Source organism: Ammospiza nelsoni, chromosome 1 (assembly GCF_027579445.1).
Source record: "Ammospiza nelsoni isolate bAmmNel1 chromosome 1, bAmmNel1.pri, whole genome shotgun sequence".
Lineage (NCBI taxonomy): Eukaryota > Metazoa > Chordata > Aves > Passeriformes > Passerellidae > Ammospiza > Ammospiza nelsoni.
Genome location: NC_080633.1, coordinates 94,532,375 through 94,676,553, shown reverse-complemented (window position 1 = coordinate 94,676,553; position 144,179 = coordinate 94,532,375). Strand labels below are relative to the sequence as shown.

The following is a 144,179-nucleotide window of genomic DNA, read 5'->3' as shown; positions in this document are numbered from 1 at the left end:
CTGCTGTCCAGTTCTTCTCACTGCCACCATTCACACAGGATGGGAGGTTTGGGCAAGTGCCTTTGTGCTTATATTTCCTAAATCCTTCTTCTTCCACCTAATGGGATTTGTGTCCTTTATAAACACTCATAACCATTTTGTTAAACAACAATCAGCAGTCATAAGCTTAAACCTTTAGAGCCCACTTAACATATAACCTAATCATGTAGTTTCCATGACCTTTTTTGTCTGGCCACCATACTTGCTTCTACTGCCTCTCATCAGCAGAGAGAATCATTTTTCATTACAGACCAGGTCCTTATGAGTCAGAAGTGAGAGTCTTTTATGCAGAGGCCGAGACCTTAAGAGCAACAGCATTGCAACAGCATCTAAACATCTGTAGGCACTGACAAACATAAAATGTCTTTTTTTGACTTTTCAATAAGTCATGCAGCTTCCCAGATTAATGAGAGAAATACCCTAATGATTCATCAGTGCCATTTCTGTCTAGCTGCTCAAAAGGTGAAATGAAAAAGAAAAAAGAAATCAAAGTATCTCCTAAATTCTTACCTCAGGACAGTTGACTGAATCAGTCAGTGACTTTCAGTCCTTTCAGTTCCCTGAAGTCTTAAAGGTCTTGTGTATCTCAGTGATGTCAACTTTTTCTGTACTTTTTCCTCAGACCAAACAGATTGACAACCTTCAACCTTGCAACCTTCCTCCCTCCCTTCCTCACCTCACTGTCTCTGCACTGAAACCTGAGCCTTGTTGGGATGTTTTTGGGACCCAAAGAAGCTGGGCTGGGTCCAGTATCCAGTGCTGGGAATGTTGCTCTCCACAGCTCCCACCCTTGCACCATAGACTGCGTGGGGCTCTTCTCAGCATCTCCGAAGAGCTGGGCACTGGAGCAGCCAGCTCCTGCCTGGAACACCCTCTTTTTGTCAGTGCGACATGAACAAGGGGACCTGAGTCTCTGTCTCCAAAACCGAAAAGGTTCCATCGATCCTTTCCTGAGTAAGGGTACAGTTTATGCTGTGTAGGGTTTCAGATCTGGGTGAATTAGGAATGTGAATGAAAGGATTTGTAACCTGACTCAAGGGCCCTGCAGCTCTTGCTAAGAACAAGGTTTCCTCATGGTGCCAAGGAATACTTGCTAGAACTTCCCATGGAATGCTAAGGAATACTTGCCAGAGCTCCCCATGGGAGCAGAGACAGTGGGAGGGGAAGGCTGCAGCATCTAACCAACATGTCAGAAGGATCACATGCACATCAAAAAGGCAAAAGCCAAGCAAATCAACTACAAAGTTAAAAAGTGAATAAACTTTTAAGAAGAGACACAACCAGCAAGGCTATATGCAAATTCCAGTAGAGATCCAAGCCAACATTTTTAGGCTCTAGACGCATCCTTGAACTACTGTAGCAATAGTGCCGAATCTCATAGGACTGTTGAGTGTAAGGGCCTTTAAAGGATGAAAAGCTTAGCAAAAAAAGGGCATGAGGTTCAGATTGCTGCATTCATCATGAAAAATAAGTGATGATTAATAAATAAAGGCAATACATTTTTGCACTGTAAAAGAATCTCCAGATTTCTCTTGCAAGAATTTTTGTGGTGGTTTGAAGACATAACTGACTTTCTTTCATGCTTACCTTTTTTTTTTTTTTAACTCAAAACCACTTACATTCCTTGTAAGTTGCTTGGAATAGAATTCATATTATTTCCAGCTTAGGAACTGGAGTAAACTTTAAGTTCTGATCCTAAAGATCCTTCTAGCTTTATAAGCATGAGTGGAAGTTCTGTTAGCTTGCAGGAGGTTTAAATAGAGGTTGCATAAGCATATAGGTAATTTTATCCCTCTGTGAACTGAAAAGATCTGTTGCATCTTTTGAGGTTAGCCCACCTGTAATAAAACTGAATCATACTCATCTCTTGGTCAGCTGTGCTGTTTAACAGCTTGTGGTGCATGGGGATCTCATGATAGAATGTGAAAACCCTTTATTTCTGTCACAGTCATTTGAACACTACATTCATGAAAAGGGGGTTAGTATGTCATTTTGTTCTCTAGTTTTCCATGGGTCTTTTACCAGACTGAAACCTACACCTTATTTTCCTCCATTGTCTGGATGCCAAGCTGAGCGAGGTTAATGCTCTGAATTACACGCCTACTAATCATTTACCATCAAAACTGGTAGCATTGTGGAGGCACACAATGTGCTGCACTGCAGGTAAAGTATCACCAAGCTGTCAACCATTTCTTAAATGCATCTGCTGTGGTGGCATTCCTGCAAGATGGCCACAATTCCTCTTAGTGAACACAAGCAATTTCATGTGGAGTAGGAAATCCCTTGTTTTCTTTGCTCTTGCAGTTTCATTTCATTTGCTCAAAACCTACTCATGACATATGTAGAAACAGCAGTTGGAGGGGGTTGAATTTGTTTGATGTTTCAGGCAGGATTTTTGGTTGTATTGATTAAAAAACAAAACCTAGATGTTTTAAGGGTTTTCTCATAATTTCCAAACCTGTGATGGTCTTTTTCTATTGTTACTTTTCAAAAATGTGCTTTCACAACTATTAAGTATCAGGAAATGTTGTTGTTCTGAACTTTGCTAAACTCTGCTTTTAAAATTTAAGTGTGAACCCCAAGTGCATTACAATGGTCGCACTCCCAAGGAGCACAGTTTCGACGTGCTTCGTTTTCAAATCTCACTTGGTGCTTCTCTTGACTTCTCACCCCTGCCTGCAAGAACCATCCCCTCAAAAAGCTTTGGGTTTGAATTAATTTTTCTCCTTCTCCGAAAAGCTGCCCTGGGCCGTGGCTGCCTTCAGGAGATCTCCCCAGGGTGGCTGCCCCTCCCTGGTTAGCAGATGCAGGGGCAGGCGGGCTGGGCTTGCTCTCTTGCAAGTAACCAACAGCAGAGATTTATTTGCATTATGCTGACCCAATAAATAAAACTTATCTTGACTCTGTAATGTGGAGTGAAGAAAAAGCAAGTAAAAAAATGAAATGTACTGGTAAGGAAACAAACCAAACACCAAGCAGAGAAAGGTACCAGAACATTTTTCTTGCAGGATTTATTAAAACAAGGGGTACACCAAACAAGTGGTAAATTTAGTGATGATGAAAACTTCCTCAAGCGCCACAGGGCATTTCTGCAGCTCTTACTCAAGCAGTTAAAATTTGTCTCAATATGGAATCTAAGGAGAAGGAGAACTCAGTTTTTATTCTGAATCAGTTTTTCAAATTATTCTGACAGTTTCAAGGAAATTTTCTGTCAGAATACTAGAATGGTTTAAGGCAGATTGAGAATAAACATCCAGAAATGCACTGGTTTCTCCCTAAAATAAAACCAAACAAAGAAATAAAAGAGTAAGGCTTTCTGGGTGCATGGAATTTGACACAAAAAGCAATTGAAAGTATGTCCCAGACCTCAGCATTAGCTCTTGGCTTCTCTGCACTGAAGAAGAAAATTAACTGGTTTAAGAAACGCATATGAAATTTCCCATCTGGCTGACAACATGGATGTTTCTGCTCACTGTGACAATCTGAAAATGCTGCTGAGATGTTTTAAAGTCAGTGTTTATATCTAAAAAGCCAAATCTTCCACAGCTAAGGTGGCTCTCCTTGCTTCCCAAAGATATAAATTAAGACAATAAAGTCCATCTGAAACTCATTTTTAAAGGTGCACAGCCATGATAAGTGTGCTTTGATTAGTGCTCTTTAAAATTCATCTTCTTACTCTGAAGCCAGTTTTTACTTTCAAAGTTGTTTTTGTCCTCCATCAAGGAACATTTAATAATTGGGTTTAAAGCACGTACAAATGTTGTTTGTATTTACTTGCTAATCAGATTAGCATTGCTAAATACATGTGTCATGTGAAGGTATACTGCTACACTCCTCAACTTTCAAAGGCTTCAGGTACTTTGGAAAAGCTGATGATGTTATGACAGACAGGTAAAGAGCACCATAAAGCTGTCTGCTAGATACAGCGTATGCAGAAGCAATTTGCCTTCTAAAACTATGAACATGATATTCTCTAATATTTCCTGGCAGATCTTCAGTAGCTAGAAAATAAGCATTTCCATATGTAAGAAAATATTCCTTTGAAATGTAGATTTTTCTTTACAAGAAAAGAACACAGAGAGAATTGCATTTTTAAGCTAAGGGTTCATTATTATTTATTTTTCTGCTTTGAAAAATGTTGTGTGTTTCCCATACAGCACTTAGGTGGTAATTGCAATTCTAGGATCAGCTAAATTACTGTTAACAAACCTCCTAGCTGTTTTTGTCCATTAAGGAAAAATCTCTAAATAAACAAATTTTGGTTAATACATAGCTCCTCGCCAAATACTTAGGTAATGTTAAATTTAATATATGGCAGCAAACATAACTGCATTTATCTAAAATTTAGAATGTGCTCACAACACTGCCTCACTGTTCCACTGCTTTAGTAGGGTGTTTTCCCCTTTAAGGAAAGCATTTTAAAATGGTTGCTAGTCATCTCAGTTGCTGCAACCACATGATGCAATCTATTGTCAAATTAGTGGGTGGCAGCAAGTGGAAACAGATTTCACCAGCAATAAAGCCCATCACATGATTTCATCTGTTCACAGTCATACAATCTCTCAGCCCGTTCCTCCTGTTTGATCCGAAGGCTCTGTCCACATGGAAGCTGATCTTTGCTATCTTGAGCACTGCTGCTGAATAACAGACCTTGTCTTTGTGGATGGTTTTCACTAAGTGGTATTTTGGGAGTGTACAGAGAATTAAACCATTTAGCACAGAAAAATTTGCCCGTTTTTTAAAAACTGGGCTAAACGCACAGATGTTTTGCCCAGTAAAAACTGAACTTAAAGATAATAGTAACAAAATATTTGCAAAAGAAACCAAATCTAATCAAAGTTGTAGAAAAAGTTATACTTTTAAAAGGCTGGGCATACTACACATATTTATAAATGAGATGAAAATTATATATCTGAAGTACAAATAAATCAATCTATCTAGTATTAAGTTAGTGGTAATCACACATGAATCAGCAAAAGTATGGCGGGTGGGGCAAAGGAGAAAATTTGGTATAAAAATAGGTACAAACTGGTCATGTACATGGAAAATCAGAATGTTTCTAACCAGAAGTACTGTGTTTTTCTTATGGAATAGTGTCCTGATACTTCTAATTTTAAGTGCCATTAAAATCACCATCACAAATTATAAAACCAGTCAGGTGTTCTTGGTTCTTTCTAACTTTGTGAAATATCTTCAGCTCTGCCTGGTCCAGGACAGCCAACAAACTGCAGGTTCCAGGGCCAAGATCTTGAATTTCCACATTCATCTTGTAATGATAATACTAAGAGCAGTGGGGGATGGGAAGCACAGGCACAAAACCAAAAAGCTTGGAAGAGAATCACAGTGTGGATCCCAGAAGACAGAGGTTTGCCCTGCCCTTTTTATGCTGTACCTGAAAGCCAACTGCAGCAGTCAAAAGAACCCTCCATAAATAATTTTCTGCAATATTGTTCCACAATAACTGTCTATCCCAGTTTGAAATGAGGACAAATGCAATGTTCTTCAGACCCTGAACCACCAGCTGAACATTGATTATTCGTGAATAATGTGATTCCCACTTAATGGGCTGGTCAGTTAAATTAAACATTAGTATTTGTGCTGTCAAATAAAATGCAAAGGCCAATGAAGAAATTTTTCTGGAGAAGTAAATGTCACAGACTTCATTTTTGGAGAACTGCAAGCTAATGTGCAGATCAATAGGATCACCATTTCCTCAATAACTATGGAAATGCTAGATACAGTGCATGGAATGTGTTTGAATTTCTCAGCTCTTTCTCAGATGAACTTTGATTGCATAAGGAATCTGGCTATGAAAAATATCAACAAAGGGATTCTCCCTGACAACACATAATGCTGCATCCTTTATAAACTATTTCCATTGAAATTTGGTTCTCTTGCAGTGCAGGAAATCAGGAAGCATAGAAAAGCATGGAGCTCTGGATCTAAATGCTGGTCCAATTCAGAAAAGCATTGATTGATGTGCTTAAACTTGCTTAAGCTTCAGTGAAGTTAAACATGTGCATAGCTGTTTTATCAGTGTATTTGCTGGCTCACTGCTAAAACTACTCTATTAGTGAGTTAGTTTCACAGACAAAAGGAAAGACAGTGGTACGAGACAGAAGTCCCCAAGCTCAGAGTTAAAGGCTCTCTTTTTCTTTTTTCTTTATAGTCATTCGTGTAAATAGACCTGTGCTTAATTGTATTTCATTTAATTTCAAACATATCTGTATTTTATGTAGTCATTCTTGTAAACAGATCTGCTTACAAAAAAATATTTATGCAAGAAGATCAAGTACTTGCACATCTAAGGACCCATTTTGCATGGGCAAATAGTTGTTTACACACACGGATGAAAAATAGGGATACACAGATATGCAAGTGACTCTGAAATCTTGATACACATCGCCTTACAGGATGAAGCTGGAAGAATGTCAACAGGCAAGAATTATCCAATTAGAAGTCCACAGTCATGTATGCATTTGGAATTAGTTCTAAAGGCTTTGCAGAAAGAACGTACTGCAGTAAACATTTCATCGTCATTAATTCTGTCCAGATTCATTCAAAGCACATCCCCTTCTGAAGATCCATTAATACATTTTTGATTTAGAGAAAAGTCAGCAAACCATTTGTTTCAGAAAGCTGCCAAAATAAGATTGAGACACGTGTAGTGGAAAAGTATCAGGACTTTATTCACTCCCAAGAAAAAAGAAAATCAGAAAAAACCCCAAAACTACCAAGGATCTGAGAACAAAATCTGAGTCTGGTATTTAAAAAAAAACCTGAACATGCACTGGTTGCTATAGAGAGAATCTCTTACTTTCAACCACAATTGCAGATGTGGTGGTGTTGAAGTGAGTATGTATGTCCTATAATATTTAACAGCTATGTAAAAGATGCATAAAAGTGATCAGAGATATTTTTTCCCAAAAAGATATTAGATAATTGTGAGTCATGCACTGACTGCCCAAAGGAATATAGGAACATTCCACAAATAGCTGAGACTTAAGTAACCCTAGACAAAACATAACAGTTGGCCAAAGAGTAGTGCTTGTTTACTGATAACACATTAAAAACAGTAAAATAAAACAGGCATTAAAAAATAGTCAAATTTAAAGAATTTACATAGTTGCTTGATCTTTCTGTGTGGAAAATGATGAAGGAAAGTCTGGAGTCACTAATGAGAGGTAAAGAGGAGTACATCTTACCACTAAGTACAGTTTACTGCCAGAGTATCCTCATCTCACTCTCCACCCAGATCAGTGCCTTTTCGATCATCTAAAGCCCCTCCTGACATAAATGAAGCTTACTGCACTGGCCTTTCTCAGTATAACAGATAGTGCAGTGTGGTTGAAAACTCCCTGCTGTTTGAAGCTATTAATACTTGACTCTTAGATCACAGTAGCACCAAAAAGCCACTGATCAAGGCCACATGATTCTACATTTAAGGCAAAAACAGAGGAAGTAACAGTCTGCCTCAGAGAGCTTAAACTCATTGTTATTGCCCCATCATGCAATTTCTGTTCCATTTTCTAGATTTATCTTCTAGAAAATACAGGCTCCAGTTCATTGTCAAAGTGCTATTTTTGCAAGCTGTTTTTATGAGGGCTTGGGTTTAGAATCTTAGAATCATTCATGTGCAGCTTGTGCCAACATTTGACAACCCTTTTAATAAAGAATTTTTTCCAAATATCCAATCTAAGCCTTCCCTTGTGCAACTTGAAGCCATTTCCTCTCATCCTATTGCTCATTGCCTAGGATGAGAGGCTGACCCCCACCTGGGCACAACCTCCTTTCAGGTATTTGTAAGGAAGGATAAGGTCTCCCTTGAGCCTGCTTTTCTCAGGCTAAGCAACCCCATCTCCCCCAGCCACTCCTCACAGGACTTATTCTCCAGTCCATTCACCAGCTCTGTTGTCTTCCTCAGGACTTGCACCAACACCTCAATGTCTTTGTTGTCCTGAGGGACCCAAAAGTGAGCACAGGGTTTGAGGTGCAGCCTCAGCAGTGCCAAGTGCAGGAGGATGATCCCTCTGGTCCTGAGCTGGCCTCACTCTTGCTGACACAGGCCAGGGAGCCATTGGCCTCCTTGGCCACCTGGGCACACTCTGGCTCTTGCTCAGCCACTGTCACTCAGCACTCCCAGTCATTTCCACCAGCAGCTTTCCACCCACTCTGCCCCCAGCCTGTGGCACTGCCTGGGGTTTTTCATGACCCAGGAGCAGGACCCAACACCTGGCCTTGTTGGACCTCACAAAATGGTCCCAACCCATTGATCCAGCCTGTCCAGATCCCTCTGCAGAGCCTTCCTGCCCTCCAATACATCAAGACTCCATCCAACTTGGTGTCTTCTTACTCACTGAGAATACATTCAATCCCCTTGTCCAAATCACTGTTAGAGATTAAGCAGGACTGGTCCCAGTGCTGAGCCCAGGGGAGCACCACTTTTGACTGACTGACTGCCAGCTGGATGTAATTCCATTCACCACTGCTCTCTGGCCCAGCCATCCAGAAAGTTTTCTATTCAGAAAAGAGTGTACCTGTCCAAGACAAAAGCAGCCAGTTTGTCCAGGAGAATGCTGTAGGAGACAGGGTCAAAGGTTTCACTAAAGTTCAAGTAGACAACTCCCACAGCTTCTCCTTCCTTCACTGAGTGGGTCCATTTGTCATAGAGGGAGATATGATTGGTCCAGCAGGACCTGCCTTTCATAAAGCCATGCTGGGCCTGATCTCCTGGTAGTCCTGCATGTGTCATAGGATGGCACCTAAAATGAGCTGATCCATGGCCTTCCCTGGCACCAAGGTCAGGCATGTACTTCCCCAAATTCTCCTTTCAGTCCTTCTTGTGGGTGGGCATTTCATTTGCTAACCTGTAGTCAGCTGGTACCACCTCATTTAGCCAGGAGTGCTGCTAAGTAATGGAAAGTGTCTCAGTGAGCACTTCTGCCAAATCCTTCAGTACCCTTGGGTGGATCCCAGCTGGCTCCATAGGGATGTGAGTGTCCCAGTGGTGTATCAGATCACTGACTATTTCCCCTTGGATTGTGGGGGCTTCATTCCCCTCCACAGCTCTCTTTTCCAAAGAGCTCAGGAAGCTGGGTGCTTGGATAACAGCTGGTCTTACTGTGGAAGACTGAGGCAAAGAAGGCATTGAGTTCATCAGCCTTTACCTCATCCTTTGTCACTATGTTTATCCCTGCATCCAATAAAAGACAGAGATTCTCCTTAGCCCCCCATTTCTTGATAATGTAATTATAGAAATATTCTTTATCTTTTAGAGTAGTAGCCAGATTAGGTTCTTGTTGGGCTTTGGCCTTTCTAAATTTCTCCCTGCTGCCTGCCCCTTCTTCCAAAGGTCATAAACTCTGGGTCTTTTCCCCTGAATTATCCAAAGCTCTGTGTTCAGCCAGGGCAGTCTGTTTTAGCTTCCTTCTTCAGCACATCTTCAAGGCCCTGATGCTGCCTGCTGGTGAGCAGGAACTGTGGGACCAGAGCTGGGCTGACTTCCAGAGACAAGATGCGCTGGCCATGACGTGTGGGCCAAGCAGGGCTGGCTCACAGGACCAAAGTCAGCACACACACCTCCACACAAAGATATGCACCCCAAGTTTGCACTGCTCTGGCTAGTGGGTGAAGACTTAAGAGAACACAAATATATCTTTGTAAATTTACCATGAGGATAAAAATCAGAGATGAAGACAGGTTACAAAAGCTAAAAACAACTTAGGCACAAAAAGAAACAGCCAGGGGATTTTTAATTCATTTCCCAGCCATTAGCATAGTGAGGTTTCAGAGTAGCCAGTCTAGAGGAAGAAAAAAGGCGCAAAATCCTTAGGTATTCATAAGACAAAGCACAAGCTGTTCATGAAAGCACACTATGCTGTGATCACCTGGAACAACAGAGGACTGGCACTGATGAGTTTCTAAAGGGTTTCAGGTTTCTAAGGAGTATTTCCTACAGCATTCATGTGTTTATCATTTTCACACAATCCAGGATTCACATGATGTTGACAACTGTAATATATTCTTTGTAAATTGCAATTGAATCTTTGAATCTCCTGACAGTTGAGAAACTACTTTCTCTCACCTGTTTAATTAACCATGCCATGTTTTCCAAAGAAAATTAATTGTCTCGGTGCAGCAGTAAGGAAACTCAAAGGTTTGAAAGAAAAATAAATATGAGCATGCAGCAGAGTAAACATTTATCCAATAAACATTTTCACAGCTGAGTTTCAAACTTCTCATGTTACAGCTTCTTATATTTTATAATCTCATCCCACTTGGTCCTGGCACCACATCTCTTTGAGATACGCCTCATGGGAAAACACTGCCTTGGTAATCAAAACATTTAGACTGCAGAAGAAATATAAAACAATTCTCAAGGAAGTTTTATGGTGCAGCAACTGCGCCGAGATCAGATTGTAACTTTTTCCTGCCTGGTCCTTAACAATTGATGAATAGAATTGGTTTTGCATCAAGCTAACTCTACCCTGATCAGTGCAAGTTTTGGCAGATGTTTCCTCTGAGTAGAAGCCAGTAACGCTCCTGGTGACAAGTGTAGTGTGTCTTCTTCCTCACTCTTCTGCTCCTATCTGTTGCTGCTTTCCATAACTAGAGTTGACCTTAAAAGTCTCAATTTTAACCAAATTGAAATAGCTTCTTTTTCTTTTAAAAGCTTTCATTTCTGCTTTTACCAACATTTTTTTAAAAACATTAGTCTGAGAATGGAGCAAACAGTTGTACGTGATGAAAAGGAGAAATGAAAATGATCTTCAGATAGTTGTTCCTACAGCAGAAAGCATTTTTGGTGTTCAGCTGTGGTTACGATGGAAGAAAATCTTTAGAGTATCTACCAGTTGGATAAAGGGGCAATCATTGAAATAATGATGTTAATCATTGCCATTTCAATGCTAAGAGGGCTGAGGCCTTTTCCAAAGATTCTGAAAGTTTCTAATTCTCTGTAACATGATTCCACACAGAATGTTAAAGGGAAAGACCAGCATTTAGTCTTATAAGCTGAGCAACTTCTTCCTTGGGAAAAGGAATTTGGATGAGTCATGAAAAATATACCTGCATTTCAATGAGAAGAATTTCAGTTAGGGCAGGGGGAGGTGGGAAGTTTTTTCTGTTTTTGGAAATATTCTCAACATTTTTCAAACTTCATACTTTGACCTTTTAATATTTCTTAGTCCTTAGAAAAACTGTTGCAGTATCTGCATTTAGAAACAGGCTTTAATGCCTGTGTCCTCAAAGGTTTTTTAGCTCTTTAGGTCAGATATTAAAAAATAAGACCAATATAGCATAGCTTCAGTGAAGTCAGTGGAGAGAAGCCATTTATCATAACCAGCTAAAGGTCCCCCTTGGCATACTTTAGCTCTGAAGAGCAGTAAATCTCACAGAAGAAGCAGACACCATGCCATCAGATAAATTTTCAAAACCCAGTGATATATTAGGTATGGTTTAGATTTTGCATTAGTCAAACAAAACTGAGAAACACTTTCCTTTGATTTGTTCCATTTCTGAGTGGTTCAGAGTAAATTTTAAATGAGTAGTCATTGCTTTAATAACTCCACGTCTGCATGACCTTGATCTCGGTTTAACTTTTTCTTTCACTTCTGCTCTTGCATGTGCAGGTCTGTATTTGAATGTGCTCATGTCCTCACTAGCAGCATTTCTGTAGCTGCACTTTCTTGGCTCTCTAATGCATCTTGGAAGCACCTGTACAGTCCTGGGTGTCCAGCCCTTCTGAACTCAGGACCCAGGAGTTAGAGGGACTCAGCAGAGGAGCAGGCTGTATAGATACTCTTGAAAGACCCAGCCCCGTCAGATTAACAGAAACACAGAATTTCTCTTACTATGACTATCGAGGGAGGGTCAGAAAGTGCTAGGAGCCAGCTGATTTTCTCTGCTGAACACCACCCCAGTGCTTGGAGCAGCTCACCAGCACATTTCAAAGTGCAGCACAGCTGTCTCCAAACCAGCCCCAGTGGGCAGTGTCAGAGGGAAGTGTGTTTACCCCACTTGAACCACAACAAGTGTGGTTTGCCTGCTCTTCCGGAAATGTTGTCTGCAAGAGGCAAGATGGGGATTGCTGCTTGGTGAGTACCTGCCCGAGCAGATGAAGGCTTTGAGCTTCCTCACCTCCCCCTCACTCTCACACCTGCTCCTGGGCAGCCACAGTCTGGCCATGAGTAAAAGCAATAATCTCTGCAGCATGAGAAGCAAGCAGGCTGCTGAGCCTCGTGTGTGTACCAGAGAGGCATCACGAGAGACTGAATAAGTGATTTTTTTAAAAGACGTGCTTATAAATCATTAAAGTGACATAGTATGGGTTTGGGGTTTGTTTTGCAAGCTAGAATGGGAATTGTAACATCCGTATTTCAAAACACATACTCACCCTTACACTTCCATTTCCGTGGAAGGCATCCAAATTTAACCTTTCATTTCTTGAAGAGCAGTTTCTTATATTTATTTGTTAGAATCAGCAAACAGCTGACTACAGCGAATCCAGGGAGCTCTTCTAAAACTATCCACAAACATCAAGATAAGTGCATTTCAAGCGTCCCCCAGGAACTTTAAAAACACACCACTCACCTGCTGCCAGCTGTTTCATTTACTTTTACTTTAGTGAAGCTGGCATAGGCTTATCCCAATCTGCTGTGACCCCCAAAAGTCTGAAACTGGCTCCACCTCTGCTGTGTCAAATTCAGTGGAAAAAAAGGCAGGCTGAGAGCAGCCTGCTGTCAAGTTAAGATCACCCAGTGTGCCTTTGAGGGGCCACATTATCTCTGACAGGCACCTGAGCACACCAAGCACCTGAGCACACCAGGCACTATCAGAGTGCCCACCTGGTAGGAGATGGTGTCCCTGAAGCAGGACAGATGGTAAGGCTCAGGAAGGGCCAGGATCCCAGCCACAGGATGGGTGATCCAACAGTGCTCTCTCACAGGCATGGGGACTCTGGGTTTGGGACCTGCTGCCTAGGGGAATTAAGGTAGTTTGGGTGCCTCTTGGAGTCTAAATGCATTTAGGTTCAGGCTCCAGAGACGCTGCTCACAGCCACAGGAAGTCCTGGGGGAGGTGGGCAAGTGTGCCTGGCTCTGAACAGCCAAGCCTTAGCTAAAAGTTGGTCACCATAAATGACAGCAGTAACAAACACCATCTTTAGGGACACTTGCAGAGTGACTGTGGGAATGGCTCCAGCTCCTGTGCTCCTGCGAGGGATGGGGAGTGCAACCATGCCACCCATGGCATAAGAAATTAGTGTGTATGTTGTCTACAATATAATGGTCTGGACATGATGAATCAGGAGTTCAGTGCTCAGGAATTTCCTCTGAAACCTCACACATGCCCCTGTGATCAGTTTAGACCTGACCCAGACTGCAGTCAAGCTAATCCCTCAGCTGTGATGTGTGGTGAAGATGCTGGTCGCTGCAGTACCTGGGAAACCAACTCTCAACTATTTCTGCTTTTCCTTCTGGCTGCAGTTTCCCTCAGTGACTGAGCCCATGCACTGCTTTCCCCACTGCAGCTCCCTGAGTCTGGGCTGTCAGCAGGTGGTGGCTGATAGATTAGATTTTGGTTCTTGTAGCCCTTGATGCTGGTCACATTGCTTCCCTTTTAGTGAAGGTATTTTTAGTTCTATGTATGTAAATTTGAACATGCAGGCAGTGTGTCACAAATCACAATGTACTGGTTTCCATTTACCACAAAGACCTACACATGGGTGTGTCAGCAGAAGGAGCAACGTCTGATGGCTTCTTCTTCACTGCCTCAGATTGCACTTCCAAGATTTGGGATTACCACAGGAAATTGATGGAAATTCAATTGCAGGACTTTCAACAATCTCACTGAAGTGCCAGAGAATGTTTTTGTAGAAGTTTCAGGACAGGCCCCAATGCTTGCAAAGGCTGCTTGAACAACCAGGGGTTAATAAATGCTCTATTGATAAATCTGACTCTGATGTTTACCCCAAGGGTTTTGGAGGGTGGCAGAGCTGGGGAAGGGAGAGACTTTTTACATTGGTAGGCCCATCTGAGAACTTCTTAATCCTTATTACAGTTACACTTTTCTGTGCTTGCCAGCCCGCAAGAAAGTTTGAAAGTCAGCCTGACCTCTTGTGTGTCTGATCTAGGTCCAAGGGGGAATGAGATCAGGGAGCTGTGAGAGGCAAGCTTAATGGGGAGACTGCTGCAAATGTAGCAAAACAAATAATAGAGGCTCAAGTTTTTTGTTGTAGAAAATACAGTGCTATGGCTTTTGGGTGCCAAGAGGCAATTCTTTTAATAGCTACATTCTTTGTAATGCTGATGAGTGGCAATATAGAAAGATGAAAGTAGGAGGGCATTGTATTATGGTCTTACATATATTATGCCACAAAGAAAATGCAGTTGCTGGGTGGGGATTCTTCGCCCTCCTCCTGCTGAGCTATTCATGCAAACTCTCCTCTGTGGATGGCAATCCCCATTCCATCTCTCCTAAATCCCAAAGGGTTTGCCAACTGACTTCCAATTTTTCAAGTGGAAATCGCAGGACTGAATGGTGCATTGAAGAATTTCCTCCTACACCTCACCGCTCCTTTAGGAAGTGAGCAGACATTTTTTTCCAAAAGATGTATGCCATCTCCTGGGAACAGTAGAAACTGCAGGCCCCTCGCATGGAAACTCCCTGTAAATTGTATTTGCCTCTTCTCGGAGGGCATTATAAAGCCACCAGATAAGTTCTGTGTAGCTAGGACAACCCTCCATGTCTAAATTTGTTGAACTTTCCACAATTTACACCAGAAAACCTCAAATTACATCGAAAATGTCATTGTTTACTTTGTGCACCGGAAGATTTGGAAGCATGCCAAGTAGTGTGACAAGATAAGATTCATCAATACATGATACTAATCAGTCACAGAGCAGTAGTGGAGCTTAGCATCCACTGATGTGATGTTTTAAGTCAATGGTATGAGTCTGAAATGCAGCCCATGACACTGCTCTGATGTGTCTTTCTTGTCCCACAGGACATGTGCAAGAGAGAAGAAATCCAGAGATTCCCTTCTTAAAACACCATACGATCCCTTAGCATACAAGAGAAGATATGTTTCTCTTAAGTCCTAAACTGCAACTTGCATATGTCAAACAACAGACTCATCTCCTCATCACCCTTATGCTTTTTATTTGCTACTGACATGCCATTCAGCTTTCTCCTGTCAAGGAGATGTAACAGAGAATAAAATCCATGGATGCAAATAAAGGCAACTTTGCATATTAAATTAATAAATATACAGGCGAATGAAATCTTTGTACTGGTCTTTAAAACAAGTTAGTTATATCGTATGGACCAGTCCTTGAAATAATGTAAGCATAGTTTCAAGTATTAAATGTTTTTCTGTGTTATGTCTATTAAATATACCAGAAAAATATCATAAAAATATCTTTTGTTTCATAAAGGTAGATCAATATCTATTTTAAATAATTAGGAATGACATAATCTATACCCATGGAATTTGCTTTTATGTATTAAGCAGTAGATTTAATCCTCTTAATTTATCACTTTTTTATCAATTAATAATTGATATTTTTCAATCACTTTCCATTTCTTCCACAGATCTGAGAATCTTTGAACAAGAACTGAAAGGGGACTTTTTTTTTTTCCTCAAAAAATATCATAAAAGAAGAAACTTTATAGAATGGCATCAAAAAGTAAGTAAATAATGACTCAGGAACAAGAGAAGACAATGTCAGGTATCCACACTGACCAGTGGATGAGCTTCAGCAGAGGGCATCTGTTAATTCCCTGAAGTCAGGATTGTCCTGTCCTTGCCACCAAATTCCCAGTTTAATAAAAATTTTGCGTCAGGGTTTTTCTTCATGTTCCCTATCCCAAGATCTGCAGATTGTCTCTACCATTTGGGCCATGCCCCCTGTGCATGGGGGTGAGTGTAAAGGTGGGAGAAGGCAGGGGCAGGTTCACTGCAGACAAGGTGCTGGAGAGCCCTTATTAGAAGAAATAGGCTTTTCCTTAGGGTGGATCACAGTCCACCTACACACTGGTTTTATCTGACCAGTTCTTTCATTTACATCCAGCTGATTGATGAATGAAATGAATTCTAGATCTCCAAACGCACAAATAAAATACAGTTATGTCACAGGATTTGTGAAAGTCTCCACCCAGGGAAGTGGAGGAGGGACATCACTAAATCATCTAGTGACAATGATGTCTCAGTGATTTGTGTCCCTGTTGCAACTACTCAATCCCCTCTGCCACCCCCAAACCAGCAACACAAGCTCCTGCCACTTAACCCTTGGCTGAGTTAAATCCCTTTGGCACACATGTGGGTACTCACACCAGCATGGCTCGAAATTCAGGGAGAAAGAGGGTAAAAAGTCTTTGCATGAAATGCATCCTCTTGATAATTTTAATGTAAAAAATCTGAAATCAAGTAAAAAAATCATCAAGCACTACAAAATCCTTTAGCTCCACACTGACACAAAGATTTTTGAGTTTGAGCAGCCAGAGCTCTGCCGTAGTTAGATGCCCAAGGAGGAGGTACCTGGCTTGCCCAGAATCTGCAAATCTCCTCAATATGTGCAGGGTAACTGCACATTTCTCACAGTGTTTCCTTTTAAGCAGCTTAAGTATGGTATGAGGAATCTGCCTGTAGGAATCAACACTTCCAAGATCTGGGCTTATACAAGGGAGTACCCGGCTGACTGCTTGCTTCCTCAGGAAAAGTGCAGAGAAAATTAGTGGAAAGTCAGTACCATCTAAGTGGATTTCTGCAATGTGTTTCTGTGTGCAGGAAGAATTTGCTTGTCTTTTGAGACCATTAACTTTATGTACTTGGAATGATTAGAGCTGAGACAAACCACTCTTTCATAAATCATCAGCACGATGCAGGACACTGTTCCACAGGTTCTCGCTATAAGGTCTCCATTGTTTGGGATGTCTCAGAAGTAGACTTTTGGAGTGAGACCAAAACCAGAAGGAGAGTATATTTCTAAAGAGATATTATTGCTATGCATACTCTCTCTCTAACCTGGACTTTTCTTTCATTGTCTCTGAAATTACTTCTCTCAACAATGCCTATATTTAAGATTTTTTAATGTTTAAGATTCTGTGTTTATGTGGGTGGTTACTGTATCAAGTTTAGTATAATGATTAGAGAAAGGCTATTTTATCCTGTTTAAATTTCGTTTTCTTTAACATCCATTTCCAAACTCCATCTGACAAAAAAATAAAAACTCTTTTTGAAACTTGCTAACTCCTACAGTTAAAATTTCACTCTGCTCTGAGGCAAGCTGTAGAATACTCTGGGTTCCCTATGCAGTCTCCTGGAAAACTGAACTTTTTCGGGTTCTTTTACTTTGGAAAACTCAATATGCAACCAGCACCACTGATTCTGTTAATCTGGGAGTATCAGTGGATGATGGAATCCTCATGTAGTATGAATTAATTTTTGTTATTGAAATAAACGAAGTACAGAATAAACAATAAACAAAAACCCTCTAAATATGTAAAGAACTGATGGTATGGAGTAAAAGGGCACTGTTTTTGTACTCTCAATTGATTTTCAGTCCATGTGGGGACCCAGGGCAGTCAACACACTAGAGTTAAGCTCTGCTTGGCACTGAAGACACACCATCCCTTATGTCCCCACAACATACTGCATCCCTGACAAACTGAAAGATAAAAATATCAGATAACCTTTAAAAATATTTTCAATTTGAAAAATAAAATCAATGAGGGTTCTGAGCTGCTGCCAATATTAAAAGGAAAATGAAGAGAAAGTCCCCTGACTTTATATTTATATTCGAGATAATAAAAGTAATCTGAAGTTATTAAGATGATTTTAATACATTAATCATCTTAATGTATTAATGTATCATGTAACAACTGCTCAAGCAGTTGTTGTTGGGGTTTTTTTCTTATTGTTTTTACGCTTCCTGTTCAATTCCCCAGGCTGTTGATTGCTGAGCTCAGGCTCCTCAGGCTGCTCTTGTAAAAACTGTCCACCGTCACTGCAGAAATCTCCCTTCAGTGGACAGCAGCGCTTGGACTCACCCAAAGTTACCCAATAAGGAAACTTCTGTGTCCCTCTCATCAGTGGGAAATGGCAGGACCCAAGAGGAGGAGGGGGGAAGGAAAATTTGAAAGATTGCAGGCCACTGAGATAGATACAGAGCACTGAAACAGAACATGTTTTATCTATTTGCAAGGTCGGTGCCCTCAGCTGGAACAGAAGTTTTGGAAGTGTAGTAGAGGAAAAATTTCATCTATCACAAGTGCTAGCTAAGGCATGTTTAAGTTCTGTTTATGAAGCAGTTTAAGTAAATTTGGGCAATGGGACTTAGGAAATTGTAACCACATTTGCCCAGTAGATTGCAGAAATAATAACAGCCCAAAAAAAATTCCAACAAATTTTGCTACAAAGTTACCTAGACAACACTCAATTCCCATGTCAGGTAAAATGCTTATATTGACTGCTATGAACAGTGATGTAGATGAACTTGACTTAAAACAACTATTTTCATATTCCTTTAACTTAAACCTAAAATGCCTATGAAAGATACAGCAGTCAGGCTTGTCACAGAAATATAAAATGAAAGGCACTGGCTCTTTGGCACGTCTTTGATTTCTTTCTGAACAGCTTGGTTCAGTCAGATAATTCTGTTCTTAGTTATATCTATTTAGGCTTGGAGTAATGCCATCAAATTCAATGGTGTTACATGGATTTAAATTGCTTATGGAGAAGAAAGTATATTCATTACATCTCTGGAGTTACTCTAGCAGTGCATTTAGCCTAGAATGTGCAGCTAATGTGCTAGATTATTTAACTGTTACTGAGATGAGACAAGCATGGGGCACAGTTTCAGAGGCCATAATGTAGCAAGTATCATATTGTTTTAGTTTTCAGCATTTCCATACGATCTGTCTCTCTCTTCGCACACATGTGGGTGATTATCCTTGAGGCCACAGTGCATTGCACGCACACAACATACGCAGTAAATGCTTAAGTTTAGGGAGAAGGTGTTATTGTGTGCTCAATAATAAAAGGAGAAGTGGCACTTCAGCCTGATGGTTTTGCAGCATTCCTTACAAACCTCATTATCTTCTTCCTTATGCAAGTAGGCACAAGTTGTTCTTACATGCACACACTCACTTTGGGTGTCAGCTGGTTAATATTGTGGGCTCTTGTCACCTACAGCTTATCTAAGTGCAAATAAATCAACATGAATTATGCAAATACAACAAACCAAGAATGAATCCACAGGTTCTGAACAGTATAGCACAGCAGTAATAATTTATTTAAAGAGTGCCATGATGGGGAGGTAAGAGGAGAGTCCTCCTGCACTGGAAGCATATGATGTTCATACAATGGCAGGTATCTTTTCATTAGAAAGATGTTATTGTGTAGTAACACTGACCAGTATTTTCAAAAGATGCAGAATGAAGTAATCTGAAATTAATCTGATGAGTCAGACGTGACTGCTGAAGCACATCTAATCCTACAGCTATTAGGCTGCTGGTTTATAGTCACTGCACCTATGTGCAAGTGTAGGTGTAGTGAAACTAGAAGAGGTCTGGAATCATCATGACAATACTAAGTTTTCGTTGCCTTCCTGGTGAAGGAAATTGGCAAAAAGTAAAAAAAGCCCCTTAGGGAAAAACTGGGAGTTTCAATAAGATAGTATGTTATGGGAATTCTGTAAGTTGTTGGCATGAAAGATGGTGTGTATGAAAATTGGAAACCCTGGTGTTTACTTGTATGTATGAAAAGAAATAGGTCAGTGACTTTGTTTCCATGGTGACCATTACTGAAATAAAACAAACTGACACCAATGTTGATTTATTTCCCCATTCTGCACCCTTTTAAACAATTGCCTAAATCTGAGATTGCTACCCAATGAACAGGATATCAGAATGAACTTCCACAGTGTGACCTTCTCAGGGTTATTAATGAAAGAAAGATCTAAAGAAAAGGTCTCCTTCAGAACAATTGGCACTCTGAGCAAGTGCCAATTCCCACTATTCTGCAGTAACATGGCTGCCATGCTGTAGAGGAGGTGCTCTTTGGCAATTATTAGACAGAACTAATTTCAACAAGGTAAAAAGATCTTCATCAGATCTACAGCATTTCCCAAAAGGATAGTTTGATGACTATGAATCACTCCTGGGTTTGCTGGTGGCTCACCCTCTGCTTTGAGTCAAAGGGATGCTGTAGTTACCAGGGTCTGTGATTTGAGGAAGACTTAAGCATCGAAAATTAATTTATGTGCTCCTGAGTGCAGATGTATTTTAGTAGCCTTCATAATCTTGGTTTTATGTTTTCTCTTGCTTTTGGTCTTGCTTATGATGCTTACTTCCAAATACATAAAGTGATAATTATAAGAGTTTTCTATTTCATAGAGGCTCTGGGAAGTTAAATTCATTTGAGATTATGAGATGGTCCAATAAGAGCTTTATACAGACATGCTGGAAAGATAAATCCTGCAGGTTCTTGACATAATCCACCAGACCAAGGATATCAACCTTGTTATCTTACCACAGCACATTAAAAACATGAGAGATAATCATGTTTGTTTGGCAATGTTCGTTGTATAAGAATTGCCACAGATACAGAAATTAAGAAAAAGAGCATGGTGTAATAATACTTGTGACATCAACATCAATATTTGGTAGCAGTTGAGTGTACAATTTATTTCCCAATATCATTGTTTTGATCTGTTATAATCATAGCCAATACATTTATTTAGGTGAGGAACCAGTTACCCTGCCTAAATAAATGTATTGGCTCTGATGATAAGATAATTGTTTTATTGTTTTTATCCTGCATATGATATTGCAGCAGCCCTTCTTTTTTCATTAGCACTTGAAGGAAAACAAAAGATGAAGGAATGCATGAACTGTTTTTAAACCTCAACCTGTGAAAGCAAAGGAAGTACAATGAGATGTGTTTATCAGAAAATGCATGCCCATCTACAAGCATGTAAGTCTCTAAGGAAACAGAAGCACAAAGAACTGAAACCACAGCTATTAAACAAAGTCAATTTCTCTCTCCCTGTTTGTATGATGAAGTCTGTTACTTCATTGGAAGCAAGATTAGACTCTAGCTATTTTCTTTGAAACAAAGGCAATAGTATCCCCCTCAAATTGAGCCCTGAGCCTCAAAAATGCTTTACTGATATTTTTGGTTAGGATAAGACTTTAAATCTCCTTTCCTAACATCCTTTCAGTGAGTTTCAAGAGGAGATTTGGATGTCATTAAAGTAAAAAGCAGTGACAGATGTGGTTGCTCCTCAGAACTGTACTGGCAGCAGCCCAGTGCAATCTAATTTTTATTTTTGGTTGTGATTTCTTATATTATGGCTTTGACATTCAAAAATCGGTGATAGGGACTTGTGGCTTCTCATTATCATCTACAGCAAGGTGTAAGGAGGACAACCATCAATTATCACATATTAACTTCTAAACAGAAGAAAATATAACGTCTTTATGTACTAAACTGCATCATTCAAGACACTGAATTATTCTTCAAATTATTTTATGAGTAAGATGATAACAACATCAGGATTACAGGAAGATTCATTTTTTATCTTAATTCAATTAAAAGGCCAGTAATTCAATGTCTTGAATGCTTCATGCAGTGCTGTGATGATTATCTTCTTACTCGACAAGGCCTCTTCTCCCAGTCAATTTTTTTAAGATTCACCTAATCCATTTTAATTATTTGGAGTAAAGGCAGATTCTTGTAAATGACAATGATTTTTTGACAGCTTTTTTTGCTGCTAATGCTAAGTTAGCTCTTATTCTTAGGTCTTATCTCCTAGACACATACTTTCACCTCTGAGAGATGTGACCTCTCTGATCAGGGAAAAGATACCTTTGTTGATGTTCACCTTTCTAATGGTCGCTGCTTTTCCCCTGTATTTAGGCTCACTTTTCCCCTCTACATGTGCATCTCTGCTCAAAGCTTATGCAAAGCCCTCTGCTTTTGTTTCTACATGGCTTTTAAAAATTCTGCCTTTGATATAGCCATAAATAGAAAGGAGTTAGAAAAGATCAGTCTTTGCTTCAAATTCAGCCCACTGAAGTCAAAGGTCTTAAAGTGAATGGCTAATTCTGGTCCATCACATAGTTTTCACTAAATCCTGCCTTTTGGGCATGCAAGGGCATTCCTTTGAATTCCCAATGACTGTTACAGGAATATGAAACTATAAATGTCTACCATGAATGGATATATTCAAGACAAAATGTCAGAGTAGTGAAGAGAAGCAGATGTCTTTTTATCAGGGATAGCTTTAGAAAGATTAAATCAAATTTACCACAATACCAAAACATGGATGACTCATCAGTGGTCATATGCAACTCTGAACATGCAAAGTACTAATTTATTTTTGTATCATATTTTTACGTTCCCACAGTTCTTTTTTTTTTTTTTTTTTTTTTAATTTAATTGGCCTTTCCAGGACAAGAAAAGTAATAAACAAACCAAACTTCAGAAAATTATAATTTTTTCTTCATTATTAAAATCTCTTATAAAGAAGGAAAAGGTCTTGACAGCTGAGGAACGTTTCACTTGATTCAAAAATAGTCTTTGAACCATGAAATGGCAGTGGTACAACTGTTACCAAGAGCTGGATAATAGTTTTCTGATATGTTTATCTGATTTTCATGCTTACACACTACCTCCCAGTGAACAAAAAAGGTTCAGGGATAACTCTACCTTGTTGTCAGGGCTCTTCATCTATTAAATAGTGTGGCTCAATGTCTCTCTAATTATAGTACACTTTTTGTTCTCTCATCCAGACCAAATGTCTGTAAATAGTATGGGTATACACTATTCCATTGTTAAAATTATCTAAAGGGGAGCTGGGTTAAAGAATTTCACACAAATCACCTAAAATTATAGAAAGGGGAGTTTTTTAAAAGGCATTTTTCCTTTGAAAAATACATTTGAGCTGCACAAAATGTAGGGAACACATATGTTAGCTGAGCCATGAAATTTGCCCAGAATACAGTGTGCTTTGTGTTCTGGGCTTTAAAAATATAGATGCATTAGGTTCTAGGTAAATGACATAAGATGCTTTATCTCTGGAAATTTTTGGCTGCTGAAATTTTAGTGCTCCTCCTTACCCAGAGGAAAAAAAGGCATTTCTTTCACAAACTTGCCCTCAAATAAACTTTGGGCAGTACCATGCTATCACAACCATTTTACTTACATAAAAATGGAACACATACATAGTGGGTGAGAATGCATTTAGCACTATTAAGAATACATGAAAGGATTCAGTTTCCACTTTTGTTCATATTTGGCCCAAGGGAAAAAATAATTCTCCTTCTGTGCAACTTTTGGAAGAAGATGTGGTATGGCTGCTTGGGCACCCCTGAGCACTCCTTGAGTCAAACCAGCACAAAGTAGGGCAATATCTACTCTCCAAAAAAATGTGATTGAGTAGCCAAGAGGATGCCTAGGCAGCTGTAATATTTCTGAGTTTCTGCACCCAGGTACGCCTCTTGACAAGGTATGGAGCCTGTACTGAGATAAGACAGGGACCTCAGACTCTTCTGGTTTTGTTTTTGGTACAAAATTCATGTTTCTGGGCCAGGGGGAGCCCTGGGAGTTTGGTGAGTGGCATCTCTAGGGTTTCTTCTGGCAGCGCATCCCCGTTGCTCCAGCTAAGGGCAGCCCTGCACACCTCAGCCGTGTCTGCTTTCCCTTAGGTTGCTCTGAGAAAGCAAACTGCAATTCTTCATGCTTTTGTTGCAAATGCCATTAAGAAGGCTGTGAGGTGAATTGCAATCTGTTTTAGAGCTCCTCTGCTGTAAAGGATTTTTGACTGCAGGTTTTTTTTTATTTAGGAAAAGAGCCCAAGTAAACAGCAAACAAAGAGCATGTGTTCCTGAGCATGTAAACACACATTAGGCAAATGCTCACTAGAAGCACAGCACAAATTATGACTGCTGAGGTTAATTAATTGATAAAATCACTTGTATAGGGAGGGGTAAAGTCTGAACTAGGTCTTCCTTGAAAATCCATGCCAACTCAGACAGAGTAAATTGCTGGATGAGGTACTTTGGCCTCTGTTATGCAGCATATGTTACCATAACCTAATAACTGATGAGTGGATCCCAGAAGGAATTATGGACTGTTTCTTCCCACTTTGCAGTGGAACAACACTATATAATCTAAATAATTTTAGGTATGCAGACATACTAAAGAATGCAAGTAATGATATCTAACATTTTTAGACAGCATATAAATATGCTAAGAGATATTCAGTAGCAACAAGTGGCTTGGATTATTTGCAAATTATTGGTTGCTTATACTGCAACTTTATATTTTGCTAACCCTACAGTGGCTAATAGGAATAAGCTAGATGTATGCTAAAATGGAAAGAGAGAATGGAAAGGGGGTTGAAAGCAGCCCTAAGGAGTAGAACTTTGGGGTGTTGGCTGACAAGAAGCTCAGCACAACCTGGCAGCATGCACTCACAGCCCAGAAAGCCAAAGCTATTGTGAGCTGCATCAAAAGCAGCGTGGCCAGCAGGGAAAGGGAGGCAATTCTGCCCCTCGGCTCTGCTCTGGTGAGACCCTACCTGGAATGCTGCATCCAGCTCCAGAGGCCCCAAAACTGAGGGCACTGACCTGCTTTAGTGAGTCCAGATGAGGCCATGAAGATGATCAAAGGGCTGGAGCACATCTCCTATGAAGACAGACTCAGAGAGCTGTGGTTGTTCAGCCTGGAGAAAAGAAGGGCTCTGGGGAGACCGTACAGCACCTTCCAGTACCTAAAGAGGACCCTAAGAAGGTTGAGGAATTTTTTTACAAGGCCATGGAGTGATAGGACAAGGAGTAATGACATTAAACTGAAAGAGAGTAGATTCACACTAGATATTAGAGAGAAACTCTCTACTGTGAGGGCGGTAAGACACAGCAGCAGATTGCCCAGACAGGTTGTAGATGTCCCCTGGAGTGTTCAAGGCTAGGCTGGATGAGGTCCTGAGGAACCTGGTCTAGTCAAAAGTGTTCCTGCCCACGGCAGGAGGGTTGGAACAGGATGATCTTTAAGGTCCCTTTCCAATCCAGGGCATTCTATGATTTTATGATTCCATGATTCTACAAATCTGTGGTACCATCGGTTGTTCTGACATGACAGGAGAGATCTTTGCATGGTTTTCAGTTCTGCCTGGTTTTGGGGTTCTTTTCCCCCTCTTTCTTTTCTAGGTCTTCTGTGTAAGACCCTGATGTTGTGAGCAGTCAGGATGACTAGCTAAGAACATACGGGATTAACATAAAAGCAAAGAATGAAAGAGGCTCTTCAGGCAGCAGGTGAGGAGAGCTTCACCTTTTGGTGAGTTCATATAGCAGCCAGTCCCACAGGTGATGTCAACCATAGTTACAAAAGCTGGGTTGGAACACTTGGAAATTTCCCACCAGTCATAGTATGGACTGTTCAGATTGCCAGTCAGCAACCTTAATGTAGCTTGTCTTCAAAATACTCATACGGACTCCTAATATTAAATAGAAATAGCAATACCTAAAGCTACTATAAAACTGCTTGTGGGGGTGCATTTTTTTTCTACTTTAATATACTAGGTAGAGAATACTTGTTTCTATGAGCAAAAAACAAGGCTTCAAAAATTTAGTGGCGTTTTAATGGCATGTGGTGCTTTTGAACAGTTATGCACTTGAGTAATCCCAGTCTGGTCTCAGTAAGGCTGAGGTAGGAAAAGGTGTTCTGTTTTTTTTTTTTTTTTTCTTTTCTGTGAATCTATTTAGAACATCAGCCCACAGGGACATAATTCAACTCTTTGGTTTCAAGTGCTTCTTTCCAGTGCGGTCACTTCTTTGTACATAGTTTACTTTCTTCTGTATGCCAGGTGCCATCTCTTATTTGGCCCTGAGGGAAATGAGCTGAATGCAACATGGATGACTCACATGGACCACAACTCAAGTTGAAGAACCTTGAGCAAAAAGAAACCTGAAAATAAATCTGGATGTGTATACACAACAGATGTGTATGTCTGCTGCCTTATGTGATAGCTGGAAAGCAGAAGGGGATCCTTTAAACACACTTGTGGCAGTAGGACATGAGGCCTAAGGCAAAGTACTAAACGATTTAGCTCAGACACCATTTCATCAGGGAAAGCCAAACTACTACACTATAGGCCATGTGAGCTGAAACCCTGGGCCTCAGATCTCTCCAAGGCAGTCAGTGTCTCAGGGAGGCAGCAGCACTCTCTGCCTGACACATCCAAGTCCTTGTGGAACAGCTCTGGCCTTCTCCCTTCTGCTCTCCCTCTGTTCTTGGTAGCCAGGAGCAAGGATGGGACCCAAACCAGTCTTGGGCTGCACATCTTGCTGCTCACTGTGAGTCTTCAAATGAGACTGGAAGAGGGTCTTGTTGCATGGGAACAGCTGAACAGCAAGTGCTGGGTATGACCCTGGTGCAATATTTGGAGTTCTGAATAAATTCTGTTCCAAAACCCTGAGGTACCTGTCAGCAACACCAAGTACTGTAAGGATGCTAGAGAGGAGGAAACAGCATGTGCCATTTCTTCCTGCTGCAACACTTGGCTTTGTTTTTATTACCAGGCTTCACTGATAAAAATGGGCCAGGAATACGTAAAAGAATCTTACAAAAATTTAAAACCTCCCTTTAAAAAGTTTTCCTACTTTTGTTTTACTTTTCAGCTTATTTTTCCAAACAGAGAATGTCTCCTGCATTTACAAAGTTTTTACTGGAGATCTAAATATGTTTTTTCAAACCCTAGTTTATTTAGTCTCAGTATATCCTTCTGAAATAAATAAGAATTGTTTTAAAAATAATAAAACTGAAGCACATAAAGGTTTAGTGAACTATTCAGGCAGAGAAGTGCCTGTCAGAGCCATGAAGAGTAACTTCCCTGATATCAGGTACTCCATCCTAATCAGAACAGCACTCTTCTCTGCATCAAACAAAAAGCAGAAGACAGGTTTGTTTTAGCTGAAAATGTGCTTCTATCTACAGAGAACAGATATAATTTTTACCATGTCTGAATGATCAAACTATATATTACACACATGCTGTCTCTTCTTTTTCTTCTGACAGTTTTCACAAGAGAGACCAAACCAAATATATTAAATAGAAAAGACTTTAAAGCAACATAGTCCTGTTTCTTGTGGGAATATTCTGTAATGATCACATATACTGGCAGAATCCTTTGCATATATTAAAAGCCAGCAATGAAAAATCTTTAGTTGTTTAGAGTTTTTTAGGTTTTTTTCTTTGTTTGTTTGTTTTTAATTGGGGGGAAAAAGGGAGGGGGAAAATACTATTGTTGAGGTAAAAACAGCCACAAATGTGTGACTCATCCACTCATTATCACATCTATATTCACACTCCACACTCTCCCTAAAAGGCTCCCTGAGCAAGGAGGTCATGAATTTGAGTGGGGTAGCTGTTAATTAAGCAGATACTACACAGAGAAGCCAGTTTACTAATTTTACTGGAAAAACAATATTACTGAAAGATGTGATTTTTTTTCAGGCTGGAAAGAGGAGAAGAACTAAAACACACAAACAGTTAAGGTGCAATTATAGTGGTTTTAATAAAATAGCATTTTACTGGAACTGGGTATTTCAGTTTTGTTGCTACAATGAAAACTGGGACAATTGCCTCTATATAGAACTGAGAATTTTGTACTGCCTTGGTATTGCTAAATCAATAAGAGAGACAATTTATTCCTGGAACTGCTATAGATATTTCTGAATGATAATTTTGTTCCATTTGGGAGAAAGCAGAGTGCACCAAATCTTGTGTATTTCCAATATCCCTGCTGGGGCGTAAGACTTCAGGAACGGAACTCAGGAGCAAAATACGATTTTTTTTTACTCCACTCTCTTTTACTACAATAAAAACCCAATGCAGAACACCTCTAATTTCACTAGATATTATAGTATCACAGTCCATGAAAATTGCACGCTCCACTACAATTTTCAGGATTTTGCCACTGGATTTCCTGTGGCTGTTCAGGTGTGTTGGCAGCACAGCATGAGGAAAGCCACCACAGCCCACCCATCCTTGCTGTTCTGTGAGCCAAGCAATCCTCAGGCCCATTTGATTTCCTCATTGCTTCTACTTAGAGGGGAGAGAGCTGGAATTACAGCTGCTCACTGCTCAAATGGAGTCAAATCCTTCTGGACATGTGTGTAGGGCAAGGCATAATGTGGCATTAAGAGGTGGCATTAAGAGCTGGCATTTGCCTTCCTCCAGTTCATCTTGGAGCTGGGGACTGAGGTGCATCAGCATGGAATTTCTCATTAGCAGCCACACTGCTGCTGTTGTGTTTGGGCTTACAGCGTTGCAGGGAAACATGCTTGATTTAATATTTTTTTAATAAGGTTTTTACCTGCAATATTTAACAGACTCTCTTCACATCAGTCATTCAAAGGGAGCTGGCAGCTGGTGCAAAGGTGGGTTTGAGCTGAGGAGACCAGAAGTGGGTCAGTTTGCTGATCTGAGCTGGAGGGGTTTTGGGGGGGATTTTGGCTGGCACGAATTTGTGATTTCCAAATGAACTTTGCAAATCAAACAGAAAGACTAGACAATCAGATTAGCAGATATACCTATTTCTCTGAAAAGAATGCTGCAGCCATTCAGCTGCATGCTGGCCATCTGTGTGACTGTTCAGAGAACATTTTCTCAGGAATACTGTCAAATATATTTGAATGGAGAATACAAAATAAGCATTTCATATCAAGCTGCCATAACTTTTCTTGTGCTGTGGTAGGTTTCAAGAAAAATAACAAAAAGTGGGTGGAAAAGCAGAACCCTGCAGTTTTATTAAGCATGAATGACATTAAGTGTTGGCGTAAACCACAGGGTGAGTCAGTGCTGTTACTGTGAAGCATTATGTCCGTCTCGCAGTCATATGATAGAGAAGGAATGCTCCTCACAGCACACACAGAAATTACTTGTCTTGGCAGCACCAGCAAGCACACAGCCCCAAGACATTACTGTGTAATAATTTCCCTAGCAAAGGAACACAAACTATGACTGAAGCTTTTCCTGACCTTAGAAGTTGTGTCAGTTGGTTGAAGCTGACCTACTTTGGACTTACATTTTCAATTTCTTTAACTAATGGTTGGGGTATTTTTGTTCTGTGACACTGGTTTTAGGTTTGTTTTGTGGGGTATTTTTGATCCAGGGTGGAGCAGTAGATCAAGGATAAGGTTTTCAAGTACAGAGGGAGATAACCAGAGAAGAATTTTCCTTTACAGTTACATGTTTTCTAATAGCATCTTTATTTGCTACTGAATTTACTCTAAATCTGGCACACAACACATTTTCTTTATTACCCATCATAGATTTTGATGAATCCTAATATCTGTGAGTGATTCCTTAAGTAAAGAAGAAAGAATTACCTTAAATGTTTGTGTCATTATAGAGTGCCTTAGTCATCAGCAAGGCATTCCACAAACACCAAAGTAGGAACATTTCTTTATTTTCTATAGATTTTAAACATGCTGAGAAGAAATGGGGATTTTATTATTTACTCTTTACAAAAGGTAAGATTCAGTGTAGCTACTCTGTACAGTACAAAGTAGAGTTAACCTACTTTTTCTTTTGCTAACCACCCAAGGCAGCTGCAGGCAGTCAGCTTAGCTACAACAACAGGGATTTTCACAGAGCTACAAAACTCCCTCCCTGGCTAGAGACAGAAGACAGAGTCGAATTCCTCATCCTTATGGGTGGAACCTCTACAATTATCCAAGGGAATTTCTTTGCAACACTACCATTTTGCCCTTGGAAAAAAGAATATTTATGCTTTGGGTATGAAACTTGTTCACTATCCCCTTCCTCTCACTCTGGGATTTCATTTATCAAAAGTCAGTGTTCATCTCACTGGCTGCAACTGGAGCTAAAGGACACTTGAGGGATATGCTGCATAGTGACCAAGATGCAAATTTTGGATCCCTTTTAAAGGGCACATCCTTCAGCCTCATGCCAGTGAATCTCTTCTTTTAAAAATTTACCATTTTCCCCAACCTACTTAGTTAACTGTGACTGAATAATTTATTTCCCATTCTTCCTCCATAGTTTTTGGTAATCAGAAGGCACTCCAGAAATTTAGACATATTTTTCATAATTACACATACATCCTCCTGCATTGCAGTGACTTGATTTTCCCAAACACAGAGCAGAGGCAGATATAAAGCCCAATACCTACTTACCACCATAAATGCTGGACAAATATTGCTTGTCTTAGTGCAAACAGACTATTATATATTATGAATATAAGGCTGGCATCTGAGCATGAAAATCACATAGGCTGCCAAAGTACAGGGAGACCTGTCATCTAGGCATAGAAACACTGCTAAAAATGAGCACCACTGGTCTCCTTTTCATGGTAGCCTCGGTTGCCTTGAGCAACACTTGAAGACACTATACAAATATTTCTGTTTGCAGTGCACTTTGTATATGCTAGAAGTCTGAGAAAGACTTGGATCCTGGCCATCAGGGCAGAAACTCCGTGCCACAAGTGGAGCAAAAGTGACATTAAGGCTGCAAACTTGCCAAATGATGTTTTCTCTGCATCCTTACCATCCACCTTGCAATTGCTGGCAGGGAGACAAGAATCTTATTGGGTGCTGTTATCAGCTCAAGGTGAGGCAATCAACAGCACCAAGTGCACCAGCTCTCCCCAAAGGTGGCTTTCTGCAAAGGCAGTAAATCCACTTCCATTCAGAGGGAGCTGCAGTAAGCACAGGTAAGCCAGGGCCGTGTTTCAGGCCAGAAGACAGTTTTGTTTTGTCATAAGTCTGAATTATAATATTACCTTGGATACTTAGGCAAGAAACCTTCAGAGTGTACGGTGGTGCTAAATTAGATAATCACCTTGCAGTTTCCTGTGGGACTATTTGAGAGTACTAAACCCATGTGCAATTTCACCAGGTATGAATTAAGAAATTAAGGGATGTAAACCAATTTGCACCAGTTGAAGAAAACTGGAGTAAATACCTTTTTCAAAAATCTTCACTTTTCTCTAAATTATGCATGAAGTTATAAAACAATGATTGCTTTTGCTTTATCCTTCTGGAGATAGAGACATTTCAGCAAGTCTCGACAATCTAGGATCTTTAGAATAGCATGGAAAGGCATCTTAAGGGCTTGATTTAGAAACACTTTATTTCTAGTGTTTCCTTTCCACCAAGGATGGAAAAAATGGTAGAGAAAAGGGTGCAGTGCTTCCCAAAATATGATTGTTGACTGATTCTGGCTTTATTTAGCATGGATACTATGTCAGACATCCACCAGATGACACCAATGCAGCATTCACCATGCTAGCAGAGACTCGTTTGTTTCTATTGTAGAAAGAATTGAGACATTTCCAAAAGAATCGTTGTTTTACAAGTAAATTAATTTCCCAAGTTATGTTAAAGATTTGTGTTCTCACTTTCTGCATTATCACAAATCTCACTGATTTAGAAAACCTGAACTGTCGTGCAATTTTGTGGGGGTTTTAGATTTATAAACAAGTAACACTGGAGATGTTCCTGCAATCTTTTTGTTCTGCGCAGGCTTAACACATTTAGTGTCCCAAGTTTCCTCAGCCTTCACTCCTGTGGGTCATGACATCAGTGATGTTCCTCAAATGAATTAGCCTTTGTGTGCCCCAGAGCCTTCTCTAATATTGTATGTCCTGTATCTCATGAAAGAAATTATAAAAAAATAAGAAGTAACAAAATACAGTTGTAGTTTTTGTAAAATAACACAATTATTTGACTACATAAAAAAACCTGCTGTGGTTTATTTTCTGTCTTCTTAGGCACAAATATCTTCCATTGCATATATTTTTATTTCTTAAGATATAATTTTTTTATAAATCTGTACTGAAATAGCCAGAATAACTCTGAATCACTGGAATAAATTCTACTCTTGTTTAGTTTGATATTAATTCAGCAATGTAATTCAGTGTTGCAGAGATCAGAATTTGACTCAGAATTTAGTATTTTATCACTCTAAGAAAAAATACGGGTTAACATTAATATACATGCTAAATTCATTAACATAGCAATTAAAAATCTATATAGAATATTAATTCCATTCAAATTCCAATATTAAGTAATACATTTTTAAAAACCGTATATGTAAGTAACATTTTGTACACCAGCAATTTTTGAACCTGTTATTCAGACAAAACTGCTTTTCTTTTAATGTTGAGCCTACTTTTGCAAGGCAATAAAAATGATGTGGTCATGCTCTATGTTGTCATCTTGTAACCTTTGAGTCCCTTTTGCCAAATTCAACCTGATTCAGTGACAAATAGGTGCAGTATAGCAGTGCCACAAAAATAGATGGGGACATATAAGCAAGATTCCATTGCTTATGTAGAAACATGGAGTAATTTAGGGTGGAAATGACCCCTGGAGACCACTTGGACAAAGCCCTTCTCAAAATGGGCTATCTAGGCTTGCTCAGGAACTTTTACGGTGCAAAGCACATCTCTGTGAACTGATACTTCACAGCTTCTCTGGACAACCTGTTCCCGGCCTCACCATTGTCTCTGCAGAAACATTTCTCTGGTAAGGCAAAAGATGGTTATGAACTTTTTAAACATTAAAAAGTCCGCAGTAGAAATGGAAGAGCCCTATTAAGAATAACCCTAGCATGGAAAAAAGCTTTGAGTCTGTTTGGTCCATGAAGATGCAGTTGCAAGATACAAGTCTTCACAAATCAAGCATCACTAATTTGACTTCTCACAATAAAACTTGTTTTTTAAGGAGTTTTAAATTTTAGCAGATGTATTTGCCTACATTATAAAAGTCCTTGAGCAAGAGCAACAGGATTTAATAATTTAAAATAAGACATAGAGAATTCTGGGAAGAAAGTACACCCCTAGTATCCTGCCAATGCATGGTTGTGACCGTGTTCACAGGGGTTCTTGCATGAGGGAAGAGACGAGAATGTTGACTCCATGTTCAGAAGGCTTGATTTATTATTTTATGATATATATATATTAAATTATAACTGTACTAGAAAGAAATAGAAGGAAAGGTTTTCTTTCAGAAGCTAGCTAAGCTAAGAATAGAGAAGAATGAATAACAAAGATTTGTGTCTCGGACAGAGAGTCCAAGCTATCTGGTCTGTGGTTGGCCATTAATTGTAAACATTCAAGATGGCCCAATCACAAATCCACCTGATGCATTCCACAGCAGCAGATAACCATTGTTTACACTTTGTCTCTGAGGCCTCAGCTTCTCAGAAGGGAAAATCCTAAAGACAATATTTTCACAAAAAGATGTCTGCGACACATGGTAACTTAATGAGGACGGAGGGTACCAGGTATACACATGCTCCTCAGCACACAGTAAAAGAGGAGAGGCAGATCCTGCTGACACATTATGCATTCTCCTCATGCAGGCAGGCAAGAGCAGGCAGATAGAGATTTAGGCTGGAGAAAGCTTTGCCAGAATGCCAGCACACTGCTGGGCTTTGCACAGAGCTGTTCACCCGTTCCCTGAACTGCACGGGAGCTGGAAGGGGTTTTCCAAGGGGAACACAGCACAATGTTTCTTCTTGCCCTGAATGCTTTCTGAAGTCCAGAGTGCTGCATGTACATTGTGTTGTCTCCCCAGATGGTGTGGCCAAAGTTGTGCATCCTAACATTTTGCAGGCTGAGATTACAATTCCTATTCACAAAATCACTTAGTCACAGAATGGGTCAGGCTGGGAGAGGCCACAGAGGCTCATCTGAGCCACCCTCTCTGCTCAGACAGGGTCATCCCAGAGCACATGGCACAGGATTGTGTCCAGGCCAGTTCTTGAATATCTCCAGTGAAGGAGAATCTACAACCTCTCTGGGCAATCTGTTGCATTTTTGTCCTTTCAGCTTTGTCTTTATGGAAATGAAAGCACAGTATGTGGCCTGGAAGTTGTGGGGGAAGGCAATTACCAGCTTGTTTTCCAATTTGGTGAACTGGGACAAGCACAACTTCCACACAGCTTGGATGTCACTCCTGTAACCCTGAGCACACACTTGCTTGCTCAGACAATGAACAATATGTTTCACCCATCACTAATGCTTTATTTAAATTCTCCTTTCATTTTTACATTGAAATACATATATTTATACACATAAAAGGAAATAAAAATGTATTTTTTTATTTTAGGGATGCAGGGATAAAAACTCAAATACTGCAAAACTTATTGCTACGCTGTTCAACAAGGGGTTTTTTTAATTGCAAAAAATCTCTTGCTTTATCTCTCTTCAGTACTATCTATACATGTTTCACATGCCAAATAAAAATTTTAGCATATTATTGTATAATAACCTTCAAATAGATATTTGGTGTGGAAAATGTAATTTGATTGGGAAAAAATCCTTTTAGGATGTTAAACAGTAAGTGTGCGGTGGCCTTACACATCTGATTTTACACCACTAGTAATTTTTCAAATGGAAGACTCACATTTGCAGATACACTCTATAAAGACTGACAAGTAATACTTTGTTTTTGCTTTTCAACAACAAGTGCTTTCTTTATTGCCAAAAGAGAGAGTCACTTCAGAGAATGCAAATGAAATCACAGAGTAAATGTCTTTCATCTTACTTCATGTTGGAGGGCTTTTTAGAAAATATTCTATTTTGGCATCATTTGAAAAGAAAGCTTTAATTAATAGTACGTTCAGTTTTCTGATGTTGAGTACTATTCAGAAATGTGGGCATCTGCAGCCAGCTAGAGGCCATTAAACATACTTTTGCACTCTGTTGACAGGATTTTGCCTCAGTACAAAAAAAAAAGCTTTGACAAAAGTCTCTCCAGCAGCTACAGAAAAGTGAAAGAGTAGAAGGAGCCTAGGAAAGCATGTTAATACATCAGATAACGCACAGAAGGCAGAAAATGAAATTGTGAATCTGTATATACATGGAGTGAGATGTTCATGTGAAATGGGAGCTGAGTGACTCATTTCTTGCTTTCCTGAATGAACAACAAGTTTGCTCCAAAATAAATGTTACAGGGTTGTTATATGTGGGATGCAAAGGCAGAAAGCAAAATGAAAAACTGTAAAAATTTACCTCCTCTTGTAAGCAAACTAAAATTGCTGATACATAATTTTTCTGAAACATAGTATTGAGGGGGAAAAAATAGTGAACACTACTACATAACAGACAGTTCATTCCTTGCTGATCTTTTGCACTGGCCACTATTGGAACAGGAAAGTTAAATATACTGTAAAACTGATCTGTAAGGTCCTTTTGTCCCTAAATTTGAAGTGACCCATGTAATCCATCAGAGTGAGAGTATTCTGAGCATCTGCTGCAGGCACTTGCAGAGTTGCATAATCCTCAGGAACAGGATCTTGAAGGGAAGGGAAAAATCTCCAAACTATGCATTCAGAACTGTGATTTCTAGTTGTTGGGGGTTTTTTTTAAGAAACAAAAAGATGAATGCGGTCCTGGAAGCACCCTTTATCTTGGTATCCCTGTTTGCCAGGTGTTTCACTCTGTTCCAGTGAAACGCTTCATGCACCAGGCGCTGGAAAACTCCCCTGCAGGCTGGACTGATGCTGCTCATGCTGATGCATTTGCTCAGGGCCGCGCTGGCACGCAGTTGCTAGGACGCCCCGGAGCAGCCAGGGATGCATTCACAGGATCGCTGGCTGCGTTGCCAGGCCTGCCAACTAGTGGACAGACCAACAGTGAGCCCCTTTTTCAGCAGAATCCATGTTAGGGGTACATTTTCTCTATCTTCTTTCTGCACCTGCCTCAGATTGACACAATACAGGTTAAAATTGTCTTTTCTTTGTATTTTCTGTCTTGAAGTTTGCTGCCTGTTCCTTGCTGCAAGCCTTCTATTGACTTTGATGGCAGCTGCAAGTACTTAATTATTTAAAAACCTGGCCATTTATTTAAGTGCCTGAAGGCAGAGTTAAGAGTGTAACTTGGAATAGTGATATATATTCCAATATTTTAATTTTAAATTTATATAGCAAAAAATGGACATGTCATCCAAGCTTAGAAATAAACCCCAGGCACACTGATCTCCATAGCAATCACAAATAATTGCTCTAAAGCAGATCAGGTGTCATAACAGGAGCCAGGAGGACTGTGTCTACAGATGTCCTACAGTAATTCTGTTCATGCCATCCATTCTTCCCAAAACACCTATCTGGAAGCATTAAGGCAGGAACACAGGGGTCAGAAATGAGACTGGTTCCAGAAGAGCTGGTTTTTCAGCTGGGGTCATTGACACACGTGCTGTGGACAGTGTGCAGGATCACCCTCAGCACTTACAGGCTTTGCCAAACCTGCCATGATCTGCAAATATGACTGCAATCACCACAAAGAAGAGTAAAGAGGTCTCCAAATATCGTGAGTCTCTCTACTTGAACCCAAATCTTCCTTCTTTTTGAGGCTGCCACAGCTTTTAACACAAGAGAAAGAAAAAAACCCACAAAGCTGAGTTTTTGTTATGGCAAATGTTAACAAAAGAGCAGGGAATGCTGAAGAAGGCAAGGGATGCCTACCAAATGTACCACATGGAAGCCATCACCGAGACCAGTCACTTGCAGAGTGCAAATAATGGCACTGAGAACAATTTGGAGAGTGCAATTGTAATGATTCAACCAGAGCACATAGCCCTGATTGTGTCCTGAAGGGCAGCTTAAAAACACAAATCTCGCAAACTCCTTCCGTGGAGCAGAGGCTGCACCCATCCCGCTCCCTGCAGTTCTGAGCACTGGAGATCACAAGGCTCTTTTGGCCTTTCTTCCCCACAGACAGAGTCCCTGCTGGCTGCTGGCATGTAGCACACACCTGCAGTGTTCCAGGGAAAGGTTAAAAAAATGTAGGAAGTACAGAGCAAATCCACTACGGCCAACAGTGATGAAATTCTGATATATCACCACACCTGTTTGGAATAGTTGAAGGATGTGGAAAAGGTGTGCAGGACAGTTTTATGAGTATGTCTGACTGTGTGAAAACTGAGAAAGTGGCCAGATAAGTACAGATGAGGTGACTTACTTGGAATGTAGGATGAGATGTGGCTAGATCAGACAGCAACTGGCTACACTGGAAGCTGACCTACCTAACAAACACCAGATGATGACTTCTTGAGGATATTATTGCATCTCTTGGTAACCACCTACCATCTAATTTCCCAAAACAGAGACTAAAAGATTCATGTTGGGGTTTTGTTATTCCTGTTTGGGAGGATGCATACAATGATCACAGACATGATGCCTTGCTGGGAATATTCCATTACCTATGGTGTGAGTACCAAGTCTCTGGTAATTTTCATTTCAGGTTGACAGGGAAAGTTGTTTGAAAAATGATCCAATCTTCCTCAAGGAAAAAAAAAAAAAAGATTCTTGGAATAAGCATTAGAATTAGGTGTCTATGACACATGCCTTGTGCTTAATTTTGTCACTGCAAAAAAATTACTTCAGTTAACACAGGAAAATTTTTTTTCTTTGTATCACACCTAGTAATTTTTGCTTTCTCTCCTCTGGACAAAATATTATTGTCACTTAAACATATCAGGTAATGTTATTGCACTTTGGTTGCACAATAACTGGAGTTCATAAACTAATACCTATTTTCCTGGATCCGTTCTAGGCAGCACGCCATCCAAACATGTGATGAATGCCCCTAGCCAAGGAAAGTGTCACAAATCTCTTCCTGTGATCATACATTCATTTTTCTTGGACAGCTGACCCCAGAAGCCCTTATTTGAAGTCAACAGGAATTTTCCTAGGGAAAATACAAGAAAACAAAATTTGCCCAAAGCAATTTTTTTTTAACCCAGAAAGTTTTCAAAAATCCAACAAGCAGCCCAATCTTTATTCAAGCAAAACGTTTAGTAACATCACAAGAGAACATAAAAGCCATGCAAAGAACAGCAATAAAAATAAGAAAACTGACTTATCACAAAGGCAGTTATCTGCCACATGAATTACAGCAAGCTAAGCGTGCTGTTCCTGATAACACAGACAACACAGCACGTTCTCGTTAAATATTCTTTTAGTGAATCTGCTAGTGGGTGCAGGTGAGGATGGCTTTCTCCAGGAATTTCAAATATTTGCAAAAGCTTGAGAGATAGACAGAAGAATCTGTGGGGAAGAGCAGTGGCTATAAGAATTTGTATAGCTGGGGGGGTTTGCTGCTGATCTGCATTTAGAGCAGATTAAAATTGTTTCCATGGCAGAAAGAAACAGTGCCTTCAAACAACTTGCTTGGAGAAGTGTAAAGCACTCTGGAATGGTCCCATCCTGATGGACAGAGGAGCCTATACTACACTCAGATGGAGACAGAACCCCAAAACACACACCCCATGTTTCTTTTCCTCTTGAAATTCTGGATAGAATTTCATTCTGATAAACTGAGATTTATGCCGATGTAAATTACACATGCAAATCTTCCATATGTCAAGACGGGAAAATTTACCACTTATATTTTGTACTTTATATATCTTACTCCTGACTAAAGTAATTTTATCAACATAATACAGGCAGTGGGGCAACACTTCATAAGCCAGATGTTTATTCACCTATGTGACCCTCCAAGTGTTTTCCTCCTGATTATTTGCAGTATGAACATAACAGACAACATCTGAAGTAATGTGGGAAAATGGGCCTATAAAACCAGTCACTTTTGATTTTTGTTTCAGCTAATTTTGATTTCATTTGATTTTGTTTCCTCCAGGTAAGAATTTAAGGTGATAAAAACCAAGAAAACAATTGAGCTAGCTCTCAGTTTCGAATTTCCACCGTCAAATTCTGTAAGGTGGCTCTGAAAATAGGATTACATGAGAAAAAGGTCAATTATTTGATTCTACAAGAGAATTTATACAGAAAAATAGATGCTATGTTTATAATTAACATTTTAGTACTATCTATGAAGGGCACCACATTGTCATATTAAAAATATTATGTGAAAATAATTATTCTGAACTTTAAAAATTGGAATGTTAATTGGTACAGTGCATCTGAAGTGGAAGCTATTATACAAGAATTTAAGGTACACTAGAAGTTAAAGATGTGTAAAGAAACAAGATAATGCTTTGGAGAATATTTTGCCAAAAGCTAATTAACTATGACCAGATAAATTTTTTTTCTTTCTGGATGGCATCTGGATCCTTGAAGTTTCCTTATATTACACAACCCCAACAGAAAGTATAATGAAGAGAAAGGAATTACAGAAAAGAAGAGGGATGCTCAGTCTCATCTGCTTTTTCTAAACAAGCAGCACGGAGCCTTTGGCGAGGAATTTCCCAGTTGTGAAAAAAGCAATTATTGTAGAAATCACTGTAGCACCCATTCCTCTTCCTCTGTCCACAGGTATTTTAATAAGCCTTCAGCAGAAGATTACTGGCCATACAGCTGATTTAATTAAACTATTTGGGTATGCCGCTCATTCTCATCATGTCAAGTCACCTGGATGCCATTGATGCCTTGAGAGGCTACCTGGAACAGAGGCTATACAGAGTTAAAGGAATAAAGTGGGTATTTATTAAAAAGGCCTTCAAAGGATACACCTTGGGCAGTACAAGAGCCTGGCCAAGACTACACCTAAGATGGACAACGGGTCATGAGTTTTCATACTTTTATAAGTTTTGGTTCATTTACATATGGGGGTTAATTGTCCAGTTACAGTTAGGACTTAGCACAGCCCAGCTGTTTGTTTCCTGAAATGTTCAAGGCAGTGATTTAACAGACTTGATTCATCTGTCTCAGCTGAGGAGGGAGTAATAATGAGCAAAAAAGATGGTGAAACTCAAGCATTTCCAATAGTGATAGTTATTTTTGAATTTTGCCTGACCTCACTCATTTTTCTCTCAAGGTCAGAGAACGAGACTGAGGACAACTTAATGTTATTTTGGGGATGGTTGGTTGCAGGACAGAAGTGTCTAATGCAATTACCCTTATGCTCTTCGTTCCTAATACTATTTACAGAAAAGGAACTTGTGCATAATCTTTCAATGCACAAATTACATTAATAACTGACTTGTCACTAATTTCTGTTTCATATGAAAAACTCAACTCCACAGCTCTGGATTTTGCTACTACTTAGCAAAAGGAGACTACTCTAGATTCTTGCCACAGATTCAGAATTCCTCATCATCATCACTGAAGCAAAGTGTCCTCAAACACTCAAACATTTTTCATTACTAGAAAACCAAGGATTAGACTGAACAATTTCATTTGCCCTAGGTCTCATGGAAAACTTGTAAATCGATAGTGGACAAACTGTCCTGATTGTTATATTACTAGAAAAGGTGCAGATGATTACTTTCAAACTGTATACAAAAAGTACATCCAGATTTACAAAAGTAGTTTCCAAGGTAGGATTCACTAAATCTAATACTTTACTTTTCTTTGAATGCCACGGGTCCCATTATTGAACTACTGTCTTTCATTAAAGTCAATGATAATGATTGTTGTTCCATTACATATTTTGACTGCTAGTGGGATTTTCTGAGAACTGATTTTCCAGTTCGCTGTCAAAATGTATTGCCAGGTTTGTCAAGCAGTCAGAGCAGGAACTCTCCACTTCTAATCAGTAGCTCAGAGTCCTCACCCAATATGTGTTGCTGGGTTTGGAACCACGTGCTTCAAGCAGCAAGAGAGAGCCATTCTGATGTGAGGGAGGACATGAATAGGTTACACAAGGTGAAGCAGGGAAAATGGGGCTATGGAGGAAGACTCATGCTCAAGCAGCCCCAGAAGTGATGCTTAGGCAGGTGGTGAAGAGTAGTCAGAAGATCTATACCAAGTAATGTCCATCTGCTTATAAATAGGGGAACTGAGTCAATTACAGGGACCAACAGCACCGACTCCCCATCTTTATTTACTAAAACTTTGGTTTAAATTGTTATTCTGGACAGATCAGGCTTTAAACAGTGTAAACTCAACCTCTTTATCAATAGCTGTTTTTTATTTCATCTTCAAAAGCTTCAGACATATTACCAGTGTTTGAGTCTTTGATACTTAAATTGGAGAGAAAGAATCTGTGTTAACAAAGCAACAATTTATCTCAGTTAATTTCCACAGATCACAGTTACTAATGTTTCTTAAATGAAGCATTAGAGAACTTTGCCTGGGGTATGTTATCTATAAACTTGTTTTTTAGCCAATAAAGCTAGGATTGAGAAAGCTCAGAGTGTATAAATAGAAATAGTAGTTGGAAGCCTTATTTTAGCATAAATGTGTTTGAAATTAGATTGCAGATAACATGCGGAGGAGTACAAACAGAAAGCACTTCTGTTGCTGTGTGTGCGTAAGAGCACGATGGCCGCTCGCAGCTCACAGCACACCCCAGCAGCGCAGCGGCCTCGTAACAGGGGTCTGAAAATGCCAGATGGACTCCAGAAAACTGATCTTAAAAAGGATTTAAGTAGCTGTGGGGGAGGGGAGCTGTCTAGTGGACAATAACAAAGCCTACAGTGCTGCTCAGAATTGGACAAAGCGTCAGCGAGCTCAGCAAGCACAACTTTACCTGCCAAAACCCAGGATGCAGTGTGCGAGCAAGAGACCAACAATAATTTTATTCATATGGAAAATGTAAAACTCTGCTGTGGTTACTCGTGGAGAGAAAACAACCTTTCCTTCCCTCTTTCATGTTTCAGTTTGATGTCAATTGTTTTGAACAACAAAAGAGAAGGGAATCAAAATTTGGACTGAAGCCCATTTACTGAAATGTATGTGTAGGAAAGTACCAAAGATGCCATACGGGAAGGTTTGGACTGTGCTTTAAAAAAGCTGCAATGACAGAAACTGAAAAGAACAAATGACAAGGAAAAAGCATCTTTTGATTTCTTTCAAAATTCTATGACAACGCAGTAGGATTTAGATGTCTATATGACATATATATCACCTATCTGAATGACAAAACCCCCCTTATTTATATTCTACTTGGGTATTTAGTTTAGAAAAAGAACACAAAATATTATTGAACAGTGATATGCAAAATATATAAGCAAGTAATTAACTATTCATTTGTACAAGCTGGTATGATAGTTATAAATTAAGAATTCGTGGATTCCCATCTGTGTCTGTATTTATTACAAGCTTCCTGAACAGGGAATACAATATTTTGCCCATCCCACAAATAATCTACTGGGATGTTTGTCTTCATTTAACATCACCGGATTAACTCAGCTCTGACACAATTTCAGTATTTTCAAAAGAGTTGCATCAGTTATATGAGGTCTGAACATGTGATACTCTCCTAAACTTCCCTAAATATTCCTCTTTGCCCCTACTCTTTCCTTCATTACAGCAATATGTAAGCAATGTTTAGTTTTGTTCTTGATACAGTTTGCCTCAACTGCTTAAGTAAAAGCAACATGAGGAGTTATAAAAATATCAGGATTTTTTTTAATAGTGACAATAAGAAATAATTTAAACAGTTGCAACTATGGCAAAATGTTAGGGTGCCTGGTTGCTTTAGCTCTTTTTCTCCTTTAGTGGGAGGTTCCTGAAGCAGATGAAAGAAAGCAACTTGCTTCAGGCCACGTTTCTGATTTCCCTTTATTTTACTCAGTTTGGCCAGTTTCAGATGTTGAGTATGTACATTTATGGCAGACTAGATTGGATACATCATTTATAAGCATTGTTTTAGTCCAATGCTTATATCCAACCCACATTTACACACCACCTTCATCATCAAGTCTGTCTCACACACTTCAGGTTCAGAGGTTGCCAGAAGAAGACTCTTATGTGTTTCATTATAGCAGCTTAAAGATACACTTCATACCCTTCCTTTCCTGAACAATGTTAAGAATTCACATAATTTCTGTAAGCAGATGCATCTAATTTGCAAATAGTGTAAATCTGCTCTCCCTCCACCAGTGTCTAAAGATAGTGGTGGTTTTCAGTACCTAAGCTCCTTTTGCATGTAGAAAATGAAAATGAAACTGCTTTAAGATGCAGGGCAGTCTGTAGCACCCCACTCTCCTGGCCCCATAAAATCATGGTGTCCTAAAGTCAGCTGTAGTGCCTGACTGCTGGCTGGTGATTCGAGGAACACAGTGCCAAGTCACCTTGAGCCCATGCTCGACGTCTGCCTCAATTTGCCCAAAGTGCTCCTTTTGTATATGCTGGGATCATTACTGTGTGAGCAGCAAAATGAACAGATTTCTAGCAGCAATTAGTCTTTTCGTGCATTGAACAAATGTGCTTTCTCTTTAAACAAGTTTCTCTTTTCCCACAACTTCAGAGATAATATTTATTCCCCACAATTAAGAGCAACTATATTTAGGCTCACCACTGCTACAGATTTTTACTTGCAGATGCCTATTTTCATATTAATGCATTTAGCTTTATCTGTGGCCTCTCTCTAGGCATTAGATTTTATTTTTAATCAACTATAAATTTCATTGCTATTAATCATGTTTTCCCCTGTAATTGCATGAAACATGCCAATAGCAACTTCATTTGATTCATCTCCCATTTATATCTCTTTTACAAAATAAGAGTCTTTAACTGTTCTTGTTTTGGTCCTTAGAGTGAAGACCATTTAAGAATCACGTACTCAACAGGTTAAACATTAACTCAGTAATAAGACATTATCTCATGTTTTAACATATTTTGACTTAACGCTTACAATTACATCAAATTTTCAATAAACACACACTTTTTGTATGTTCCTCATTCATGTTTATCACGGGCTTCACATGTCACAGTTATTTATTCCCCTAGGATTCCAAACAGGCATACAAAAACAAAATACGTAAAGTAAGTTGCATTTCCCAGAACTCATTCAACATGTCAGAATCCTTTAGTAGGAGAATAAAGTTAACTCTGTGCTGCTTAAACCTGTCTTCGTATTAAATTTATGCTCAGCAAAGCCCTTTCTAAACTGTTTAATTCAGGCTACAATTTATTTGGCATCTTTAGCGTGGCATCAGAGTCTTTTCAAAGTTTATGGTGTCTTTCAGGCTATTTTTCTTAAGCAACTTTTATGCCTTCATTAATGCTATTATTCATTGGTTCTTTGTTTGTGGTGGGAAGAGACTTCACCTCCTCCAGCCTCCCACCCTCCTTCCCCCAAAGCAGGGATAACCAGAACAAGTTACTCAGGACAGTGCCCCATTGGCTTCTGGGTATCTTAAAATATAACAACTCTTCAGCTTTCTGGGAAATCACTTCCGAGGTTCCACCACTCTCACAGTAAAAGAGATTTTCTTATGTTCAAGGGAAGTTTCCTTTATTTCATCCTGTTCCATTGCCTCTTGTCATTTCATTAGGCACCACTGAAAAGAATCTGGCTCCATATTCTTTACTCCAAATCATCAGCTATTTATGCACATTGATATGATATCCCTGAACCTTCTTTTCTCCAGGCTAAACAGTCCCGGCTCTCTCAGTCTCTCTTTCTGTGTCAGAGGCTCCAATTCCTTAACTATTTTTGCAGCACTTCACTGAATTCCTTAATCATTTTCCCAGGCCTTCACTGCACTCACTCTAGTGTGTCCATGTCTCTCACTACTGCAGAATCTGGGACTGGACACAGCACTCCAGATGTGTTCTCACTGGTGCTCAGCAGAGCCAAATGATCAGCTCTCCTGACCTGCTGGCAGTGCTCTTTGTGCATCCCAGGATGCTGCTGCCCTTCTCTGCTGCAGAAGCACTTTACTGGCTCATGATCATTTTGTCCACTAGCATTCCCAGAACCTTCTCTGAAAAGTTGCTTCCCAGGCAGTCTGCCCCTAGGTTGCACCAGTGCATGGATTGTTCTTCCCCAAGGTTAGAATTTTGCATTTCCTTTTGTTGAACTTCGTTATGTTCCTGCTGGCCCAGCTCTCCAGACATTGAGGTCCCCCTGGTGCTACCTCCCTCATGCGCTTTTCAAGATCCAACAATATTGAATTATTGAATAATAAGAAGTGGCCTCGCAATGACATGGGGTTGATGAGTCCTTGTCTCGAGGCTGTTGGGCAGCCCTTTTTCTGGCCTACTGCTTGCTGATCCATCTATACACATAATTCTGTGTTTGTTGCTTGTTTTCTCCTGCTGAGCTGTCTTTGCAGCTCCTGTCTGAGTTTGTAGCTGCTCTCTTGATTATTTTATTAGAAACGTAAACTACAGTAAAAGACAAAACTTTACTATTCAATGTCATGTTCATTACCACTAAGTGGTCAGTCACTCCTCCTGACACTAATTAATAAAGGTGCCCTCAATTCATTGCCTTCACTCCTGTACTTGATATAAGCATAAAGTAATATTGATATGAAATTGTGTGCCAGGAGTGTTATTTATGGCAATGCTAACTTGACAATATGGTAGGATATGGAGGCTGAGGATGTGTTAACTTTCTGTTTAATCAGGGACTTCTTAGATATGAGTGGTTCCTTTATCACATATAAAATAATCATTGCATTGGCATGATAGCGTCACTACAGCAACTTCTGCCTGAAAGCTTTTATTACAATTATTTATACTCTGCAGTATCAACTTTTATTTCAAAATGTTTCTAAACATGGACTTACTGTGACCATGACTAATTTAGTGCATTATATTTGCAGAGTGCTGAAGAAAAAAAACTTTAGGCAAAAAATGCTGGACAGAAATGGAGTGCAGCTGAGTAGACAACTAAATACACACTAGCATTGGTGGACACAAGCTTTACAGAAATTATACCTTGTCAAAGCAGACATAGGCCAGTTTTGCCGCAACTTTCATCATAAACTAAATAACTACACTTGTAATTATTCTTCCAGCAGTCAAAATTTCAAGATGTCATCATTTTATTTGTCTCTCTCAGAGACTTCAAGAAATAATTATATGGTCTGTTCAATGCAGAGAATTAATGAGCAAAATGTAAGAAAAAAACAGTTTGAAGCCATAAGGCTTTGACATAGAAGAAGGTACCATGGGATAATGGATTGCTGTGTGTCAGCTCTCGTGAGGTAACCATATACATATCCCTCCTCTCCTGCTATAATCTTAGGTGGTTTTTCTCTCAATTAAAGGACAGGCTGCTTCACTTTCACTTGAAGTAAGAGAATGCACACAGAGAATTCAACATGGCAATTTCCTATGTCCCAATAATTTGTTCATATTCCCTGTGTATCTGTATCAGAGTTCAAATGCAAAGGTAGGTGCTGCTAGGATTACCTAATTAATATCCAACAGAGCATTCGACAGCAAGTTTCATTCATTTTCAAAGACAGCAATTTCCAGAGTCATCTCAAACATTTATTGTAATCTAGATTACATATCTAGAAAGACATGACACCATCAAGCACACCACTTAAAGACAATTAATTTGAAAACCTTCCTGACATGTCATTGACTGTACATTAAAAACTTGAGTACTTTTGCTGAACTGGATCTCCAAACTGCAGGGGATGAAGAATAATAACATTTTCTCAAGTGATTTCAAAGGTTAGTTCACTTGCTTTCTACTTTGAGTGCATGTGGTCTTGTCTTCCAGGTGCAATCCACCTCATTTTCCTGTTTCTAAATGAATATTGACATAACCAGACAGATCAAGAATCCATCGAGCCCCATGACAGAAGTTCAACATGGTTGCTTAGGGGATTACCATCAGATCAAGGGTAGGGCAAGGTTTCATAAGAATATTGCCCATGTTTCCAGGTACATCCTGCCTTCTGTGGGCTGCTTCAGCTGAGCCCCAATGGACCCATCCTTCCCAGGTGTGTCCAGCCCCTTTTCTTTAACTTCCTCATCCCGGCAAATGCTCATTTATTGCTGTGGCTGGTAAAGAAAGCTCCCCATCTGTGGAGCTGGGGTACTCACCACACAGCCCAGTAAATCAGCAGGACAGCACTGACACAAACAGGGAAAGAAAGAGAGGGTGCTCCACCACTATCCTCTTGGGCTTAGTTAGGACTGGGCTATCAGTCACTCCAAAGCAAACCTGACAACAGCAAACAACTGGTCACGTAATAGTTTTTAAAAATGCAAAATTTTGACACTTTGGTTGCTGAGAAGAGATGCTTTCTCTAACTTAGAGACAAGTAAAATCAAAAGGGCAGTAGAAACTGGCTTTTCAGCAGCCTAACTGGAAGGAGCAAGTAAGGGCCCCTTTGGGGAGTGGTAACTAAGTAACTAACTAAAGAGGCTGCAATTCAAGAAGATGAGAGAGATGGAGGAGGTCCCTGGGGGGCTGTGAGACTGATTACCAATGCATACATATGAGGCAAGTAGAAACCCAGAAGAAAGCAAGAGATGTCAAGGGCATACCTCTGTGAGCAAGACGTGCAGAGCTGTTTGGGGAAAAATTTCTCAAAAGCCAGGCAGATTTTGAGTTTTGAAAGAAGATGCTGTCTCACAGTGCTTATTTTGACTCTTTCCTAGAAAACAGGATGTCTCATACATTCCTGTAAATTACCAGGATTGTCACCATTGGGCTATTCTCCATTTCTCTTGCTAATGAGGACAGGCTCTTAATATTGGCTAACCACTGCTACCAAAGGCAGTGAATTTCTTCTTTACGTCCAAAACTGAGAAACTTACCTTCCAAGCATTTATAAAACAGCATTTTCAGTAATATTTGCATGTTTTACAGCACAATATAACAGATATTTTTGTCATGAGGTTCCAAAGTGTGATGTAACACATAAGATTTATTTTTATGGAGATGTTAAACCCTGAAGGTTCACTGAGTTTTATTAAAAAGAGAACAATGATTCAGTTTTCCCAGTGCACTGTTTAAAAATCAATGACACAACTACATGTGTAAAGTGATAAAAGATCATGATACTATGACTATATATTAACAGTTTCAACTGATATAATAGTTTCCCTTTGTAGTAATTTAATTCTATGCCTTTTAAGAAAGTGTCATACTAACTACTGTCAGGAAAAATTGGCCCCAGTCTGGATACCTTTGGGCATCTTACCCAAATGGCTTGCTCTAAAAAATGAGTGATAATCTGATTAGCTTTTCCCCAAACACAATTTTTTTTTGGAAAGGAACAACCATGCTCTTTCTGAGACAAATATGGAAAAAGTACTTACCTTTTTTCATAGAAAATAAAGATTGTTGTAAGCCCACGTTGCCTACCCCCTTTCAGGAATGAAACTATATTTATTGTTTTAAGATAAAAACCAGACAGTTTCAAGGAGGTAGTCTTATATTTGTATTTATACCAATTAAAACTGATGTGGAAATGCCAAAAAGCTTTTTTTCAAGTGCCTTTTGTGTTACACTAAGTGCAGAGTTCTACCACATGAACAGAACAGTATAATTTGAAATGGAGTTGTCTCTTTTTCCACACTCCATTACTTCAGCTGAAATGCAGGTCCAAAATAACACCCCTCCAACAGTCAGAATCCTGGCTCTAAATTCCCGTATTAAATTTAATTATGGTCATTTCCCAGGTATTTGTTATTCTGCCAGCATTGTCCCTTAGCTGGACAGCCATTTTCTTCCCTCATATTTTTCTCTCCCTTACAGATGTCTGATTCAGGAGGTAAAACATCAGTACTGGGGTAGACTCCATTAGTGCCTGTACTTCCCACCACCTTTAGTTACTATTTTTCTTTAATGATCATGACACCAGCAGCATGAAATGAGTTGATGTCACATATTTGGGAGCATCAAGAGTGCAAACCAGGACTAGAATGTCATTGAATCATAGAATAGATTGGGTTGGAAGGGAACTTAAAGGCCATCTAGTTCCAACTCAACTGCAGTGGAAAAATACCTATCTGTGAAATGCAACTAGTGTATTTGCGGGGTGCCTTGTGGCAGGAAGGAATGATGAATCTAACTGCATGTTCTTAGAAGGCTAATTTATTATTTTATGATACTATATTAAATGATACTATATTAAATACTAAACTAAGCTATACTAAATAATACAGAAAGGATACTTACAGAAGGCTAAAAAGATAATAATGAAAACTCGTGACTCTCTCCAGAGCCTCGACACAGCTTGACCCTGATTGGCCAATAAGTCAAAATAATTCACACAAACCAATGAAACAACCTGTTGGTAAACAATCTCCCAACACATTCCAAAGGACCAAAACACAGAAGAAGCAAATCAGATAATTACTGTTTTCCTTTTTCTCTGAGGCTTCTCAGCTTCCCAGGAGCAAAATCCTGGGCGAAGGGATTTTTCCAGAAAATTTGACTGTGACATGCACCAGGCTAAAATGCCAGGTGCTCTACTTAAAGTCCAATGGCAGAATTTTTTGCTCTGAGAACTTTTGCTCTTTGTACTTTGAAAACAAGATTTTGCACATATTTACCATACATGAACCAATAGGCAAAGGGAGCCCACAACACATTGGGAAAGGCACTGCAGAGATACTGAGTGCTGCTGTATTCCATAGCAGAACTCAAATGCTTCACATCTGACTGGAGTGCAGAGAACCACTGGGATATAACAAAGCACCCATCTTGTGAGGCATTTATTTGTTAACCTCAGTCTCTGTTTTATTTTGTAATTCCCCATGCAATTACAGTATTACATCAAGGTATTAAATACTTTAAATCGGCTGGAAAAAAATGGAAGGAGATTAGATGATATGTTGTGATTTAAATTTAGCTCTCCTCACCACTACAGTGCTTTTATTTTACTCATTCTTCTTCCTCTGTACCTTTGCCAAGTGTGGAAATTAACATGAATCTCCATGTCAGTCTTCCCCTGCTGTGCAAGCAATTTCTAAACATCCGGTTGAACTGCATAAGCAAAGCAACCTTGTGCTGCAGCCAGGCTGCTTCCAAAATGTGAAGTAATTTATGTACAGCTGCACTACATTTTAAACAATGCTGTAAATATGAGAACAGCTTAAAGCTTGTATTTTAAAGCTCCTCTTAGTTGGGCAGAAGAACAGCACTCCAACACTCTTTCACCAATCCTCCAGCTGCAGTGCTAATCCTCAGATCTTTTCTTCTCTCTGGCAACACTGCATCAGTAGGTAATTTCCATCAGGTACCTTTTCAACATTAGAAACCATCCTACAGCTTCTGCATCAAGTCCTTTTCATGCCTGTTCCATTTTCAGTTGGATTTTATGCATTAAAGAAACTCTATTTCTCTGTCCCTTGCCTGGTTTTAATAGACTGTGGAGGTTTTTTGGATGTGTCATATTGAGTCAACAACAATCTGTGCAGACATGAAAATACAAAGTAATATGAGAGCTATCAAGTTTGTGAAAGATGATTTTGCCTGACCTTTTTAGAGACATGTGGCATATAAATTAGTTCTGTGAGTAAGAAATCAATTCAGACCAAATTTCCCTAAATTTGAAGAGAAAATTGTACTTCCATCATCTCACCCTATAAAAAGATTTTTTAAAATGCTCTTTATGTCTTTGATTTTACAGTCCCTGGACTTTCCTCAACATTGGCTACTTCCACTGTTAAATCTCTGCAGTTAACTGTCCATCAGCTGTGATTAAAAGCAGAAAGCTGCAGCTGGCTCAGATGCATAATGTGTCACTCAGCTCCCCTGGAGAAGACTGTAAAATACAAACTGCAGCAAACTACAGATCCCACACACTCTAACCCAGCCAACCAGCACCAGTCACTGCAACCTTCTCCTGCATTTGAATTTAAGTGGGAATCTGAGAGAACACTCCACAACTCTGTGGAATTCGTTCAAGTTCCCTAGGTTGAGGAGATGTAGCAGGACCAAGCAGCTACAATGGATATAGCTGGTTTGAGATGTGGCAACACACAAGTGACACAAATTTCTAATGCTGCAAACTTATCTCTGTGTCATGATTTCCATATGTTTGGTGATGTTCATTAACACACCAGTTCCTAGAGCCAGAAGACTACAAGAAAACACCAAACTTCAAAGGTTTTACACATTGAGGACATCAACAGCAGTCATGGTGTACATTAAACAAATCTATTTACCTTCAGTCCAGTCCTAAAGATCTATTTATTGAACTGCTTTGCTCATGAAAACTGGCAATCACAGTATTTTATTTATGCATGTTTACTGCAATAAAATAAGAAAAGTTCATGCAGCACATAGTCTCAACCTACACTTACACACATTTATTTTACAATAGGTCCTTCAATGACAATTCAGATCTAGATGAAACATCTAAAACTTGACTCTTCAAACCATCATTCCTGGTTTGGTACATATTTTTATGTCCTTTTTCACTACCTTTATATCAAAAGTCTCACAGTATTTTGGAATAGGACTAGAACATCCTGTCACAGCACAGACTATGCTGTTTGTAGCAGAAGGAAGGATTTAAATGAATTAGTGATGCTGAAACAAAGCAAAAGAAAAGAGTTTTAAGATCACATTTTTTTCAGTTGATGGCAAGATATAGCACAGCTAAAGAATAATGATTTTACTGCTTGCTTATTTAGCTTTATTTTTTTCTTTTATAATGAAAATGCTTGTATTAATTCAAATTAATAAGTTTGCTAAGCTGATTTTCTTTTCCAAGAGAAAAGAATATATGATGGGGTGAAAACCTCAATTTTTTTTCTCTCAGACAATATTTGCAATCAAAGGACCGAAAGAATTTATAAAATTAGTTAAATTCAATGTAAAGGCTGAACAGGTTTTTTTTCATGTGTTGTGTGCTTACAAGTATGTTTTTAAATTCAGGGTGGTTTATTTATTCTTTCTTAGCTAATGCACAAAAAGATTAGTGGGCAGTACATGATGCCTCAAGAGGCTACCTGGAACAGAGGCCAGACAGTGTTAAAGGAATAAAGTAGGTATTTATTAAAAAAGCCTTTAAAGGATACACCTTGGGCAGTACAAGAGCCCAGCTGTGACCACCCAAGATGGACAATGGATCACACGTTTTTACACTTTTATAAGTTTTGGTCCATTTACATGTTGGGGTTAATTGTCCAAATACAGCTTCAGGTTATGAAGTCTCATCCTCAGTTTGCTCTCCTCTATTCGCTGTTGTTTATACCTTTTGGGCCTGAAGCTGCAATGGTGTCCTTGGTTGTCAGGCTGGAAAAGGATTGTTCTGTCTAACTAAACTGTGAAGAGAACTTGCTAAGACTTTATATGAAGTTTAGAGTTATATACTAATGCAGTACAGAATCTGGATAACATGAAAGCTAAAATTTAAGGCATCATAGGAAGTAGAAATTAGAAGACTTAAAAATGTTATAATGAACAGATTAAAATAGACAATCTGCTCACGCCTAACCATTGCTTTAATTTTTTGTATCAAGTTAATACAAAACATAATTATAATTTTACTCAATTCCTACATAATAAGCACAGTTAATTGCACAAGAAAAAGAAGAAGTGTTTTGCAAAATCTGAAAGTCTTTTAAGGGTATCTGTTTACTGGAATGATAGCTTTAAAATGATATCTTCTAAATAAGTAACTGTTACAAAGAAAACAATAGGTGTTGGAGAGAGAAGACTCTGCACAGAAGACTGCTTTTATATATCCAGAATCATATAAAGCATTTCAAATTTAGTTGTCTAATCCTAATTTTGCCCTAAAGGCCACAAAATTAATTCTAAAACCTGTAGATATCTTCAAGCTATTTTATATTACTATGAGACACTAAAAGTTTTGTTACACTATCTAAATAAATACTACAAGACTAAAAATCCAGAACCAAACTATAAATTTGTATTTCTCAGAAGTAAAAAGGCCCACAACAAAGTAGCCATTTGAGCCAAGATTTAATTTTAAATATTTCCCCACTAATAATCACCAGTCTTTATAATCTCTGAGCAGTTGGAAAGAATTTGTGGAATACACCAGTGAACCTAAGGCTATGTTTATGCCAGGGAATTACACAGTACCTGTGACTCTTCCCAGACACTGGAATATGACTGGTCCGAAATTATTAGAGCAGTCCTGACATGCTTTTGGCCTGTACCAGCTAGCTGTCTCCCAAGCAATTGCCAGGCATGGAATTCCAACATCCCGCAACAGACCATTAGCACCAAAGGACTTGCATCCAGTCAGCCTGTTCTGGAGGTTGGCTGTGCTTGTTTACTTGTGAGTCAGTCCATGCCAGTTGGCTTCTGGGCCTGGGAATATTCTTGGGAATGATGTTATTTGCTGGTATAGAAATACCTCTCACCCTTTCTCAGTAGTGCTCAGGGCAAGTAGGATGCTTAAGGAAGGTAAAGACCAAGTCAGTGAAGTTTCATTCATTTAGAACAGCTTTTCATAAGCAAATCCATATGGATGAGGTTTTTTCTTTCTTTCTTTTTTTTTTTTTTAACAAGCCACCTTCCCATTTTATTTTCATCTCACTGCAACAGATGCAACACAAAATTCAACTAAATTCAGAAACTGTTTGAGATGCAGCTTGTTTTTTCTGTAAATTGATTAATCCCATGCAGTATGTCAGGCTGTAGTCACATTTAAAGGTAGCATATGCAATGCAGGTAGAATATCCAATGCTACCATTGAATAATGGTAACCAGAGATGAGTGTCTGCCACCTCAAGTCCTGGAAGCCAAGAGAGCAGAGCATTATTTTGTGCTTCTGCAGAGTGCCTCTCTTGGTTTGGACCAATTGTTGACAGCCCAGCCCATAATGTCTAACCTGTTAGGCTGCAGGATTATGCCTCCTCTCTGCCTCCAGTACAATCTGTTTAATTAAGTAGCTACCCTGATGGTAAAGGCAGCCCCAAAGAGATGATGATTTTAAATACTTGCAGCTGCAGAGAGACAAATGGGAAGGGTCAGAGGTTCCCATTTGCAGGCTGAATGCTCTAGCCCTTGGGATGGATGGTTCAGTACAACAAAAGCTTACTTGGCTCCCTTCCTGCTTGTAAGTACTTCCAGAGGAAATCCAGATTCTTACCTTGTAGTCTGAGTATAGACATGAAAGTCTCAAACAGAATGAGTTTTCAGACAAACCTTTTACTGGTACCTTTGAGATAATTCCAAAGACACCTCAGAATATGATGTTTCTGGGTTATCCAAACTTTGTTTAGGCCCCAAAATCTGGGCTTCGGATTCCACTCTTGAGTCCAAATCTCATAAAATCTAGTTGTGCTGTGCTGAAATTATGGGCACCTAATTACAGTAATAGCTCAAGCTTTTAAATTGCTGCTGTATTTACACTGCCTTGTCACTTGGGACCAGAGGCAAAATTCCCTGGGGACTGCCTGCAGGCTTACTCTCGCTTTGCTTCTCATCTGGAAAATCAAAATGCCTCTCCAAAAAAGAAATCTAAAGCAAAAAGCAGGACTGGCTCATACCTGAGCTCCTCCAGGCTGTGCAGACACAGCTTCAGGTGATTTGATTCTTTGAATTCAAACACAGATTTTGGAGTCAGAAGAAGCAGTGTGGATTTAACTCCCCATGTGTAACATGAAGAGTAGCAGAGCTTTTCTACCTTACAGTGATCAGGAAGATAACACATTCCCATTCTGGAGTCACTCAAGCAGTACACCACAGTAGCCAGTCAAAACCCACAGCCAAAAACATGGAAAGATTTTGGGGGTGTAGAGGAGGCTGAATGATGGAAGTAGTTACAGATCACTGATTCTCAAGACAGAGTCACACTGTTCTACATCCTAGTGAAAGCTTCTCTACATACAGTGAGTACAGCTGAAGGACAAGGTGCTTGCAGCTCTGTGACACAGGAGCAGTGTGGTAGGTGCCAGCCAAAGCAGGCAGCCAGGGGAATTCTCAGCTGGGAGAACCTGGCTGCCTTCCAGCCTTGCCATTCTGCATATATTATATATGTGTACGTATATATATATGTATGAACGTATATATAAAAATACACACACACCCATATATGTTTATATTGGAACTTTTGAAAGAATCATTATCTTAAAAATGTCTTTTAGATTGGCTGAGTTTTTTGTCTCCTATCTAGTCACAGAATAAATCTACAGATGCCTCATCTGTGATTATCCTCAGCTTTCAAATAGACCATGCTGTTTAACAATCATGTTGGTGGAAGTTTCTATTCCTCTCAGAAAAATAAAACAGGACTAAATATCCCAACAGTGCAGTAATTGGAATATCTGTACTGGAGAAGAAATATAGGTAAGCACTCCAAAGATTTTCAGAAATGGAAAATATCTTTTTGTACCTAGCACAGGAATGAGTAAGCAAAGCTATTGGCTAAAGGCAAAAGGGAAGAAGGAATACCTAAATGGATTTCATTATAAAAGTGTTCCTTTCTTCCACCTTATACCCCCCACTTTACTAGTTTCCAGGTAATTCTAATTTAATTCCTTTCATTAACGTCTTACAGCTTGTTCAGCCAGCTCTGCAGACAATTGATTTTTATTACTACATGCCTCAGTGACTTTCTACTCTAGATTTCTTTTTCTACTGACTATACCATTCTTGAAATCTCTTCAAAATTGTATTTTGTTTGTCTTTTCATAGTCTAGTCTGTCCTTTCAATCAAGCTTATCACTTATTTATCACATTCCTCTACAAAACTAATTGAATAGATATGCTATAACAGCAAATATTTACTATTATGGTAGCTGCTTTCAGAGGTGGGATTTCAAGGTTTTTATTATGGTGCTGCTGCTAGTGAAAATTGCTGAAAAGAGAAAAAAATAGCCTGATTACGATATGGTAACTATTTGACATGTGAAAGAACAATATTTGGAAATCACTTTTGAATAATAAAAGAGCTTTTAAGATCTACAACCAAGAGTATTATGTGATGGTGCTGAAACTTCTTAATCAGATTGGTTTCACTCTTAATTAGAAAGGCAGAGTTCACACTGACACCTGCTGTTAAGCTTTCCTAACTTTTTCCATCATAAGACCCTTTTCAGCTTGATTGTGTGGGCTGATATTTTCTGGAGTAAGTGTCATCTTCAGAATTAAATCAAAGGATAAAAAGGGAGAGTCAGTGTTTCAGATGAACTTGTGATTTTTAAGAATTACATGGGGGATAACAGCTTGCTTACTTCATATGGACTCTCAGTTATTTAATTTTTAAAAGTCAGTTATCTACATCCTTTGAAAAAAGAACTTGAAAATCAGCACTTTCACTCACTGAAGTTCCCTAGAGAGGCATTCATACTTTGCCAAGCTACAAGTCCCAGAAAAACCAGACAATGCACACTGACTTAAGTGGAAAAGGATTACAATTCTATATCCAATGCCTTTGAAGATTCTACTTTCTTTTACCTCTGACAAATCACCAGGAGTAAAAAAAGACAGCTAGGGAACTCAAACACTGACAAAGTATGTAGGATGATGAGGACAGAGGTGTTGCAATGGGATGTATATAACAGAAGAAGAACAGACAAGTTTGGTAGGACATGCAATGCCAGTGAAAAGAACAAATATTAGCAAGAAAAAAAGAGAAGGGAACAAGAGGAAAAATTATAGGAGGCAACAGGCATTTTAATGAGGAAGCATTAAATCACAACTTTAGTATCTTGACACTTCTCTGATCTATAAAACATGCCATAATTTTCCATTTCCTTTTACTTATGTGTCCGCAAAAAAGATAACACATTTTTGTTGCTTCTTTGGTACTAAAATAATGATGAAGTGCAGTGCCAATGATCTGGGCAGCCCAGGAGATAACTCACATGGAAGATGAGCCTGTAGTTGTTCTAACCTTCCCCACAGAAAGTCAGCATCAGGTTTCTGTGAAGGTGACTGCATACCTGGAAGCTGAGTCCAGACATATGCTATTATAAAGTCATTTGATCTTCTCATAGAAGTGATTTTACTCCATTCATGTTACATTGGAAATATTCTCCACAAAATAAATGTTGTTTGAAATTAGTGGCATCCCTGAGATTGCAATTGCTGGCTGCTCATCTGCTAAGACCTACATGTGAAATTTTTGTTTGTTTTTTATTTGGGATGATTTTACACCCTGTTCTCTTCATCACCTCTGAAGAGAATTTGGAATCAAAAGCTTGGGGGTTTGACTCTGAATTTTCCCCAAGCTTTCTAAATTCAGTAAACCCACTGGCCTTTGCTCTTACAATGTTTATAAAATAATTATCTATAAAAAATGATAAAATAAATATGAGTGATCTATGAGCAATATACAGAGTTTTCCACCTGTACATTGGCAACTACACTTTGGCCCAGGTCAGCGGATGCTGAATGTAGCAAAGACTACAATTTACAAGGGCAATCCTCTATGTACTTCTTTCATGTCACACAGCCCAGCATTTACACCTTCCCTCTCCTGTACTGGTGACTCACATGACCCCAACACATCATTGTAATCTGCCACCTAACTAACACTTCATTAAACAGAACACCTGCAGTGATTTTAACCACAGCTCACCATAACGTAGCCACTACTAGCCTATATTAAACCAGTATTCATGAACTGGTTGGAAATTACCTGGTTGTCTCAGCCCTATGGTGTTTTAAGACAGCAAATAGATAAATCAGTTCCTTTTTATTATTTAAATAATGAGCAATATTAAAATTAAGTTTTGTTATGATGCTGACTGATGTATTTTTGAGCTGGTATATTCTTCAAATACTGATAAAGATTACAAAGAAAAATTAGTTCACGTAGCTATCCTCTTGATTTAAATTGGAAACTTTGGGGTTTGTTTAGTTTAGAGTCCCAGAAGGTCATCTGAAATCCTCATGTGGAGTTGGACTCTGAAATACATTAAAGGATATATGCTTATCATTTGCATTTCAACAAAAATAGTTAATTGAGCTAAAACATACAATACCTGGAAAATTGCAAATGTAAATGAATATCAAACTAACGGTATTTGATTAAAAAATAAATTCTTCAGTATTTAGTGTTGAGCTGTGGTCATACACCTTGTTAAACTGTGCACAGAACGGCTGAGCAACATTCACTATCTCTTTGGATGCTCTCAATGTGCTATCAAGAAGTATTTTGCTTATTACTTTAGTATCTCTATTTCCCTAGTTTTATAGTTTTTGCCCTCTGACTTTTCCTTCAACTCTCCTTTTTTTAAAATTGTGATTATAATTATTTGTTGCCCCTAATAATTTAGTTTCTTCCTGGTTCTTTTTTCCACAGTTTTCCCCTTGTCACAGAGAATATCTCCTTTCAAAAGTTGTAGCTTAAGTAATTTCTGACATGGAAGTTAATCTATGCCTCTGACCATCCTTGTTGAATTTGACTAAATGTTCTTTGGTCCCTTGTACTTTTTTGAGGTGGTAGGGAGGGACAAGACCAGAACTGCACAACATAATACAGACATGGCAAAACCACAGATTTACATGGTGGCAAACCACCAGTCTCTCTTCTGTTCTTCATTCTTCTCCTAGCAGCTCCTGATATTTGATTTACTCTTTTGAACACTACTGAACACTGATGTTTCTGTGTGACTATCGATCATAACTCCCAACTCTCATTCCAGGCAGCTCATGGAAGTGAAATCAGTATTTCTTCTCTTTATGTACATCACTGAACATTTATCTACACTGAATTTCAGTTGTCATTTTATTGCTCAGTCACCAAGTTTTACTACCCTGAATAAATTAGTATCATCAAACTTGATTACCTCAATGCTAACACGTTTTTCAAAGTAATATATAACTATCTTGAGCAGCAAAGGCTCTACCATAGATCATACAGAACCTCATCTGTCACTACCTTCTACTGTGAAAATTGACTCCTGTCTTCTAAGCATTTAACCATACAAGGGTCTTCCCTCTCACGACATGGTGTGAAGTTTCCCTAAGCGCCTCTAGTAAGACGTTTGGAAAAACCAAGTAAGCCACATTAAGCACATCACAGTTATCCATGTAACATGTTGATAAGACTTCAGAAAGGCCGAAAACCCCATCATTTTATTAAGATATTAAGTAACTCTTCTCTTAATAGCTATTCTGCATGGTACAGTATCATGCTTTAAAAAAATGCTTAAGAATTTTATACTTCCCCAGGTCTCTTCTTAAGAAGTTTTTCAAAAGTTGCCTTCAGATTTTCAGTTGTCCTTGGGTCCCAAAACAACTTTGAGAAAGTTACTACTGTCATGTTTTAGGAGTCACTCAATTCTTTCAGGCTTGAATTCCTCCTGAGCTCTGTCATGAACATCACTTTGTCCTAGCAATGTGCTGCTCTTTGTGAGCTCTATTTTCTCCATTTCTGTAGGCACTTCTTTTCCATGTGGGTCCTCTGAGGAGTCTCTCATAAAGACAACTTTAGATCAGGATCTGCCCTGTTTTCTGTGCAGTGACTGCTGTTGAAAATAATTAATGTAACTCCTCTGCAATGGCCTGACCCTCCTGAGTGCTCTCTTCATACCACGATTACTATCCTTGCCCTTCAAATTTTGGGTTGATTCCTGCTTTTGATATATTGGAAGAAAGATTTGTTGCTACTTGTGAATTCCTCTGCTAGATGCTCCTCCAAATTCTTCTTGTCTTCTTGTGCTTTTACATGCTACCTGCCAGAATATATAATTCTTTCTATTCTTTTAATATGGACATGGGTTTTTTGCAGAGCTTCTCCTTGCTTTTGTTATGCTTGTCACTTCTTCCCTGGTATGTGGGTTTTCTTTTGCCATTTCCTACACTTATCTTTGTAAAGAGGGTGTATTGGCCCAATGCTTCCAGTGTGGTGGTGACCAGAAAAAAAATTCAAGTGAAGTAAGAGGATTCCATTCTCTTAGCTGACCTTTTTAACTTAACAAGGTGCTTCTTTCCCACAGTTCCCCTTTTGAGGAGCCCACCTGTGGTTACTCCTAGAAGAACACCGAAGCTGAGCGTGCTGCAGCATCTGCTGCAGAGCAATCCCTGAGCTGTGGGGCTCTGGGGCAGCCCCTGGAAGCTGCTCTGACCCAGCTCAGGGGTGCATGTCGGCTGCAGACCCTCCTGGGCTCTGCCCAACCACCTGCCCCAGACCCAGCTACTGAGCAATCTCCATGGCACAGTCTCATGGTGTTCAACCTGTCGCTGCAGGCAAATAAGGCAGCCCATGATTGTCCTCCCGTCTGATTTTTTTGTTTGGGTTTTATAACCTGTGGATTAACTTTCTTCTGTCAAGCTTCTGGTAAGTGTACTATGCCACTTCTTCCACTTAGGGCTGGACTTGCTTCCCTCATAGTTTATCTTAGTTTTTAAGCAGTTGTTTCTGCCACATTTTCTTCTTTAACTAGCAACCTATTTGATTTTTCTCTGCTTTGACTGATGTATCTGAAATCCCATAGCATTACCAGTACAACAATTTCCACTTCAAACCACATGTTCTTCTGAACATACTGGCTTTCTCAACACTTCTTTGTTTATAAGCTCATGATACTCCTGATTTTAAGTGCCAGAAGCCCAATTCTCTAATGACCCCTCTCTTATGTCTTCCTTGTACGAAGCAATGTTTCTAAATCCTAGCAAATCTGGCAACCAGATTTTTGCAGCTTTGATATCTGGCTGAGGGGATGGCATTTGTGTTTGGCACCCATATATTGTGGTTGCCAAAACCATAAAATATGAATCCTCCAAAATGGGGTCAGTTCCATAATCTCTTTCAAGTATGGTGTACCCTCACAGACCATCATGCCAGCACAGCCCAGGGTGACAAGCTGTGGAGAGAAGAAAAATCACTGTGAGAATGGTAGGGAGGGAATTTCTAAGTGAGAACAGCCACCAACTATTTCATAATGTGCAGCTACATCCCCAGAAGGGCTCTGTCTAAGCAACACTTCTTCACATGAATTAACACTGTGAAAACACAAAACAATTAATTATATTGTATTGTTTGCTATTGCACAAGTTTTCAAAATTACAAGACTATGAACATGAACATTAAGATACTTGTATTGATCTAGAAAAGTTCAGGCTTAGGTTTAAGACAGAAACATTTCTATCAGATTTTTCTAATAAATGTTTATAAGAAAATTTTATTATTCAAATAATATTTCTGTTGTTCAAGGAAGTATAATTGCATACTTTCTTACTCTCACCTTCTCTGCAAGGACCTACTTACTTAATTTTGTGTTTTTTCATTGTGAGCTCATTTATATTATCTCGGTGTGTGATACAGAGTGAGAGGCTCCCATCAACAAGTAGGAAAAATACAGGCTTGTGAAATGATAAAAATTCCTCAGTTATCTGTCTAAAGAAAGGATTAGCACTGGTTGCAGCAGGTAAGATCTTTGCCCTTCAAGAATGCAGCTGGGAAGCTTAATTTTTTCTTCCTCGGGATCAAAGTATTTAGCCTACATTCCTACTTCAGGGTAAGTCCTATGCATAGGCTAACTCTGGAGTCTGTAAGTTTATTTCCACTGAAAATTTTGGGAGAAAAACATCTCCTATGCACTTGATTTGTTCAAGGTTCTGCAGTCTATGCAGCATCCAGATACCAGGGCTCTGTCACATATCCAAAGATGGAAAAATACAACAGATTTAATGAAATACAAGTAGTGTCCAATCTGACAAAAGATTTTTTTCCTATTAAAAAAATCCTTCACATGAAAAGACCAATGGTTCAAACATAGTCTTCATAGTGAAAAGAATATGAAATTTGTAATTTCTATGAATGGCAAGCCTTACTTCTGAAACTGTTCTCAGGAGGGGTCTTTATCTTTGGAGGGCAGAATGATGTCCTGAGACTGTACTGTTACTTGTAAAGGTGACTACGTATTCTATGGCATATGAAGACAAGACCGAAGCAGTACATGCTTCTAGAGAATTTCTAGGATTTTGCATTCATATCTCAACATTTAATAAAAGAGTTTTTTAAAAACAGACAAAAAACTGTGGTCAAGAATCTGGGGAAGACCAATGCAGAATCATATAAGAAAGCTGAATTATAGAATTGTCAGATTAAAATTCTCATCATTTAGAAACTGTAATGAAGCTTCAGGAGATTGAACAAAAATGTCCAAAAACTTCATGTTAACATTATGAGGAGATACAGACAAACACAATACATATAGCAACTCCCCAATAGAGCAGTCTCAGGGACAACTTGGCATTTAACAGAGGAAAAGAACAAAAAGACAGCAAAAAGCCTGCCCAAGAACCCACTCCCATTACCAAAACCATAAAAAAACAATACAGAGCAGAAAAGACAAGCAAATTATAAGATCACATAACATTGCTCATGATGGACTATGAAGAAAAATTAGGCGATGGATAGACCTTCTGTTTGGGGTCATACACTTGCAGCAGAAGAAATTATTGCGCCAACACTAGTAGTCAAGGGAAAGGGAAATAGGAGAGGGAAGAGGAGAGGAAATAGGAGGAAGGGAACAAAAAGGCAACATAAAACAGAAAACATAAACCTCAGCCTATCAAAAGACATCAAAACAAGGCAGCCTACAAACAGGAAATTAAATGCCAAGTTCACAGTAAGGCATCAGCGAACCTAGTAGGTTATGAAGACTCCTACATTATTACTTGTGAATAGAAAACAAAATTGAAACTGTTACAAGATAGATTAAAATTATAAAATGCATGACCATAAAACCACAAGGACCATGCAATAAATGCTCCAAAAGACACATAAAGAAAACACACAGAGAAGGCTTACAGGCTGAGATTTCAGGTAGTGCAGACAACACGGAAACTGGTGTCACTGAAAGAAATAATGAAACTTATTGGAGGTTTCTGACAAATGATTTAAAGCAGATTCAAAAATAAAAAAATCAACACCCCACCTATCTAGAGCATATGATACACTGGTATCCCTGCAGCAAAGCTGCTGAAAGATTAGCAGGTTGTATGTGAAGGATCAGACCATCTTTCAGGCATGTTATGCCCACAACAGAAAATAAAGCTTAGCCAGTGGAGAACCTGCATCATAGGGTATATATTACATAAATAGAAGAAAAATGGGAGAATCAAATGCAATAGAAAAGAGACAGCTCTGGTCACAGAGCCTCAGACTGATCAGTAAAAACTGCGCCTTAGGAAAGCCGCACAAAAAACCGGTGATATCTGTGCTTGGTTTTAAACATGGAAGGAGACTTTAAATCCCAGCGTAGGAGCCAGACTAGGTAATGTGGCTCTGTAGAAATTCATAGGAATCCAATTAGAACTCTGACACTGACAGCAAATGTAATGTGTATCCTTTAGATAATCAGTTTGAGTCAGTGCCCAGCTGGCAGAAGGTGAAAGTCACACAGATGTGAAATACCTAAGTTCAGTAGCATATGTTAAAAGAAGCTGCTATACTCAGTGCTGTTCTTATTTGATTAGTCATCCTGGTCTCAAAATAGATTTCACCTTTAGTACAGCTCTACTACTACAATATACTACAGTACAACCCTGCCTTACTATATTGAATTTCCTCTTAAAATACTGAACTGTACATGCAGCCTCAGGGCTGCCAATGAGATTTTTATGGATATTATTCAAGGGGCATTTACATTTTCAATCTTCATTAAATGTGTGGGAGTTTGTAATGAGTGTAAGCACTAGATTTTCACAGGGAATTAGTTTTTCATCAAAATACTATTTTCCACTGGAATAGCACCTTTAGAAGCAAGATAGCTGACTGTGCTGGAAACCCAAGTCCTTTAGTTACACAAAAGGAAATCAAGAAAGTGTAGGAGGCACCATTTCTTTGATAAATGAACAAACCAACCCAACAAAGCAGGAATCATTTCCCTTTCCTTGGAAATTAATATGCTAACATTGGAAAACTACCTCTTTAATGAAATCCTTCATAAACAATGCATACTGCAGTTCTCACACTGCATAATTTTAAAAATTTATACATTCTGAACATACACCAGACCTATTCTAGCTTTTTCTATTATAGCAGTATGACAGAAGATGATTGTTGCTTTTGTTGACATTTCCACATTACTGCAGGTTCTAGTCCAAGTTATGTGCTATAACCATAGAGCTCCTATTCCTAGGACAGCTTATTTCATTTTGGCAACAGCAGTAAGACAGTCTTAAGTTTATTTACTGTTTTGTGCCAACAGTTGGCAAATACAGTGTTCAGGCCAGGCTGGATGGGGCTGGGAGCAAACCTGTTTTAGTGGAAGGTTCCCCACCCGTGGCAGAGGGGTTGGAACTCAATGACTTTCAAGTCCCTTCCAACCCAAAGCATTCTACAGAATTTGATGGTATAGCTCTCAAAACACCCTTCTATGGGTGCCTGGCTGTACTGTGTGTCTAGGATATTGAGATTGCTTCTCTTTCTCGCACTTCTGGCTGAACACAGAACCACAGAACTACTTTGGTGTATCAGCATTTTCATCACACTGGGAAACCTGCAATGCTTTTTTCTTAAAATGCCATTGCCCAAAGCCAAACCAAGACACAAAAATGCACTCACTAGAAGTATGTTTGTTTCTACTTCACAAGCATTCAGACATGCAAAAGCCAAAACATTAGAGTTCAAAAGGTGTTTTACTTATCTAAACGTCATGATTCTAAGCAAATTGTAGAGGGATTTTCCAATCTGGAATACTACACATCTACAGCCTTAACTCAGGGAAGGTATTGTGCTGCCTTCCCCAGCTTGGAAAATACTGGAAAGCTGTCACATTATCCTTAAAATGAAAAATAAAAAAAATTTTAAAAAATTGAGCACATTCTAGAAATTTGTTTGAAACGTATAGAAAAAGAATAAATTTAAAGTATTATTGGAATGGACTACTCCTGAATTAAAATTCAAGCTAACATCAACATTTTCAACTGGTTTCACTGGTGAGTGCAGCAAATGATTTCATGTGCCTTCTTAAATAAGAAAAAAACCAAAATCAAGGTTGATACATAAGGTGACAAACAGAAGTAGACTGTTCAAATCAACAGCAGCGAGACAGCTGACGTGGAAATTTTAGTTCCAAAGGTTTCAAGTATGGCAAAGCCATAAGCAACTGAAAAAAATACCTTACAATAGTAAAACAGTATCTGACAACTGAAAATAGTACCCTACTTAGTAATTAGCTTTACTGAAATGGTTCACTGAATTTCATTAGTTTGCCTTAAAATTCAGCAGCACATCTAGTACTACTGGTTGGTAGTAAAACCTAGAACTAGGCTTGTCCTGTGGCCTTGTGCTAACCTTACTCTCTGTTGCTATAGTTCATCTGCAAATATGAAATAAGTATACAGTTTATTGTTGCTTATTTTAAGGGATGACACTATAGCTGATTTTCTGCCTAGAAATTAGTGATACCTGATAAAATTAATCATAGAAAAGTTAAAGGCTAGCCATCTCACACTCTGTATTACATTACAGATTCCATCTGGGAAACAGACCCATGTTTTCTTTGGATGGACGGCAGAGCATCAGTAATGGTCTGCTAGGCTCTTGCTTGAGAAGGCTTTGGGTTATAATGCTAGCCACACCCCAAAACCGAGAGTGTCCTGTGTGGCACTTCTGGAGTAATGCCAGAGACTTTAGAGAGAGACTGTAATTGAAGATTTTATTATTTACAAAATACAAAAATTTTGAAATATTTTGAAATATCAGCACTTCTGCAAATACAGACAACAGAATCACTGACAAGCAGCACAGAAGTTATAACAATGAGTGCAATACATTTCTTCCAGGAGCTGAAAAGTGCAAGGGAAATATATTGTGTCAATCACACAGACAAAGAAGGAAAATTACACAGAGATTAGACAGCTTGAAAATGTCTGTAAAGTTAGGCATATGATATACCACTGAATTTCCTTATTAATAAAAATGTTCATATCCTCTTCAACACATATTCCATGCATTCTTCATAAACTGTTTGTCTCCCAGTACCACAAGCTTCTTAAGGCTCTGAAGAAAAAAAAATTATGTCTATTCTGTTGTTATGCTTTTATGCAGAGCTAGTTTTATACAGAATGAGAGTGATGCAGAAGTGTTAGAAGACTGATAGGCAATGACAAACATACCATATAAATTTGGAACAGATAATGAACAGACTTTTGCAGTACAAAATTAAACACAATTGTATGTACTACTGCTGAACACTGAAAGACAGGCAGAGAACAATAATGTTGAAAAGCTAAAATAGAAATGAAAGTTGGCTTTTGCATTAAATGGCTTTCATTACTATCTGTACAGAGAGAAATTGCCTGCACATAAAATCTCACATTCCTGTAAAGTGTGCATCAGCTCAAAACTGAAAATAAACTCAAAATGAAGGTTCTTAATCCTAAAGCAGATGACCTCAACAAAAAATACAGACATGCTTGATAACGAAGTTAGAATAAAATCAGGAGAAATATGTAAGATAATGAGATTGTGCAAAGTTTTTCCAGATACTGATCCGGTTCCATGTCTTTGGTTTTGATTTCTGCCCCTGGGTTCTGTCTGCAATCACCCAAAAAGCTGTCACCTCGTTTCTTGTAGGTTGTAGCTCACTGCTAAAACGACCGGCGATCTTGCTATTTTAGCACAGAACTATCCTACAACCACCAGAGGCCACTGCTGTTCGCTCTTTTCGTGCCTGCAGATGGGCGGCAGCGAGGAGTGAGCTCACAGAAGCCTCGGGCCATGGTCACACCAGCTTCAGCCCTCCTTTCCATTTTTATACAGCCAGTGCTGCACTTCTGCAGAGAAAATTAAATACAGTACATTTCTTATTGGCGGACAGAATGTGAAATTATCCAAATATTGCTTACCCAATCTTAGCCTTCAGGAAGAAACTAAACCTTGCATTCCAGAAACCTGAATTCATTCTTTGATATGATTAAATTGGGTTGCTTAAGGCAAGTTTTTAGATGTAATTTAATTAGGTATCTGAAAGGCTTTAACTTAAGAAAAAAAACCCAACATCCAATTGAAACGGAACAAGATAAATGAATTAACGAAGTGAAAATTAACATTCAATGATGAGAAAACGATTGAGTAATGCTTTGCTACAATAGTTTACAGATATCAGTACCCAACCCACCCTGTTTTTTGATCAGTAATCTGAAGTACCTGACAAATACTACTTGCAGAGACTACAGAAAGTGACATTAAAGTAATAAATGAAACAAATGAGGACAGGATCATCCAGCCTGGTTAATGCATCATGTTAAACGTGTTTTGATACAGGCTATTGAAGCACTATGTTTGCAGTTTGTAATAAAGAAACTGGACATATGCTGGCATATGGGATGGGGGGAGGAAAAAGGGACATCCTGGAAGGCAATGAGAAGAACTTGCACATTTTAAACAATTTGGCAAATAAGCAGCAGCAAGCCAGTTCAGTGGCAATGGGCTTTGGATGCATTTTTGGCTGTAAGACTTGAGTTGCCAAAAAAATGCTAAAAAAGGTAGTTTGATCACTGCAGGCAGTATTCTCATACAAGTTCCCTCTGCACAGAAATATATTCATTTACAAAGGTATTTAAAAATCAAAAGTTGTAGGAAACCCACACAACTCACAAGCTTTAGAGTCTTAAACAGGTCCAACTAAAGAGATAATAGAAGAAAAAGAATCAAGTAATTAATCAAAAGTATTTTGTATTGATTTATTTAGGAAGAAAGAGGTGTAATAAACACCTAATTTTAGAAGCTCAACACTTGTGTATTAAACAATGACATACAGCAGTGTCTTTGGAAGCAATGAAATCTATGAAGTGCAGAACATGCTGTCAAGAAAAGCATATGCAACTTTATTGGTATCTTTCCAGAGAGTGCAGTTCTATTGCACACCAGTTACAGGGAACAGAATCAAACTATGGCCTCTGATACCAAAAAATCACTATTCAATGACCCAGTTATCTTTTATGACAACTCACATCAAGATCTGGAGAGGGACTTCTGACAAGGCTCACTCACAAGGAGTGACAGGACAAGAGGGAATGGCTTTAAACTAAAGGACGGCACATTGCATATTGAAAAGGAATTATTTACTGTGAGGGTAGTGAGACACTGGCATAAGCTGCCCAGAGAAGCTGTAGATGCTCCATTCCTGCAAGTGTTCAAGGCCAGGCTGGATGGGACTTGAACAACCTGGTCTAGTCAAAAGTGTCATTGTTCATGGGCAGGGGCATTGGAACAAGATGATCTTTAGGGTCCCTTCCAACCCAAACCACGCTGTGATTCTAAGATCTCCTTGAGCAGCAATTTGGTTCAGGTAGCAAAGCTTGGCCAGGGCACAGCCAGGTCAAACAATTTCAGCAAGTTCAGCCGGCTTCAGCAGCAAACCCTGCCTGCCCTGGCAGCTGTGTGGGCTGGAGTGAGTCCCATGTGCTCACATTTTGTACCCCTCAGCCTAAAGCCAGAATTCATGGAGGGTGTGCATGGGTAAGGAAGGGAATCATCGTCCACAGGGAACAGAAACAGAATGGCCACAGCTGGAAGGACCCGTAAGGATCATGGAGCCCAACTCCCAGCCCTGTGCAGGACAGCCCCAAGACCACACCATGTGCCTGAGAGCACTGCCCGAACGCTTCTTGAACTCTGTCAGGCTGGTGCTGTGACCACTTCCCTGGGGAGCCTGTTCCAGTGCCCAACACCCTCTGGGTGAAGAACCATTTCCTAGTACCTAATATCCAACCTAAATGTGCCCTGACTCAACTTCAGACCACTAACCACATGGCTCTGGCCCACTCCTGCTGACTTTCAGGCTCTAAAGCTGTACCCTCACGCAATCACAGAACTGTTAAGAGTTGGAAGGGACATGTAATCCAACTCCTCTGCCAAGACAGGGTCAGCTACAGCAGGGGACACAGGTACTCGCGCAGGTGGGAGCCACAGGCAGGCCGATCCACCGTGCCAAACCCCGCTCGGCCCGTTCCAGTTCCCGTTCCCGGGCCTGCCCCACACGGGCGCCCCGCGGGCCCCGCCCGCCGCCGCACCCGGATGTACCGACCTCCCCCCAGCCCGGCACAGGCCGGCGCATGCGCACCGGGGGCCGCCGCCGCCGCCCCTCACCCGCCGTGCGCCCCCCGCCCGCCCGGCCGGCCCTGCCGTGAGTTCGCCGCTGCCCCGCTCGCCCCCTGCCCGCCTCCCTCGGGAGGGAGCGCCGGCGCCCGCCCCCCGCAGCCCGTGTGTAGGGCCGGGCCCGCCCGCTCTTCCCCGCCCCTCCGTCCCCCCTCCGCCCGTTGCCAAGAGTGTGTGTGGTGTGTCCGTGTGTGCGTGCGCCGGGGGGGGGCGGGAGGGACGGGTTGGGGGCGGCCATGCCGAGGGGGCGGCCCCCCGAGCCCGGCGGGGAGAGTGGCGAGGCCGGCGCCGAGGCAGGTAACGAGCGCGGCCGGGCTGGCGCGATCCGCGTCCGGGGGTGGCAGGCGAGAAGCCTCCGCGGGCTCCGCATATAGTCCCCGGATATGGGGGAGGAAGGCCGGGTCTATTGTGCGAGGGTACAGGCGAGAGGGCGGAGGGGAGGAGAGGAGAGCGGAGGGAGCCGGGCCCGGCCCTGCGCAATGAGACCGGGCGGGCAGCGGCGGAGCGGGCCCGGGCGGCCTCCCCGCCGCCTCCCGCCGGGGCAGCGCGGCCGTGGCTGTGATGGCCGGCGGAGGAGCAGGGCTCCTCGGGCCTGGCCCTCCTCCTCCTCCTCCTTCTCCCTGCTGCCGCGGTGCGGGACCCGGAGCCGGAGGAAGAGCTCGGGCCAGCTTGCGGCGGGCAGGACGGGAAGGCTCCGGCTCCTTCCGCTCTCCCTCTCCTTCTTCTCCCGGCCAAATTAACGAGACTTTCGAATAAAGCGTGATAAACAAATAGGAAATGAGGTTCAACTCGCCCACCTTTCTGATTTGCAAGGACGACGTTACTTTTAAGTTTCTTGTTATTTTCCTTTAAAAACACCTTTGCAGTCGTTTTCTACGTGAATATATGTGTAAAAATCCCCAAACCAAGCCGGTTTTCTCTCCTAACATGTATTAGTTTCATGCTTAAGTTTGAACATTTTTGATTGTATTTTATTGCCGTTGATGTCAGGGGAGCGCGTTCAGGGCAGGATTGGTTTGATGGTTGGGGAGTTGTTTTTTGTTGGTTTTTTTTGGGTTTTATGGCTCTTTTGTGTTGTTCGCTCCTGCTGATGACACTGTGGTTATGTGAGCAATATCGAAGCAAACAAAAAATGCTGTGATTCAGGTAGGCCTGAAATCCTCATAAGTGACTTCACCTTAGCATATAGCAGTAGGTGTTTAATTGAAAGATGTATTTTTAACAGATAGAACGGAAAGAGATTTCATAAAGCATTTTAATACCATACCTATTTCAGTAATGAAAAGACATCCAGTTAATATTTTCAGTATGTATTTAGAATATTTTGTTTTCCTAATGTTTTCAGATGAGTTCTGGCTCTGCAATGGGAACATGTAGGTGAGCCTTCTGTGGAATACTTTTCTGTAGAATTGGAACGTGCTGACAGGCAAAGAAAAAGCTGTGCTGTTACGTGAGAGTTGGGAAGTTGGGAAAGATTTTTTTCTACATTATGGAAAGCCAGATGGGCCACAGGTTCCTACCAGAAGTGGTGGGGGATTTTTTTTTTTTTTTTGTTCTGTTGTGGCTGTTGATCTCAGTTTTTGATCACTAAGTAGTAAGGATATAAAGAAAGTCCCAAAGAACTTTTGGTGTTACTAGCTTCGGAGGTTGAGGTGGTCTTGTTTGTTTGTTTTATTATTTAAACTAAAGATCTCCTTAGTTCTCTGGTAGTTTTGAAAGGGTATGCATGTGTCATACATGTGTGAACTCCTATAGTAATGGCATGATGTGCAAATGAGAAAGGGATGAGAACTGAGAATTGAGACAAGCTGTCCAGGCAACTACAGCCTAGTAGCTGTATTCATTTTGCTTGTAGTTGGACCTTGATCTTAGACTGTTTCGATGGTAAGATGTGCATATGGCTGACAAGACTTAATGTGAGTTTCATCACATTCTCTGTTTTTCACATTTTCATTTATTTTAAAAGAAGTTTGCCAATTTATTAATGATATTTTTTTCATAGAGGTGGTTTGAATGCAGTTGAGAATTACAGGATCTGGGGCTGTCACAGGGATTGAGAGACATTTGCAAGGACTGGCCTAAATAAGCAAGTTTTGTGGATTCTGATGGGTTTGGTCCTTGAGATTTCAGCAGTTTGGGAGAGCAGTGAAGTCAATGTTGGCAAGCAGCACATTTTTTTCTGCACTTCTCTGTGACAAGAAAAGGTCATGAATGAGGAAGCTCTGGCTGAGCAGGACTGCATGAATCTGGGAAATTTATATTCACAGGACATTTGGCTGTTTGTCCTGTTCAGATACAGGCTTTGAAAACTGCTTGTGCATTTCATGGGTTTCACTTTTACTAGAAGGAATTTTATTTAGAAAATAGGTGTTCACAAAAATAAGTTTCATATCTTTTACTTAGGCAATTGCATTGGTTTAGATTTTTTTGAAGTGTGGTCCTTGGAATTCCTACAGCCATGCTATGCTGTTGTCTTTCATGGAAATGTTGCTCTCTGGAGTTGTACAGTCTGTATGTTTATGGTAATTCTGCTTTGGGAGAAAATAAAGTGAATCAATAATGTTTTATGTAGCTTCCTTAGACAAACCACCATGCATGTCAAAGACTAGAACATGTTCTTTGTTCTAGGAAAATGAAATGTGTTGGATAAGAAAAATGAACTCTAGGCAGCAGTAGTCAAAATACTATCTTGACCTCAATAGCTGATACTTTAAAAGATCCTTTTCCTTTTTTGGTATTGCATTGTTTTCCCAAAACCATCTTGCATTTTTTTTTTTTTTTTAACTCAGTTGAAGAGCTCAAATTAACCTCTCTGGTGAAAACTGAAACATGCTAGGTTGTGTCTGAGCATAAGGAAACACTTCTTTACTGTGAGGGTGACTGAGCACAGGCAGTGGTTACACAAGGGAGTTGTGAGGTCTCCTTCCAAAGAGACCCTTTCTGGTTTTACCTGTGATGTTTGTCACGGACTAGCGGCAACGTGAAATGAGCAGTTTGGACTTTTGCTATCTGATCATTTTCAAATAGTGGGAAAGGAATGCTTTGAAGAGCAAAATGAAATATTTCAGGGTGTACTGAAGCAGTTTTTCAGCCTAGAGTGTATGTCCTTTATTAAACCCAAGGGCTAGTTTGAAACAAGTCTGAACTGAGTTCCTTTATGAATGCAGTTAAAACTTGAGTATTTCATGTCTTCAGAGGGCCTGAATTGTAACAGAACTCACACATGAAGAGTGATAAAATTATGTCATCTCTGTGTTTCCTAGCTTTGTCTATTTAATATTTAAGTCTGCCTCTGCAGAGCTGGCTGTATTTTGTTTGCTGCTGTCAGTCTTCTAGCAGCATTTTGGGTGTGAGCACATTGAATTAGGGGAAAAGCAGTTTAGAGGCTTTGCATCCCAATTTTATATTATTGAAGAAAAATGAAATTTGAACACATCCGTTAAAACTTACCAAATTTTTGTTATATAGATTATTTTAGTAGTTTTGCATTAGGGTTTTATGTGGTGACCTGTGACTGACAAGAGAAGAATAGGTGAGTGATGTCATGCAGGCAAGAATGACAAGGTTATGGTACAGCTTGTGTGGTGTGCTCTAAATCTCTTAAATACAATAGGTATAGGTAATTTCTTTGGAAAAACGTGCAGAAGGAACAACTGCTCAAGCTTTTGCCTCAGGAAAACATTAATATTTAGGCTTTAATGGTGATACTCTGGTATCTCACTGTTCTGCAGTAAAAAAAATCCCCATTTATGTACAAAGGGGCATGTTGGGTGGTAAAGACGGTGAACTTGGATTACACTGGCGTGCTTTAATTCCAACTAGTTCCTCACTATACTTGAAATAATTTCCATGTCTTTTCCCAAGTAATCTATGCAGTTGAATAACTTGTGTTCTGTCCATGTGATAGCTTCAGTTCTTGTTCTGTCCCTTGTCCATAGCTTTCCACCAGTTGCAGAAATTTTACTTCCTATTGCATCTATGCTGATACATTCATACCTCATTTATTCCCATGCATATTAAGTGCTTCCAAATATAATTAAAATTTCTATTTGAGATCTCTCATGTCCCTCTTCTGATTTTTATTGCTGCAGCTGGATTATGTTCATTCTCCAGAAGAGGGAAGACCTTGTAGTAAATCATTTAGTTCATTCAGAGTTGCTGTTAGCAGAGTAGTGGCTGGCACAGGTAAAGGTCATGACTTCACACATGAGAAATCCAAATCATGTGGAAACAAACAGCTGAAAAGTGGTAGCTTGGTACATTCAAATGCAGCTGTCAAAAAAAGTATAACTCCTGTTTTGGAGCATTTAGCAATAAATATAGCAAGATTGACCTAAATGTCAAACAAAGCTATCAAAGTTGCTGAAGGAAATGCCAGATTTCAGTTGTCTGTGTAGGTTAGGATGATGTGGATGGTGTATCTGTGTGGTGGGTTGGCCTTGGCCAGCAATTAAGCACCCTTTAACCACTCACTCACTTTGTCTTGCAGTAGGGTGAGAGAAAGAATGGGAATAGCAAAAGCAAGAAAAAGCTTGTAGATTAAGATAAAGGCAGTTGAGGAAATAAAGGGGGAAAGTTTAAAAAAAAAGGTAACACCCCCCCCCCCAACCAGCCAAATTGCCAAGCAACAAAAAAGCCCAAGCAAGTGGTGCAAAGGTAAATGTTTGCCATCACTCTCAGAGGTGCAGTCTGGTGCTCAGTCTCTGAGCCAAGAACACTACCTTGGAAGCACTACCCCCAGTTTTATATTGCTGAGCATGATGGTTTAAGGCTTGGAATATCCCTTTGTGTTAGCTCCAGCCTTTCTCCCACCCTCAGCCTACCCACTGTGGGGGCAAAGTGAGAAACAGAGAAGGCCTTCATGCTGTGCAGCACTGTTCAGCAATAGCTTAAGCAGTGATGTTAGCAGCATTGTTTTAGTCACAAATTGAAGCACAGCACCATATGGGCTGATAGGAAGGAAGTTAACTCTATCCCAGCCAGATGAAGTGCAACCTACTTAGCATCTCAGTGGCTGTGATGGAACTGTGAATTTTGTGTCCTCAGAGTTAATTCAGCCTTCTCTGCAGCAGAGGTGCAGCAGTGTGGCTCTGCTCTGTCTTGACGCTGCTCCTGAGAGGAGTGCATCTACTTTATGTTGGCACATGCCAAGTGAGTGGCCCCTGGATGTCCATCCCAGCAGTGGGTTCCAGATTAAGTGTTGACCAAAGCATAATAAAAATACCTTGTCTTATATGAGCAAATCTTGATTGATTTATGGATTTTTTTGAGAGTTGAGTCCTCCTCTCAAAGGAGGGAGGGAGTCCTCTTCCCATTAGGAGTCAGAAGGAATGCCTGCTGTTTTTGTTTAGGGTGCTGAGCTAGATTTAAACTAACCTATTGCTTTTATGATTGCAGAACTAAGCAAAATGTTTTAATGATTCATTATCATTTGTGTTCTATGAGTTCAAGTGTAGTGTGAGGAAATGTCAGTATTGGCATCCCTGTTTTGTTCCCTTGTCCTACCACTTTCTTTCCGCTCATAAATTAGTAAATAGGTTTTGATAGGGTCAGACCCTTTTGTCCCTAGGCTTGCTAGCTGCCATTTAACATAAGTGACAAGTTTTCAGCCATGAATTTTACAAGCTTGAGTGTTTATTTGCAATGTCCTTTCAGTTGGATTGGAGGAGGTTATTAGAGATCTAATAAGGCTGTGCTGCGTTCACAGCTGAATGAGTCCATCTGCGCCTTGCAGAGAGGGCTGTGGGCTGCCATGAGGCACAGTGCTGCTTACATAAGGAGGGAATGGCTGGGAGTGCTCTAATTCTGTCTTCCTCCTTCCACATTGAGTTGTCATCAGTGGCTTCTAGCAGAGAGCACCTGCTTGCTGACTCAACTCCTGAGGTCAAGTGTTGGTGAAGGCTGTATCACAGCTGAATTCACCCAGAGTGATTATGGCTGCTCTGTGAGGGACAATAAATTCAGGAAAGACATTACAGGTTGTAACATTAGGAGTATTCAAGTAAGACTATGTTTAAACTGAAAGTTTGTTATCATTGATAGGTGCTTTGCAAATCAGATTCTTCTATTTTTGGGCACTTTCGAGAAACTAAGAATACAGACAAAAATATGTTTGACAGTGCATGTTGACAAAGATGTGTTTGATGGTGCATAATGAGCTAAGTGCTCCCTGTTTATGTTAATTGTATTGATACTTGACTGTCTCTCCCAAGCTGTGAAGGAATAAGGTTGATTTATGCTGCAGCTAGACTAACATGCAAATTGAGAAAAAAAAGTAGAAAGTGACAGTAGCTTCTGCGCTGTTTCTATGCAGCTAATATTGATAAATGCAAATGTTTGAAACTATCCTTCTGTTCAGCAAGGTTTATCATTTGTTGTAGTGTGCAGACCTGAAAGAATCACTTATTTTTCAGGAGGTTTGTTACTTGAATAGTTATTTTCTGTTTTCTCTCTCTGTGTTTGTTTATGGATATTAGTAAGAAGCTGCTCTCTAATAAGAGCATGTCAATTTTTGTGTGATTGTGTTGGTGTTACTTATTCAGTTAATGTCTTCTTGAACTAAAACCTGAGACTTTTAATTCTGTGGTTTTGGCTTGAATGGCATTCTGAAGTGCATTAATTCTTTAAAAAAGCAGACTTGTGTTCTTATCTGCCAGATATACCTGACAATAAAAAGATTGCTTAATTTGTGTTTCTAATACTTATATTTACATATATTACAATATGACAACATAAGCATCATATTGGCTATTAATGAGATTCTTGCTAATATGATAAATGTGTCCATCAAATGTTGTGTCAGTTATGTCAGTATTTTGATTTTTTTCACTTGGGTACCCAGGGAATGTTTGGAATTGTTGCATTTTTCTTAATTGATGGATTTCTCAGTGGATTTAAAAGTTACATGGTTCATGCCCCACTGCTAGCTTCTTGAACTTGCTTTTGTCTGCATGTTTTTTTGGTATTCAAAAGTATTGGTCTTTAAGATAGGTTCAGTCTTTTGCAGCATTTGGCTTGTTTGATGATCCAAGCTGATGCACCATAAGCATTTTTTCCCTCTGATATAGGGAAAGATTATTTTATTGCTGATTTATCTGAAATACAGTAGTGTGGGTTATTACTTTGACTTGTTATGAAAGAGGTATCAGTGTAAATAAAGTTTTCATTGGGATAGCAATTCTTCTAACAAAGAAATTGTGTCAAAGGGTTATTTCATTTTGAAATACTTTTTTGATAACGTTGAAATGAAAACAGTCCTGAGTCTTACTTCATGAGGCTGTGAGACCTGCCTGAAAAGTCAAAATATGGCTCACTTGCTTGTTACTTCTTTAATTGACAGTGTCTTTCCTGTTTTTACTGTCCTCCTAATTCTAAACACAGTGTAACCGTTTAGGCCTTTCTGTTACCCAGTTGTTGGATTTCAGGAGAGGTATTTTTCTGAATACTTTCCTTGTTAGTAGAAGAGTAATTATAAAGTCACTTCCTACATTTTTAATAAAAAGGAGCTGTTCAATTCTCTGAAATATCCAGTATTTAGTGGGTGATACAGGATAGGACTGTTTTAGTGACAATACAAAGGAAAAAAGACATTGTAGTCTCATCTCTCCCATAGGCTACTTCAGCCGTAGTGGTAATAAATGAGTTCGTGTTTTAATTTAAACCTGTATTAGATAGCAGTCCTGCCCTTTAAGGAAAAGTGAAGCAATCGAACTTTCAGAATTGTTTAATGTCCAAACTGGACTGTTTTAGTGGGCATGCTGGCTGTAACTACCTGGAACAGGCTTCAGCCTGATCTCCCAGTAGCTGAGCCTTTGAAGACTTCTGGAGTCCAACCTAAGTTGATTTGCTCTGCCTTGTTCTTAAGGATTTCTGCACTCAGAGTCTTCTGCCAAGAGAAGCTGGACTTTACAGTCCAGTTGGTGATTCTAGAGTCCAGTCCTAGATTAGACATCTAGATGCCCCAATGTCTTTCCTTTGCTTTTTAGCAGTATGAAAGATAGGACCAAAAAACCCTGCAAGATTTGGCTTTGGCAAGAGTTACAAAAATTTTCATTGAAAGAGTAACGCTTAAAATGTTACAACTATAAGCAGTCCATTTGCTATATGGGTGCCTTCTGTTTCTTCTTCCATGGGATCTGAGTGCCTCTGGGAAGGTGGAACAGTTTGGGGGCAGCTCAGGGTTTATGATCATCCATGAACTAGTCCTGAGAACTTTGTCACGCTTTGGCGTGGGATGTGATATGTTCAACTCCTCATTTTTCTATTTTCTGTTCTTTTCTATGAAATATTTTAAGATTATGCATTTGTTGCCTCTGTTTATTTTAGCAGTGGTCATTCCTGTCTTTTTACAGAAAAGCTGAACGACTTTCAGCTGAACGACTGCATCAAGTGGTCTGATTTTGTAGAATTATAGTAATCAAATTCTGCTGAAATATTACAAGATACTTAATTTTTTGTTCTATAGTTAAACTCCTTTTTAAATTGCAGAAGAAAATTCACAGCCTGTAGATTAATCAGTATTGGTCAATACAGATATGATACACATTTGAATAAAAATGGTACATAAGTATATTATTGACTCAAGACCAATACCACTTGGCAGTATTATTCAGAATCTAATAGTGAGCATGTTGGGATTTTGCTTCAAAGTGTAGAGAATTTAGCACCTTTGATGTCACTCTTACATTTTTGCTACTTCAATTGCTTCCACATTGTTTTTGCGAATTGTCCCTTTGATCTCAAGAGTGAATGTTTAAAGATAATAATCTCTTTGGTTGAAGGAGAAGGTTTGAAGGCCTTTGGAAAGTCATGGGTTGGATCATTTTTCAGTTGTCAGTTTAAAGTGAGAGGTCAGGCCTACGTGGGATTGAACAATTACTCCTTTTTCCAGAGGAAGGGAAAGCCTTGTGCATTATGTTTTCACATAGCCCAAGTATAGATGTAGGTTTTTCTTTCTCTTTCTTGTGATGCCATTATTTACAGAAACTGATTTTGTGTCCTTTTTTCTAATCAGGCATATTTATCACAAGATTGCTTGAAGGTTTGTGTCTTGTAATTAAAGCGGTGGTTTTCAACTTTCGAAGAAATGCGGCCATTTCAGGGTTGTTATTGATAGTGTCTGCATACTATGAATTTATAGTCTATTAAAGGGTGCAGTAAGTGTAAGTTTAAACATGATAAAGATAAGTGATGTTTGCATCATTCTCTTACAGAGAAATATTTGATAACTAAACTTTGCAAAACAAAATTTAATTGGGTCACTTAGTCCAGGAATGGGAAGTGCAAGTCCCTAGGGCATTGGTTTTTGTTGTGATTTCTTGCCCAGATAAATTGTGCTGAAATGTTTCCTACAGCTTCCTCAACTACAAGCTTTTAAAGTTTGTTTATGAGAATTTTAGGAAGGAAAAAAAAAAGATCAGGACATAAGGTATTGATATTTTCTTTCCCCTTGTAAATGTTGTGGTGAATGAGAGAGGACTTTGAAGTGGGTGCAGTAGAGTGGAAATACTATATGAACTATATAATCTCCAATTTCCTCTGAGAAAATGTAAACAGGATGCTGTAAACTTGTGCTTGTGTTGTTACTTCCTATGCCTAGTTCTTACATATATGAAGAAAAGTACTGACTTAAAGAGAAACATCAGAAACCTTGCATGTCTAGATAATAAAATAAATATTCTTTTCTTTTTATGTTGTGTTGTTGATGCAGTTTTAGTTGTGGTAGTTTGAAACTGAATTCTATAGATTTTTCCCCCTTTCATGACTCTAACCTGCAGTACAGCCCTCCTGCCAGTTGCTTTTCTTAAAATTTTTCTTAAATAAAGATAACTTTCTTAGTAATACAGTATCTTCTCAAATGTAAAATGTGTTTAACTTCCTCAGATTAATATTTTCCTTTTATCATAAAGTATTTATAGGATTGACTTCACTCGTTTGAGCAGGAGGATGTAGAAGCTTGCAACTTGGTGTATCAAAAGTTACATGACTGTAGGAGTTCAGAAGAAAACTGTATGGGCTTAGACTGGGTCTGTTTAAAGAAAAATTCATCTCTTTCCATTGATTGAATATGTATACACTTAGACTTGCAGTTTATTGCATCTCTCTCAACTGTTTGAAACATTGGTGTTGGGTTTACAATTGTAAAGGTTTTAAAATAGGTTTTAATAAATTTTTTGTAATGCCAGAAGAAGAAAGAAAATATTTTTCTTAGGGAAGGAGCAAGCAAGAGAAGGGAGGGCACAAAATCTGTGTAGTCAGAACTGCTGACTATGTAGTTTTAAAAACTTTTTTAGAAACCTGTGATGTAATACTATTAAAAGTAACCCCTGGCAGTCCCTTACCTAGTGTTTTTTGCAAGGTTTCATTTTGTTTCAGACTTGATGGGTGTTTGTGAAGCACAGAAAGAATTTATTTCAAATTACTGGGGAAAGGTGATTATTTATGTCTGTAGTGACTGGCAGTTTGAGGTATGGATATATTTGGTTGTGTCAATGGAAGCAGTGATATTTCAGCCCGAGATCCTCAAGATTCCTTGAAGTTACACTGTTGGATAAGTCAAAAATCTTAGAGGAATTGAAATAGTTTCTACTTTAAATGATTCTGTTTTTTTCAATAAATTGTAAGTAGATAAAATGTAACTTCATACAAATGTTTTATTGCTTGTTTTGTAGATGATGTTCTGACACCAACTGCAGAGAACGGTAATTTTCCCTACCAAGTACCCAACTTCCATAAGTGTGAGATTTGTTTGCTGTCTTTTCCAAGAGAGACCCAGTTCCAGCGCCATATGAGGGATCATGAGCAAAATGACAAGGTATGAGTTGTGCTAGATACAACCAGTGTACATTGATATTTTCATATACTGTCAAGTGAAGCTAACACAAGGTGTCTTTTCCATTTCTTTTCAGTCACACCACTAATAATTATTACTTGGGGACCTCAGAGTTTTGTGACATATCTCTTTTATGTTTTCTCATGTTTGCTTTGAGTTAGGACCTTCCTTTGATGCCCTTTAATTGGATTGTTGTTTCCAGACCAGCAGTTTTTAATTTTAGCCATTTTCTTTGATTTCTAAAATACCCAGGTGGATGACAAAATGTATGAGTTTTTTTCAATAGAGTTTGCAAAGTGATTCTGCACATTAACAATAAAAGGAAAATAATGCTTATATTTATTAACAGGATCCTACTTGTAAACTAATTTAGTATGTATGTATTAATCAGTGGATTAATGTCATCGCTTTAGCTGCTTACAAATCAAATTTGGGAAAGAATGAGAAGAATACCAATATGTGATTAAGACTGGACTGGCTTTTTAAATGAAGCTTTTGCCACAAGTTGCATCTGTAATATGAAGCTTTTATTTCCCTTGCTTTCTTGTTCACAAAGCTAAAACGACTGACATTCGTTTTATAATGAAAATAATTCTGTTACTTTTTGAGGTAGCCCTAAATATAGATTAATTTTCACAAAAGGTAGCATAATAATGGAGATAATTCACATATACAAAACCAACTTAGACAAGTTACAGTGTTGTAAAATTGATAAGGTTAAGCCCATGCTATTGCACACTTATGTAAGAGCCTTTACATCCAAAAGTGAAAGGGCTCTTAAAGAATAGAAAACTGGTTTTGCAGATACCAAGTGAGGAGCAGTCAGGCCTAGTATAAACCAAGTGTTTTGCTGCTTTGATGATTAGTTTTACTTCAGGAGATTTCATGAAACCTGAGCATATGCGGAGTTGAAAGGACCCAAAAGGATCATCAAGACCAACCCCTGGCGCTGTGCAGGACTCCTGATGCCAGGACACCATGTGCCTGAGACCATTGTCTAAATCCTCCTTGAACTCTGACAGGCTGGTGCTGTGACCACTTCCCTGGGGAGCCTGTTCCAGTGTCCAGCCACCCTCTGGGTGAATCATGATCACAGCTAAAATAGGAGAATGTGTTTCTGACTCCTGCTCATTGCTCTCTCTTATGAACTTCACTCTTTTCAGACAGTCTCAGTTTTGAGTCTCTGGTTTCCTTAGTTCCCCTTCTTTCCTTTCCCTTTGTGCTCTTACAATGCTGTGTGTGCATTTTCTGTAATGAGATGCAAAGAAGAGAATTGATCTTGGTATTATTAAGCATCATTATCCTATGTAGGTACTTGAATTGTTATTTTTTAATGTTTAATGTTTTGATTTCTATGATTATATGTGTCACTCAGGGTATATATAGCCTATGGGAAGACTAAATTTTGTCTTTATTTTTTGTGATTTTATAAACAGCCTCACCGGTGTGACCAGTGTCCGATGTCGTTTAATGTCGAATTCAACTTGACCCTGCACAAATGTACTCACAATGGCGAAGATCCTACGTGTCCTGTGTGCAACAAGAAGTTCTCCAGAGTAGCCAGTCTGAAAGCACATATAATGCTACATGAGAAAGAGGAGGTAATTCATTAAAGTTTATAACTTAATTTTGAAAAGACATGTAATAGCGGTTGTATTTAATTCCTTACCTGTATGCTTTAGGTTTTGTGTAAATTTAGATTTTGAAAAATTATTTTATTCTGAAGAAATATAAAACTTTACGTGGGGAGTCTGTTTTAATATTAGTTATAGAAATTAATATCCTGATTATAAATAAGTGTTCCCATTGTGTCTTTATGAAAAAAAAGGAACTTGAGCATATTTGATAGATACCATATCATACTATATATAAACATTGACTAATTGGTTATTTGCACATACTTTTATTTTGAAGATATTTCTGTGACTTAATCTACATTGATATGCCTACACACAAGAGATAACGTGTGATCATATTTGATGGCAGATGTCGTGGTGAGGCACTCTCACCATTCATAGAAATAGATGAAGCCGTTACCATATCTACAGCTCCCACCTCTGTTTTTGCATGGTTGGTGGTTTTGCTTGAGAGTACTTGGTCCTTCCCCTATCAAAATTTCATTTTTTGTTTTGATAGAGTGTTGATTAAATTCTTAGCAGTTAATACATAGTGGTGTATTTTGCACGCTTTATAGTCTTTACTGCTTTACAACAATTGCCAGAGTTGAATGCACTGCCCAAAATACCAAATTTTTTATGATGCAATTGCCTCTTCCTCCCATTAAGGTTTTTTTAAAATTGCACTTCCTGTTGGAGAACTGGAGCTGAATCAGGAATGCATTTTTATTGTCCAACTTCCAATCACAAATGTAACAGTGGTGTGTTCTTCCATGCCAATTGCTGACAGCTTACAGCAGTTTTGACCTGTAAGTTGGGAGTAATAGGCCTGTGTGCACTTTTCCCCAAACCAGATGCAGGGCATGCCATCTGTAGAGGTTCCTTCTTTAATCCTTTTAGTTTGTGTTTTGTCATGTACACAGCCAAGTAGGCAGCCAAGTTAAGTGGACTGGAGTCCAATTTTGCTGTATATTGATGTATCTATAATGATAAATGGCTTAGTTGGTGTTATTAAGGAAACTTGATTTATTAATTTCTTGAAACACAGAGTAAGAAAGACACCTGAGGGTGGTTTTTGGTATTTATTTCTACCACGAAGTGATTTTTCATGCACTTCAGCAGTGCTGGTTTTTTTTGCTTTGGTGCAGATGTCAGAAGAATAGGCTGTGTGATGCCTTCCAATTTAAAATTCCATCTGCAGCTTGAAAATTAAATTTATAAAAATATGAACATATTTCAATTGCTAATGAATGTGTTTCCTATAATACTAAATAGTTTTGTGATAAAACAGACATGAATGTAGCAATTAATTCACATAAACCTGCAGGAATAACTTTCACTGTAATTATGCACAGGACCTGTAGGAGAGCTGGAATTTGAACTTGAAGCAGAGGGAATTGGTGATGGCAGCAGCTGCCATTGAGGGGTTTTCCACAATGTGCATGTTAACAAGTTAGGGGTGGAGTACGTTCTCACTCCTGTCTGCTCTTCTTCCTTTGCTGTTAGAAGGGTTACCAGTCTGAAATCAGAGCAGAGGTGCATATACATTAAGGGACATACATAGAGGGTAGGAAGATAGCTCCCCAAATTTCATTTTGTGAAGCATTACCTTTGTGTTGTGCTGCATCAGGAAGCTTTATCTACAGACAAATGCACATGGGAAAGAACAGAACAGCTCTAGTGAGATTTGGGAGAGTGGGTCTGTCTGTGAAACTTAGATTTTTGTGTTTGACTGCTCCATGCGAGAGGTTCTGGAAGGAATTTTCTGGGCCGTTGATACTGAGCTTGCAAGAGACTATTTTCTCCTCACGTTCTTCAGTGATTTATATGTGATAAACTTATATGTGATAAATTTATATGTGAGGGAAAAGCTGCACGTTTGAAATTCCTCACTAATATGGGATAGCTTTCTCTTGAGAAGTCATTAAGAATATATCTTGTGTAAATATGACCCATCTTCTTGAGGATTGTTGAACATGTCAGTTTCCTAAGTGGAAATGCACAATAGTTTTCATTGCTACATTTTGCCCTGGCAGGATAAAAATGGTAAATAAAAAACAGAAACAAAATTATTTATTGCATTAGAACTGCTATTATGTCCTCTTTTTCATGAACATGAGTGGCTTTTGGGCTTTAGGAACACCTTAATATGTTGAAAAAGTTAAAACTGATATTTGGTGGATATAAAATGAAAATTCCTTCATTATAAGATCCTCTTGCTTTGGGTTTTTTTGTTTTACTTTGTGTGATGTTGGGGTTTTGTTTGTTGTTTGTTTTGTTTTTAGAAATATCCACTGAATTTGATTTGTACTGTCTAATAATTCGTGAGCAATGATCTTTTGAAAAAGTGCAGATTAAAATCCTTTACAGATGCTGGCAGTCAGAGATACAAAACAGGTGAAGATCATGAGTTCCAAAGTGTTCTTCAGATGTTGCATCTGGTGAGATAGGGAGAGCTAAAACAGGCAGAATCCAATGAGTAGAGCTTTAAAAATTTTTTTCTGAGTTTGGGAATTTTGCATCTGACCAGCTCCTTCTGTTTAACTGTGGCTTTAACCATAGTGAGGTTACAGTGTTCAATTACTTGCTATGTGCATGGTGGTGATTTTTTTGTTTCCTTGAGGAGCAAAAAATACATCTGGAATTGCCTGCAGCATAATCTGTTTGGTGTGATATATAGGTGGGTTTTCTGTAGTTTTTCTGCTTTACTGTAATCTTGCTTTCCTACAGGAAATTTCACAGTACTGAACAGAATAATGAAGACTTTAATTGCGTCAAATAACTTCATCTTAGGTTAATTTTTTTGTTTGTAGAAGTTGCTTAATAGAATATGTGTATTTGCAACTTAACATGATACATATGCATATCTGAAAAATGCTGAGAAGCGATTCAAAGTCCCTCAGTTTTGAGGTTCCTGAGCTTAGCATGGTAATTGTAGGTTTCCCGTCATAAAATTTTCCCCAACTTTTAGAAATCTAAGATCATAAACTAAATTTGTTGTATAAGAGCAGTAGATGCCTATAAGAAGTATTCTGATTTGAATGTATGTCCTAGAAAAAAAAATTAGTTATTTGTTGCTCACTCTGTAACTTGAATGCAGTAATAATGGCATCTAAGTTAGATTAAACAAATAATTTTTGAATTGGTAATTAATTACATTAAAGGACTTCAGCTTTTTAAGCTTTTGTCTGGAAATGTGATACTGCAGAATTTTTTTTTTCAGACTTAAAAAACAAATTTATTGTCAAAACAGTCCAAAAATAAGAGTGGCATACCTGTGTTCCTCTTGATTAAAACATTCTTGTCAATATCCTTCTTGAAATGAACATGGTTGTTTTCTGTTTTTGTTTTTACTTTTCTTGTTGACTATTATGAGAGAGGAAAAAGGGGGGAGGATAAGAAACATTTCAATTCACAGTGATAGTCACAATTACTGAAAACTGAGCTGATAAAAAAACCTTTCTGAAATTAATGCGTTGAAGAGATATCTGTTAGAAATACTTTGTTCTTCTTTATTTCTGTCATCTTTACTGTCAAGAAAGCTAAAAAGTCAGGGCTAACTGTGGTGGGATTACTGTTTAAAAATGACACTCAATATAATTTTAACCTGTAAAAGTGTGAAATCCCTGAATCCACAGTTACCATGATTTTGGTTAGAAAGTAATTATTTGTTACAGATGTTTCTGTAGATCATGGTGTAATGGTACTGGGGTGAGCTTCTGTGTGTGTCTTGAACCAGCCCACCGAGGAAATGGGGAGTGATGAGGATGGTACTGAACTACTTGTTTCTGCTGCCATATGAAGTTTTTCAGAACTCAGTTCTACTGGAGTTACTTAAAATATTAATATAATCTTGCAGTGATTATTGTACATGATTTATATCACAGGGCTCATGAACTCTTCTTGCTTGTATACTTCCCTCGCTGCTTGCTTCCAGCTGCCAGTGTCCATGGAAGGGTAAGTTAATCTACTTGAACAAAGCTTGTGCACTGCTGTTTTGAAAAATCAGTCTCTATTATCTCTTTCAGAATCTTATCTGTTCAGAGTGTGGAGATGAATTCACTTTACAGAGTCAGCTGTCCATACACATGGAAGAACATCGTCAGGAATTGGCAGGCAGTAGGATTCACAGCTGCAAGTCTTGCAAAAAAGAATTTGAAACTTCCTCACAGCTAAAGGAGCATATGAAAACTCACTATAAAATAAGGTGACAATCATGGGTTTATAACAAAATGAGCAGATGTTACTTTTATGGTGATAGCTGGGAAAAGCAGAAGTAGTATTTCCAGTCAGCAAAGTACCATGATTTATGCAGATAATTTCTTTTCCTTGATATGCTGTTCTAAAATGACACTTTCTTTTTAAAACCTTGCTTAAGTGGGTGGTTATTTTTGGAGGTCTTTTTTCCCCCTGTTTTTGTATTTAGGCATACATACTAAGCATAGTTCATCTGCAAGCTATTTGTAAACATGCATTAAGTTTCTCTGATGCAAAGTGATTTTTGAAGTGTGTTAATGATTTTAAGCACTAATAGCAGTATATTGAAGCAAATGTATATTAATTTTACATAGCATTTATTATAATGACAAAAGTTTTAATGCTTTCATTCTGCAAAGATGTTACTTGTTCTTTGCAGTTTAATCATCTTTCCCCGTTACAGCCTCTCATGAATTTCTTGTTAATCTGAAAAAGCACAAAATGGAAAGGGGGAAAAAAGAGCCCTGGTAAATGCTGTTGTTATTTTTGGTGAATATTTGTTCTGTCTTTTCTTTCAGCTCTCTAGTTTAACTTTACTTTGAGGAAGGTGAGAAGTACTTTAAGTTAGAAGGAGGAAAAACTTCTCTTGGTTTGCTTTATACATTAAAAAAGCCTGAAGTCTTGACAGCTGATCTCTTTTTTAATTTTCACTATTTCTGTAAAAAGCAGATGAGGAAAATTACATATTCAAAACCAAGAAATGCTGTATATTCCCCGTTCTTCTTACTAGAAGTTAATACAGATTCTATGATCTTAATAGTTGTGTTGCAAGAGGTTTAAACAAGTGTTGTAAATTTCAATCTGTGAACAGAAATTTAAAGGTTTGCAGTATCAAGTAAGGTTTGAGTTATGTAAATGTATTACCTGCTAAAGCCATTGTTCTTGTGGACAACTCCTGTTTAGAGGTGTTAGGATGAATAAACTAGTTAGTTTGATTTGTAGCTAAATTAATTTTGGGAATTTATATTCTCTGTTTCTGTGGTTCTTTGGAGAATGTGATTTGTATTTGAGGGTCAGTGGTGAATATTTGGGTTGTTAAATTCTTAACTTGCTCTTACTGGACTTCAGCAACTGCATTTGTACTCCAGTGTGTGAGATTTGTGTGTTCTAGTTCAGAATGAAGGACTTTGCTATATTCAGGCAAAAGAAATAGAGTTGAAGGTTCCCACCAAAATGTGAAGTCACTGTATACTTTTGGCAAATAGAATTTACCCTGAAAATGTATGAAGAGAGCCTCTAAGATGTATCAGATCTTTACTGCAGAAATAACTAAAAGTCTTGGTGTATATAGGTACTGAGAAAAGAGCTGTTGGTGTTGTCCTTTCAGTGTCGTTATGGAGTTTGGGTTTTCACTGTTGCAGCTGATACTATGTTGCCATCAAATTAACACTATGTTAAAACTGATGGGGTAAAAGAAGCATCTTCAAAATAATGTTTAATTTATATTTTTTTAAATCACAGGGTATCAAATACCAGATCTTACAACAGAAACATTGATAGAAGTGGGTTTACCTATTCCTGTCCTCACTGTGGGAAGACGTTCCAGAAACCGAGTCAATTAACACGGCACGTTAGAATACACACAGGTAAGGCTATGGAAGTACTTATTTTAATTTGGTTTTGTTTTAAAAATATCAGTTAATCTCTGAAATGCCATGTCTTTTTTCTCTCTATTGGGACCTGAAATATTATTACTACACTTGGCTTATTAGATACAGTTACCTGTTGGTTTAAAATAAACTTTATGTAATTCATTTGCTTAGGAAATTTATATGCTTTTAAATTTTTCAGATTTATATGATTAGAAGCAGTTTAAAAATGTGAAAAAATCTATATATTTCATTTGTTTCCAAATATCAGTTTTGGTACTTAGTTTCAATGGGCCTTAAAATCAGAATCTCTTGATAAGGTCCAGTCATCTACTTTAAATTAAATCTTATGTGCTCTAGAGAGCACGTTCTAGAATCTAGTTGCAAAATGAGCACAAGGACATGAGAATTAATGATACTAATAAAGTAGTAGTCTTGCATTTTTAAAATTTATTAATTTAAACTTAAGAAGTGGTTTTCTGAGGTGATAAGCCTAGGTTGTAATAATTGAAGAAGTGCAGGCGACTGTTCAAATTTGCAGAATGAGTAGGAAATGTTTTTTGCCACATTTATCATAAATATGTGCATGTTTAAACCATAAGCAATTGAAATAATTAAAAAATGCAAAGCATAAAATAATATAAAACTTTTGAAGTGTACAGATGACTATAAAAGAATACTTCTTATGTTTTAACCAGGTATACATTATTATAGCAGGAATTTGGCTTTAAACAGTCTTCATTGAAGATATTCCAGTGATATTCAATATGTATTTTTCATACATACTGAATGAATTGCCATTTGTCTAGTTTTTAGTTAATTCAGGTATTCCTTTGTGTAAGTGTACAATTCTGTTATTACACTGACTAATACTGTTGTAGTATCAATCACTGTAATATCAGTGTTCAGACAGTGATGTGATGAGTTGCCATTTACAAGAATGGTCCTGTTTACAAAGAAATAAAAAGACCATTGTGTGACACTTTCTTAAGAATCTTTTGAAGTTTTACAGATCTAGTTATAGAAAAGTAACACAAGAGGTCACCCTTGTACCTGCTTTAAAACAATTGCTTGAAAGTAATATCAAAAAAAGGTCAGTGCAAATTAACTTCAGTATTTTAGATTCTTGGCTCTATTTAATTCATTAGCTTATTTTAGTCAGAATAAATAAACAAGATTATAGTTGGTTATGGATGCTTTTTTAAAGCTTTGGAAAGTTCAAGGGTGTTTATATTTTTTTTCTGAAGACTGAAAGACATTTGTCTGTTGGGAAACAGAAAATGCAGTCCCAGTCTGCACATGATGGGAGGTCATTTTAAGTTCCAATTACCTTGCAAATACTCATGTAATTTGTGAAGTATGTTAGTACTCCGAATCTGCAGACAATCTGTCTGGCATTTGGCTGCTTGAGGTACTGTAGATATCTAGAAAAGAAAAACTCTGTTTTAAAGAATTTAGAATGCCCAGGTTTTTAAACGTTAAAATAGCAGATCTGTGCACAATGAGTGGCATTAGGTTAGTCTCTTAATTGCAGTCCTTTTTTTGTTCTAGCTAGTCATTTCAGGCACATACACCCTTCTGGGAAAAAAAATCCAGTCTCAGGGACTGCAATTCCCACATTAATAATTGAGTTATGAACCCCTTGTCCCCCCTCTCAAATCTGTATTTTATTAAGTTACACTTGAGAAATGTTTCCACGTTAGAGTTAAGATTTTGTTTTATAATGAGATTTATTTACATAGGCAGACTTAACCTGAAGCAGTACTTCCATATGTCCACCAGCCACTCTTACTGGAAGCTCAGCTTTCTGCCAATGAAAGCCCAATAGGAATTTGTATTTCCAGATGTGAATCAGTGTTCTTAATTTTAATCTCTTTTAAAAAATATACAGTTAAAACCTGCAATCCTTAAGGCACCTTCAAAACCTCTAAGCAGCAGAAGAGAAGATACACATTCCTTCAGTGAGTTATATGCTTGAAATCAATTTCAGAAAAATAGCTGCTTTTGTTCTTTTGTTCTTAATTAAGAAATAATAAGTTTAAAGTAGATGTAATTACAGCTATAAAATGATAAATATTATAAAAATATTTATTAAAACTGATTTAGTGTGTACATGGTAGGACTTACTGGTGTAGCAAAGATAGCACCCAGTGGTGCTTATTCTGATCTTGGCTATGGAAATGTGCAAAGGCAAGGTGTTAAATATTTTCAAGGTCCTAGAGTTACCACAGCTGGACTATTTCACTAAAAGAAAAAAAGTATTATTACTAAGTTCAAAGTGGAGGTTCCCAGGAGTTAAGTAGAACACATGGTTGTAAGGAACTGAAATTTATCATTAGTAAGTTTATATAGCTTTGTAATCTGTTTAGGCAGTCCTTGTATGTTCTCTAACTGGGGGGTTCTTCATGCTTATCTGGTAACATAAAAAAAGTGTAATTATACACAGCATTGAGGGCACCAAAATTGGGAAATTGTGACCGAACGTTTCTGTAAAAATGTTGGCTAGTTTTTCTTTAAGTATTCAATATGAACAGTTTTTAAAATTATTTTCTGAGCAGAACTGTCTAAAACATTATTTCATTGCATATTTTCAGTATGTGGTTGCAAAGAGTGAATGGCTCTTAATATTTATTGGGGAGTGGGAACCATATACCATCTTTTGCAGAGTTGCTGTAAGACTTTCTGATTTTAAATTAGATAAAGGTTTAAATTTGACTGTTAGTTATTTATTACTGTCCATTTATCCTCTGGGCCTGCTCGTTTTTTGTGAAGGTGTGTGCATTTTTATAGGATTTGGTATAAAACGTGGGTTTCTTTTTCCCTTTGTTTTTTTTCTCCAATGATTTTGCATAGCAGCTTTTGAGATCTTTCAAACCACAAGTTGAGAGAAGGTGTTTTGAATAATTGCTTCATCTATATTTCCTTTATTTTACCCATTTAAACTGGTAATCATCAGCTAAGTCACGAAAACCTTTTTAACAAGGCCGCATTTTCATCAGAGTAGGTGCTGAGGTTGGTAATTGAGGTAAACAATTTTATTGTCAAAACCTCCTAATAACATATATAATAACGTGTGTATTTTATTTTAATGGATACAATTTTTGGTTTAGCTACAGAAAACGGCTGACATTTACTTAAATTTCCTTACCCTTCCTCCTCCTGCCGCTGTTTCCCTGCAGGTGAAAGACCTTTCAAGTGCAGCGAGTGCGGGAAGGCCTTTAACCAGAAGGGGGCTCTGCAGACCCACATGATCAAGCACACGGGGGAGAAGCCCCACGCCTGTGCCTTTTGTCCCGCCGCCTTTTCCCAGAAAGGCAACCTGCAGTCACACATCCAGAGAGTTCACTCTGAGGTAAAGGCCATTATTCATCGAGTCTTGGCTGCTAACATGCATCTTAACTCGGTTTTGCTATTCCTGTGTGCTCCAACCAGTATGCATTTATTGCTATAGTGTAGATTCTGGTTTGCTGCTTTTACCTCTGAGCTTTCCTTAGCTTGTCTGAATAAATGTATACTCAGGAGAAGTAGCAAAACCTTCATTGGCCAGTGTCTTTTCAGTACATGGGCAGATTAATGAATAGTGGGGTTAGGTGCACAAAAATGTACCTGTGTCTGTCTTGGGAGAACAAGGACTAGAATCAGATGAAAGTAGGCCAGAAGTAGCCAAGCAGAAAATGGTGAAAAATTTCAATGCCAAGCAGCGACTCACTAATTCTATTTTAGAACATACTTGCCATTTGTCTTTGAAGTATGTTTTGCAGCCTTTTACAGAGTGTTTTTGGTTACAAGTAGAAGAAAATTCCAGAATAAGTTTTTTTAAAAAAATGATTCAGACCTCTTTATGTCTGGACTTTTTCTCTTTTTGGCAGACAATTTTTAAGACTCAGAAGGTACTGCTGTGATAAAGTAATACAATCTTCTTAGCAATATGAGCTATGCAACTTTGTTCAGTAATTTCCTTGCAGACTTTAGTGAGTTGGGGTTGAAAATACCGATAGAAAGAGACTTAGTCTTGGTTTGAAATTAGGAAGTGATAGAGGTAGTGCTTTTTGCTTCTTTTATTTCCTGTGTGCACAATATCATCTTTGTTCTCACTCTTCCCCTAACTGAGATTTGCAGTCTTGTTTTCCATTTTTGTGTTACAATGGTAGGTATTACTAAGAGTCCTTTTAGCATGTTAGCTTCTTACTTTTAGGATATGCCTTAGTATATGGATATGTCTTAATAATGTGTGATACACTTATTTATGTTACGTCATATAACTTGGAGTACTGTGTTCAGTTTGGGACACTCAATTCAGGAAGGACATTGAGGTCCTGGAGCATGTCCAGAGAAGGGTAGTGAAGCTGGTGAGGAGTGGCTGAGGGAGCTGGGGCTGTTTAGCCTGGAGAAGAGGAGACTCTGGGGTAGCCTTAACACTCTCTTCAACTCTCTGGAGGGAGGCTGTGGCCAGGTAGGGGTTGGCCTCTTCTCCCAAGCCGCAGGTGACAGGACAAGAGGACACAGTCTTAAGCTGTGCCAGGGGAGGTTTAGGTTGGACATCAGGAGGAATTCCTTCATGAACAGGTGATTAGACATTAGAATGGGCTCCCCAGGAAGTGGTGGAGTCACCGTCTCTGGAGATAAGTATTTAAGACTGGACTTGGCACTCAGTGCCATGGTGTGGTTGGCATGGTAGTGTTTGGTCATAGGTTGGACTTGAGGACCTCAAAGGTGTTTTCCAACCTAATTGATTCTCTGGTGTGACTGGTCATCCTCAAGGTTAACAGCTCTCTATGTGTGATATCTTATGCTACATAACAAAATGAACCATAATTTAATAATTTAAATTGTAACTTTTTTCAGTATTAGTTAGGAGTGAAGTAAAAAACACTTTTTACCTTTTTTTCTGTTACTCTGTTTTCCTGTAAGAAAAGATACTTTAAATAAATGCTACCTCTTGATCACATCCTATTCTGTGTTTTGCAGTCCTGAGCCTGCATTTGAGTTACTGCTTTGGTTAACTTAGTGATTTTTTTTTCTTGCTGTTGCTGTGTTTTCTTCAAGCCTGTGTGGAACTCTCTGAATTCTTTGTTTTATTCTGATACAGTTACAAAATAACATTGCAGCTGATAATGAATTACAGGTTGATTCTCACTTCCTAAAGCATTCCTAAAGTTTAGTTGTAGCACACTTTATCACTTAATACTTCTTTTTGAAAGTCTTGTTGGCAGTTTAATGTCACAAAATATGAAATATCAGTACTATATTGCAAGTGTGTTTTCTTCATTAATATACTGCAATGTATTTTCTTTTAAATACCTGCACATTGCAAGTGTGACATTGGATGTTATTGATGTGTGATGGACTGAGGGGGAGGTGAGGATGGTTGGAATCTGCAAATTTAGCTGCTTTAATTACCTTAACCCATTGGTCTGAAAGTCTCAAACAAGTGGCTGCTGATCACTTTCTAGTTCTGTGTGTTCTAATTCAGGTCAAACTAGGCATTAAACTTCCCTGCTCTTCACGGTGTTGGTTTTGTCTGCAATTTTTTCATCTCATACTTTCAAACTTCCATTTGTATTATGTGTGATGTTTCCTCTTCAGGCAAATCTTAATTGTAAAGCTGCATTTCAGTTTTGCTTTTAAGTGTGAAATGGTAGGAGATGGTGAAGAGAAAAAGGCCTGAGGCCTTGTTTGCCGCAGGACATGAGTTTTGCTGTCTGCTGCTTCACAATGTTGTCAAGTGGTAGTAAGCAACTGGATAAGCAATATAATCACATAGATTATATGTGATTGTATGAATCTGCATATATCCAAGAGGTACCAGCCTGATTCCATAACTGCATATTGGTAACTTGAAAAAATAAACCACTGTAGCTCTCATAATCCCATAATTACTTGTTATATAGAACAATAATGTAAAAGCATGATATTTGGTAGGTGTAGGGAAAATTTACTTTATTTTTTTTTTTAAGGTGAAGAATGGCCCTACGTACAACTGTACAGAATGTAGCTGTGTCTTCAAAAGCTTGGGTAGTTTAAACACACATATCAGCAAGATGCACATGGGTGGTCCACAGAATTCTGCAAGTGCTTCAACAGATGTATCTCATGTTACAGCGGTAAGCTTTGCTGATCCAAATGAAATGAAAATGTCTTTGAGAGTTTAATTAGGTCTATATCTTAATTCCAGTAATTCTTCAGATAGGTTAGAACTTCTAGACCTGTAGCTGTCTTTCATCTTTTTCAAGTTTTGTGTGATTTTTGATATTAATTTGCAGGATTAAATATTGGGAAAATGTAAATTGGCCAACTGTATGCAAAAAAATGTTTACAATTCGACACTTTGGTTGAAAATGTAGCAGTTTAATTCTGCAACTAACTAAAGTATAATTCTTGTTCTTACAGATTATGTTAGCCTCCTCTGATAAAATAAAAATTATGGGGAATTTTTAGAACTATTGAAAAAATGTACTAGTTTCAACTCATTTTCAGAAATTTTTGTATAATTGTAGTCTATATAAACACATGGTGGATTCTTCTGTGTATATCTGATAACTTTTTTTAAATGTTAGCTTCTTATTAGGCAGATTATAAAGGAAAAAATATAGCTTTATTGGAAGCAGTGGATGGGTTTTATTTCTTTACCAAGATACAAAAAAGAACTAAAATTCAGAAAATGTTTCTGGTTTCATAAGACTACAGTATTTTTTAAACCAGTGCATATTTAATTTATCATAATTATCTTCTTGTTTTCTTTATTAGAACAATCTTTTCTACTTCTAGTCCCTTCTGCTTTGCTTATCTCCAACTCGTGCTTTAATGTTCAATGGATGATGAGTAGTAGCAGTCTTTGAAAGGGGAAGGTTTACATTTGAATTCTGAACTTCATTTTGCAGCTGTGTCTTCTTGAAATGACCTGTCTAGTAATGATGTTTGGAAAAGATTTTTTTTTTACATTTTCTGAAGTTGTTTTATAGGCAGATGCTATTTGTTTCTCCATGTTAATTCATAAAAAGAAAGACTAATGTGTCTTACTTCTTTGCAAGTGCATATATTCACTATGTCTTTTTTACACTTCTACATTCTCAAGCCTAATCCTAAAAGCAGGATGGAAAAGAATTCCTTCATTACTACCTCATGTGTTTTTTTCCCTTGCCAGCTCTGTTTTTTTTGGTTTGTTTTTTGTTTACTAAAATATTTTGGATTCACTTAGCATACTGTTATTACAGCAGTGTGGTATTATCTCTGCTTGCATGAATACTTTGCTGCTTGCATGCAAAAGTGGACTAGCAAAAATGCCATACAGTAGTATAAGCAAAGAGAGAGGAGAGAGGAAAAGATTCTTTCTAAAATAGATGCCAATAAGTTTAGCAAGGTGGAGCAGCGATAAATAATGATATCAATTGCATATTAGAGGGGATTATGCTTTTTATTTGTAATTTTATGTCTGAATCTGCATATATTTAATTATTTCTATTTTTAAAATTGCATTATAAACTTAGTGCATCATTAGATTAGCACTAGCATTCGTACATTAGAACTTTTCTTCATTCTGCTGAAAACTTGCAGAACTGCTTTAACAACAAATTTCCAGTATAATAATTCTATTCTGAAGTTTGCCATCAGTCTCTGTCATCCCTTGGTACATACCTGGGGATAAGCAAGGATTATGTCCTTATTAAGTACCCATTCCAAAAGCTGAAGTTTCCTGAAGTGCTATGCCACCAAAGAATGTACTCTTGTGTGATACAAGAGAATATTTCTAAATTATAGTGACTGTGAGGCTGTCATTTGCTGCATTAGTATTTATAGCTAAAGTGATTTAGTGTACTTCTCTTTCTCTCACACTGTCTGATTTTTCTGTGCTACTTTTCTGCCATGATTTGTATCAGCCATATTTTTCTTCTTTTTGATTAAGATTTAAATTGTTTTGATTTTTTTGTAGGACTCTGTCACCCAGCCTTTAACAACATCCCCTACTAATCTTTTGCAACCTGTTGATAACAAATGGAAGAATGTAAGTGTGAAGTTTTGGTCATATTTTTGTGTCAAGACTATAATTGGGAAAAACTACATAATTTTGTTAATTTTCGTTTACCTAGTGAAAAAGGGTATGCTGTGATACTTTGTGATGAGTTGGATCAGCTAATATGTGAAGGGAAGCTCCTTGGGGAATGCAGCTGGTTATTTAGAGGCAGAACAGATCTTGAATATTATGTTTGCTTCATTTGCCATTATGTTACCTCATTTGTTTACACACTTATGATTTTGCATGTAAGTCTCTTCAATAGCTCTTCAAAATGGATGTAAATACTTTTCTGTATAAGAAGACCAGAGAGTAAGGATTCTTAAAAATCCTGGATTGCCCTACCCCTGTGCCTTTATTTTCCAGGGATTACCATGGTTTGGTTGGAGAGGGAAGGAGCTGTGTTCATACAGGTTGAGTTGATTGGAAGTTTTTGGTAGCAGAGGAACCATGGGCTCAGGAGGAGCTGTGGAGCTGGGGAAGGATGATGCAGGGATGACTTTCTAGAACTCCATAGCAAACAGTTGTGGTGTACAGGAAGGGTCTGTATGTGCCTGTTCCCCTGGGAATTCTGGCAGGTTTTGTTGAAGCTATACAGCATTTTGTTTGTCAGCTGTAGGTTGCAGCTTGGTATCTTAGGGACAGACCATCTGACTTACAGTCCCTCGACTTCAGCTACTCGTTATTTTGTGTTGTACTCACAAAACCAAGATCTGGGAAATGTGGCAGTACAGCTTTAAAGTCTCCATAAACAGCTCATCCACTGTAGGCATGGCAGAAGAGGTGGAGGGGTGGCACTGAATGTGTGTGATAGAAGGGCTAGAAGGGCAGTGGAATAGTTGAGTGCCTGGGTAAGAATCAAGGGGTAAACAAATAATGCAGATATTGTTGTGGGAGTCTGTAAACCTGCTGTAAACCTTCCGGGCAGGATGATGACGTTGAGGAATTATTGTTTGAGGAACAAAGAGACACCTCTGAGTCAACTGCCCTTCTTACGAGGAGCTTCAACTTGCCAGAAATTACCTGGAAGAATCACACAGCTGATACAACCTACACCAGAAGATTGCTAAAATACTTGGATGACAACTTTATGGAATAGGTCCTAAGCGAGCAGACTCAGAAAGATGCCCTCCTTGATCTACTGCTTGTCAGAAGAGAGGATCTGATCTCACAAAATGGAGATTGGCAGCCATCTTGGCCATGGCAACCATGAAGTGATAGAGTTTAAAATTGTTAACAGGAGATAAAATGCCGGCAAAACCTCAGCTCTGGATGTGAGGAGAGTAGACTTTGGGCTGCTGAGGGAACTAGTAAATAAGGACCCCTGGGAAAATATTTTTGCAGATGCTGGGGAAGATCAATGCTGGTCACTTTTAAAATATCACCGGAGGGCACAGGTGCAGGCAATTCACAAATATCACAAGTCAGGCAGGCAAGGCAGAAAGCCATGTTGGCTGAACAGAGATCGTTTGGAAATAAGGCAGAAAACAAAGGTGTATGCCCTGTTGTAGCAAGGTCAGGTGACACAGGAAGAGTACAGAGGTACTACTTGTTGCTGTTGAGAGAAAATTTGTGTTGCCAAGGCTCAGCTGCCGTTGAAGCTGGCCAGAGCTGTGGGGGACAATAAAAAGACGTTTTTCAAATGTATTAATGACAATAGGCAGTGTAAAAATAACATTGGCCCATCAAAGGATGAGGATGGTCACCTCACAAATAGTGATAGGGACTGGTCTGTTCAGCCTGGAGAAAACTTAGACCTCATTGCAGTTACAACTTCTTCATGAGAGAAAGAAAAGGGACAGACACTGATCTCTTCTCTGTGGTGACCAGGGACAGGACTTGAGGGAATGGTCTGAAGTTTTGGCAGAGGAGATTTAGGTTAGATATTAGGAAAAGGTTCTTCACCCAGAGGGTGATTGTGTGCTGGAACAAGCTCCCCAGGGAAGTGATCACAGCACCAAGAGTTCAAGAAGCATTTGGACAATGGTCTCAGACACATGGTGTGACTCTGGGGGTGTCCTGCACAGGGCCAGGAATTGGACTCTGTGATCCTGATGGGTCCCTTCCAAAATAATCTGGGATAATGTGATGAAGAGTGCCAGATTATTCCTAGAGAGAGGTCTGAGTTGGGAGAATGGATCCCATTGCCTTCTCTTTCCAGAATTGCCTGAAACTGCCAGGCAGCTTTGCAGCCACTCTGCCCCTAGCCTGTATCACTGCCTGGGATTTGTGTGACCCAAGTGCAGGACCCAGCACTTGGCCTTGTTGAACCTCATACAACTGAACTGTTAACACAGTCTCTCCAGATCCAGGCTGGTTTGTTTTTCATTCTGGCAATTTTTAGGGTTTTTTCAGTTGTCTGTTTATAGTGTTCACTATTCATGAACTGTAATCAATGATACAGGAGGAATCAGAGCCATCAGAATCCTTAAAATATGCTGTGATGTGTTTATTAGTGAAGAGACTCAAGGTGTGTTAGCTGCCTTGTCCACCAGATGAAATACTTAGACATGATTTCATCTTCTCTTTTGAAGAGGAGGAAGAAGTCTGTGATCTTAATAGAGGAGAGGAAATAAAGTTTCAGGGTCATAGCTAAGCAAATTGACGCTTTGGAAATAAAGTATGAAATTTTGGTGCAGATAATTTACTCTTGGAGCCACGTATTGAAGTTGTATGGCAACAGAAAAAGTTAACCACAATGAACTACTTGATTCAAAGAACTGCTCTAATTTGTTACAGTTACTGTGACTTGAAGGAGTAATTCACTCAGGGCAAGCACACTGTCTGTGTTACACAGCAGATCAGACAAACCAAGGGTCATCACTAGGTCCACTGTTCCAGTTCAACAACAGCGGAATTACAAAGCAGTAATAAAACACTTCATTCTCTGTGTTATCTTTAAAATCAGATGTTCAACTAAGACCTAGAAAGAGACCTCTGAAACATTTTATAATTAACTCTAGAACGAAGAGTATCTTAAGAGTAATGGTAACAAACTTCATATATGTGCATGTGTGTACATTATTGTTCAGAAAAGATAACCCTCATGAGACTGTATATAAACTGCTGCATAATATGCAGGACATACTGGCTAAATTCACATAATGCTGTAATTTTCATAACAAAGATGATATTGAGAAGTTCCTTCATTAGCAATAACATTAATTTTAATTAAGAATAATTAATTAACAATAGCATCGATTTTTCTCTTGCTAAAACCTGGGGGAATTTTCAATTTTTCTCTTGCTAAAACCTGGGGGAATTTCACACACTTTTAGTATAGGCTTCCTTCTCTACATAAAAGCCTCCTTCCATTCTGTTTCCTGAAGAGAAATTGTCTATAAAGAGCTGTTACACTCTTCAGCAAACTGCTTTGCTTCCATTGAAGTTTGCTTCCTGTTAATGCCATTCTCACTGCAATATAATGTGTCACCCATATTGAAATGTTTATATCACTTTTGCTAAATTGGAATCTGAAGAGATATGGAGTCTTTTTGTGTCTCACTACTGAGGTCAAAAAGAACTAATAGTTAAATCAGCAAAGTAACAAGTGATATTCTCAAGAGAAGCAAGATAAGGATTTGGTTTTTTATCATCTCATGAGAAGGCATTAAGAATACATCGTGAAATACACAGGACATAATCCAAGTCAAGCTAATGTTCCTTAATATAGTTCTTTGTAGCCATCCTTTCTTTACTACAGTGAGTGTCATCTTCACTGTCTAGTGTAAAGTGTTAGTATAAAGAAAATCTCAGGGAAGTTTTCAGATTAGAAGGAAATAGCACAGATGTGAAGCCTAAGATTATTGTTTGCTAAAAATAATCTGAAAGAAGATAGCCTTTTATAACTGCATGTGGTTGCACATGCACGTTGAAGTGGTTCTTTTTAGGGAACAGAAGTGAATATTAGAAGTAAATAACCAGTATGTTCTAGGATACCCAGCTCTGGGGCTAGCCATTGTATAAATACATATTTCTATTTTCTGCAATAAAAAAATAATGAAAGCAGTTGTTTCAGTAATTTTATACTTATGCAGTCTATTTGTCATAAGAAGAGAAGTTTATAAATGTAGGCAAACAGGAGTCTTTATTTCTGATTTAATTTAAAATAAATACCCAGGCTCTTTATCACTTTTTTTCTTCATTTTTGTAACTGAGGTAGTCTAAGACACACAGTTTCAAATAAAGATTGGGAAATTAGTTTAACTTCAAATTTTTTTAGTATTTTGACAGAGCCTGATGTGCATGAAGAGATTGCTCTAGAGCTAAGTGGTTTCAAGGGTTCCAAATTGAAGGGGAAACTTAGTCGTTTGTTCTGAAAGGTTTTGATACAGCAACACACGTAATTTAGTTTAAAAAAACCATCTCTAATGGAAGGTTGTTTTTTATGAAGGACCTACTTGAGATAAACGTGAACTTTAAAAAGATAGCCATGTCAGTTTATTTCTTTTGGGCATTACTTTTACGTGTGGCTTCTACATGTGGAGTTTTGTAGTTGATCCCTCCCTGTGTTTTCTAAATTGGTTGAATGTTCAGTAGTTAACAGTAAATTTAATTCAAGCTATAAGCTTACAATTTCAAGCTTGGGAAGAACTGAAAAAAAAGGGGATGTACAAAAGCAATTCTATAATGGAGCACACAAACTTTGAATGAGGCTCTGTAAAATCATTATGTCTTGTATAAGTTGCCATCCATCTAGTGCACCAGACATTGCAGGTAAGGGAGCTGGACAGGTGAGTTCATAACAGGTACTTGACAAACATACCGCTGTATATTTCAGGCCACACATTTTCGGTCTCCACTTCTTCAACAGACAGAAAACCAGGTGTCTCCAGCTGCTGCTCACCAGGGTCAGCAGACTGTCACTGATGTCATTCAGCAGCTCCTTGAGTTATCAGAACCAGGTCCTGTAGAAAATAACCAGCCTCAACAACCTGGTCAGCAACTCAACATTGCAGTGGGGATCAGTAGAGATATTTTGCAGGTAAGAGCTCTATGTGAGAACAGCTTTACATTTCAGTGTTTCCTTTCTCATTCTTTCTTATATTTTAATGAAATTCATTCTCAGTATTTTCAATTATAGCATTCCTTATGGATTTCTAAACAATCCATTAATCAAGACAGAATTGTAAAGATTTATTGAATGGCTATGGGCTGCACCAAGATATCTTTGTATGACTTTAAGTGTACCTCGTATGTGGATTTTTTACTGATACCTTAAGCCTTCTTTTTTCCTGTTGGCTGGAGGCAGCTTGTGACGTGTCCTTAGGTTATGCAGTGTTTAAAACATGATATCATTCAAGAGGGGAAAAATATTTTATCTGGTTAAAAATGAGAATGTATACCTGGCCTTAAGCCTGTTGTAATTAATAAGGACTATTTGAGTATTTCCTATTTGAGCAAGAATTTTTTTCCAAGGTCGGCCAGTGTTTTTTCTAAAAAAAGTTCTGTATTTTGTCCTTGATAATGGCAGAAGGTGATGCAGTTTAACAGAAGAAATGTAGGGTGATTAATTACTTTCCGTGCTTATTCTGCATCCTGTGCCCCAGAAGGGTGCAAACAGGATGGAACAGGGCAGAGAATAATATTCTTTAGTGTTACTGGTAGCCTGCTAACCTGTCAGGCACATTTTCATCTCTAGACTTTTAAATACTATTTAAATTTGGGTTTGGAAGACCCAAATGTTTTATGCAGCTATGGGCAGGTTCACCCTGTTGTTACGTGTGCTGAGTTCTCTGGTGTCTGGAATGTGACCAAGAATTGGAAAGAGTAACAACGTGATACATAATTATTATCCTGAGAGCTATTAAAAAAAAAAAAGTTGTTGTTTCCTAAAGGGCAGCTCTAAGTGCAGAAAATCCAACCTAAAATTTCACAGACAATCAGAAATCAATGCTGTGTAGTAGTGTATTTGTAGATTTGAAATATAGCTGAAATTTTCTGGAAAAGAGACACTTATTTAATTATATTTTCATTGTATCTCCCAAGTACTTGAGTAAGAAAAGTTGGGGATAACTGTGGAATGTTTCTTCCTTAATCTTGAAGTTTTTTCTGTTCTTTTTTTAGCAAGCATTAGAGAACAGTGGATTGTCATCAATTCCTGTCTCTGCACATGCTACTGACTGCAGCCAGGCTAAGGCTGCTGGGGCCCAGGATCAGAACCCAGATGTCCCGAGCCTCTCAAATCATCAGGCTGATTCTAATAGTGCTGAACAAGAGAAGGAGCAAGAGAGTACAGATAAACTGGATAAAAAAGAAAAAAAGTTCATTAAGAAAAAATCACCGTTTTTGCCTGGTAATACTGCCACTGCTTTCTACTTCTTGTGCTGTAAAGATTGTAATAAATGTGGGTGTGTTTATGGCTTTATAAAGGGATTTCCCAAAATGTGTTGTGGATTAGTTATGAACAGTATTTGTTCTTATCTAAAATACATTGTAAGGTATGCTTAATAATATTTATAATTTTTATTATAAAATATATTTTCATAAAAAAGTCATGTCAGGATGGCATGGAGTTACAAGAAAAAGTGTATGAATGTATTATTCTCTCCCATCATCCTTCTCTGACAAGGACTGGGTTTTCATTGTGTGTCCCAGAGTAGAGTTCTTGCAAGGACTGTTCTTCCCCTCTGGAAGTGAGGCCTTACAAAGACATAAGGGCAGGACTGCAGATCATGTCTGATCCATGTAGGGAAGGACAAAGGCTGGCATTATGAATAATTCTTCATGTCACCTGTCTCTGGAATTGCAGTACTGATATGATACTGTCACCATAAATACATGTTGTTATTCTGCCTCTGTACTGTGCTGTGTGTATACAATCTTGCATTTTGTTTCTGTGTGCTTAAATGCAACTTCAGTTTCAAGGTTGCTTGAGCTTTATGGCTGCCAGAAGTTGTTTGTTCCATGTAAAGCCTTCATACTTTAGCAGCCAGCCTGGTATATACAGCGCTATAATGCAGCCTTTGATCTCTGTCTGTAGTATCTGCATAGGCACACTGATGTTGCTTTTTCTTTTGCAAGGAGAAATTGATCTAAAGTTAAAACTTGTCTTCTTCAGTATAGCTGTGATAAAAATTAACATTAAATTTTTCCTCTGGTGTATAATTATTTTGTTACTTGTGTTTAACAGCAACAGCTCTCTAGCTGTGACTGCAAATAAAAAGAAAAGGTCACTGCTGTAGAGTCGAACACAACCACTTTTGTTTTTGATAAAGCAACATGACTTCATTGCGTTGACAGGGAAAAACCACTAGGTTTACTGATTGAAATGAGCAAACAATTTGATATTGAACAACATATACCTGGATAAAAAGCTTGGATAGGTTTTAGAAGGGTTCCTTTCATTTTTTGTTGGGGAAAAAAATGTCCTGTTGCCTTAGGACAGACTTTAGGGTTCTTGGATCATAAACCAACTTTTATTAAAAAAGTAGCCTTAAATTGTTAATCTATGAGAGAGACTTGTGCAGTTTTTTTCTTTACAAGTTTATGAACTGTAATTTAAGTCTGAATTTGAAAAAGAGAGGGTCAAGCAAAGTATCTCCTCCAGTTAGGTAAGTGTTAAGTACATAAAATAATCTGGTGTGGTTGAGGATTTACAGTCATTGTTGGATAATTTTGTGTTAGATATGTTATTTATAAGTTAACTGGTATATTATAGTACATTTACAACTGCATTCTACATTTCTAAGTGGTATAGAAATTGTGTTTTTTGAATTTCAACAGGATTCTCTTGGGGTTTTTTTTGTCATTGCAGCCCATCACCATTTTCATAAAGTAGAATATGTCTGATAGAGAAGTTAATCTTCTATGAAGCGTGTTGTGATGGCATCTATTTCACAAAGTGTTTTTGTGGCCTAATTGTTTTGTACAGTAGCATCAATGTAGTGGGAGTTTTCAAGAATTGTTAGAAGGTTTAAAAAGCATTCATTTTGATATTCTTTGTTTCAGGTTCTATACGTGAAGAAAATGGAATCAGGTGGCATGTTTGTCCGTATTGCTCTAAAGAATTTAAAAAACCAAGTGATTTAGTGCGCCACATTCGCATTCACACCCACGAGAAGCCATACAAGTGTCCCCAGTGCTTCCGCGCCTTTGCCGTGAAGAGCACTCTAACAGCACACATAAAAACACACACTGGCATTAAAGCTTTCAAGTGCCAATTTTGTATGAAAAGCTTTTCCACCTCAGGGAGTTTAAAAGTTCACATTCGCCTGCATACAGGTAAGGCCTTGAGATGGCTTTGTGAATTCTATGACATGGGTGGGACCTTGAATGAGTAAAGACTGTGAAATGTGTAAGTCGTAGACACGTCTGCCACGTCATTGTTAACATCAGTCAGGGACTGTATCATTTTAGTGTTGTATATGATGAGTGTCATTATTTGTCATAACTTTCTAGTGTTTCATGGCTTTGAAACTTTGGGCTCTTACAAAAAACACTGACATTTAATTTTCTGATTGTGAGTCAGCTGTTGTTCCTTTCTAGTATCACTATTCTGAATTGTGCTTTCTGAAGAGTCATACTCTTGCAATTTGAGTTCTGATTTTACTTATCCCCAGTCATCTCTAATATTTGCTCTTGATCTTCCCTCCTCCTCCTCCCCACACTTTTTCATAATTTTACTGTAACACTCAGGGCTGGTTGCTTTCCATTTTATCTTCTACATTACAGTTTGTGTCATGTTTTCACCAGCTTACCTGTTTTCAGCATCTTACAGTTAATATCCTAGAACTCCTCAGATCATATGGTCTTTGTTTACATATGATGTCTTCAAAACGTTTTTATGTGATTGAACTATCCTTTCCATAAAGAGCAATGAATTTTCTGCTTTTGATAGGTTACCTGGTTGTTTTCCAAGTTCTTTCTGTGTTCGTTCAGGTAAATAAAGTTTCAGCAAGATAAGTGTGCTGCTCTTCCCTTTAGTGCCTGTTTATATAATTGCCTTCTGCAGAAGTATCATTTATTGGCTTAGGTGCATTTGGGATCCAACATGCTTTATAGTTTGATGTATTTCATCCATGAAATATCAATGTTGGTTCATCTGCAGAAAGTCTTCCACTTATTTTTTTTGTAAACTTGTAAACCGGTATTTTTTTCTGTTAAAGTCAGGCTTACTTCATACAAACATTCAGATTAATTCAGAGTGGCAGAAGCACTAGGTAGCTTGGAAAACAGGTAGTCCAGTGTTTATGGAGCTGCTCTGTACTTTCAGATAATGTTTCATTTATTGCATTGTGAAGAATGGTTCATTCTTCTACATTTTTTCTGCCTGTGATTGAACTTGATAAAAGCTGTCTTCATATTACTCCGTCATGTTTCCTAGCCTTTAAAGTCCAAGATTTCCCCTTGACCAAAACCACAAAGTTGTTCAGCTTTGTCTGTCTTTTACTTACTAAGTTCTCTAGGAAATCTCTCTCAAGGAGATATTTCTACTGGATTTTGCATTAAAAAGTCTTTCCTTAATGCTTTTGTTGGCATGCTTTTTTGACTGCCATCAAACAGAGTTGATGTTTTCAGAGACGGATCTAGAATTTTTTTAACTTTGTTACATCCCTGTTCCCTCTCTTTTATCCTGTTATATAACATACTTGCCTGTGTTTGCTGATTCCTTTTTCTCACAATTTTTTAAAATTTTGTTTTGGAAGGACTTTAACCTGCCATGTGCAATTCTTAGGACAGCTTCTGAAGCACTTGAAATTTGCTGTCACTTTTGCATCATCCAGTTTCTTGATAACAAACTTGCTTCAAGTGATGTGTTTCAGTCAATTAGCCATTCAGCAGATTAGTTGTTATTTTCATTGAGTTTTATGCATCTATTTTGAAAACCTGTGTTACAATAAACACTATGAGAGAAAGCAAAAAGAAAATTACAGGAAAGAGAATCAGTATTCTAAAGCTGCATTTCTAGGTTGATGGAAATAAAATTTTAAGCTAATTTTTTTTATCTTTTGCAGGTGTTAGGCCTTTTGCTTGTCCTCACTGTGACAAGAAGTTCAGAACATCGGGCCATCGGAAAACTCACATCACTTCACATTTCAAACACACAGAGCTTAGAAAGCTGAGACATCAACGTAAACCCACAAAAGTTCGAGTAGGAAAGTCAAGTGGCCCAGTACCAGACATCCCTTTGCAAGAGCCCATACTCATAACTGATTTAGGTAAAGAGCGACTAAATCCATGCTCTCTTGAGATTTGGGTTTCAGTGGAATATAAAGGCTACATTTTAATCAATCAAAAGCATTCAAAGCTCACTTGTAAAGATGCTTGTTGAAATAAGTCATCAAAAACTTTACCAAAGTGCCATATTTTATAGTTTGCTTGTGCTAGAATTAATAAGAAAGGGTATTTTTTATTTACAGTTAAACTATATAATCCTTACCAGTAAGAAGCTATGTGCATTTTTATATTAGGAGTTTAATTTGAATATTGTTAGACTGTTGGTATAGAGGAGATGACAGCTCATGACCAAAAGTCTTCTCAAGATGATCATGTCTCAATCAACATTTGTGATAAAGATTACAGATAATAACGAGTCAGTCTGTTACATGTTTTTAAAGTATTTGTTTTAATTATGATCTCAACTGAATTAGTAGTAATCATTTGTGGTCATATCTCAGAAAAAGGCAGCTTTAATTCTGGAGCCTGCTTGGGAGAACTCATCCAGTTATTATAACTCTGTTGTATAAATATTGTCACAAGATTATGTTAAACTGCTTTTTGGAAGAAGTTGTACAAAGCAATATGTAGTTGTCCAGTAGAGGTCAGTGTAGTGGGTGAGACGTTTACTCTTTGCTGTTTGATTGAACAGTCTGCTAATGCTAACCCCTGGCTTATCTATCATACAGTCATTTTTATGGTGGAATCTTACATTGGTAATACCTTTATCTTATATTGATAAATTTTTTATCACTCTTTAAACATCCTTTTGCTTTCACTGCATCCAGGAGTTACTGAAAGCAAGAGTAGGGGTTATTTTGATATCATATAGAAGAAACTTAAGTTTTTGGGGTGCACACAAAACTTAGCTGACAGCTGCAGACAGATCACGCAGTATTTCTTTCTTGAGTGAACCCCAGAAACAAGTATAATCCCATTTCTCAATTCTGAAGAGAATCTCCCCTTCAACACAATTAAGATCTGCACCATCAAAGTCTGATTTTTGGAAAAAGATTAATATTCACAAGAAATACTATAGAAGTTGTTTCCTGTGGATGCTGATAACACATGAACTCTGCTGATATTAGAATGTTCAATGTAAAAATAAGTTCTACTGCTTATCTAGAAGGTGTGTCATGTTTTTTACACCCCCTGACAATATTTCCACAGTTTTACTCCTTCCCCCCCAAAAAAGAATCATAGTTCTTTTAGAGGTGTCAAGAATGTAATAATGTTACTTTGTAATAGTGTTAATCTTTGAGTGGCACTTCTGTTGAAATACATTTTGCTTTCTATAATAGTCTTGATTTTTCTAAAAGTCTATTAAAAAAAGTCTGCAAATTGTTCTCTGTGTCAATGCTTTTCCCAAAAGGTGTATTAAATATTTGTCAAGTTGTATACCTGATATTACTTGATATAAATGGATTAAATATCATTTGCTAAGGTCAAGGTTGGAAGGAGAAGATACTACTGGATCAGCAATGAATTCTTAACTGTCAACTTTAGAAAAAGTTAATGCTTATTTTAGACAAGGCTGCTACTGTAGTGAGGTGGACATGTGGATAAAAGAACTTACCATTAAAATACCATGTACAGTATAATATCTGTAACGCTGTATGTATGCATAATTTTAAGTAAATGCTGAAAACATGCACATTTTCTTTATATTTTTGGATACTACAAGTTTAGTCATACTTTCTTTTCAAATACTAGCTCTTCAGACTATTGCATCTTTGGAATAACTTTACCAATCAGTTTTTCCTATTTGTGTGTTTATATATGCAGGTCTTATCCAGCCAATCCCGAGGAATAGCCAGGTCTTCCAAAACTATTTTAACAATAATTTTGTGAATAATGCAGAGAGACCATACAAATGCTACTATTGCCATAGAGCCTATAAAAAATCCTGTCATCTTAAACAACACATCAGGTAAAATAAACACAATCAAGAAAGGATATGTATGCCATATCAAATTTGTGGAAAGACATTAAATTTATTTAGTATTCACTGAAAAGATTTTTTTTACCATCTCTTAAACACAGAACCAGTGATAATTGATTTTTTTGTTATTGTTGGGTTGGAGGAGACTTTGGACTAACTCATGGCTATTTGCAGTATAAGTTACTGTGTTCAATGTGCAGTTTAGTTTACTGAGACTTGGATTCTTTCTTCCAAAACTGTGTATAGAAAATAAAAAGCATTGTTTGTGAATTTTTGTGGTAATTTTGTAATTGCATACTCCAGATTGCCTGCTTTGTATGTAACTCCTATTTTTTGAGATGGATATTTGCCTTTTGTTCTGTATAGAAAAGCTAAAAGAATTGGAGCTTACATTGTAATTGAGTAAATATTGCTGGGGATCGTTTTGTTCCTTGAAGCTGAGTTCAAGGTCTGTGTAGTCAGTGCTTGTTAGAACCACAGTCATGGAGTCACAGAAAAATTTAGGCTGTAGAAGAACCAATGGAGGTAACTAATCCAGTCTTGTTTTGAGAAGAAGAGTAGCTTCATAGTTAGATCGGGTTGTGTTTTTACAGGCAATTAGATTTAACATTTAGTCAAGGTATGAAACAGTGCTCTCGGACTTATGAACTATAAACAACTAGAAGAAGAAATATGAAAAAGCCCCACCAAAGATGGTTACTGGAATTTAAGGAAAGAGTCCATACAAGCAGGTGGCAATCTGCTTGTTTCTGCAGTGTAAGCTCTGTACTGCTTTCTCACTCTCTCTAGCTCAGATCATGGTGAGCTCCTCATACTCTCTTTAAAAATCAAGTTCTGTATTTTTAAGTTCTCACATTGCCTTGAAACAGTTCTTGGATTTTATATGCTCTCTTAAAAGAAAGAAGGGAACCTTTACAATATCCCTTCTTTTCTTTTGTAATATCCTACCTAGATTTCTCATTGTCTTCTGTAGACACATTCCAGATGGATTGATTTAAATGAAAATAATTTTGAATTATACTGAAAATGCAAAAATAGAATGTGGGTACTAATCACCTGCTGCTGTGTTTCTTTGATCTTTCAACTGAGTACTGAGTGAAGCCTGGCTTTGTTTAAGAGTTGTGGAGGTATTAGGAACTTTTTCTTGTCACATGTTTGCGCTTTGTAAATTGGCACTGCTATTATTAAATTGATTTGCTTGGTAATTTGTGGAGTAGTGCTGATCATTGCTTACAAAGCTTGTTTCCCTCTCCAAAAAAGAGGGAAACTTGTAGTAGGGGTATTTTAAAATCAGTAGAACAGTGATTGTGAATAGTGTGTCAAATAATCCCCCAGGCACACCAAGGAAGGTCAGGATACCCTACTGCTAATTATTATCGTGTGTGTTGGTAGCAAAAGAGTAATCTTAATGTCTGTCATATACTTTGTTATGGTCTCTGATGTGGTGGTTATAGACTTTGAAGGTTACTGTAATCATAAGCTGTCCCTTACTTTTCCTGATTTTATTAAGCCTTGCTTCTTTTATCCTCCATTTTCTAAAATTCCCATTGCCTTCTTTCCGGCTCTCTCCTGGGATGCTGCAGTTGTAACCCTTAAAATTCTTGTTGCATTCCATTTCATTTCCTAACTTTTCCTTCTGTCTGTTTTGTATCTCAGCATAGTCCTAAAGGGAAACTCCTCAGCACCTTTGGGAGGAAAGATATAGTGAGTGCTATGTACTTTGATAAACAAGAAGCTTTCTCCACTTGAATATTTTTTTCACATAGCATTATGAGAGACAGGTTTTGCCCTGTTTGGGAGGTATTCGGGATGGACACAGTTCTTTTCCCAAGAGTTTTGTTGTTAAGGGTAGTGGTAGTATGTATAAGGAGAACCACGTCTTTTCCTCCAAACTTCTGTGGACAGTTTCTTAGCTGAATTGAGGAAAATACATGTGAGTGATAATATACTAGTCTTAAGGAACTACTGCACCATCTGGAATGGATAAATTAAACCCAAATATTGTGATGGAGACAAAGTGTGATCAGAAAAGGAGGTTGGACTGTACAACATAACTAAAACTACTCAGATAGTATTGTTTTTAGCCCTGCCAGGTTGTTTATAACTTAATAAAGTTTAATTTCTGGCTTTTCCTAGTTGAGGCCTCTTCCATCCATACAGCTGTCACATCAGTTTGGTTTATTTCACTCATTTTAAAATTGAGTCCTTTAATAACTTTGTAAATCAAACGTTCAAATCTATTTTAACTTCTGCTTTCTCTTAAAAAGGTCTCATACAGGTGAAAAGCCATTTAAGTGCTCTCAGTGTGGAAGAGGTTTTGTGTCAGCTGGAGTTCTGAAAGCACATATTAGAACACACACTGGATTGAAAGCTTTCAAGTGCGTTGTGTGCAACGGGGCCTTCACTACTGGTGGCAGCCTCAGGCGACACATGGGGATCCATAATGACCTTCGACCATATATGTGTCCCTACTGTCAAAAAACGTTCAAAACATCACTCAACTGTAAAAAACACATGAAGACTCATAGGTATGCTTGCAATTTTTGTTTAAGTCTTCCAATGTAATTCAGCAGCCATTCCTTAAAGATGCTTGGAAGGACAGCTTTGCTGTGTAGCAGCTGTATATGTTTGAATAAGGATTTTTATTTATGGGTAGCAAACCTTAGGTACCTTTGCAGGTATAGTAAATTGTGGTGTACAGTAAAAATAAAAAATTGTTCATATAAATAGGATAAATGTCTAACTGAAACCGTAAAGACTTTCTCACCTTACTTTGTAGATATGAACTTGCACAGCAACTTCAGCAGAATCAGCAGTCTTCTTCAATAGATGATTCTACAGTACATCAGCAGAGCATTCATGTTTCTACACAAATGCAGGTGGAGATTCAAAGTGATGAGCTACAGCAGTCAGAAACTGTTGCAACAGATCAGCAGGCTATTTTAGAGTTAGACCAGCAGCCAGTAGTAGGCACAGAAGAAACAGCACTAGAACAAGAATTGGCTGATCAGCCTTTAGAGCAAGATGAGGGTGAGTATTTGAAATATGATAAGGTTTTTATGAGGTATGTTTACAATTTCTCAAATAATTGCTTCTTGACAGGAACTACAGAAATACATGAAATAAAGGCTACTTACTATATACTTAAAATATATAGTACAGTTTCATTCATTGGTGTTTACATTTACTATTAAAGTATAAAAAAATTAGGATTTACACTCTTTAGTTTTTGCAAGCAAAACTACTAAACAAATATAGAAAAAAATGATACATCCACAAAACCTTACTGTGTCAGTTCTCTGATTATTAAAAAGCACTGCCTTAGAAAGCACTGTCTACTTAGAAAGTAATACCTGTCATTTGAGGTGAACGTTCCATATTCTAATAGTGGAACAAAGTATCTTGGTTTTGCTGTGCTCTTTTTCATGGTGCAATGAGTTATCATGTACAACAGGGGAATATTAATAAAATGTATTATAAACAAAGATTTAAATACCTGTTTAGCTAATAATTGTTTGGTTTCTTTTTAATGTGAAAATTTGGATGACTGTAAAATATGGGGGTTTTGAAACAACTGAAATATACATTTAATTACATCTTTTTTTCTTGATATTTTTCCCTTTTCTTTCCCCCTTTTCCCTCTCCTTCCTTTCCCCATTTCAGATAGATTTGTGACATCCCAGCATGCTTTACAGGAGAACATCACTCAGTTTGAACAACAGACTATAACACAGCAGCCATTTGATCAACAGAGCTTATCACAAGGTTAGTAATAAATAAAGGAGGTAAAAAGTAGTTTTATAAATCTGGCTTGACAGCATAGCTATGATAAACATTTTTAAAGTGGGCGTCTGCAGATAAAGTAACTGCAATGCAGAGAACTTGGAAAAAAATTACCATTCTGAAGCTGTACTTGGTAGAATATTATGAATACTTAATTTTTTTTTTTTGCTTTTATGAGCTGATGTCTAGTCATTACAGTATGGGTTTTATAGTCAAGCATGTAATATTCTTTCCTTGATTGTGTTTGAACTTGCTGTGGCAGTAGGCAGTTTGCACAGGTTTCTCCCTTGGTATACATGCTCATAACCTGAGATAATCAGAAACACAGTCTTAAGATTTGAGTGAGTAGCTACTGGGATTCATTTTTGGAAAAAGGCAATGCAAAATATAGTCACATAAAAATCATATTTTCACCTATGCACAATGGTTTCTTTTTATATTATATAGAGCAATGAAACTAGCAAACTAAGAGATTGTAAGCACTTGGAAACTATTTTTCCCCCTAAAATACAGAGAAATATATGTAAGTGTGTGTAGCCTGCTAATAGTAAAGAAATGACTGTCTTTTGTTTGCTTTTCACAGCTGAATTTCTTGAATTGTTATATAATATGAAGCTACTAATTTTGTTTTGGGGTTTTCTTGGAGGTTGTTTTGGGTTTTCTGGCAGGGGGGCTGTTGCTGAGGTGAGGAATGTTCAAGGGGTTTTCATTTGTATTGATTTGGAAACATTGCTGGCTTATCTCTTAATCTCCTTGTTTCTGACTCCAGGAAATAACTTTCTGTAGCTGATAACCAGTAATTGGTATTCTATGTGCGCAAACTTTTCTGTTCTTAGTTTCATTCCTTTTTAATTGTATAGTATCATTTGTGAAAACTTAATTGACTGTGGAAAGTTGTATCACACTGTGAAGAAATAGTATAATTTGTCAATTTTAATTCTCTAGGTTGTGCTGCTTTGCGTGTTAAGAAAAGAAAATTAAAGTCTCCACCTTTATTAAACAAGACTGATGCAGATCCTCTTAAAATACTATTATTATTTTCATTGGTTGACTTTTACAGTTTTTCAAATGAATGAGAAGACGCTATGGAAAAAAAAGCAGCCTTTTGTTCTACATTATTCTGACGAGTGGTGGTGATTTGTATTTGGTATTTTTTAGTGGCTCCTTAGAATTTATAAACCCAATAAGTGACTCTTGTTTTATCATCTTATTTAAGCTTCAGTTTCTGTGTATGTGTATCTTCTGTGTTATGTAAATATCAAATGATTTCTTGGGGAGGGGAAAGACTCCTAGAACCCACAAACCGATTCTTTCATCATCAGAAATCTAGATTGATCATCAATATGTTGTAAAATTGGTTCAGAGAAGCAGAACGTGTGGTGTGGGTATTTTAAAGTCTCATTTGTATAAGACGTCTCCTATTCTACTTGGAATCTCATCCACAGATTCCCAACTCTTTGAAGTTTCCTTGAAGATCCTGGAGCCCTTCAAAATTTTTGAATTTCAGGTAGGTAAGCATTTGCGCGGATGCATGCGTTAAATTGGTCGACCCTCTCCCTATGTCTGCATCTGTGCTTCATGCTCCTAATTCCTTTTTCCTATCAGCTAGGCAGAACATTCAAGCTTAAAACACTGTCTTTTTTTATTCTTTATATTTATAGGGCTGTATTCTTGATTAAATATTTTGATTCAGTGTTTATTAATAAAATTATGTAGGAGTTTAAAAAAAAGTCTTTGAAAGGTTGTTTGATTTTTCTTTTTCTTTTTTTGAGGGAAAAACCCCAACTTTGCATTTTATACAGATGAGGGTAGTCTCTAGGTCTGCATAGACCTGGCAGAACTTTATTTCTTCTTTCAGGTTTGTTCATAATACTTCTGTTGAATTTCTTGTTTATTCCGATAGGTTATTTTCTTCGTATGTTCAGACATGTAAAGAAGTGCAGATCCTATGAGGGTGCTGCAGTATCAAATGATGAATTTGAGCTAGATTTGGAGGCTGAGGACAAGGACTTAAGTTCTTTGTAGTGTATTAAGTTCTTTGTAGTGTATTCATCTTCATTTGAAGACTTTTCAGTGAAGTCAGAACAAAAAATGTGTCTTTTATCTGAAACTGTCTTTGGGTTACCTGTCAGCAAATGTGTTTTCATATAAATGATATCACCTTTACTTCCTTTAAAACTGTCCCAGTAAGCATGGTTGAATGATAATTCAAATAGTGGTGATAGGCAATTGATCTTGAAAAATCAGAAGTCCAAATGCTGTTAGTTCTATAGCCCATACAAACATACCCGTACCACCAGAATGCTGTTTGCTTTCCTAAGAAGCTGCTCTGCAATCTCAGGACTTAGAATACTGATCTTTCAGTTTCCACATATTTGCAGTCAGTACTGTCCAGCTGGTTGCCTTTGCCTAAGAAGCAAACCTGCAGAACAAGTAATTGATAGTCACTGATCCCTACTGAGATACACATATTCATGTCAATGTTTATAGTGTTAGTTTAGATCTGTCAGTAAAGGTGTGAAATTTCTTCTGAATTAAATATTGTGTTTACTACAAACTATCATAGTGTTGTTTTCTCATTCTCACAGGCAAGACACATCTTTCTATGATTACATGATTTCCAGAATATTCTGGTTTTTGCTATGTTTTGTTAATATTGAAGATAAAAGGTTTGATGATGTCCTAAAGCCGAAAAAATCCCAAGCTACACAAATGATTACTTGCACTGAAAAACACTAAATCCAATTCCAAATTTAGAAGAACTTTGTAGTAAGAGGCTGCCCTTATTGTACAGAGCTTAAGGTACTCTCTGTTCCGTTAAGATTGATCAGTGGCTTCTGGGAATCAACATACTGTGATGAAAACAAGAGCAGAAAATAAAGGTTGTGAAATTTCTTTCTCAGACTGAATGTCTGGGTTCTGGTGTTTGGTGGTATGGGGTTTTTTAGTGCTGTTCTGTAGAAATAATACGGCAGTAGCAAATGCTTTTAGAATGCTCAAAACTGTCAGATCTTTATTAAATTTTGCGAGGAAATTGACCCTTATGCTAGGAATTGAGCAAAATGGGGATGCATTGTGTATATTCTTGTTACAGCTTTGGTTTGTATTTATTCCCAACCTACTTTCAGAAGTAGCATTTCTTTCTTCAGTTTGTTCTCAAATCTCAAGTACCTCTGCATTCGGTGCTCTTCTTGGGCATTTTTTATCGTTCTGGGAAATTTTTCAAAATCTCAGTAATTCATTCAAATGTTGTGAAATGAAATAGGTCATAGTACAGTAAATTCTTTTTTCCTTCTTAGCTAATAAAATACACCTACTGATTAAAAAAGAAATTTCAGGTTTTTACATAGTATATTTAATAGTTGTGTTTTTTATATAGGGCATGTAAGTAACATCACTTTGCTTCAGTTTCTTGAGTCTTGTTTTTTTGAATTCTCATCCTATGTAATGGGAATGTCATTTTTCTATAAAGATACTTCTATAATTAATTTGAGAAGTAGAAATCAGCAGCCCTCTTATCAATGCCGAAGGTTTCATTGCTTTCTTCAGGCTACTTTTTTGTCATTTCACAAAAGCCAGTTGAGGTACAAAGTCCAGCTTTTAGGATCTTTTTTTTCTTGTATTCTTGTAGTACTTCTAGAAGAGAGAATAATATGCGAGTTTCAGCATTAAGTTTGGTGACTAGTTATGACCGGATTAATAATGCTTTCAAGGTTTATTTACATTTGTGAGTTTTCATTCTATGATGGAAGCAGTAGCATACAAATAGGGATTTTTTTCTCTACTGATTACAATATTCTTCTGCTGTGGAAAGTGTCTTTTGGGAACATTTCTGCTTAAACTCAACAGATACAGGTTTTTGTTTTACTGTTGCTCAAAAACATTCTTTAAGCATTGCTTTTTGGCCTTTGATGCTGTGGTCATCTGATGGGGGTTTGTTTCTACCCTGTGTTCATAATCTTCACCCTTTTTGTCCACTAAAGGCAAACTGCACAGAAGTACTGAAATTGTTGCCCATACATTAATTACTGATACTTGTGGTTTAATTTTTTTCCACATGACATTATGGGTTATTTTTTAAACTGGAAGTACTAAGATTTAAAAATGTTGGTAAAAGGACATCTCTAATAGTGTCAAAAACCACTGCAATATGAGCTGTATTTCCCTGGCTCTCAATAATTGGTGCTATCATTTCATTCATTGATTTAGAAAAGATGATTAAGACCTGCTATTTCAGGAGAACAAAACCAAATAAAAATTTCAGGGTTTTATACCAGAAATGTGAATAAAAATGTGTTTATTTTTTTACTTTGCAGTTTGCCTTTGAGAGGCTCTACTTTACTATTATCTAAAGAGTGGGGCTATGTGGAGGAGATCCAAAGTAGGAGAAAATGGGGTTACTTTATCAGAAACTGGAGTTCTCCTATTGGGTCATCTCCTCCACTCACCCGCCATCCTCCCCACTGAGCTTTGCATCCTTGTGATCGGCTTCCAGTGTAGTTAAGGGAGCGTGGTACCAACGTGGATAAAGGGAGATGGGTCAACCTGTTTGACACATGCATGCTTACATACAAGAAATTCAAAATTTCAATGGCTCTAAGGTAATTGTGGCACCCTGAAGGAACTTCAAAAAGTGTTTTTCTGTGGAGGAGATTTTCCAATAGAATTCCAGCTAACGGTAAGTAACCCTGTTATGCCTATTACGTAGATGCCAGAAACTTGTGTGTGTTTTGATGCTCAACAGTGAAGAGTACAACTATTACTATATGGTAATGCTACTTATTCTCTTTTGAAGGTAGTCTTCAGAAAAGCGTGGTGTTATTCAAAGTCCAAATCAGTGTATTTTACACGTTTATGACTGTTTAATTTCTGGCAGGTTTTACTGTGAATGACAGCTACAATCAACAGAGTCAATTTCCAGCTGTACAACAGCTGCAGGATTCAAGCACACTTGAATCTCAGGCTCTTTCAACGAGTTATCATCCACCAGCCCTTCTTCAGGTTCCAAATACAGACACTATTAATGTAGTAAGTACTACTTGAAGGCAGGATTAATTTTTCTGTGTTCAGTTGTGACTTCCTTGCACTGTTTCATTGGTGATTAGGTAAAACAAGAAGTCAGAAAAGTTTTGAGATTTCTTCTCTAGATTGCTTATGTTTAACAACTGGCAATTAGAAATGTGAGGAGAGGATAAGTGCTTTGACTACAGTTTCTGAAAAGGAAGTGCATGTTTTGATGCTCTAGACCTAAAAAAAATACTATAATGTTGGCTTGTGACTTTAAAACTAAGCAGAGGATATAATGTTATGAAATAATTTAACATTATTTCATTATATTCTCTTCTAATTATTAAATCTATATGTTTATAGACACATATGATCAAGCAATAAAAAAAGCACTACAAATCTTTAGGTCATCATTCATGGAGCTTGCATAATGCAGTGTATGATGTTTTTGCATGCTTCTCATTTAGTTAAATTTGTAAAAGGGCTCAATTGCTAAAAATACAGTTTAACTTTTATGACATTAGAAGTACCTAGCATGAAGACAATCTGTTGTAATGTATTTACCAAGACGACTTCTAGGAACTACTGTCGCTTGAAGCTTGTTTGCAAAGTGCAAATGTTGTCAGAGAACTGATGTGGATTTTAGGATCTGGAAAAGTTTGAGTCATTTCAGCCTACAGGCTTCAGAATTTCCTTGTCTTCAATTTTGAAATTTCTTGCTCTCAAGGATTATTCTGTTGTGACTTTTACTTACAGGAATGTTCAGAAAGTAGTGAAGTTTGTCAGCAGCACTGTGTTTTGCTGCTTACTCAGTATTTAAAATGGCTGGTCTAGTTTTAAATTTAACTCCTCAAAGACTAGAAAATGTAGACAATTTAGATACATTTTTGTGGACATTCAGGGAAGTGTAAGTGTACTATGTTGTCTGTTTATTCCAGTTCAGTAGCTGAACATTTTTATGCTTTCCTTCTCATTATGGAAGAGTGAGGTATTATATTGCACTCATAATTTCCTTTCAAAATGCATGAAAGCATAAATTTAATTACTTGGCTTGACTGTAAATGCTGTAATTTTTTTCTTGCCTATTTGTGAGACTATATTTAAATACTGTGTTACTGAAATTCACTTGAGGCTTTGATTTTTAGACCACTCGCTTGATGCAAGACCAGTCACCACAGGAAGAACTTGAATTGCACACCCAAAGGCCTCATTTTCTTGAGGATAATGAAGATCAAAGTAGGCGTTCATATAGGTATTTTACACTTCTAGCTTTTGTCACAGAATTTCCTGAATGACTAATTATTACATGTAATTATTATGTAATTATTATACCTGATAATTACATGAAACTAACGAAAACTATTTTCTTCTAATAGATGTGAATATTGCAACAAGGGTTTTAAGAAATCCAGCCATTTGAAGCAACATGTACGATCACATACTGGTGAGAAACCTTATAAATGCCAACTCTGTGGCCGTGGTTTTGTTTCCTCGGGAGTTCTTAAGTCACATGAGAAGACTCATACAGGTAAACAGAGTATACCAGCTCTATGTTAGCTTAACCCATGTTTGGGTTTTGTAAATGTCCTGTGTGAGTAAATTTAAACAAATAGCATGCTACTTATTTGTTTCTGTTACTTTAAGGAGTTAAAGCATTCAGCTGTAGCATTTGCAATACTTCCTTCACAACTAATGGCAGCCTTACGAGGCACATGGCAACTCACATGAGCATGAAGCCTTACAAGTGCCCATTCTGTGATGAAAGCTTTCGAACAACTGTTCACTGCAAAAAACATATGAAAAAACATCAGGCAGTCTCCTCAGCTGTAGCAGCAGCTACAGATACAGGAGGAGGAGGTAAATGATTTCATTTTTACTTTTACAGTCCTTACTACATAAGAAATACAGATGTTTTGGTGGATTACATGAATGCTATAACAGTAATGGTACAAAATAACCTTCCAGCATGGGTTATGTCTGCTGTTTAGAACTGCTGAAATCTCAAATATAAATTGTTTAAATAAGCTAGTTTTGCAGGATCTGTCCAGCACAGTAAAGGTATTGTATGTAACATAGCTGTTTTAGTATGTCACTGAAGTAGATCTTTTGTCCTGTATTACTTAACCTGTGTTAGTTATTATAAAGATAAGAATTATAAGTCCAGCTTTTTTTTAAATGAAGTGCAGACATGAGTAGTTAGACCTCTAAAAGATATTAAAGTCCATAATAGTGCAAGTCCAAGCACAAAATGTAGTGGCTGTGTGTTTAATAATAAACCCTTCTATTTTTTGTAACTTAAGCTGACAGATTAAACTAAACAGAAATATGGTTTTTATTTTGGTTTGATTTTTTTGTTGTTGTTTTTTATTTATTTATTTATTTTTACTTAATAGTAGCATGTGTTGAAGATGATGATGAAAGCTCTGAAAGAACTTCCAGAAAATCTCGTCCTGGTGTCATAACTTTTACAGAAGAAGAGACAGCAGAACTGGCAAAGATTAGGCCTCAAGAAAGTGCCACTGTTTCAGAAAAAGTTCTTGTCCAGTCAGCTGCAGAGAAAGACAGAATTAGTGAGATGAAAGATAAGCAAGCAGAACTGGAAGCAGAGCCCAAATATGCCAACTGTTGCAGCTATTGTCCCAAAAGCTTTAAAAAACCCAGTGATTTAGTCAGGTGAGGAATGGAAAATGTTCATATGTTTTTAATTTGCTGTATAGTTCACCAGAAACTTTAGGAATTACAGTTTCATATAACTCTTTATGCCCAAGTTGAAGTTTGAGTAATATTTACATAAATCTTTCTTTTTCACAGTGGTTCAAAAATGTGTCAAAATGTTACATATTCTGAATATGACTAATCCAGCTCTTTCATATTTATTTGCCTGCAGTATGAAAGTTATTATTATTATGAAGTTCCAGAATAAGTTGGGGTTTTTTTCTCTAATACTTGCATATAAAAACATGTAAAACTCTTTTCAAGACATTTCAAATACTTTAATCTTCTTGTTCTGCCTAGTCTGCCTAGTGTAATGCTAGTATAAGTATTCAATTTATTAATAAAGTTAATAAGATAGAAGATAAATATTTGTACAAACTTACATAAAAGTAGAATTTCACTTGTACATGTATCCTGGAATTATTAGGCATGTTCGTATCCATACTGGAGAGAAGCCGTACAAGTGCGATGAATGTGGAAAGAGTTTCACTGTAAAATCCACTCTGGATTGTCATGTTAAAACACACACAGGTCAGTATGGTTTTGCATGTCTTTGTTTAGAAGTTGTTTGCTTTCTTGATGTGCTGTTTAAGTACAGATTTTGCAGGGAATTTATGTTTCACTGTCATCTAGTATTTGGAGCTGTGGATGGCAATGCTAGGGGAAATTTCATACTTGTGACACCATCAAATGAATCACATCAGAGCATTCTGAATAAACCATGTTATTACAGTCTTCTGTAGGCTTCTAAAGCACAGTGTTAGCTCATGCTAAAAACTGTGTATGTAAGTGTCCTGAATATGTTCATGTCAGATCTTCTGCAGCATTTCAATGATAAATGATTTTCCTGAGTAAGATGGTAGAGTTGAGGCAATCTTACATAATTTAGAGGTAAAAAAAACCCTATAAACATTAATGTTTGCACTGCTACATAAACTGGAAAATAAGAGTACCAAAATTTTGAGCATTCAGCTGTTTGAATCTTGCAAGTTGAATGTAAACCTAAATATTTGTAATATTACGATTTTTAAGGGTTGATTTTTTTGTATTCCTGAGAGAGGTCTGATTTTAATAGTAGTATTTTTCAACTACAATTTTGTGCTAAGTAAAAAAAGCCTTCTCCAGTCTTTCATACTTGTTTTCTTCTTAGCATTGAACTTCTGTAATAAACTCAGTTGTGAACTAATTAATTTCTAAAGCTGTCTTCAGTTTTGTTAAGTTTCATTATGATATTTTTTCAAAAATAATAAAAAACAAGATAGAAAGTTTTTAATTCTGTAATGCATTATTTTGCTCATGGAAGCTCCCTTTTCATTTTACTGTATATGTACTTTCTACTATTGTTTAGTAAGAAATAGTACTTATGTTACATGAAATTGTGTAGGTCAGGACAGACAGTAGCAGATAGTAAGGATAATGAAAGGAACAAAGCAGGGATTGTGTCATGTTACCTCGTGGTTCAAGCAGTTTATAAATTGTGGGACTCTGAATAAGAGATTGCATCCCTTCCCTTGCTAGCTTTAATAAAATATTTTACATTAGTTTTATCCAGTTGTTTTCTGAATGCAGAAAAACTGGGTAAAAGGAATGGCCTTCGGTACAGTCAGTAGTAGTAAGTATTCTGGATTCAAGTTTCATTTTCAGTTTGCTGTCTTGCTAATTTTGTTCATAAGCCCACTAGATTTTTGTTGGAGAAATTAATTGTTTTCTCTTCTTAATTTTTTAACTCTTTGTGGTTGTAAAGACGTTTTGACAATATATAATGGAGCTTTGTAAATTTTTATTTTAACATCCTTAAACAGACTTTCCCAACCTGCTATTCATTCTCTCTTTCATAATACATATAGTACAATTCTGATGGTTTGAGTCCTTGCTTGTGCTTAAGAGCTCTTCTGCTGACTTACAGCCTTTTGAAAATTGTCCATGTAAGCCATTTGTGTTCAGTCTTAGAACTGGTTTTCTTTAGTTCATGGAAGGACTCTTTCCTTTCATCCTGTGACAGCATTTTTATTAAGATCTTTTCACATATAAAACCAGCGTAAAATTCCAAAAATCCAGATACACTGGAAATCTGATCTTCTTCAAGGAGCACTCACAGATTTGTGAGATGTTTCACTGCAAAAGCCACATCCTTTTCCCTATTGTAATTCATTTTATCTTATGGAAGTTTTTTTCCATGTTTTTTATACTTGGGCCAGCTTGTGCTGGATGAAGTTTAGCTAATGTGCAGTTTTCTGCATTTGAGCCTAGATTGTTTTCTGGAATGCTGTCTTCATCTGTGGGCAATACCTACACTTGCTAGTTCATTGGTTTTATATTGAGAGGTACATAATTTATTTAAATGAATAATAAAAAAAATTACAGTACTAATAGCTGTAACTCCCCTAAAAATAGTTCTGTTTGAAAAGCTACTCTATTCCTCACCTGTAAATGAAAGTTGCCTGAATAGGAACCTACCTGATACCGTCTGTAACCAGCATTGATCCAGAGAATTAGTCTGGTGCTTTACTGGAAGACGGGAAGTTTCTCAGAGAGGTATATGGTTCTTTGTCTGAGGAGTTAGCTCCTGCATCCTGGTGTAGCATGAAGTGGGATAACTGAGGTCACACACTATTGCATTTCTGTCTTCATTGCTTTTCCAGTTTCCTGATTACAGTTCTTTCAGATATATTGTTCCAGATAACAGCTCTTGTTAACTTGTTAGTTGTGTAGCCAGTAGTGTGGTGTGTCAGTGGCATAAAACACATTTAATTTTTTGCTGTATTTGGAAGCAGGGCCAATTTAGTGTTCACCATTCCTTGATGACTTCTCATCTGAATTTGTGATCATCTTCCCTCCAAGTTTCCCTTGTGGACTTTAACTCGAGACTACTAAACTACTGAACACAGTTCAATCATCTTTCTTTTTTCTTTCAGATTCCTAACATTTACACAAAAGGCCCAGGAGTCAGCTCACAATCTCATTGCATATTTGAATAACAGGACTTCAGATGTTCTGTTTGTTCTTTCCTGCCTTTTTGTTTTTTGTTTGTTTTCTTCTCTCTCTCTCTATCTATCTCTCTCTCTTATTTTTCCACCTCCCTTTCTCCCAATGGGTGGGGATTTTTTATTTAGTGGGAAAAGATTGCTGGGTGGCTTCCTTTGTGGCACTGTGAATGTGGTGGATGACTTTGCTGCAGCCCAGATTCCTATTGTTTCACTGGTTCATGTTATTGGGCTCTTTCTTCTCCATTTTTTGAAACAAAATATTGTCAGAGGTTTACTTAGTTTTGTTTAACACTAAGTGACAACAGTGCGCCAGGGTTTTGTAATTTGAAGTAGGTTGAGTTGTAGTTCAGGAAATGGATGAGAGATTCTTCTGTGTAAATGAAAACTAGGATTTAATAGCAGGACTTAGAGGCACACATTGCTCTTGTGATTTCTTTACCAAATGCATTGGTTTCTTTCCTTGTTTAGCTAGGAAGCAATATTGTGCTGGAAGGCCTGGGAATTTGGGGAGTTATAGTGGGTTTTCAGCTGCAGTGGCATGTTTTCTGCCAGATAGTTACATTATGCTTTTTGTGAATTGTATAGCTGTGCATATGGTTCTAGGAATAAACTCTGTAATTTGCTTTTATTTGTAGTACATTAAAAATTCCATTTGAGACCAAGGATATTTTTCAGATGTTATGCACTCCGAAAGGAGAGACAAAGAGGTCTGTGTATGTATAGACCAGATTTCTGTACTTCTGGATTACTTTGTGGGGTTGATGTGTTGTTTTAGAATGTTATCTCACTTAATTTTAGTAATTTCTTACTTGTAATCCATTAATTCTGGTTAGTTAGGGCAGCATTGAAACAAAAGAATAAAGCTGCTGGAATTAAAAAGTATGTGAGTGGCTAATTAAGTAGGAGCCAAATGGTGAAGAGGTCAAGATGAAACTTTTAATTCTCCAGTTTATGGTCTGTGTAGTTGAAACAACTGGATTAGTCAGGAAGATGAGATGAGGAGAATGACAGAGGGATGAAGGTTACCAAATAAGATTCTGCATAAAAGCTTTGAAAGCATATAGGGTTTTAGTAAAAGGAAAAAGTTAATATACTCTTCACTGAGAACCTTAATTCATCTGAAAAGCAGTCAAATGACAAAGTACAATTACTTCTAATTTATTATGTTCAAATTAGTTTAGAATCTATTCCAGGGTTTGTTAAATGAATGATTTAGTCCTCTCAATCTTTTTAGGGGTTTAATCACTTATCTTTCTGGTTTTGAAACTTTTCTAGGCCAGAAGCTCTTCTGTTGTCACGTGTGCAGTAACTCTTTCTCTACAAAAGGCAGTCTGAAAGTCCACATGCGCCTGCATACGGGAGCAAAGCCCTTCAAGTGCCCACACTGTGATTTGCGGTTTCGTACGTCAGGGCGCAGAAAAACCCACATACAGTGTCATTATAAACCAGATGCAAAGAAAGTTAGGAAGCCTGTTGCCCGGACTTCAACTGAGGCATTACAACCAGTCAGTCTTCTTAATTCATCCTCAACAGACCCTAATGTTTTCATCATGAATAACTCTGTTTTGACGAGTCAGTTTGATCAAAATTTACTTCAACAAGGACTTGTGGGCCAGGCTATCCTGCCTGCTTCAGTGTCAGGTAAAAATGGATGGGATGGGATGGGGGTGGAGGTGCTGGTGTGGTGATCAAGTTTTGAATTTTGCTTTCTATTAGAGTTTGGAAAGTTTTACCAAACACTGCTTGCCAAACAGCTAAGAGTTTTACTGAATTCATGGTTTGATGTGCAGTGGTGACATGAATAGAAATTTACCTATTTAAGAGTGAAAAAAAAATATATACAGTTCACTTAGAAGTCTCTTCAGTTCTCCTGTAGTATTGCACTGCAGAGTGGAAGAAAATGCAGATAACAAATAGCTGGAGTACTTGTATTCTTTGTGGTAATACTTTATTGGTTTTATTTAAAAAGAAAAGAAGTAAAACAGTTACTCTGTCTACACTACTTATTTATGTGAATAATGAAGAATATCTTTTAAGTGCGCATCCTCTGTGATACATGTGTAGTTATTTCTCCAAAATAAAAAAAAAACACCCACACCAAAAGAAAACCAACCAAAAGACCCCAACCTCAACAGAAAGCAAGAAAACTCTTTAACAATACAAAAAGCTAGTAGTGTAGGTATGTATGTTAGATAATTGAGTTCCTAAGATAGGAGGTCTCACCAATTGACAGTGACTAAAGCTGCGTTAGCACATTAAATGTGCCACAGGCCATTCTTTGACCAGCTGGCACAGAATACCCAACATGCTTCATGTTGCAAGAAAGTGACCTTTTGAGAATGATCCTTGCTAATTTCTAAATTTTTTTCAGGTATTTTTTGTGTAGGTGCTCACTGACCCAATGTTTGTGTAAGTGCTCAGGTAAACTTGGGACAGGGACGATTTTAAAAGCAGAATAGTGTTAAGGTGTCCAGAGACATGCCTTGGTAGTCTAGTACATTTGTACTACTTAGATTGTGGGTCTTAGACTGTCTGTAATTTCTGAAAGTGAGACTTTGATTTTATGTGCTTTGGCATTTTTTTCGGTCCATGTCTATGATTTAGCAGGTATGCCCACATATTCAGAGTATTATATCAGCCTCATATTTAACTGTAGCCATTCCAGCTTATCTGATTTGATCTAAACTGTTGTCCAAAATGAATAAATTGTTGATGTTCAGAAGATACTGATGTTATTTGACAGGTACAGTGAGTGATAAAGTTGTGATGAGAAATCACTGGCTTGGATTTTTGAGCATATTGAGGTGGCGTGTTCAGCTTGTTCAGATGTCCTAAAATGAGACCTTCTTAAATTCAGACTAGTTATGTGGGTTTGGCCAGAGCAGGTATTTTTTGGGTGCATTGTAAACCAGATTTATTATACTAAAGAATTCTGAAGAGGAAAGGATAGATGTTTTTGAATCATCAGCCAACACTCTCCGAGGTTGATCACACTCAGGGTTTTTGGAAAAGAAGATACATCAAACACAAGATGACTTTTTCCATATATTCCCTCAAGACTTTTGTAGAGATGGCCTATTCAACTTTTGAGATTAGAACCTTTCCAAGGTCTAAAGACTTTTGGATTTCAATTGCTAATGCACCTTTATATTCATCCATGTAAATACAGAGGATGAACTTTGACAGTTTGATACTGAACCATGTCTGTGCTGTGCAGTAACTTTCTTGTGTATGTTCAGAGTCAGAATGTAAAACCCTATGTGTGTGCTGCTTTGTTTAGGTGCAGTACACTCTCCAAGGAAATCTAAACCAAATTTTTCCAGATTTCTAATGCCACTCTGGAGGGATTCTTGTTTTGTAAGCCACTAGCTAGTGCCTAAATAGCAATCCTTAAATCACATGGAATTTATGAAGCTTTATAACAGGTAGTCAAATTACTTTACAATCAAATTATACACTTCAAATTATCTTTCTTGTCATAAATAAATGTGTGTGTGTGTGTAGCTTTTATATTGATTTAATTTATAAAAATAAGCACACTGAAAGAGGTAGTCAGTAATAGTAAATAAAAACATTACAATATAACTGTTTTCTTTGGTAGCTGGAGGTGACTTAACTGTGTCCTTGACAGATGGTAGCTTGGCCACTCTTGAAGGAATACAGCTACAACTTGCTGCTAATCTGGTTGGACAAAATGTTCAGATTTCTGGAATAGATGCCACTGGTATTAACAACATAACGTTACAGGTAAGTTGCTCACTGCCCCTTGCTTTTAATTCTGTAGAGTCACTTTGAGGGCTGAAGAAAATTGCAGGAGCCTACATAATTCTGGAAGAGTTCTTGAGTTGAGTGAGCTAGTAACATACTGTATCACTTGTACAATGTTAGAAGACTTTAAAAATAACTGCACAATGGGGTATGTTTCTGATTTGGTTTCTTTCATTTTTTTCAGGATTTTTTACCTCTCAGGGATTTTGACAGACTGCTTTAAAATATGTGGTTTTATTCTTTTAATTGCATTTTGTCTTTAAACTTCAAAAGTACTTTGACTCCCACCCACCCCCAAAACAAACCCAAATTATTGCACGGAGTGTTCTTTTCTAAGCATAAGACACTGTGTTACTTCAAAAGCTTTTAATGATTGAATTCACAATTTAAATTCCCACTGAGCTGATAAAAAGAATGACAGAAAGAGGTGAGATTATTGTATTTAAAAATTCTTGAGATGTGTGAAACAATGATTTTCTTGAACGTGGTTGTGTTTGATCAGTTGACAGAATTATTGTTGTTGGAGGAGCCCTCTGGAGGTCACCAGGTACAACCCCAAGGTCAGGGAAGGGACATCTGCAGAGTTGCATTGAGTTGCTCATAGTCCCTCTGTTCAAGGAGTTCTTAGCATAAAATGGGGACATTTTCATTTTGTTTTTCTCAACTGCAAAATATCTCTGAAGAGGAAAATGTCTTATCTTTAAGTATAGAGAACAGTTGTTGGCTTGTAAAATGAGACCTTAATGACCCCTGGGAGCTGAAAAATTAAATAATTTCTGGTATCAGTCTTCCCTCTGCTCCATACTTTTTCACTTTCAAAGGCTTGGAGACTGTGATAAGCACTACATGCACTAATAGGACAGTACAGAATACCAGCAGTGTGTTTACCTGGGGCTAGGCATGCTGATATGTAACTGATCATGATTTCCCAAACATTTTGCTGAAGGAAGAGAGGGAAAGTGAATCTGAATAGATTGGTTACATAGTCACTTTAGAGACTGGCTAGATATAGACACATAAAAACTAAATTTAGATTTTAAATTGTTAATTAAAAATTTTCAGTACTGTATATAATCTCTATGCAGTAAATATGTATTCTGGACTTAGGTTAAGAATATTCATTTAACCCAGTTTGTTAACTTCAGATTGATTGCTGAAAACTTGTTTTTCAGATCGATCCGAGTATCCTACAGCAGACATTACAGCAGAGTAGTTTACTTACTCAGCAGCTGACTGGAGACCCCGCCATGGCTCCACAGAATCCCTCCCTCCAGGCAACAGAAAATGCAGTGCCAGCTAACGTGGTTATTCAGCCCATATCAGGCTTGTCTTTGCAGCCCACAGTAACATCATCTGCTAGCATGACAATAGGGTCCCTGTCTGAGCAGGAGTCTGTGCTGACAACCAGCGCTAATGGTAAGCACTGTCAGTGGTTTTATTGTGTGTTCAATTTTTTAATTTTACTTAGGGTATTACTCACAGTGAGAAAATGTCTACCCCTGCCTCTCCCCACTCTCATTTTAATAAAATAAACTTGCAGTTCTTGCTTGAGTATCTTCAGCAAATTTTACAGCTTTGCGTTACCCTTTCTTAATATGATTTTTTTCAGAAGGTGAATTAGAGAGTAGGTTTAGATTAGCTATTAGGAAGAAATTTTTTACTGTGAAGGTAGTGAGGCACTGGAACAGGTTGCCCATAGAAGCTGTAGATGCCCCATCCCTCGAAGTGTTCAAGGCCAGATTGAATGAGGTTTTGAGCAGGTTGGTGTAGTGGAATTCATCCCTGCCCATGACAGGGGAGTTGAAACCATGTAATCTTTAGGGTCCCTTCCAACCCAGGCCGTTCTATGATTCTATAAAATAGAAAAATATAGAAAATACTTAAGAACTTCCATAGCTTTGAGCAAAATACAAAAATCTTCATTCTGAAAAATCTTAACTGTAGAAGAATAAATAGGATGTGGAAAGAGTTTTTACTTTCTAGTGCAAGTTCTAGCATCTCCCCTTGGCTGCATCAATTATAGCATCTGAGAAACTAATGTATAAATTGCTCTAAAAAGTTCTGTCAAAAATTCTACCAAAGGACATTAATGGATTTTTTTTGGTTCTACCTCTTTAATTTAGGTGCACAAGACATTACTCAAGTCATGACTTCACAGGGTATGGTGTCATCTACAAATGGACAACATGAGATAATGTTGACCATAAATAATTCCAGTTTGACTCAAGTTCTAGCTCATGCTTCGGGTTCTACTACTGCGACCTCATCAGGAAGTCCTCAAGAAATCACTCTTACAATATCTGGTTTGTGTTTTTAAAAATCTTTAATGATACCATAAAATAGATCTCTATTTTATAAAGTACCTATACAGTAGCATACAAGGATTTTCACAGTCCACAGTTTTCACATGGCATATTTTCCTTATATTCATCAGCTTTAAAAGATACTCCCCAAATCCACATGTGAAACCCAAACTCGTGTGCCTTGAGAACACTTTAGATTGGCCCACTGTTTTATTCATAATCTCAGTTAACAGCTGGATTTTTATAGATTGATCAAGTTGGTGCTTTGAATCTAGAGAAGTAAGATCCATATTTGTCTAAATATTACTAATCTCAGATGTTTCTGTACGTGTTAGTATCTGGATTTGCATAATCACATCTGTATTAAAAACTTGCCAAACCGGTGCATAAGAATCTGCATGGAAGTTAATTATGTGTTTTGGTTGTATTTTCTACTTTTACTATTTTATGATCTGTTGCAAGAACAGTAGCAGAATAATGCTGAGACGATTCTAGTTACAGTAAGACTTATTTCTTTTCAGGCCAAGATCTTATTCAGCATAATTCTGGAAGCACTGATCTGAACACTGGCCTAAGGCTGACAGCACCAGCCATCAGCAGTCAGACTACAGGTGCTACATTAACTATAAGCAATGACCAGCTTCTTTCTCAGGGCCCTTCACTAAATGCTCCAGGTATGCATACAACATTTTTTCTAATTGAAAATAATACTTTGTTTAAAAAGTAAATACTGGAATTAATGGAACAATCTTGCATGTCATGATTCAGGAACTTTGAGTGTTTTGTGTGTTTGTTTTCTCACAAGCTTTAAATTGTTATGTCAGTTTAAATTAACTTTATTCCACACAATAGTAGAAAAATGAAAACAAGAAGACATGTCTTTAAATTAGTACTTTCAGGCAGTTACAGGAGTACTGAGAAACTGTATCTCTAAACTGGAGGATGACAATATCTGGTGCCTTCACTGCAGAAGTGCTAAAATACGCAATTTGCTCTAATACTCAAATTTTGAGTTTTTAAGTATGTTTATGAATTTCTACCTATATGTTTGTATATGCACGTGACCAACTGTGAGTGCAATACTGTGTTCATAAAGCTATACTTAAATGTAATTTTTCTAATTTTATCATCTGACTGACAACTTTGGGTTCTTGTCTAGCAGTTTAACTGATTTTGTTGATTCCACAATAGAAAATCCCAGCAATGGGAAACAGAAATTACTAGGTTCACTTAAACTAAATTTGTAGATTAGTGTTTATGTATGTAACAGATTTTTTTTTTTTAACATTTTGCGTATGTTCCAGAACTTAATACAACAGGGGGAACAAACCTTCCTCCAGCAACACCCATATCTCAGTCTGCAGTTTCTGCACAGAATTTGGTAATGTCTTCATCAGGAGTTGGAGGAGATGGAAGTGTCACTTTGACTCTTGCTGACACTCAGGGAATGTTGTCAGGTGGTCTTGATGCAGTTACGCTTAATATCACTTCGCAGGTAAGATGCTTTTCTGAACTGGCAGATAAATTTGTGTTTCTGTCTTACAGAACATAATTTCTATTGCATAGAAAATAATTTTGTCCTGTAAATACATAATATTTGATATCTTAGTTAATTTTCCTTCTCCCTGCCAACTGTGTGAGTTTGGCATCTAGAAACATGAACTGTTGGAACAGAAATGCCGATAGATTTTACAAGGTTTTTGTTTTTTTAAATTAACAGATTCTACTGTTTCAAACATGGTTTGACATCAGTTTTTGGTGTTAGAACAAAGACTTTATTATCACTATTCAGTAATACAACTTAGTACTCCTAATATATTATTTCATTTGGTAAATTTTTCTTTTCCTACTTGTGAATGGGAGAATTGAACAGCAGTTGTGACAGTTCTTTTCACAGCAAGTAACAGAACAGAATTTAATTGGGTATCTTTAATAACAGGTGGCATTATAAGAAATTTTATAAAAATGGTGCTGTATGGACTGTCATCTCTAGTAACCTTACTATTAGTTTCATTTATAGCTTAACTTAAGAATTTTGTGGTGTCATCATGAGCCAAAAACACATTTGGCAAATAGAATCTACAGAGTGGGGAGATAAAAAACAGTGTCAAAAGACTACAAAGTGAAAAGGTTTTCAATGTGTGGTTGACATTTCAGTGTAGATTCTACATCTGAAAACTTGAGCTGTTTCTTCTATTTTCTTGGCTTAACTAGGTTTAGATTGATTTTTGACCTGAGTTAGTGTGTAAATGTATACAAATTAAATACTATTTATCTTGCGTGTGCTGTGATTAAAACTGGTGAAGCAAAGTTATATGCTTTCTTCTGCAGTTTTTCTCCAGGGAAGGGAAGAAAAGATTTCTTAAATAATTCTTATGATATGTTTTTCTTATCATATGTTTTTATGATGTGATTTCTGGTATCACAGAATAACAAAGCAGAACATGGTTTCATTTCAGGCTTTGTAATAATTTCAGTGGTAACATTTGGCAATGTTGTTTGTGAATAAGATCCCATGTCTACAGTTAAGGCAAGCATAAATAAAATTGAAACATTGAAGAATAATAATAGCTGTGCAAACACAGTTTATGTTGCAAGAAATCGTGGTGAATAGATAGGTAGTATGTAAAAGAACTGTGTTTCCTGGGGAAATTGAAGTCATTAAAAGTAGTAATAGAAATAGAAGTAGAAAAAAGTAGAAATAGAAGTAGTTAGATCTTAGTAATCCTATATCCTAAGTAGTGATTTTGTATCATGATTTCATGGGGTTTGGAAGTATGCTTAATCAAGAGGTTTGAATAAAGATACTGCAGGAAGGCCACACAGGAGAGCAGAATACAGGACTTAAAGAAGGACAATTGAAGGCTAAAGCATTCAGCATTTCATGCAAGGCTGGTAAAAATTGATCAGAACTGAATCTAGTCTTACAGACTTCCAGCTGTTGTTACCCTTAAATGGTTAGATATAAATGTAAAGGAGAAAAGGAAGGAAAACAGGTGCATTTGTTCAAATAGGGTTCTGAAATGTTTCTTTCTAAAGGAAAAGGTACTGTTTAGGTGTGAAAACTTATGCTACTCCAGTCAGCTGTTTAAATGCAGCTTTTTAAATATAGTTACTTTATTTTTTTTGTACTCTCCTCTTTGACAGGGTCAGCAGTTCCCTGCTATACTCACAGATTCCAGTCTTGCTAGCCAAAGTGCATCAGGATCACAGCAAGTAATACTGGTGAGCCATACACCCCATTCAGCACCTGCAAACTCTGATGAAATAACATATCAGGTAGATACTATACATTTCTGTATCTTTTGTGGTAAAGGACTTCAATCAAAATACTGGAACAATGTCTTTTATCTTGAATTATAAGCCTGATGTCATTCCCAAACAAGAGTTTTGGGAAGAGGTTCTCTCTAACTTTCTAGTTATGCAGATACTATTTTAAGTTTTGAATTAAAAAACACTTATATGTATATACATGCACACAAGAAAGAAATGTAATTAATAATATGTTTCTTTCTACAGATCGCATAATCATGTGCTCAACACAGACTGCTCCAAAAATTTCCAAGTGGCTATTTAGAAAATAGAAATAGATAAATTTTGGAGCTATGGGGGAAAAGTAGTACCTATTGGTATAGTTTTTCCATTCTCTTTCTGAATCCAAGTCGTTTCAGTGATGGTGCAACATAAAGTCTTTGCAACATCTTATGCCTTTGATCACAATAGAAACTCTTACATAAGTAATACAGTTCTGGTATTAGAAAAAGTGGTTCAGACTTCTTTTCTTGAAGGCAGAATTAATGTTTTCAACCAGCCTGGTAGGACAAGCTCTAAAATAGGAGAAATGAGAGGGGCAGACTGTGACTTGATTTGTTGCTTTCTATGTTACTGTATTTAGGATTCTTCTGTATGTATAAAGTTGAATTTGGTATTAAATTATCTGAAGAAAGTAGTTTTTCCAGGCAGTTCTCACTAATTAAAGTAGTACTGCAGCACACCACCATCCAAGTCTATCAATTTTGCATTGTGTTTCAGTACTTCTGGAGGTAGACCTTTACTTCCTTATGAAAATAGAATCCCCAATAAAGAAGTTAAACAAATAGAAAATATTCTCCTCTGCAGAATCAGAGATACCTTTTTTCCTGTCCAGAATGCTTTTGGCTTTGAATTTTATTTGGTGACAGATTGAGTATCATCTGCATTGTTCGGGAGCATAAAACTGAATGTAGAAAAATATGGATATACACACACACATTCTATTTATGATGTGTTAAGTCAATTTTATCATGGTTATTAATGTTGTTTTCTTAAAATACACGTGTCATTCTTTAGAGCAATGAAACAGAAGTTCATATTTACATATAACTGACTTCTTTTGTGTCTTCTAAATTGCTTGCAGATGCTCTCCAAAAATTTGTCACATTGAGGTAGATTTTAAAAAATAAACCAACGTGGATGTGCTTATGAAATTACCTGATAGTGTATTTGTAAATTGTTACAGGTGACAGAAGTTTCCTCTAATGTGAGTAAAAGCAGTCAAGGAGAAAAAGAAACTCGTGGGCACCAATGTTTTGAGTGTAGCCAAACCTTTTATTCCGTCACCATGCTGACACACCACTGCAAAGAGGTTCATGGCAAGGAGCGAATACACGTTTGCCAGATCTGCAATAAGGCCTTTAAGAGGGCAACACATCTCAAGGTATTTGGTAATAACAGTTGATAGTTATCTAAACTCCTTTTGTTTTGGACTTTCTGTGATATTAACAAAAGGTACCTATTAGCCCTTTGTCTTTGCTTTCCCTTTACAGTGTGAGAGGTGTGCATCTGAGAGAGGGAGTCTAAGTGATAATGTATGCACAGATATAGAACTCTCTTCTGGAGCATGGAGAGGATTTTAATGCATATGTTGACTACAGAATGAAAATGTTAATGCCTGTCATGCAAGTAGTAGTGTCAGGAAAAGATTTCACTTATTTTATTTGTATATGAATATCATCAATGCTAATCCTGATTTCCAGATAATCTTTTGCTATCTCAGGAAGTTACCTGCTTTAGAGTCTTACCATTTCATTTGTAGATGCTCTGTCATGTGAGTACAAGTGATAGAGGGAGCATTTATTTTAAAATGTCTTTATATTATTGCTGTTGTCTAGTGATATTTTCTCTGTTTTCTCTAGATTATGAACAACCTAGTACGTCCTAGTCTTTTTAAAAAATAAGTGATGTATCTAAGTTCTTAACTGTATTATAGAATGTTCTTGTTAGGAATATTGGGTTGTACTAGACAAGTGCTTTGTTCAGGCCAGTATCTTACCTCTGAGAGATACTTAAAGGAAGTAATTTGAAGAGCTTTAAGAAAGGAGTAAACATACAAGTTGCCCAGAATCTTGCCAGCTTCCCAGAATTTATAGCAAGAAATTTTTGGAGCCAAAGGCAATGTATTTATATTTATTTATATTCATATTATCTTTTAGGACACCTCTTCAATAGATTTCATTTCACTTTGATATAATATTTTAATGAAATATACTCTCTTTGTGAAGTTCACCCTCTTGGAGTGATCAAGTCTGTCAACTAGACTATTGAAAACTATCATAAAATGTATTGTTGTGAAGCTCTTAACCTCTGAGTTAGAAGAAATTTTCCAGGAAAAAAAAACCCAAAGGAGTCTTGATACTTGTTTTCCTTAAGTAATGATAACAAACTCCAAAAATCAGTCTCTCTTCAGTTTGTTTTCTTAAAACTGGGCCCATCTTAAAGATATGACAAGATAACTTCTTACCCTAGTATGTCCCTTGGATTATTATCCGTAACTGATTTTTCAGGAAGGCAGCGATTGAAGTTGCAATAAGAAGTTCAGGGGCAGTCGCAAGAGACTACAGGGCCTTGGGACAACTTGTTAAGGGATCAGTAGCACAAGTAATCTTCTCCTCTGTCCTTCCAGCTGCAGGGTGTGGTGTAGGAAGAGCTGGCAGATCAGTAGCTGTCTCTGAGACTGGCATCACCAGCAGAATTTAGGGGTTTTTGACCATGGATTTATCTACGCAACAAGCCTGCTGCAGATGGGCTACACTTGTCTCAAAGGGGGCAAAGATCTTCTCGGAGGAGTTAGCAGGGCTCGTTGAGAGAAATCATCTAAACTAGGTTTGTAGGGAGGAAGGGATAAAACCAGACTTGATGGAGATAAGCTTGAGGGCAGCACACCAGTGTTTGAGGGTTCATGTGCCAGCAAGGCCCTTCAAGCTCCACCCCAGTGTGCTGAGGACACGTTTGAAATGTCCCGGTGCTGGTGCGTGCAGCACTGTAGTCATCTCAGTGGAGGTAAGGGAAATGGTCAGTGACCTGCCACACCACTTCAACATGCACAGTTTGTCTGTAGCACTGGGTGGAATCCACCCAAGGGTACCAAGGGGCCTGTCAGAAGAGCTTGCCAAACCACTTTTACGATGAGCAGTGCTGGCTAACCAGGGAGGTCCCAGTTGACTGGATCTTAGCACCTGTGATGCCCCTCTACCAGGGCTGGAAATAGGATCTAGGAAACTACAGGCCTTTCAACCTGATCTCAGTGCCAGGAAAGGTTATGGAGCATCTCATCTTGTGTGCCACTATGTGGCACATGCAGGACAGCCAGGAGATCAAGCACAATCAGTGAGGGTTTATGAAAAGCAGGGCCTGCTTGAGTAACATGATTTTCTGTGACAAAGTGACTTGCTCATGGAGGAGGGAAAGGCTGTGGATGTTGTCTACCTGGACTTCAGGAAAGCCTTTGACACTGCTTCCCACAGCATTCTTCTGGAGAAACTCGGCTCCATGGCTTGGACAGGCTCAATGTTTGCTGGGAAAAACTTGGCTATATGTCCGGGCTCAGAGCGGTGGTGAATGGAGTTACATCCAGCTGATGGCTGGTCACAAGTGGTGTTCTCCAGGGCTCAGTACTGGGGCTGGTTCTGTTTAATATCTTTATCAATGATCTGGACAAGAGGATCGAGTGCACTTTCAGTCATTTTGCAGACAACACTGAGCTGACCAGGAGTGTTGATCTGCTGGAAGGCAGGAAGGCTCTGCAGAGGGATCTGGACAGGCTGGATCAATGGGTTGGGGCCATTTTGTGAGGTCCAACAAGGCCAAGTGTTGGGTCCTGCTCCTGGGTCATGAAAAACCCCAGGCAGCACTACAGGCTGGGGGGCAGAGTGGGTGGAAAGCTGCTGGTGGAAATGACTGGGAGTGCTGAGTGACAGTGGCTGAGCAAGAGCCAGAGTGTGCCCAGGTGGCCAAGGAGACCAATGGCTCCCAGTAGGAGCAGGACAGTGGCTGTCCCTCTTTACTTTGTGTTGGCAAAATAAATCCCGTGTTCAGTTTTAAGCTCTCAGTTCATGAAGGACATCGGGGTTCTGGAGTGTGTCCAGAGAAAGGCAGCAGAGCTGATTAAAGGTATGGAGCACAACTCTTAGGAGGAGCAGTTGAGGGAAGCTGGGGATGTTTAGCCTGGAGGAAAGGAGCCCGGGGGTAACTTAACACTCTCTGCAACTTCCTGAAGGAAAGTTTTAGCCAGGTGGAGGTTGGCCTTTACTGGATAATGAGCAATAGGACATTACCTCAGTTATGTTAGGAGAGATTTAGATTGGATATCAGGGAAAATTTCTTCATTGAAAGGCTTGTCAGGCACAGCATGTAAAGGGAAGTTGTTGAGTCACCAACTCTGAAGGTATTTAGAAGATGGGTAGATGTGGCACTATGGACACTGTCTTAGCAGGCATAGTTTAGTGGTAGACTTGTCAATGCTGGTTAATGGTTGGCTTTGATCTTAAAGGTCTTAAAGGACAATTTCATTTACCACTGGACCATCAGGTACTAAAACAAATTCCACCCGTCATCAGACTCTTTATCAAGGTGTTAATAGCAGCTTCAGTTGTGAGCGGACTTTAACAGCAAATTCAAAGATAAATGTTGGGGTTTGGCTTAGGATTTTGGGAAGAGATCAGCCATCTGTTACTTGTGGTCTTCATTTTATACTGGTGGAATTCTGGAGATCACCAGAAACATTAAGGGCACTACCAAACTTCAGGTTTTTCAGAAAAATCCAGTAAGAGGTAAGGTTATCAGTGTTTAGATCCTAGTACTTAACAGTAGGTGTTTTTTCCAAAGATGTTAGTACCAGCATTTTCATAATTATAAACAAGAAAATGCTCTTTAGAGATCATGTACAAACACCTCCACCCCCCACCCCCAGTGTTAAGGCTTTTCAGTTAAGTGACTCAGACTCCCCTTCTGATGTGGGTTACTGTCCTGTTTTACAGCTTCAGAGCAGAGAACCTTCCGACATGCACAGTGACTAAACTGTCCAGTTTTATATGAATATGTATTGGAAGTATCTGGAAGTTGACTGTTGATAGTAAATAAGGCACAGACATGATTCCAAGTTAAAAGGAAAAAGGCCTTATCATCTTATTAAAACAATGGAATGAAACAAACTTTTTATTGCCACACTTTGAGAGGTGGTTACAATTAATGTTTCAGGAGTGATGGGGTATAAGAGTGGCATACTAATGCAATGAGCCATTTCAAAGAAGGTTTCCTGGTCTTATTTTTTTTATAAGATAATGCTTGTTTGCTACCCCAAGATAATTGCTCTCTGAAGAATATAAGAATTGCACAAATAATGTTGTAAAATATCACAAAATCAGTGAAATACTAACTATGTAGATAAAGAGATGATTGCACTTCATGAATGTTGCATTTTCATGAACTATTTTCAAAAGAATATTTATTTTACAGGAAAAGTATGAGAGGTGCACAGATCAGTGGAACAGAATTGCATCACAAACTGTTTCTTCAGAGAAAGTTGGCAGAAAGTTTTACAGGGCTATCTGGATATGTTGTTTGCATTGAAGTAGAAGATGGGGTGGGAGTCATTGGGATTTGGAGGTTTGGTTTTTTGTTTTGGTTTTATGGTGAAAGAAAGAAGCAACTGGTTTCAGATAATTTTTTTGAAGTAGGTTATAGTATGCTTCCACCATTTCAATGCTTGAGGGGGTTATGAACAAGATAAAACCTAAAGATTTTGTTTATTTCCACCTAAGCAGGGGTTTTAAGATACCTAATTTTTCTCAGAAGACCTTATATTATTTCCCTATAATACTCTATTATTATAAGTACTGTGTTAATAATATTCATCCATGTAACTGTCTCGCTGATTTTCCAGTGTAAACAAACTCTGCAGACACAGTTTGCTTCAGTTCGTGGAGTGAGGAATAGGACTTCATAGACATCAAGAAGGCTTATTGTTTAGGTATAGTAAAGACTAATTAATAGTTTAGTCTGTAATCAAATAGACTAGAAAAGAATATCAACACACATTTTAGAAAGTGGACAAGTATTTGCAGTACTGTTTCACAGACAGTTCTTGATTAGATTTTTTAGTTATATATATTTTTATTTCTTTTCTTTTGTAATTCGAATTTTAACTTGGTACTAATAATGAAAATGAAAAAATAATAATGAAAAATGAAAAAATTAATAGATAACATAAATACTCTTCTAAGTTTGAAAAACATCTGGGACTAGCATCAGTGTATTAAAAACACTGAAATTAGAACTGTTATTGATGCTTTTTCATGAAGATAGAACATCCTGCTATCTTACCATTAAGAACCTGAGTGATTTAAGTTTCTGGTGTTTTTTTCAGTTAAGAGTCCATTGTGAAGTGGTTCTGTTTGCATCTTGCCATTGTGCAGCTGTGTGCGTGTATGTTGTGATAGTTGCCTCTTTGAGGCCTGTGCAGTTTGACAGTGTTACCAATTCAGGTGCTGAGGAATGCCCACATATCAGACAAGGAGGGAGATGGATGCTGTAGAGGAGAGGGGGGAAAATCCTACGTTAGTTTACAGTGCACAGTAGTCAAAATACCTCTTTGTAGATGCACAGAGCATTTAAAGAACTCTGGTTTGGTTTTCTGTATTTTATTTTGCTTCAGATAATTAGTAAAGGGACTAATATATGCCAAAAAAAGAAAGACATACAGTTACTTATGGAGTTTTTCAGAAGTGTGAAGACTGATGGTTAGAGAGAGTTGATACACAAAAATAATCTCTAATTTAAAAGAAAAAAAACAGTGCAGGCTTCCATTTTCTTCCAGCTTGTCTGCTGATGACTAAGATCCTCTGCTTTTGTCTTCAAGGTGTCAATATATTTTTATGTTAAGTACTGAAGTGTTTTTAAAGGGTCTGAAATTTATTTTTTTTCCCTATGCTGGCTTAGGAGCACATGCAAACCCATCAGGGTGGACCTTCACTGAGTTCCCAGAAGCCTAGAGTGTTTAAGTGTGATACTTGTGAAAAAGCTTTCGCTAAGCCAAGTCAGCTGGAGAGACACAGTCGCATCCACACAGGTGACACCAGAAATTGTTTTTATCTTGAGAGGTTTTCTTAGCAATGTCTGGGTGTTATGTTTGGAGCCCTTGCTTATGCTTTCAGCTAACTGCATTTAAATGTCAAGTTAAGCTTAAAAAACCAAGTAAATTTCTTTCTTCAAATGTATGGCAATTGAAAGGAGGAACAGCAAACTTGAAACTCGTGTGTACTAAGCTGGTCTTTATTTTGTGACTGGCAGTACTGCAGTGATAATGTGAGTGCATGAACTTGTGTCTAAAGGTTTTTCAGCCTTTGAAAGAGATAAATCATATTTTAAAGTATTGTTTGAAGTGATTTAAAAACACTGGTTATGATCATCCTCAATCATACAGAAGAAAGTGCAAATGAGGAGTGTGCTCAGTGATGTTAAACAAGAGATAGGTTTGACTGCTAATGTAGACTGCTGTGTGCAGTGCTTCATTGTCACTGAGCTTCATGCACAGGTCATCTGTTTCTAATGCCAGTGCTTTTAATTTGTTGTGTTCTTTTCCACATATTCCACTTGTATTATTTCCTTCAAAAGTTAATCTATAAAAAGTCTATTCTGACTTCTCTTAGGGAGCACTCATTTTCTGTGATGTAAGTGAAATGCTTTTCAGGTTGCAACTTCTGCCTTACTTTAAGTTGAAGGCTGTACATAGGATGATAGCCCAGCTGCCCTCCCTGTCACCTTCTGTGCCTGACAAACATTCGTCTTCAGAGCATGAGTTCTAAATACAGCAATCAGTTCTCTGAAACAAGTTCTTTCTTTTCCCTACCACTGCTGCCAATAAATAGCAGTCTTGGCTGCTAAATGTAAACAGGACAGGGGAAAGTTACCTGTGTTGCTAATAAGCTGGACAGCACCAATGAATTTGGCTGGATGTGCTGTAGAATAAGAAGATTCCCTCAAAAGGGTAAAACTCTGTCTTAGAATGAGTCAACCAGATCTTTCTCTTTTCCCAGCATCAAGCTGCTTTTTGGTTATTGCATTAGAAAGAACATTCTGGTTCTACTGTGGCTAGGAAAAGAGAAGCAGGAGTTAAAATCCAAGGAAATTAAAATACCCTCAGTAATTTGATTTTTGCAAAACTGACTTAAATAACACAGACTCTTGAAAAAGTTATTGTCTCCTAGTTTAAGGGTTCCACAGAATGTGCAGGAAGCAGGAAAAATTACCAGTTGTCATTTTCCGTGCTTAGTTAATTTCATGCTGCTGCCCCACTGTAATAGGCACAGAGCATTTCAGGGAGACTGAGAACAGAGCAGACTCCCTTTATTGATCTGTTTCTCATAAATCTTCACCATCATAGGATGAGTTCTTTCTGTTTTGGAATGACTTGTAATTCACTCAGGAAATCCTTAGATATTTTTGGGTTTCTTGTACTAGGAGGCTCATGTGCTAGACTGTAACAGACCTTGCTAAATTCATATTTATTTTTGTGTTTCAACCATGTCAGGCAATAGTAGGTCAATCTATAGGATTGTAATTCTTTCAAAAGGTAATTTTCCTTTGGAAATCACTGGAGACCAAAAGAGTGAAAATTCTGTTTACGTGCTGCACAGAAGTGTTTAGATGGGTGCATTTACATAAATTATGCTAGGAAAGGTTAATCTAAACCTAAACTGACTTATTTCCATAAAGATACTGTCCTTGTCTGTGAGAAAGTTTTTGTGATTTCTATCTTGACTAAACATTTCTAACCATTTCTAATGGGTAATATCTACTGAATCAATGATCAGAAGGAAAATACATTCTTTCTCTGAATAGCTCTAGATATCTTGCTATTTAGGATTTATCAGTGAAGAGTGGTTTGCTGAAATGTTGAAATCAGAGGGAAGCACTTGCTTCCAGTTCTACCGAAAACTGTGTAGTAATCCATTACACCAAAAAGGCTGCTCACTTTCACTGAATTTAAAAAATGGAATCAAAACAATTTCAATAAGCCTAGATTTCTCTTCAAACTAAAGAAGAAGTTGTTAACAAAAATAGAAGGAAAATATCTGTGCTTTAAAGGACCTTCTGAAGTTGGATTTGGCACGCAGATGGGAACACTAACATAATGGAGAGATATATTTGTCCTGTAAGAAAGAATTTGGAAAAATGTTTTTACTTCTTCTTGTGCTTTATTGTGCTAACTAATAGCAAGAGTATCTTAGAAAGTGCTTTTAGAAGTCCTTAATAGGTGATGGTTTCCTTGAGTACAGAAAAGTCAAATTAGTAAATTGATTTTTTTTTTGGTAGCTCTGTTAAATAACTTACCTAGGTTATAAATTGGATAGGAAGGATTATATCAGTGATTTAGTACTTATGTAACTATTCTGACATTTAATTTGAGATTTTTACTGACAATGTGGAGCTATAGCCCTGTTTGGAGAAAGTCTCAAGGAAAATGATGATGTCTATTTTATTTCTAGATCATCTTGATAATTTTTACAGAATTTCAAACTGTATTCCAATCTTAAATGGAAAAATTATGAAGTATGTTTTTCTTTCTTATAAAGGGGAACGGCCATTTCAGTGTACACTGTGTGAAAAGGCATTTAACCAGAAGAGCGCTCTTAAAGTCCACATGAAAAGGCACACAGGAGAGAGACCTTATAAATGTGACTACTGTGCAATGGGATTCACACAGAAAAGCAATATGAAACTGCATATGAAACGGGCTCATGGTTACACTGGTACGTAGCATGGTGGTAGTACTGCTGAGGACAGGACTTCATGTGTTTTGTTAGGAGAGCACAGAGCACTTCCCTTAAGTTATTGAGGAATCAAGCACTGATAGCCCAGGACCACAGTTGATGAGGCAATAGTTGCACATCCAACCCAAAAATCAGGCTGAAACAGCTATTTGTTACTTTTTATGGTTCCTTGTTTTTGATGTGGAGCTCTGTGTACAGAAATACAGAGTTGAAAAATTATTCCAGGAAAGCAGTATATTGTATTGGATTTTTAAAAAAAATTTTCCAAGACCATCTAATGAATTGACAGTATCTGAAGTAATTGTATAATACTGTTCCCATCATGGTTCCTTTATTCCCAAGTGCTATATTTGCCTTTTTCTTACACCATATGTCAAATGACACTCAATTGCCTTTTCTCTTGTACCTTGGTAGGTCCTGTACAAGAGCCTGCAAGTCACCAAGAACAAGAAGGGGAAGACATCAGTCGTACTCTGAATTTAGAAGAAGTGGTACAAGAATCTTCAAATGAATGGCAAAGTATAGGCAATGTTTTTCGATAACACCTTGAAATTTGAAAAGAAAAAATATTTCTGGGACTCGAACTTTACAGTTAAAGCTTCAAGCATTGAAGATACTAACAATAGAATAATATATTATAGTTTTTTTAATTATTTACAAAAGATACCTAAAAGATGAATTCTTTTTTTTAAGCTTGTAGAAGAATATTGGGAAAACTTCATTTAATCTGTGCTAAGTTGTCTGTGAATCAATGAACTCAGGTAATAATGTATACAGTTTCATCTTTGAATTCACAGCCAGTATATCTATTTAAAAATAAACTGGAACTTTATATCAGAATAGGATTATTCCCATTTTTAATGATGATGAAGAATAGCTTCACAGGAAAATCATGAAACTGTCAGTCAACTTTTTTTTTAATGTGTTTTAAGAAATAATTGAGATTGGAAACAAAGTGTTGCAGTTGATGATGCATGCAGTATAAAACAGTGGAGTTTTGCCTTTTTTTTTTTTTTTCTTACAAGGCACAGGAAAAGGCTGCATTTCTTTTGAAAGCTTTCTTTTTTAGTACATTTTGAGAATTTGTTGAAAAAAAGAAAATACTGCGAGCTCATGGCTTTTCTTGAGGTAAACCCTTGAGAGGGAGCATGTTCATTTTCATTCCAACCACAGAGGCAGGTAGATGTTAGTTTTTACAGTAAAAGTCTTGAGGTTTTTGACTTGGCAATAATTACTTAATAAGAATCCAAATGGAAAAGGGTTCCAGTAAAAACCTCTGTTGTTGTTTGCTGTACTGGGTCAGCAGGTACATTTCTCAGTGTCTGTGGAAAACAGCCATATACTAAATCTGGGAGGTAAACAAGTACCATTTTGGTTAGCAGTGAGAAAATTAGGTGCACACTAAGTCACCTCTACTATACAATGTTCCCCAGTGGTGTAAACAGTTATAATTTTGAATCTGTAAATTCCTTATTATTTTCTTTGTGGATTTTGGAAATATGTTGCATTTATTTGTTGTTAAAGTCATTGTTTTAGCAAAACTACCTAGCTGACTGAGTATTGCTTTCAAAGGTGCCACTTGTTCAGTATATTCATAGCAGAGAAACACTGGAGTAAAAGCATAGTTGTCTTTTAGACATTCCAAAGACAGAAGCTGTTTTCTTATTTTTGCCTTGTTCTTTTGAATTTTATTTATATGTTACATATATATAGATATATATATGTGTGCTTATATATGTATATATATATATATATTTAAAGTCTACGAGCCTCTGTGTGGCTGATCAGTATATTTTGTAAATATTAATCCCAGTTTCAAGGAGTTCATCTGTTTGGTTGCCACAAGTACTTCTAGATCAGTGGTGGATATGTTGTACTATAATACAGACCCAGACTTTAATTTTCCTTCTAAAAGATAATTGTTCTCAGATCCAAAAAGCTCTTATCTGTAAATATTGTCTATACTCTGTCTGTGATACAAACTAGTTATTTCAGATTGCTGAAGCAAGAAATCGCTGTTGGTTTTGATAGGACATCTCTTAATTCTTTTGTTAACTGTTCAGCATATGTATATAAGTAATATAGTTGGTGACATGAAAATAACACTTTTGTTATGTGGAATATTTAATTGAAAAACATGCTAAATAATATTACTTTTTTCCAAATTCTGTTTTGTGTATTTTTTAAGCATATGATTCTGGATTCTAGGAGATTGGAAAAACTGTTTACAGAAGTGCATGTTTGAATATTAGGTGTGAAGAATAAAGTCCTTCCATCAGTGCCTTCCCTTCCAGGCAGCCTGTGAATGTTTCAGCTGTTAAAGAAAGACATTCTATTTTACAGTTGTCTGGCCTCATGGCATAGCACACTGTTTATCTGTAATAATAGAGCAAAATGTGCTGTATTGCCTGTTCCACGTATGAAATTTTTTCACTGTTATTTCAGGGAATACTGTATGAATGCACAGAGGGCTTGGAACTAGGTGATCTTTAAGGTCCCTTGCAACCCAGACCATTTAATGAGTGTGTGATACTTGGTACACAGAACCTAAAAGTTGATCTCATGGGTAAAAAGATGGCATTTTTAAAGGGTCACTTCTCAAAGTGTTATGCCTTGGTTAGAGGCAGTGAGTCTTCAGCAAGCCTTGGAAGTGTTAACTGAACAGTGTGAGTTACGGAGTCAGCTGACATTTTTCCTGAATTCAGTTTGCTACTCTTCCAGCACTTGGAAATCCTGTCAGCTACAGTAATAGACTTTTAAAAAATTTCTTTTTAACATTGTATATTATTTGCTTCCCTGCATCCTCTTCATCTGTGAACTTAAAAGTGTCTTAACAGAGGTTTTTATAGCCTTGGTAGAATTGAGTTGGAGTTTTTCAGAGCAGTGTATGTGTTGATGTTCAGAGCAAACGCAGACACTGTAACCAGTATGCTGATATTTTCAAAAGCTGTGTTAAAGCAGATGCATTATGTAAGGAAGCAGAAGAGGTCTTGTTCTCAGGAGTGCTTGATGTGTCACATTGCATAGTGGGTAAGTGGACAGCCCTTGTTCTTTCTGGTTTAATGCAGCAGTAGGCTTGTGCTAGCCTTGGGGTTTTGGGCTCATGTCTGCTCACAGTTTCTTTTGGCTTATGTCCATTCCTTCAGAACATTAAATTACACACTCCTGGTATTGCCTGTACATTCTTGTTTCAGGAAAAATTCTTTGCTTACAAATCAAATGGCCATTTAAACTGCTGGTTTTCATCAAAACTAGTGTGTAACTAATAAATTTCAGGCTAAGTTTTAATCTCTTTTCATATTGGTAAAGCAATGCTTTCAAGTACTGTACCTATTCCTCTAGAGGAAGTAAATCCAAAAAGCCACTTCAACCCTCTGGCAAAGATGACTGAGGGGAAAGAAGAGTGATGAAGGCAAGGAAGAGGCTTTGGTTAAATTCTGTTACT

At 37.9% G+C, this 144,179-nt stretch overlaps 1 protein-coding gene across 1 annotated transcript; it reads left to right on the top strand.

The window, feature by feature from the left end:
* The first annotated feature begins 68,866 nt into the window (after positions 1-68,866).
* ZNF236 (zinc finger protein 236) lies at positions 68,867-142,899 on the top strand. Its single transcript, XM_059479782.1, has 33 exons — positions 68,867-68,976; positions 79,350-79,492; positions 80,947-81,111; positions 85,155-85,333; positions 86,845-86,969; positions 90,152-90,324; positions 92,930-93,076; positions 94,903-94,974; positions 99,764-99,967; positions 101,050-101,278; positions 102,934-103,206; positions 104,940-105,143; positions 106,927-107,071; positions 109,351-109,611; positions 109,863-110,113; positions 110,747-110,848; positions 115,743-115,894; positions 117,019-117,125; positions 117,250-117,401; positions 117,518-117,730; positions 118,267-118,546; positions 119,016-119,119; positions 122,851-123,216; positions 125,177-125,322; positions 126,516-126,759; positions 127,467-127,646; positions 128,168-128,320; positions 128,951-129,141; positions 130,794-130,925; positions 132,145-132,342; positions 137,901-138,030; positions 140,537-140,713; positions 141,149-142,899. The coding sequence occupies exons 1-33, from the start codon at positions 68,916-68,918 to the stop codon at positions 141,274-141,276; spliced, it is 5,787 nt and encodes a 1,928-aa protein (XP_059335765.1). The 5' UTR covers positions 68,867-68,915; the 3' UTR covers positions 141,277-142,899.
* Positions 142,900-144,179: the final 1,280 nt, after the last annotated feature.

Bases quoted from the DNA above. Each gene is read 5' to 3' on its own strand.
- ZNF236 (XM_059479782.1), top strand. From the start codon at position 68,916: ATGCCGAGGGGGCGGCCCCCCGAGCCCGGCGGGGAGAGTGGCGAGGCC. The intron at 79,493-80,946 runs GTATGAGTTGTG...TTTTATAAACAG, and splicing joins ATCATGAGCAAAATGACAAG to CCTCACCGGTGTGACCAGTG. The intron at 90,325-92,929 runs GTAAAGGCCATT...TTTTTTTTTAAG, and splicing joins TCCAGAGAGTTCACTCTGAG to GTGAAGAATGGCCCTACGTA.